The sequence below is a fragment of the Phalacrocorax aristotelis genome, chromosome 1 (genome assembly GCF_949628215.1).
Source record: "Phalacrocorax aristotelis chromosome 1, bGulAri2.1, whole genome shotgun sequence".
Lineage (NCBI taxonomy): Eukaryota > Metazoa > Chordata > Aves > Suliformes > Phalacrocoracidae > Phalacrocorax > Phalacrocorax aristotelis.
In genome coordinates, this window is record NC_134276.1 from 109,212,731 (window position 1) to 109,356,909 (window position 144,179).

A 144,179-nucleotide genomic window follows, 5' to 3' on the forward strand; every position below is an offset into this window, starting at 1 on the left:
ATAAATCTATAGGCACAGTAATGTTGTTGTCATTGCTTTTATTGATAAAAACTATTACATTGTGGTAAATTTAGTGCTGTCTTCAGCTACTGCTCCACACTGGCTTTTATATTAATTCAATCAGATCATCAATAATGTTGCTACTTCCTCTTGACCTTTGTCTTTTAACTGCTTATTTTGCAATTCATTGTTACCAGTTGAGTTAAGACTCTGATTCTTTCCCATGTGTGCCATACCTGTTCCTGCCTCGTCCTATTTAGTTGTCACAGAGAAGTTTGCATTGGCTGCTCTTACTGATGGTTCATGCTATTTTCTGTTTTCTTCTGTCATCAGCCTCCACTAACTAGTGTTTTATTTATTGGTTGCTATTATCTTCACTTTGTTCCTATGATCCACACCTTTTTTCTCTTAATAAAGGGGAATATAAGGAAGCATATGTGTCTAGGGGTGCAGAACCAGTTAACTAATTCGGTATGAGTTTTTCTGAATGGAAGGCATCATGTTGTACTCAGCTCACCTAATTTTAACTACCTAAAAATTTGACATTTATGATAAAATATTTATGATGCTTCTTTAGTCAATGAAGAAGGATTGACTGCCTCCAGAAGAAAATTCTTTCCCTCACCATTAGATCTCTAAAACTAGGTGGAAGTGTTCCTTTACTCTCAGTGCTAGCTGCTAGCTCTGTGATCACTTCTTCTGAAGTAAACTGGATTCATCACAGATTTCCTTTCTGGATATTCTTAATCTGCCCCACTTTTTATTATAATCTATTAAGAAACACATGTCTCTGATTATTACTTAAAAGTCTCTGATTCTGTGTTAGGAACTGCTGGAAAAGTAAGTGTATGTTGAGCTGCAGCTATCCAAAGTCAGACAAGGTGTCACCAAAATTGGGAATAAACCTCGTAACACCAATGTAGTATTAAAAGGCAGGCATTCTTTATTTATGGCGCCGGATGCACAGGGATCGCTCCTCCTAACGTGCATACCTTACGCACCTTTCCCATGTGATTTATATAGACCAAAAATATACATACTTATTTTATCCATACATATTCAATATTATTTTCTGTGGTGATTGGTACAAACTTACTCGCTTCACATGTGAATTATTGCGCAGACTCAGTTGTCCTTTCCCATTGTTCTCTTTTGAGTAGGTGGTATTACTTGAGTAATACCATGAGTCAGTGGTCCCGATCTCACCCTGCCAGAATTACCTTTTATCTACTTGGTTCTTAATCTTGGCAGTCCTGGCCATTTTTCTCAGTCCACTACATGAAACCACATTTTGCCATCCTCTTCTGACAGAAACACATTGTCTATTGTTTCATTCGCATTAATGATTACCTGGAGACTAAAATACAGATCAAAGAATACACTGATTGGTATACTCCATGTCCCCAGACTTAATGTCCATCTGGATAGGGCTGTACAAGGAGTATAGCAACATCCATGGTTGGTTAATTCCATCACCCTGGTTACAAAGTTATTGATTGATCTGGAAAGGAACCTCAGTGCTGTCCTGTGGAATCTCTCTGGATATGCTTAAATGAGTGAAGTTAAGTTTTGTTGGTGCTATGTTTTTCTGGTGGGGTTTTGTTATTGTTGCTCTTGTTGTTGTTGAAAAAAAAAAAGCTCTTTCTCCAAATTGTGGGAAAGGTAATATTTTTGCTCTCTGTGTAATTTTTTCACCAAGTCAGCCTGAAGAATTACAACTGCTAATGACAGCAGTGCATTTTTAATTACTTTCCTGATATGGATCAATTAACATGGAGACAGATTAGTTGCCAGCAACCCCTTTGGACCATTTCATTGAACAGTTAATTTTAATCCATATTTCTGAACCCTCTTCAAGGGTTGTATAAAATCCATGGGGGTTTTATGCTTTTTTTTTCCTTTTGTTATAGGCTTATTGGAAGTCAGAACTTAATTAAATTGTGAATGCACAAAACAGCACAGATATTAGCTTATATGATAGGAATCTAAAACTCCTCAGAACTCTTTGTCAGAGTTTCAGTATGGTCTTCCATATAAAGTAAATGTATCAGTTACTTAATTGTATTCAGTTACCCATTACTGTATTATTTTGCACATTACATATCCCATCAGTTTAGTGATCACCCCTAGGAAACTCTTATTTCTTGTCAGGTGTGTATATGAATATTCTTGGGTAGTATCTTAGAGCAAACATCCTTCTCAGATGACTCTGTGAGCAGATCTTCCCACTACTAGTAAAACTTCCAATGTGACGATACCTACCAGATACCAACTCAGAGTTGTCAACAATTTTTTATTTTAATATATAGTTAGAGCCCCAGTTTGGGGAATGCTTAGTGACTGAAGGCAGATATCAGTGTCCAGTTCTCTTCTCTGTCTCCCCAACTTCGACTTCCTGTGCGTCATGGAGACCTGCATTACGTAGGCCCCTGAGCAGTTACACTTTTTACATAACCCAGAAACCATGTTGGTTTTTCGGTTTGGTCCTGGAGGGTTTTGGTTGGGTGGTTGGCTGTTTTTCAATTAGCTCAAACTATATGACTTTGGGGGGAAAATGGAGACATTGTTCCTTCATACCTTTCACTTCACTAAAGTACAGATCTTTCCAAATTTGTTGAACATTTTGTGTTCTACAGCATAGTTTTTTCATCATCTCTAGTCCAACTTCAAGAAAATTACTCATTACTTACATCTGTAATACTGTATGCACTTTTAAAATTTTGTGATTGTTGTGGTTTAACACCAGGCAGTAACTAACCACCACACAGCCACTTGCTCACTCCCCCCGATGGGGTGAGGGAGAGAATCAGAAGAGTAAAAGTGAGGCAACTCATGGGTTGAGATAAAGACAGTTTAATAGGTAAAGCAAAAGCCGCACACACAAGCAAAGCAAAACAAGGAATTCATTCACTGCTTCCCACGGGCAGGCAGGTGTTCAGCTGTCTCCAGGAAAGCAGGGCTCCATCACATGTAATGGTTACTTGGGAAGAAAAATGCCATCACTCCAAACATCCTCCCCTTCCTTCTTCTTCCCCCAGCTTTATATGCTGAGCATGATGCCATATGGTGTGGGATATCCCTCTGGTCAGTTGGGGTCAGCTGTCCCAGCTCTGTGCCCTCACAATTCCTTGTGCACCCCCAGCCTGCTCGCTGGTGGGGTGGTGTGAGAATCAGAGAAGGTTTTGACTCTGTGTAAGCACTGCTCACCAATAGCAAAAACATGCCTGTATTATCAACACTGTTTCCAACACAAATCCAAAACACAGCCGCTGCTAGCTACTGTGAAGAAAATTAACTCCACACCAGCCAAAACCAGCACAGTGATCTTGTCTAAGAACCTCAGAATAAGAAATACCGTCCTAGAAAACTGAAGATTCAGCAAGTTCTCCAAGATGGACTATTCTGGGAATGAGTGCAAATAGGGTGTATACAAAGACTATGTATTCCTCTGCTAAGTCATGACTCCTTTGTCATGCTATGTCTTGCTGCATCAAATATGCATGAGAAGATGTTTGAAGAGGCAATAGCACATCAGTGATGTATATTATGCCACTCTTAGTCAAGCAATACGTTGTGGTTTAGCCGGCAACTCAGCCCCACACAGCTGCTCACTCACACCCCTGCCAGCAGGATGGAGGAGAGAATCAGAAGGGTAAAGCTCATGGGTTGAGATAAGAACAGTTTAATAATTAAAATAAAAAATAACAACAACCACAGCAGCAAAAATAATTCAATGGAAAGGAAAACAATGAGAGAGGCACAAAATCCAGGGACAGGGGGCAGAATGAACAACCAAAACAAACCACACATGATGCAGCCGCTCACACCCACTGACCCAACACCACCAGTCCCTGAGCCACAACCACCCCCCTCACACCAACTGCCCCCGTTAATGTACTGGTCGTGGGGTCACATGGTATGGAATGAACACCCCATTGGCCGGTCGGGGTCAGCTGTCCTGGCCGTGGCCCCGCCTCTCCCGGCCTCCTGCCCACCTGGCAGAGTGCAGGAAGCTGGAACGGCCCCCGGTTGCTACAGGCGCTACAGGGAAGGGAATTAACTCTATCCCAGCCAAAACCAGCACACAATATTAAATAATGGATTACACAAAGAATCATATATTTTTGACTACTAAAAATTCTGGTAACTTATTTAGTAAATGAGGTCCATGTTTTTCATTTCATAGAAGGTTTAACAACTGGCTGACCACTGCCATGTATCTTCCTCATCCTCAGTACACGTAGCTGGAAGAATTAAAGGTAATCAATATGCAGGGTTTGGATTTTTTAAATATAGCATTACTGAGAAGCTGTGCTTCCATACGTGCTCCCTTTTCAACTTCTTTCTATGATATGGTAAAAATAAGCTCGTAGTCTGTTTCTGCACTTTCACTGCAGATCCATTGATTTGGTTTTCTCCCTCCCTCTATGGAATTCTGCACAGCAGAAGGGACAAATCACTTAGACATCTGAAAACAGCTGCCATAAGAAAGCTGATTTTCATTTCATTTTGATAGGGGAGGTGTGTGGGTAACCAGAACATTTTCCCACAGATAGCCAGATATTAGTGGAATGTCAATCTTTAGGTATGTTTGTGGTAGACTGGGCATTAGAGGAATTACCTGAACTCAGCATCCCCTCGTTTCTATGTCAGCAGTGTTTTCACCCTGTGCTGGAGATTGATTGAACAAGAAAATGAAAGAAGCCCAACACAGCTATAAAATCTGTGGAGCTGCAGGTGTGGATGCAATATAAACAAACTAAATTGTTGAGGTTTTACCTCAGCAATGACCTATTTCTTTAAAAATTACCTAATCTCAAATTTCACTAGTATGACTACAGTAATAATTCAAATATTTTATCAATTATCAATACTTAAATAAGTTGCCATATTTCTCTGGTTTTGAACACATTAATAGAGTATTTGCCTTTGTACCATTTAAACTATTTTTAAACCATGGTATAATTATTTTATCATACAGTTCACAAGAGGTATAATAAAACTAGAGCTTAGAAAACTGCATGCAACTGATTTCATTAGCTTCCTATTTGCAAATTTTTGCCAATAAAATTGAAGAATCTGATTTATTATTTTGAATTTTATATTATTTTCTCCAGTAAATAGTTTTTGTGCTGCACGCTGTTCATGACCTGTGAATACTCACAATTTGCAGTAGATGGAAATTCTCTCTAATTTGGTAGTAACATCAGTTAATGCTCACTCTTTTCCTGAATGGATCACACCCCACAGCAAACCAACCAAATTCAACTTTCAAAGTCCTTTCAGTCTATAGAGGAAATGGAAATGAAAAATAAACTTTACAATTATAATCAAATAAAAAATATACAGCTAAGACTGCAGAGGGAGAATGAACAGGAAGACAAGTAACTAGGTGAGGAATAAAAGAGTAGAAGTAAGTGAAGTCAATTACTACAGGGAAGTTTGCAGTTACAGGATGTATTTGTCATTAAAAGACATAGAAAAGGCCTGACAGAAACCTCATAAAGTTCAACCAAGTTCACCAAGTGCAAAGTCCAGAATCTGGGATGGAATAATCCTACATGCCAGTACTGGCTGAGGGCTGACAAGCTGGTGGGGGTGTTTAATTGCTGCCTTCAGCTACCTAAGGGATGACTGCAGAGAAGGTGGAGCCAGATTCTTCTCAGAATTGCATAGTGAAAGCCCAAGAGGCAATAAACACAAATTGCAACAACTGAAATTCCAGTAAGACATAAGGAAAAAAATCACTGTGCAAGTAGTCAGTGCTGGTGCCGGTGGTTTGTGGGGTCTTCCACCTTGGAGGTATTCAGATCTTGCCTAGATATGGCCCTGAACAGGCTGATCTCATTTCATTTAACCCTGGCTTGAGCAGGAGGTTGGACCAGATGACCTTCATAGGTCCCTTCCAGCATAAACTGCTCTGCTTCTATAATTCATGATTAATGGTAAGCTAGCATTGACAAGGTGTTGAAGACTGCTGCCCTCATTTTGAAGACTTACAAATGAATATGTGAAATATTGGGTTTTTATATTCTTTTTTAACCAGCTTATAGTAGTACAGACTAGAACATGTTACAAACAAATAACTGAAGGAGCTCACTCTTAATTACTATCAGCTCAGTGTCCAGGGCTTGCCTATTATTGCTACCACGACCTTGTTGCCAGCTAGAATTGTTTAGCAAACTAGTTCATTTGTAGGAGTCACAACTCCAACTGGAGACTACCAACGCTAAGTTATGTCCTCGGCCAGACTGTAATCAGTGTATATGAGTGCATATACAATTTGACTATCACATGCAAGGAGCTAGTAAAACAGCTGAACTGTAAATGCCCACAGCCTTTACTTCTCTCACTTCATCATTAGGGCATAAATTCAGAATTTAAAATGTAGTGACATCTTTGGGTAATAGTAATTATCCTTTAATAGTGACATACAATGTCAATGACACAAATAGGTAAATTATGCAAAATATGACAGAGGCATCCAAAGTCCATCTGCAAAATCTCAGATTTATGATAGAAAATGTCTGATTAGGAATAAGACAGAAATAAACTAGTATTGTTTCATGCAGCATGGACCACTGCAGTGAGTTAATCGTGGCTGGCTGCCAGATGCCCACTCAGCTGTTTCCTCACTGCCCCTCCTCAACAGGATGGGACAGAAAATAGGAAAGGAAAGCTCATGTGTCAAAGACAGAGAGTTCACTCAGCAACTACCATCACCAGCAGAATGGACTTGGCCTGGGGAAAAGTAATTTAATTTATTGCCATCCCCAAGTGGCTCAGGGGGTGAGGACTGAGGGACTGTGGTCAGTCCATGGCAGTTCCTCTCTGCTGCTCCTTCCTCCTCAAAGTCTTCCCTTGCTCCAGTGTGGATCCTTCCCACAGGCTGCAGTCCTTCAGGATAAACCTGCTCCAGCCTGGGGTCTCCACAGGCTGCAGTTCCCTCACAAAATATCCACCTGCTGCAGCTTGAGGTCCTCCATGGCTGCACTGCGGATATCTGCACCACCATGGTGTCTCCAGGGGCTGCATGGGAATACATGCTTGGGTGTCTGGAGCGCCTCCTCACCCTCCTCACCCTCTCCCCTCAGGGCTCACAGGGCTGTTCTCACAATTTACCCATCACTCCTGGCTGCTGGGCAGCCTTTTGCCCTTTCTTACTGTCATGGTTTAGCCCCAGTCAACAACCAAGCACCATGTAGACGCTCGCTCACTCCCCACCGGTGGGATGGGGGAGAGAATCAGAAGAGTAAAAGAACTTCTGGGTTGAGATAAATACAGTTTAATATGTAAAGCAAAATCTGTGCACACAAGCAAAGGAAACAAGGAATTAATTCACTCCTTCCCATGGGCAGGAAAGCAGGGCTCCATCACACGTAACAGTTACTTGGGAAGACAAACGCCATCACTCTGAACATCCCCCCCTTCCTTCTTCTTCCCCCAGCTTTATACACTGAGCATGACGCCACACGGTGTGGGATATCCCTTTGGTCAGTTGGGGTCAGCTGTCCTGGCTGTGCCCCCTCCCAGCTTCTCGTGCACCTGGCAGAGCACGGGGAGCTGGAAAAGTCCTTGACCAGTGTAAATGCTACTTAGCAACAACTAAATCATCTCCACATTACCACCACTGTTTCCAGCGGAAATCCAAAACATAGTCTCATACTAGCTACTACGAAGAAATTTAACTCTATCCCAGCTGAAACCAGGACACTTACCGAGGCTTTCCCCGAGCCGCCGCCATCCACCATGGCCGCAGGGCCCAGCCGTGCCCTGGGGTGGGTGGGCTGGAGCCGGCTGGAACCGGCTGTGCCCGGCACAGGGCAGCCCCGGCCTCTCCTCACAGAGGCCGCCCTGCAGCCCCTGCCAGACCCTGGGCACCGGCACCCAGTCCAACTATCACATAATTATGTAATTCTGCTAAATGTGTAATGACCTAATATGAGGTATTTAAAGGTATTCTGAATTTCTGTGTTAGAGTCAATGTTCAGAAAAATATAGGAACTTACATCCCTTGTAATGAGTGGTATTAAAATTATTGCCGAATACTCACAAATAGTTACAGAGACACTGCTGTGCCACAGTTTAGCAAAGGGTTCAGCAGTGCAAATTTAATCTGCTTTTATATGCACATAAGTATATATAAACGCACACACATTTCTATTTATATATATGCATGTCATGCACAATATATACAAAAGCAGTTCTTACTCTAATTGATATAGTATGATGACTCAAAGATCTCATCCATTTGCGGGGTATAGGAGGAGTTTACTCTTGCTCTGTAAGGGCAATACCATTAAGCTGCTCTGAATTTTGTTTTAAAAACTTTGGGTTTAAGTAAATCATTATTTATTGTTAGTAATGGGAAATACTTCTGAATTTCTTTCATTGTGTTATGATAATACACTAAATCAAAGATACTACTGTCAGGCCAAGATTTTGATTGTGATTTAGAGTGCTTTAAATCTGACCAGTTGTGTTGCAGATGCTTTCAAATTTTCCAGTTCTCAAAGACTGGGCAGAGAACTGTTATGTCATCCAAGAGTCTTATTTTGAGACTTCCTAATTTCTTGCTTTATTAAGGATGCAGCAGTGGCCATCCACAATGCTTTAACTTTATCAAGGGTTTGCATCCCATGGCACATTTATGCCTGGCAAGAAAGTATAGATCAAGCATATGTTTCATAATGTCTTCTCTGGTTAGTTCTCCAAATATGTGGTCAAAGAACCACACCTTAAGCAGATTAAATTTATACTGCTGAATTACCGTTCAGTGCTGAACTTGTTGCTGACTTGTGGCACAGTCCTAAACAACTTATGTGCCAGCATTTCCTTTATATATAAAAAATGACCTTTAAAGAAACTTTTTAAGCAGAATGATGAAACTTATGCCTTTCACTGTTATCCTCATAACTGCACTTGTGAAGAATGAAAAAAAAAACAACCCTATAAGCAGTAAATCCAACATCAGTATTTTATATTAGTTTGCATTAAAAAATATCAAATTACAAGAAATGGTGCAAATCCAGTGACTAGCCTTACATTTCTGTGGTTTTACTTATTCTTTTTCTGAGACATAATCTTAAGTGTTTCCTTTCTGAAGAGATTTCTTTTTTTCATATTTGCATATCTTGTGCATGAATGTGACTGTTCAGGAAAGTTGCAAAAACCTATGTCAATGAAGTTTTATGGTGTAATTAATTTACAAGCTCCTCCTATAAATATCTATTCATGTGGATTATTACCCTCCTTTTCAGGTTGTGTCTTTTGTCAGTCCTTAATCCATACAAGACTTCAAGACAGAAATGAAGCTGAAAAAAATATCTGATGAGAAATATGTTCCTTTTAGTTACTATGAAATTTTGTTTGCTTCTCTGCTTGCAGCTTTTATGTGTGTTTGTGTTGGACTGATTGTACTTTCATGGTTATCAATCCAGGAGTTAGAACGAGGTAAGTAGCCAAACTTTAACCTTTTCAGAAGTTCTTCAGTAGACATTCCAACTTCAAAGCCAGTGGTGTTGCCGTTGTAATTACATTTCATATTTCATGCTATGCTTTTAATGCTAGAGGGTTTTTAATGGGATTTTTTGTTTGTTTGTTTTCCACCTCTTCTACCCTGGGGATTGATGTAAACAAAATAGGCATAAATACAAGGACTTGAAGTGTGTCCTGAAGCCATAGAAAAGAATTTTCCTGGTTTAGACTTTGGGAGAGGTCCCTGGAATGCAATCCAAGCTATGAAGCTTTGTTTGTTCGATTGTATCAACTAGAGAAGGTAGTATGGCAAGTTGTGAATTTTTGCTTTTTTCTACATGTATGAAGCTTGACTCAGAAAGATATTGATAATCCACTGAAGTCTGTGGGGAGTTCTAGGTATTCTACATCTCTTGGAATCTTTTCATTTTTATAAAAAAGAAACATTTTAAAGTTATTTATTGCTGTGAGAGAGATCATGCATTAGACAGTCAGCTCCCAGCTCTGTGTAAAATTAGGATAAAGTCATTCTTAAGATTTAGCCAATGCTCAGATGGAATGCTCAGTGATAGAATCAATATTCTACTGTATAGTATACTGATACTCAAAGTAAATTAAATTTAAAAAATTGACGTAGTATGATTTTCAAATGGGACTGAAATTTTGGTTTGGAAATCTTGTGGATATATGTTAACTGTGCCCGGGTAAGGCTACACCTGGAGTGCTGTTTCCAGTTCTGGGCTCCCCAGTCCGTGAGATATATGGAGCTGCTGGAGAGAGTCCAGTGAGGGACTGATGAGATTGTGGAGTCTCCATCCCTGGAGATAGTCAGAAGCTCTCTGGACATTGTCCTGGTCAACTGACTATAGGTGGCCCTGCTTGAGAAGAAGGGTTGGACCAAATGACCTCCAGAGCTCTCCTCCAACCTCAACCCTTCTGTGATCTAGATTTTTTATTGGAAGGAAATGTATTCAGGTCTATGGAACCCTCACAGCTAATAGCGAAAAGATGTTTTGAAAAGGGGTGAAGGAAACAGGTTAGGCAAAAGGTTCAATAAATATATTTTTTCCTTGTAGTGATTTTTGTAGCCAAAAAAGTAATTCAGATGCATTGAAGTTTTCCCTGCCTTCATTAACCGAAAATACATATTATTTCATACTAAAACACATGAAGACTAAACTAGCTGTAAGCCATATTTTAAAAAACCCTGTTTTGTCAGAATAATCATGTTTATTCCTTTAGTTGCTATTGTTTTTCATTCCAGGTTTTAAAACTTGTTCTTCCAACTGTCTTTCTTCCCCTCTTACCAGACTACTGTCACATTTCAGTAAAATAAAATAAGCTTAAAGGTAATGATGGTCTATTACTGCATCTAGTTAGAGATGGGCTTTAAACTAATTACTTAAATTTTAGAAAATGAATAGACAAGAATTGTCTATGTAAAAACATTATTATAAAACATGATTATAAAATAATTTATAAAAAAATTTTTATCATAAATTATAAAAATAATTATAAAAATTTTTGAAAATGATATCTTATATATATAACAAAAAGGCCTTTGCTACTTAAAAACATTTGTTTATACAGATTTTCAGTTGTTGCAAGGATAAATGGCCTTCAAACAAGCTCAAAGTGCTCTGCTGTTACTAGTTGATAGCAGCAAATTGGCATCACTAGACTGTGCCATCCATCACAAGCTGTTTATTATAGTATCTATTAGTTATCTGCTTTTGTGTTAAAATTAATCTTAGATGTTAATGCCTTCAAACACAACCTAAAAATACCACTGGTACTGTAACTGTTAAGCAAAAGGAATTTTCTATCAATCAAACACATTAATTCAGGTCTTATCTGAAAATTTCCAGTATGTTACCCAATGGGGCAATATTTTTAATGTCTAATGAATTACTTTATGCATACCTCATACGCTGTAACATACAAGATTAAATTTGCAGTAAGGACCAATTATCTAATTTCCTCATAAACCCTCCCAGCAATTAATGCATGTATTGGTAAGAAAGGTCGGGTAAAAACAGTTTAACTAGTCTGACACTAGTATTTGCAGTGTATGCATCAAAACCAGCATACATTTATATAAAAAGTGCACAACATTTAATGCAGAAAGTGTGAGGTAATAATTCTTAATTTTTTTAATCCAGAACATACAAAAACCTCATAATTCACTATCATTCTTCCCATGTATCTTTGTCCCTTGTGTTACTCATAACTGGACGTACTATTGTCCCCTTTATCTATTCACCATGCTGCTGAAAAGCAGCATTTAAAACAGTTTGGAAGCAATGAAAACCAAAGAGAAATAGTATTAATAAAAAATATATTTACAGTTGTAACTATTTTAAACATTGAAAAATGTCTATCAGTTTTTTAAATCAGCACTAGGCAAAACATCTCTGATTACAAAGCAAAACAGAAAGCTGAAAGTTATTGTACTGATGATCTGTGTGGTATAAAGTCTAATGTAAAGGTTTTTCATTTATTTCTATATAATTCAAAACATTGGTTGTTTTTTTTTTTATTATCTAGCTGAAGCAGATGGGAATACTCATGGATACATGGGAACCTTTAAAATACTCTCTGGAACATCACTGACTCCTGCTTTGCAAAACAGATCATCAGCTGATTTCAAAGTCCTTGCCTTTGATGTTGAACAATTGGTAAGAACATATTGGTCTTCGGTTAATTCAAAAGCATGTGCTAAGTTCCTTAATTCCCTAACATGACATGCTGTTAATGGCTTTTTCCTCTCTCCAAAATGAAATATTTCAGGTCCTAAGCCTGGTCAAAACCCAATATATTCCTTATTCATGAAAATCAATGAAATATGAAAGAAAAAGTTTGTTTCTGCAGTCTAGACTTGGGAAGCAAAATTTATTTACTATTAAACCTGAATGCAGTGTGGAAATGGGTGTGTTTTTAACTACTGTATTGGTTCAAGATTTCTCTTTTCCATATAGATACAACAAGTCTTTCAAGCAAGTGAGCTGAAAAATGAATTTGAGAGATGTGAAATTTCCCATTTCAAGTAGGTACAGTTCAATTAAACTTTTTAAATAAACATCAAAAGTCTTCACTTAGCTATTTCTCTCAGGGCTGCTTATCAATACCTTGTTTTTCAAGAGATCTTTAGGAACATCCTGTATTATTCCTTTCACATCTTCCATCTTCCAAGTGCTGCTGTGGGAAGTTTGACATGAATGTGTTGCCTTGACCAAATCAGTAAGGCTAAGCCTTAAGACCAACTCACAGAACTTCTATATTTAAAAGAAATGCTAAAATATATATATTTTTTTCCCCCTGGAGGCTTATTAGTTGTCCTGTGTTTGCAGGATTGTTGGTCCTTGCCTTCTAGAAGAAAGTTCAGGTTAGAGGTCTGCTGGCATTAGCTGAGATGAATGGAAATATACTCATATGTCCCTATGGACATGGATCCACTTCACTCATATTCCTTAGGGTCTTAGCAAGTGAGGCTGTCATTTGACACCAGGTAAAGCTCTATCCTATGTGTCCTAAAGAGACCATAAAATAGGTACGGTAAGACCTGCTTCTATATTAAAGCTTGTTTGACTTGATTTTTCAATATTCTATTATGTTGGTTGTCCTACTGACAGCAGCTGGCAAAAAAAGTCCAGTACATGCAGTGAGGTCTGTAGTGTTAATTCTATCTGAACTGTTCTTAATAAGGTCCTGATTTAGCAAAACACGTGTAATATGGTCTCCCATTATTAAACAGTTTCAGTGCTATCCACAACATTATAAACTCAAGGTGAATTATGTTTTTGTGGTGGTTTTTTTTTGTTTTATTGTTGTTTTCTTTTTTCTACAGGAAATCTGAAGACAGACATGGAAGATTGAGGAAGTCAGAGACTGGGTAATTGCATATGACAAAGTTTACTTAAAATATGGGCAAGAGACAATAATGTTATTAATTCAGAAAATTCTTCTGTGGACAGTGAATATATGAAAAAATACATCTTTAGAGATTGGAAAAGGCCCTCTATAGAGCATTTGAAGCTTCAAGACGTATCTTTCCTCCAAAATCATCCTTTAGGATTTGTCATGGTTTAGCCCTAGTCAGCAACCAAGCACCACGCAGCCACTTGCTCACTCCCCCCTGGTGGGACGGGGGAGAGAATCAGAAGAGTAAAAGTGAGGCAACTCATGGTCTGAGATAAAGACAGTTTAATAGGTAAAGCAAAAGCCGCACACACAAGCAAAGCAAAACAAGGAATTCATTCACTGCTTCCCATCGGCAGGCAGGTGTTCGGCCATCTCCGGGAAAGCAGGGCTCCATCACACATAACAGTTACTTGGGAAGACAAACGCCATCACTCTGAACATCCCCCCCTTCCTTCTTCTTCCCCAGCTTTATACACTGAGCATGACGCCACACGGTGTGGGATATCCCTTTGGTCAGTTGGGGTCAGCTGTCCTGGCTGTGCCCCCTCCCAGTTTCTTGTGCACCCGGCAGAGCACGGGGAGCTGGAAAAGTCCTTGACCAGTGTAAGCGCTACTTAGCAACAACTAAATCATCTCCACATTACCACCACTGTTTCCAGCGGAAATCCAAAACATAGTCTCATACTAGCTACTACGAAGAAATTTAACTCTATCCAGCTGAAACCAGGACAGGATTAGAAGAAAAAAATGTAATAGCCCTTGGGACTCTCAATTTAGAAAGAAAAATGTGAAAGGACAGTGAAGAAGGTAGGAAACTAGCTAGAAAGGGAAGGATATCAGTTTGTGCTGAGCTTGCTTGTGGAAAAATACTTAGACTGGGTGGCAGATCTCACATTATCATCAGTAACTTAAGTTTTAAACAAAAAAAGGTCTAATGACACACTGTGATAGGCAAGACCAAATGAGAGGCCAAAAGATTAAGACTCTAGAAAAACTGGCAGACCTTGAGAAATTAATGATATAATTAGTTGTCTTGTATGTGAGACCACAAAATTAAAGTGCACATTACATGACAACAGATGATGCAATTCTGTGATACCAACCATTCTTGTGACATGAATGTTTTCTGTAAATACATAAAGTGCATAAATATTCAGAGGAGATAGTTCAGTTGAATGACCATACTTGCAAAAGAAAAATGGATACTAGCCAACCATGAATACATGTACATTGAAAATGGGAAGCAGATTTGAATTATAACGCTCTTTTGATTGGAATAGTGAGGGCATAAACTGTTGGTGGAGTATGTTCACTTTATGAAGGATTTTATAACATCAAGGGAATGGAGTACACAGTGGCAGGAGTAGGTCACTTCCAGGTTTTTCTCCTTGTGAAGGTAGATCCAAATAGCACAATTCCGTTTCTGCACATAGAATGGGACTAGTCTCATCAAAATTTGGGCTTTGAAGATGGAGACATCTCTGAGCTAGTTGCTCAAGACTCTCATGTAAGTGATGGGTTTTTAGAGTTTTCTCATCTGGTCAATTTAGATGCCGTTTTTAGGAGGAGATTATGCCAAAGAACAGCTTATTCATTTCCATCAACTACAATGGGTATCTAGATATCTGCACTGTAAATATCTACATTTGGTAAAACCAATTCCACCCGTGTCTTGACACTAATACCACAGAAGTCACAGAAAATCTGTCGTCAGTGAATGTTGGATCTAGCTTTTAATACATCAGTAAGGATCTGTCTGCATTTTTCTGCTTTGAAATAATACTTGAATATTATTTTGTCTCAGAAATTATTTTCTAGTTGACTTTTTTCATTTAAAAAGTGTTTACCCCTTTGGGTAATCTCCTTGTTATTTCACCCTTGAAACTCTGCTGAGTCACAAGGATAGCAATAAAAGCTTTTGTTTACTCAGAATGGCCTAGAGGTTATCAGAAACATGTAAGAAATTAAAGAGGAGTTTTTCCATATATTGCAAACTGCAAACTATGCTCAGCAAAATTGCAGGATTAATCACCCCTTATCAAAAAACACTGCTGAGTCAGTTGCAATTGGGTTGTATAAATACTTAAGAATAAAAAAGTACACCTAAACTTAAGTAAATGGAGAAAAACTTTAATAAGCACCATACTTTGACACTATCTTAATCTAGCTACAAATATAAAACTTAATAGTATCTTGAAAGGACGGGAGCAAGCAAAGAGGCAACACTCTGGATAATTCCATATTATTTCTAACAAATTCAAAATTTATTTTGGAATTCAGGCCCCACTAGAAGTTAAATGGAGTTTAACCACTGATTTCAGAATACCTGTGCTTTCAGCCATTACTCTTTCCTTATGAGTCACCCAGCAGATACTCACAGATGCAGAATCCACAGATGATGTTTGTTTTATGGAAGTGATGACTCTGTATTATATTTTTGTAACATTAATATATTGTATAATTTTCATAACACTTCAAGGTACACCATCAATATTTTAGGGTAAACTAGAAGACCTGTTGAATAACATTAAACCCACTTCTCCTTTAGTTTATTCAAATTCAGCTCCATTCTAGCATTTGATATGAATGTTGAGAGGTTTTTTCCATTATAAAAATAAGAGTAGATAAAAAAAAAAGTCTGTTTCTCCAAGGTTCAAACCTACCTGTTAATTAAGAGGTGTTTCTTTATGTGCCATCTTTGCCAGCCAACACTTAAAGATACTCTGACTTTGCAAATGGAACCTGTGTTGGAATGAAATATTGTGTAGATGATGTCACATATCAGATTTACTTCATTAGTTTGCATAACTAATCACCTTCTCTGTTTTGTATTGCTAGGGTTGTTGTGATCTTCAACCTTTATTTTACCCACATGGTAACAGCTGAGAAAGTTAAAAATGAGCTGGTTTTGGGTATCAGTGCAAATAAAACTAATCTTACCCAGACTTTGAAAATTGATATCAACAGCATACAAGTCACAGGTAATGCTATTAAACATTTTTTCTCTGTATGAGTCCTTGAGAACTACAGGTAACATGAATGAAAACTTTGGCTCCTAAACAGCAACGGGATTGTGACTTATGCTCATGGGTGCCCTCCTTCCCCATTACAGAACTTTCAGTAGCAGCTGAAAGAACCATTTACAACCTTGTCAACTAGAAAGTATGAGTCAGCACTGTGTATGTACACTAAGGAGGGAGTAAATGGCAAAGTAGTGATTTCCCAGTGAAAACCACTCAATTTAATATCTTTTATGTAACATAACATTTGTAACTTTGTTATCCCTCAAATTAAAGCGATTAAGCCCCAGCTGTGTTGTTTCATAAGTAAATGTAATTATCATTTTATTTTGCTAAAGGGTAAGGTAGAGGGCTCAGCCTCACAGTGAGTGAAGACTCAATGATTGAAAAGATGTCAGTAGGAACAACAAAGTGAATAGAGAGTGTGGCTTCTGGAGAAGTACGCCCAAGGAACTGACTTCATATTCCTCTAAAGCTTACGTAAAGCGTAAAGGAAAGAAAAGGAATATGGCCTTAAAGACGAGGTAGTTTTAAATTCTTCAAATATACAAATATAGTGATTTTATGTAAGTACTAGAAAATTTATCAAAGCCTAAGTGGAAGCCCAACAAGATCAATGGGAATCCTTGTCTTTTTACCTCAATAAGCTTCAAAACAGACCGTCACTGAGGATGAGGATAAAAAGTAATTTGAATCTTTTGAAGTGGAAGTTGATTAGCTGACATTTGAAGACCTGCTGGAGATACTATTAAGTAGCAACTGATTGCTTTAAGAGAAGTGGGACATCTGGTGTGCAATGTCTCTTACTCTATTCTAAAAGGTGCGTTTTTTGCTAAGTACTTCAGATATTCAAAGGCTAAATTCAGAGTCCTGACATCTTTATTTCTCTTTACTGCATGCACCACATATAAGAAGTTGTTCTAAATAACTGCACATCATTGTGAAAAGTGATTGCTCATTATACTTCAAAAATGCCCCCAAAGAAAATTATGAAGAGCTTTTTAAATATTGTATACCTACTGACGAATTTTGAAGCAGTAAAACTTTTCTTGCCTTCAAGTCCTCAAATGCCTCCTTTCACATGATATATCACCTGTCCATTCCATCAGGAGTGCTACATTCATAATCATATATGGCACTTTTGCATACTATATCTCAGTACATTCTGCAAGAGAAGTCTTATTCCTATTTCAGAGAGGGAGGGGACTACAACACAGGTATGACTTGTTTGAAATCACAGTTTTCACAGTGATTAAAAGTACCTTTCTTTCCTGAAATTATCCCAGGTTAATTTTAACTCATTTATCTGATCTAAATACTGTTCTATAAGACACAGGTGCTCTGAACATCTCCATAGTATGAAAAGTGTCAAGACAGAGATTTCCCAGATGAAGACATTCTATATGCAAGAAAATTAATAGGGATTGAGGATTGAAAGGGATTAATATAGACCTTTTCTCCTTAGGAAGATCATATAGTTTGAGAAAAGGCTGGGAACAGGGTGAGGTGGTCAAAAGGAGGGCAGCAGTACAGTGCTAGTGCTTCAAAGAGACGTTGTTATAGCTGCTTTTTTTTTAACCTTTCCTTCTCTGGGTTGTATAAAACTAGATACCATGCTCTAAAAGGAATTTATAATGAACTTGCTTTCTTCTAGTGGCTGCTGAAAATCTTACTACAATGATGCCTTTAACTTCATCAGGTCAGTATCTTTCATAAAACAGAAACTATGTTTTGTTATCAATATAACATGAAGGAACAGAAGACTTGCTATTCAGCTGATATAATTTAGTAAAGCTGCATTGGCTGTAGTTAGGGCTTGACTGCTAGTGTCCATTCAGTGATAGTTAGCTGCCCTTGATAGTTTCTGATCATTTGAGAAAGCAGTGATCTGAAGTCAGTATGCAAAAGCTCTAAGAGCTTAATTAGTGGATCAAAAGAAAAGTTGAGTCTCCACCAACCAGCTGAGTTGCAAACTGACTTGTTTGCAGATTTAGGCAGGTAGATGAGGCTAGGGAGTCCACTTTCATGCTGTCATTGACAATATACTGAGCAATGTTGATTTATAGACTTTCAATCTACTGTCATTGGAAGTCTTATGACACTAGGGTATGAAGCGGACACAACTCCTTGGTCTCACAAACACACTGAGTACAAACCTGCCGAAAGTCAGACAGCTGACTAATACAGTAGGTGCTTTGCAGCACTAGATGCAGGTAGAATTGTCGGATACAAACTGCATACAAATTATCACATACAAATTCTCCAGAGCAGGGTACCAGACCAGGAGCTGTGTGCAATTTATGTGAGCTAAAGAAACACACCTATGAATATAGGACCCAAGCATTTATTGATATTCTAATTACAGCCATAGCAATGAAAGAGCTATTATTAGACTAGTTACAAGCCTACTAACATGTATACTCCACAGTGTACAATTACTACAGCTTATTCCCAATAATACAGTTAAAACTGCTAACATATGAATTTTCCCCTATCTATCCCGTCCTCTGGTATGCTATCTGAATGCTCCCCTGAGTTCCAAGTTCAATGTTGCTAATCTTATTCAAGACGAAACTGAGAGGTGGAGGGGAGGTGTCAGAGTAAAGGGAAGGGAGTTGTCAGCACTCAAGGCTGGAATAGAAATAATGTTCCTGGTGTGGACTCTTTCCCCCCGGTCTTGCTTCTGCTCGGGGTAGTTTTTATACATTTTCTAACACTCTCTGCTTACTTACTCATTCTGGTTTGGGCCAAACCACAGAGTAACAGAATCACAGAATGGTAGGTGTTGGAAGGGACCTCTGGAGATCATCTTGTCCAACACCCCCCTGCTTGAGCAGGCACACCCAGAGCAGGGGGCACAGGAATGTGTCCAGGTGGGTTTTGAATGTCTCCAGGGAAGGAGACTCCACACCCTCCCTGGGCAGCCTGTGCCCCTGCTCTGGCACCCGCACAGGGAAGGGGTTTTTCCTCATATTCAGGTGGAACTTCCTGTGTTCCAACTTGTGCCCATTGCCCCTTGGCCTGTCACTGGGCACCACTGAAAAGAGCCTGGCCCCATCCTCTTGACACCCACCCTTCAGGTATTTATAAATACTGAGGAGATCCCCCCCTCGCTCTTGTCTTCTCCAGGCTAAACAAACCCAGGTGTCTCAGCCTTTTCTCATAAGGGAGCTGCTCCAGTCCCCTGATCATCTTGGTAGCTCTCTGCTGGACTCTCTCCAGCAGTTCCCTGTCTTTCTTGAACTGGGGAGCCCAGAACTGGATGCAGCACTCCAAATGTGGCCTCACTAGGGCAGAGTAGAGGAGGCAGATAACCTCCCTTGACCTGCTGCCCACACTTCTTTTCTATTAACGCACCCCAGGATACCATTGGCCTTCTTGGCCACAAGGGCACAGTTCTGGCTCAGGGTCAGCTGGCTGTCCACCAGCACTCCCAGGACCTTCTCAACAGATCTGCTTTCCAGTAGTTCAGCCCCCAGCCTGTACTGGTGCATAGCTTTGTTCCTCCCCAGGTGCAGGACCTTATATTTGCTTTTGTTGAATTTCACGAGGTTCCCCTCGGCCCAGCTCTCCAGCCTGTCCAGGTCTTGCTGAATGGCAGCACAGCCTTCTGGTGTATCGGCCGCTCCTCCCAGCTTGGTATCATCAGCAAACTTGCTGAGGGTACACTCTGTCCCTTCATCCAGGTCACTTATGGCTATGTTGAACAGGACTGGACCCAGCACAGACCTCTGGGGAGCACCGCTAGTTATGGGTCTCCAACCAGACTCTGCGCTGTTGATCATGGCCCTCTGAGCTCTGCTGTTCAGCCAGTTCTCAACCCACCTCACTGCCCACTCATCTAACCCACACTTCCTGAGCTTCCCTGTGAGGATGCTATGGGAGACAGTGTCAAAAGCCTTGCTGAAGTCAAGGTAAACATCACCCACTGCTCTCCCTTCATCTACCCAGCCAGTCATGCCACCACAGGGGCTATCAGGTTGGTCAAGCATAATCTTCCCTTGGTGAGTCCATGTTGACTACTTCTGATAATCTTCTTTTCCTCTACGTGCCTGGAGATGACCTCCAGGATGAACTGCCCCATTGCCTTTCTGGGGATGGACGTGCGGCTGACTGGCCTATAGTTTCCTGGGTCATCCTCCTTCTCAACTTTTTTGAAGACTGGAGTGACGTTGGCCTCCCTCCAGTCCTCGGGCACCTCTCCTGTCCTCCATGACCTTTCAAAGAGAGTGGCTTAGCAATAGCATCCACCAGCTCCCTCAGCACTCATGGGTGCATCCCATCGGGGCCCATGGATCTGTGGGGATCCAGTTTGCCTAGGTGATCTCTGACCCAGGCCTCCTCAACCAAGGGCAAGTCTTCCTTTCTCCAGATCTTCTCTCTCTCTCTCCTCTGGGGGCTGGGGTGCCTGAGGGCCAGCCTTAGCAGTAAAGACTGAAGCAAAGGCAGCCTTCAGTGCCTCCTCTGCATCCTGCATCACCAGGGCCCCCACCTCGTTCAGCAGTGGGCCCACAGTTTCCCCAGTCTTTCATTTACTACGGGTGCATTTGAAGAAGCCTTTCTTGTTATCCTTGACATCCCTTGCCAGATTTAGTTCCAAGCGGGCCTTGACCTTCCTCGTCACATGCCTGCATGCCCTGACAACGTTCCTATATACCTCCGAAGTGGCCAGTCCCTTTTCCACACACTTTAGGCCTCCTTCTTCCTTCTGAGGTTTTCTAGAAGCTCTTCACTCATCCATGCAGGTCTACTGGATATTTTGCTTGACTTCTTCCTCACAGGGAATCTTGCATTTGGAGGAAGTGGTACTTGAAATATTGTCTGGCTCTCTTGGACCCCATTACCTTCCAGAGCCCTAACCCATGGGATTCCTCCAAGCAGGTCTTTGAAGAGGCCAAAGGTAGCTTTCCTGAAGTCCAGAGTTGTAATCCTACTTGTTGTCCTGCTTTTACCACGCAGGGTCCTGAACTCCACCATCTCATGGTCACTGCAGCCAAGGCTACCCCTAACCCTCACATCCTCAACTAGACCTTCTTTGTTCGTTAGTATAAGGTCCACCAGCACACCTTTCTTCATTGGATCCTCTACCACCTGTGTCAAAAATTATCCTCGATGCTTTGCAGGATCCTCCTCCACTGTGCACACCTCGCCGTGTTGCTTTTCCAGCCAATATCTGGATGGTTGAAGTCCCTCATGTGAACCAGGTCCTGCAACTGTGAGGCTAATTCCAGCTGTTTGTAGAAGGCCTCAACCACTTCCTCTTCCTGTTCAGGTGGCCTGATCCCACGATATACCAAATTTTACCATATGTGGTATGTTTACATCTCCTGTATGCTTGGGTTCCACTCAGTTGACCCTAAAACCATCATTATCCACCTCACATGTTACTTTAGTGAGATCACATAGTAATTGGGCATTTGTGATTTGCGCTTTTCCACTGATGCCTCTGTCACTGTCCTGTGCTCCTGTTCTCATGGCTTTTGCAGTCAACTTGTGTGTGCACTTTTGAGAGAGCCTGTAACAATCCCAATCATTTTCAACAGCTTTCTAATTGTTTTATTAGAACTGCTTGCTTATGCACACATCCGTGTTCAGGTGTTTGAATGTTTCATTCCTTCCAACACAGCAATCCTTTAAAAAATATATAGACAGATATGTAGGCATATGTATATATGTATATAACACTTTGGAAACTACTGTGAAGCTCTGAATGAAGCTTCCTTCTCTGAATGTAGTTGTGTGAGAACAGTCCATCCAGCTGCACCCTCCCTGCACCTGCTGCTGGGGTCTCCTCTCTCTCTGCCAGAGGAACTGTGTCCTTAAATTTGCTGACATAGAATGCTCCATAGTCCATTTAATACAAAATGGCCTAGCTTAGTTTAATAGTTCGTACTAAATCAGCATGCTTTGATAGAAAATTGTTAGGAAGTCCTCACGCAAGTTTGTGCACTAGTAGGTCTGGGAGGACAGGAACATCTAGCAAAAGTAAGTCTGCAATAGCCAATGATCAACAACAACTGCCAGGAAAAGTGATAGATGACAAACTATAGAGAAGGCCTTACTACATCTCTCATTTTACTCCTTCTAGCCCTTCACCTTAAAAACTAAGGGACAGGATCTTTTAACTATAGTGACATAGGGGTCTTTTTCAGCTGAGAGCATCATCATCCTACCCACATATTTGAGTCTTAATGTAGAAAGTAAAAATTATAGACAGGGACACTAGTGCTAATTCAAAGAGTCAAAAAAAGACTATCTGGGAGCTGGAAGTGCCAGGGGCATCCTCAGTGACTGTTATTGAAAGCACCACTAAGTGGAAGTTGTGTTGGAGCAATCACAAACAAGCACTGCAGTTTTCCCAGAATGTCTTGCAGCTTACTATCACTGATACAAATCTACTTATGTACCTAGGCATTTGTCCATGTGTAACTATGTATACACACAGGTATGTATGTACGCCTGTACATAAATATAGAAATACTAGATAGGTTTGAAGCTCCTCTCCTCACACTGTGATAACTGATTCGTTGAGCAATGTAATTTATAAGAAAATGTACATATATATTTTAGTACTAGTATTAAAGTTCTCATAGCTTGTCTTGTTTCAACAGATCCCATGAGTCTAATTACAAGCTCCCAGACACCAGCTTCAGTTCAGAATTTTTACATTCCAAGGGAAGCAAGAAAGAATTGCTGTTATTTTAATGGGGGGGGGGGAACCCAAGAGCCTTTTGAAGTTATTGAAAAGCATGTGACTAGAGCTAAAAGAATGGGATTTAAAATACACTTGGGTTCCATGTTATTTTTCTTATGTTTATTGTGACATTTGACCTTCAGGATCAAGCCAGTCAAGCTGGCATTACCATACCATTGCCTTAGCTGGGGTTTGGGGTTACAGCAGATAATGCAGATCTAAAAGTAGACTAGCTGCTGCTTTGTTCTGCCCAAGCAACTGTGGAGGAGCTTCCAGAGAGAATGAAGTGAAGTTCTAACCTTGGGTTGTGCTTGGACAGGTTCAGGACAACTCACTACAAGCAAGTCCTCAACAACTGCATGTAGGTAATTACATATGGGGGGTCATACAAAACAGTCTGAGATCTTAGAACTACACCATCTGCATACAGGCTGTTCTCACATCATTCAATTCTCACATCCCATTCCTACAAATAAATGACATGCGGGTTTACCTTTGATTTGACTAAGATGACCTCTTCGAAGAGAAGACTGTACATTCTACAAAAAAGTGTTGCATGTATTGATGTATATGTTGACACTCATACTGACTGCTCATTTTTCTTTCCTATTATATCTTGGGGCTTTCTGAAAAAAAAAAACAACAACAACATATTTAGCAAGCTCTCACATGACTTCCAACGGACAGAAAGCCAAAGCTGTCTGAATTTTTGGAATCCTCCCCTAGCCTTATTAAATGGTGGCACATATATGACACTTATAAGCATTCTCAAATGGGTCTAATGTATTTACTGCTGGTTTTTAGTTGAGTATAGCAATTACACTGCAATTTAGGGTAATTTGCTGTTTAAAAAGAAAAGTCAAAATCTTTTACTAGAAAATGTTATTTTCTTTCTATCCAGTAGATGGCAATGCGGCTTAGTTTTCTCGGTTGAATAAAACTAGAATTGATCATGTCATATGTAAACAATGTTTTCTTGCCTATTGGGCTTCTGTAAAACATATTCCTAGATTATTGTTTGGGTTTTTGTTCTGGTCTAGAATGCAGAGTTTCATCTCTGCTCACCTGTGGCAATTCATTCATTGGCACTGTATCACCTCCAACACTTCACTGAAGTATATTGAGTTTGCTTCAATTACCAATCGGCTGCAAAATGGCAGCTCTTTTGCTTTACACTATCTCCATTGCTAACGCTGAAAGTGTCTTGTAAAGCACTTCAAAATGCTACAATATATCCAAACCAATTTCACTCTTTGCCACTTACACTGATATCACACAATGCGTCTTACAAGCATTTACTTAATCTGATTACAGAAATAACAGTGTTATGGAAAAATAAATCAAGCAATAATGGTTAGAGTCTGCAAGCTCAGTTTTACAAATTAATATTTTTCCTTCTTGCATAAGAAACTTTGACCTTTTCCAGTAAGCATTTACTGAAGTAAAGAAAAGAAACTATGAATAGTGCTAGGTGAATAGTTTCCATAGAATTTAACTCAATTTCCAAGAATTTTGAAATTAGTAGTTATCCAAAGCTAATTTTAGCTGCATGTCTTTGTTTACTTTAACAGGACCTACTTGAATTACACAGATGTGTATGACCAAAACCATCTAAAGACCAAAAGAGCATGTTTGCAGTAAATGAACATTTATGCTCTAGGAAAATGTTATTAGTAAGATTCCACAATTTTAAGGATCTGCCCATGTATTTGTTTTGCAGAAATTTATTCTTAACTTAAACTTAATTTGCAAATCTGAAAAGAATAGGGTTTCTGATATTCCTGGTGTTTCAAAATCCAGTCCTAAAGGTTTTCATTTTCAAGATATGCTGGTTAAAAAATGGGACTCTTTGTCATGACGAAGTACAACACTGTGATGTGTTGAAGAAATTAAATTAAATTGTATTCAACTAAACCCAGAAATTTTTCACTGTTGTTTAAACCAAAGTACAGTTTTCTCATGTTAGTCAAGCACAGAAATTGGAAAACGTGATTTGTTATATTGCATAAAGTAGTTTATTTAGGTAAAGGAAGGAAATGGAAATTCATGGAAATTTACTTCCAGCCCTACTGCAAGCTTGGTTTCAAAAAATATGTCACTTCTGAGAACTTCCTCCAATCTATGCCAAATTTATCTTTTTAATACGTGATATTTCATTCCAGGCTTCTAAAAATGCAGTTTTGTAAAACACAATAGAGTGGTTGATTTGATTTGTGCTAGAGTAACCAGAGGTAAGTCAATTTTCCTTTGCAGTGAAAATGCATTACTGTGTGCTGTTAGTGTTGTTGTCCTTATTATTTCAGCTGAGTGTTTGCCACCTGCTGAACTTTGTGATGATGGTGTAACCTGCATTAGGAAAGATTTATTTTGTGATGGAGTCTTGGACTGCCCAGATGGTTCAGATGAATCTGAGAAAAGATGTGGTAAGAATGTAAACCCCTGAAAATAAGTCTTTTTAAACATACTTAAACCTGTCAGTAGTTTGTAAACAGTTTATATGCAGTAAACTGCACAGTGAAGTCCAAATCAATTCTACTAAAAATATTAACCAGAATTATTGTTATAACCTTTTTCTTGTAAATAGAAACAATTTTCTTTAAAATTCTCATTAATGAAGATATGCTTAATAATTAGTGAAGAAATATTACAATCTGGTTATATGAATATAAAATAATATAGAAATTACTGTTTACTAGATAAATAAATTTAATGTAAACTATAAAATAATACAGAAATTTCATATGAGGTTGTGTGCCAGTAGTATCAAATAATGTTCTTTCCAAATCAATTAAAATTATGACCCTTATACAGATACAAAAGTCACATTGCCTAGTATCAGAAATGACCTAGTAGCATATCTGGAGTCAGAAGAGAGGTTTCTCTTTTGATTCCAGTGTTAAGAATATCATCATAAAAAACACTACATAGAGCTTTTCCCAGGTTACTATGTACACTCAGATATATTGATCTTGTACATCCAGAAACTTAGATGGGGGGTGGGGGGGATAGTGGCATCATTTTGCAGCCGGGGCAAGTGAGAGTGCTGCCGCAGCAGGATTGAGCCCTGGCAGGAACCCTAACTCTGTTTGTTGGCCACCCACCTGCACCTCCCTACAGCGAGTGTTAGGGAATGGGAGTGTCTGTATGACTGCCACAAATTTTTGATTTGCTGGCACCACGGTGAGATGCAAGGTGATGCAAAAATCTGGGCAACTGGCTCTTAGGTGGCTCTGTTTGAGCAGAGGTCTGGACCAGATGACCCCCAGAGGTCCCTCCCAACCTCAACCATTCTGATTCTGTGAAAATCTTACAAACGTGAAACCTGATTGGTTTTTACCAGAAAAAGTTTATATCCCTCAGCACCGGTGCAGTTTGCCTTTATCTGACTGCCAAGTTTCCCTGAGCACCCTTTTGTGCAGGGCAGCCACTGCTCCATGCAGCAGTGTACACTGTGAAAGTGTACCAAAGACTTGGACTATGTTGCTGCTTACCAAAGTGCTTGTGCAGCTTTTTGGCGGGAGGCATGTGTGTTAATGTTGTCTGCATTGCTTTTCACAGTCTCAGCTCTCAGTTAATCGTCTGTGAAGTTTTCTTGCAAAGAGAACTTTTCAAATCTTTTAGGAGAAGTTGGAGCAATTACCTCCCTGAGTGTTTTGTTCGTTTGTTTGTTTGTTAAACATAGAATTTGATGCTAGAAATCTGGAAAGCTTATTTTCCTTCTGCTGTGAGAACAGTCTTCTGAGCTTTCCTGAGAATAACAGTGGGGCAGTCTGGTCTCAGCTTTCAGAAACACGTAAAATAACTGGGCTGTGGTTTAAAAACAAACAAGCAAGCGAAAGACCTTTTTTTTTTTTAAAGAATATGCAAGCCTGATTCTGAAGGCTGGTGACATGCTGATCCCTTCTGCCAGAAGCGTGACTTTCTTCAGAAAAAAGAAGGTGAATTACAGAACTGCTCATTACCTGCATTTTTCTGAGTACAGCCAACTCAGAAGGGAGACTTAGCTGAAGTTTTTGAGGAAAATATCCATCAAAATACTTCAGTAGAATATCCACTGAAACGCATCCAAATGTCTATTTAGTATAAGAGCTGCCCCTAGCTAGGTCATAACAATGATGGGCTCTGAGCAGGTCCCTCTACAGCTGGGGAAATCAGAAGGTCCTAAAGTAGCCTCAGCTAGACTTTTGTTCCACTGCAAGAGTCAAGGTAGCACAACCCCAAAGAGTTATTTAGTCTTTCCTTTCTACTATCATAGTGTTGTTTTCAGACATAGATTTTGTTTGGGGTTTTTGTTTATTTTATTTTATTTTATTTTATTTTAGATATAGCTAAATTAAAAAGTGCAGACCCTTATAGTTAAAAAGTAGTGTTATACATATCAACAAAATGAATGCTTTTTTAGTTACTGTGAATGATTAGGTCTGAGTTTACAAGTTTCACTCACATTTTATTAAAGACATTACAGTTAGACCTGTTACATGGAACAAAATTTAATTGAGGTTCATACATTGGTAGATACAGACAGAAAAAAGCTCACCCACTTGCAATCAAAGCTATGTAAACCTGACTCGGTTGTGCCCTGGAGGCTACACAGTAGTTTAAGTTCTGAATTGTGCTTGAGTAGAGTTTTTCAGCTGAGGCACAACTTCTCATGCAGATGGATTTTGGCTCTGATGTGCATGTCTCCCTGAATCTCTACCAAATATAAGATGTGAATGTCCTGCTCCTCTGTAACAGAGGATATTATTTCTTAATCAGCATTTTGACAGTCACTAAAGAATATGCACAACTGAGCTGAAAATTTCAGGAATGTGCATGCAAGTAAAAAATAGACAGAATGTCCACTTCAAGGATCTGGATGATTTGCCACTGGTCATCTTCACTGATGCCTGGTATTTCCAAGCAATTCGTCCAGTTACCATTAGTTTAGCAGTTTCAGCTCATAACCTTACAGAAATACAATTCTGGCTGGAGGACAAATTGTTGCTCCGTGACTCTCATGTTACATTTTCAGTCTCAAAATTATCCACCCAAAACCTCAGAGCTTTTCTAAATTTATATATTTAGGTTTCTTAGCAGACTTTTCAAAAACAGTGGACAAAGTGGCAATAAGCCATAGGCGCATTTACGATACCTGCCAGTTTTTCCAGCTCTTTGATTTTTCACTTATGTCCCACCCCTAGAGTAACTTTATACAGTCATATAAAAGTCAAAATTGTCTAGATTTTCAGAAGCACTTCAGAGTTTCACAATGAGATTTACAGCCAATTCATAATTCATGCTACAAGTGTTCTTGCACACAATGGTGTTGCTGCCCTTTAAACAACTAGGTTTGTTTTTCTTTCTTGATCATTGTTCCCTCTAGTGCTCCTGTTTTTAGAACCTGTTAGTGGTTTTAAAATACAGGAGACAAGGGTGAATTTTAATAGTCTCTTTCTGCATTAGACAGAGTTCAGTAAAACCTCAGATTCTCAGCAGAGGTTCGGACAATTGAACACCTTCATTATTTTTGTTTTATTGATTAAAATTATCTTGAAAGATTTCTTTCTGGCTCTGCAATGCAGTGCAGTAACAAAAGGCATTGCAAAAGTGCAGTTAGCAATTTCAGTGAAAGGGTCTCTAGAGAAACATGCAAGTCTGAACAGCATCAATTAATAATGGCTTGCATTGCTGAAAAGCAGCAATGTAGCACAAAAGTGTAAGGAAAGCAAGACTGGAGGCTGATCCCAGGAGGCGTTTATCTCTGCAGACTCTCTTTGCAGTTATATGCCTAGGCTAACATTTTGTGATTACCTATATCACAGCATCACTACAGTGCTGAGAGCAATTAATCATATATAAGCCAGGAAGTAATGTACTGCCCTTGGCAGAGAAAGGTCCTGTCAAGTGAAACATGTGGTCTTGAACTGACCAGACTGGGGAGCTTATTCCTACAGTTCAAGGATACAGGATTAAGCCCTCCTATTGTGCCCTGTGTGCAACAGAAGTAAATAGACATGACAGCAGGATGCATGTTGGGGAAGCAGTGAAACTTGTTCCTACAAAAGATGTCTCCTGTCTCATTGGGAGAAAAACTGAGGCTTTTCTGAGGGCTCCAGGAGGAGGCAGAAATGGAATGACTTCTGTGACCCTGACCACCTTTGACCATAGCTGCCTCCTTCCTGCAATGAGGAAGCACTGGGAGGTTCTTCAGGGCAATAGGACCAATCCCAGCTGTCTTCCTGCTCATTCCTGAGGTACTAAGCACTGGATGTTACTAAGCTGTGGATGAGCAGCCTAAGGCCTTTTGCCTGAATCTTTCTGTCCTGTTTCAAGTTACTCACTGTCCCTTAGGAGAGAAGAAGAAACAAATAAAAGGAAACAAGAACAGAAATTAATTGTTGACAAGAGCAAACTTTTGTCACTAATTTTATTAGAACAGTATGCTGTATCTCTTTTTGTTACTGCCAGTGCTATAAACTCCTTTTTAGAATAGAATGTGTCTAGCTAACAAGTTGTTAACAGTACTGCTTTTTTGCACACTTCATTAATAACAAGCTGAGCACTCTCCTTCTTCTCACACTGATTTTATTATTCTCAGTGGGAAATGGTTGCAAATATTAGCCTACTGGTAGAGATAGGAAACACATGAATTAAAATGGATGGAAAAAGTACTTCTGTACCGATATCCAGCTCTAAAGCTGTAGCCTATTCTGAAAAGAAGGCCATATAGAATAGTAGCTCTCTTTTTCATGGACCCTTTTTCTCTATGTATCTAAAATCTTACGTGTTCTGTTTTCCTCTCAAAGGCCATGAATATTGTGTTTGGTTCTGGGCCCCTCACTAGAAGAGGGACATTGAGATGCTGGAGCATGTCCAGAGAAGGGCAACGAAGTTGGTGAAGGGTCTGGAGAGCAGGTCTTATGAGGCACAGCTGAGGGAGATGGGGTTGTTTATTCTGGAGAAGAGGAGACTGAGAGGAGACCTTATCTCTCTCTACAACTACCTGAAAGGAGGTTGTAGTGAGGTGGGTGTTGGTCTCTTCTCCCAGGTCACTAGTGATAGAAGGAGAGGAAACGACTTCAAGCTTCATCAGGGGAGGTTTGGAATGGATATTAGGAAAAAGTTCTTTACTGAAAGAGTGGTCAGGCATTGGAACAGGCTGCCCAGAGAGGTGGTGGAGTCACCATCCCTGGGGTGTTCAAAAATGTATAGATGTGGCACTTCAGGACATGGTTTAGGAGGCATGGTGGTGTTGGGTTGATGTTTGGACTTGATGATCCTAGAGGATACATAGATACTATCTATGTTAACAGTGCATGCCTGAGCTGGACTGAAACAAAGCTTGATTTTTATGTTGTGTTTGCTACAGTGGTAGTCAGAAAGAATTTTACACTTATAAAATGAACAGACAAGGAGCCCCAATTTATCATTCTGTATATATTTTCCCAGAGGAGGGCTACGCTCAATAAAATTTCCATTTAATTTTCAATATGATTGATTATTCATAATTTGGATAGCCATTATACGTATGATTTCATTTCTGATGGTAATGAAAAGCTCTATGTAATTTCTGATTATCTGCCTCAAATTGATGAACTTGTCCTTACCTCTCCAGATAATCATGTATGATACTGATTTTATCCTTAGTTGAAAGCTCTATGATGCTTTCTGAAAAACTGGAAAGAAAGCATCATCAGACAGATTACTAACATAATGTTCAAGTAATGTAGCAAAAGCTTCAACAGTGCTTCAGTGTCTGCTGAAATAAGATAACTCTACATGAATTAGCGTTTCCAGTCTTGCTGAGGCTTAAAAAACAATTTTTTTTCAAATAACTGATCTTTAAACTGAAGAACATGCGTAGAATGGAATAGCAGCACCAAGGAAACAAAACTCATAAAAGCTTTTTGAAAAAATATATGATGATGGATGACATGTACCTCAGATGAATGAATTTGATAGCTGGCAGGAAACTCGGGATATCCCCTTATCTCTTTGAGTACTTAGGAACTAGGAAGCTTATAAAAGTAGAGACAGCAATACTCCACCATATCCCTTCTTGCTCTTATTCACATGATATCAAATTGTTTCTGGTAGTACAAACACAGTTTCCTGATTTAAAACAGCTGTAGATAAGAACTGGTAAGACAAGATCCTGTTTCCTTACAAATGTATAAAATAGAATGAAAGAAATATAATTGGATTAATTGAATCCAACTGTTGGGTTTTAATTATTTGGATTGATCTGGACTAGTTTGAATTAGTTGGATTGTTTATAATTTAAAAGTGAATTATCTGTACTGCTTTTCTTCTTATATAGTACTTGGGATTAAATAGTCATAGTAATTACAAGCAGGAGTAAGTTGGTGGTGTGTTTTATGTTGTCTTTTCATTGTTGCTTCCAAAGCATTTCCAAGGTAATGCATGTAAACCAATATTTAAGGTTGCCCTCATTTTTGCTCTCATTCTGTTTTTCAAATGACATTTTGACAAATGTTCTTCATTATTTCTTTACAGCTGCAGTTTGTGATGGAAAATTTATGTTGACTGGTTCCTCTGGGTTTTTTCACTCTATGAATTATCCAAAACCGTATAATGCAAACATCATTTGCCAATGGATTATACTGTAAGCCATTTTCCAATAATTTCCTACCTAACATGTTTTTGATTATGAGGTGATATTGTTTTCTGCACATCCATCTTATGCCATTTGTTTGTATTCCCAAGTACCCCAGCACGGAAAATATGTGATAGCATTTTCTCCTTTGTATTTATGTAACTTTTCTTTAAAAACATGCATGCCCCAAACCCATAACTATATCAATAATTTTCCCACTTATAAAAATCCTTAGGTATGATTTTGAGAAATCTTGCATATTGTATGCATGCACAGGAACATATTTCTAAGCTCAAAATAAATCACTTTACTCAAAATAATTTCAAGATATATGTTTCAAAGTATTAAAATAAATACTAGTCTTTAGGTAATGGTTTTATATGATATAACTGCTACTAACAGATGGAGTTTTCAATAATTCCTTTGTCATTTATGGGTACACATTTCATCTGGGAGTTAACAGCACCTGTGCTCCTAAGTCATTTAGGTATATGTTTTAAAAGCGCATGAGTATCATTTGACATAATAGGACCTTTTAAGCCCTAGGCACAAGAAGTGAAATTTGTTTAATCAAGGATACATACCTACAGGGAGGGACAGCTATTTGACTTTGACACTTTACATCCACTTCATAGGCCAGGGAGAAAAAAAGATAGCCATAGTATGTGGTATATCTCATCCTAAAGAAAACCTCTAAAGTTAGATGATTGCAGGTTGGAAGCTCTTAAAAATCCTTCCAATGACTACCGATTCAGAAGCTACTGCTTTGAAAGGCAGCAATTCTTACTATGGACTTCTAACAATGACCATTCTTTGATTCTAAGAAGGATTAATTTGGTAGAAGAATTTCAAAGGAGACTAAATAAATGTCTTTAAAATTGGATAAGATTTGGACTTCTCATTCCCAAGACTCCTTTGAAAGTGCTGGCCTTTGAGTTTGTTCAGGAGTTTAGTTTTCACCTTAACACTTCAGGAAAAAGTCATTGTTTCCCTTCTGTTCAGTCCATTTGTTCCTTCTCGTCTTCAGCAATATTATTCACCAATAATTAATGGCTACACCTGGTTTTAAAATATATGTATGTCACAGGAAAAGCACAAGATTGTGTCATCCAGAATATAAGCCTCACTTGTTCCTCAGTTCAAGGTGTCACAGAATTTGAGCACTATAAATAACCATGTCTCCACTGCACTACTTCTCAGCTGTTAATTTTGCTTCAAATGCTGATATAGCTGCAAGAAGCATTGTATTAGGTAGATATCTATACCAGGTATGTAGTTATCAAAATCCTAACTTCGGAAAGAATCATGAGTAATTGCAAATAATATAGTACAGGTGCTACAGATCTGTGTAATTACAGATTGATCAATGACAAAAATCTGGTTTTATTTTCCAGTTATCTGCTTTAAAAAAACACAGCAGGACTGACAGTAAAGGCCTGCAAAATTCAACGTGTTACTCAAATTTTGTCTCCCTTTCAAACAAAATTTTTTCTATGAGGGAACCTTTTGGGTTTTCCAGTAACCAATGACAGACATTCTGTTCTATTATTTTTATTATCCCTATAAAAATGTGTTAAAAGTCACCCTACAATACATCTTCGGTTTGATTTCTTTTCTGCCTTTCTTTGTCTAGAAAGATTTCCCCATTACCTTTAGGAAAAGCTTTTACGTTTTCACCCCATTTAACTCCTCCCCAAATGAAGATGTAATTTTCTCTCCTTTTAAAAGTAAGAGCAGTATGCTCGGTCTTTCCCTGAAAGATTAGCTCCCTGAAAGATTACCTCTCAACTATACGTTTTACTCTTTTCAAATCAAGGATAATTTTTCCTATGGAGCAATATATAACAAAAAATCCCAAAATAAAAGCAAATATCCAAATATTTACTTCACAGTTCTCTACTAATCAGTACTGATAAGCAACAGCAGGTTGCTGTTGAAAAGCTGTTTTCATCGGGTCTCTCAATTCCAGAAAACTAAAAGTAGTGATATAGGAAGCTAAGCTGATTGTGAGACTAATTTTACAATTTGGACTGCCATATATGTTTAGTGGAAAGGCAATGGGAGAACTATTTAAATGCAGATTACTGAAAGAACATAACTGCAACAAAATAAAAATCAGCTTTTTCTACACTTTAGTTAAAGTAACTGTTGTTATTAAACTTATTGGGTTATGGTTAGGTTTGATAACATATTCCCAAACAGGTGGTGTGAGATCCTCAAATCTTCTTGCAAATCATTTTTTTGTCATGAGACATTATTTTGTACTTTAGGAGACAGATTTTGATATCTTGTTGTTCATATTGATACCATGATACCATTACTCTGACTTTAGGAATTCTGCCTGAGCAGTGACATGTTATCTATTAATACCATGTATTAAAAATTAATTGTAAAATACTGAGATGCAAAAAGGAAAAAAAATAAAACCAAACACAAAAAAATGTTCAGCTGAGTATCATATTCTAGAGTTTAGAAGATTAAGTTCCTACAATATACTTAACTCCAGTGAGTAAAGAAGCACCTGTACTGTTACAAAAGGTTTATGCCCTATTCCTTTTTTTAATTTTACAAACTGGAAGTTAGCCAAATATGTCATCTCAATTAATCATCTTGACTAATGTCATTTCACATTATTTCTGAACTTAACATCATTCAAGCACGCAATGAATTTACTACAGTCAAAAAAAGATTACTAGAATATGACTTTCGGTTTTGAGGTTTATTTTTCTCTTGTTCTCTTAGAGTGCCTAAGGGGTTATCCATTAAACTGAACTTCACTTCTTTTGATACACAACAATATGCAGACAATTTAAATATTTTTGAAGGTATAGGCCAAAACAAGATTATAAGAGGTAAGATTATTTTTCAGCTAAACTACTTTTCTATTAATAAAATATAAGTGGTAAAATAAGCGTTTTGAAGTGAAATAAAATTGCATGCTTATGTATAAGTGGAAGAATGCATCTGTGTAAAGCTACCCTGTTAGACAATTGATCTCGATATGCATAACTACCCTTACAAAGTGACCAGATAAATACTTCCCTAACGTATTAAGATATATCTACCTTTTTTTAAGGTCTTATTTGAACAATCTTGGTAACTTGACCAGAGCCATGGTCTTCTGGGGTCCAGGTTTCATTGCAAATATGTTGTCAGAAGATCCTGTAACATCACACACAGTAACATAAAATGAAAGCATCTAAACTGAAACTGTTGGGAGAAGTACTATGGTACTCCCTGAAATTCATTACAAGCCTGGCATTGTTTTCTTCAGACCTAGAAATATTGATGATACCTTTTCTCTATCTCTATTTTCTATTCTGGAAAACTGGGGGTTTGCCCAGGGAGCAAAAGGGAGCCTAGATAAGATTATCTAGCACCCTGTCCAGTCGCTTCCCAGAACATTGCAATTGTTCTTGTGCTATATGCCTTCATGCATACATCACAAAATGAAATTCCTATGTAATTTCACAGTTTCCTTACCCTTTGAATATCTGTAAGTGTATGTGCTAAATATTAAACTGTAAGACTAAGTATATATAACAAAAATATGTAATCAATACTGAATCTAGAGTTGCGGAGTGCATATCTGTAAATTTTGAGAACATTTACACCATAATAAGCATGGATGTGAAGATTATAGTGTTGAATATGTGTAATATAAAAGATGTTTCTCCACTAGCTGATATCCATATTGATGGATATGAGAGATGGGATATGCAGAATACTTATACGGCAGCCAAACAGCTAAATGCCTTCAGGGTTTTGAAGCTATTGTAGGCAGAATCACAGTGCAAGAGGGAAAGCATCCTTTAAGACTCAAAAAGCCAATTCACTGCATTTTTGTGACAGCACTGGGGATTTTAATGTTTTCTCTCTGACTGCATTACTCTTCATTTGTTCTCAGCTTCTCTGTCAGGGACTAATCCTGAGACAATTTACATTTTTTCTCATGAGGCTACAGCACAGTTTATATCCGATTATTCTGAAAATTACAATGGATTTAATGCAACATACACTACATTTAATGCAAATGAACTAGACAGTAAGTATTACTAGTAGTAAGTAAGTGTTCTTTTTGTGTGTGTGTTATCCTGAAAATTTGGTGAAAGTGTATTTTCAGTTTGACAAAATGGACATGAAAAGGGAAGCAGTATTTTCTGGCCTCAGTTTTTTGACTAGATCCACTTTGAGAAATTTCATACTATTTTAAGGATCAAAACACTGATCTAAATAAGACTGTCCATGGGTTTACAGGCGGTATCTAACAGTAGGGTAATGCCTTACAAAGTTAATCTGTTTAAATAAGAATAAAACTCTGGCCATCCCTCCATCAGATTCCTCTCAGCCAGGTTGTTCACTATAGAATACTGTTGATTCATTGACACTAACCATTATTCTCTAATCACCTGACAGTACCTGCTCGCCAGACTTTATAACTCATTGCCACAAGTGGTAGTCCCTAATGTTAAATCTAACATTCAGGAAAATACCCGCTTCAGTAAATAGGTGTTGGGAAAAGTCCAGATGCAGTAAATCTACAGTGACAACAAAATGCAGCAATATGACTCATGCTTTGGTGTTGTTTAATAGTCAGAAAAAAAATTTAGATGCAGATTGGACAAGTGAAGGCTTCTTCAGCTGCTAAACTTTGAGCAGGATGCGAATGGGGGATGTGACTGGGAAGGGATACATTGCAGGAAGCATCCAGAACGTTAGCAAACTCTTGTCATGTGGAAGCCCTTGCTAGGGGCTGGGCTGCACTTCAAGGCACCATGAAAAGGCACTGACCAAAATATTATGGGAAGAAAAGTGATGAGGATGTTGCAGTAAATGTACATGAGCTAAGAAGGAGCAAAGAGGAAGGACAAGGAAAGGGGCATCCTTGGTGCATGGAGCACAGCACTTTTCTTCTGAGCGTTCAGCTCTGGAGGTGAGCGCTTTTGGCTGGAGCAATCCAGGCCTTGTCAAAGAAAAGAGGAAAAGGCAGTGTTAGCTATGCAATAGGTCCTCTCTCATTCCCCCATCACATTACTGGTGAAGGATCAAAAAAGAAGATTGATAAATGAGTACAAGAGCAGGTAAGGCCACCTTCAGCGATAGTGTTTTGTTAACAAGTACAAACAACCCATTTATTTGAGCAATTATGTTGCATTGCATGGAAGAGGAAATTGAGTCACAGGGGGCTCCAGTTTTCAAACATATTTAAAAATGTACACTGTTTGTCACTGATTCTTATGTAATTCTGAGAAAATACTTAATGTCTCTGACATTTTTATTTACTAGAGGTTCTTATTCACAGATTATGAGAAAGTCAATTGCACTTTTGAAGATGGCTTTTGTTACTGGATACAAGATTTAGATGATGATTCGGACTGGGAGAGAGTTCGGGGCCCTACCTTTCCGTTTATGAGTGGTCCTGATTTTGATCATACATTTGGCAACATATCAGGTAAAATCAAATACAAGTTGCTTGCAGATTAAAGGAAAAGCTTCATTTAGCTTATGTTCTACCACTGCACAATGGATTCTTCATGGTGGTATTATTGGGATGTAATTTTATTCTGCCATAAAAATGAGTCAGGGCTACTGGACAAAACATTTTATCCTGCTGATTGCCATCGTGTGGAAATATACCAAAATTAAAAGAAGAAATAAAGGAATATAGAAAGTGATTAAACTGTGAGGTACTAAAGAGTTTCAATGCTATTAATATGTCAAAATGCCTTATCTGAGAAAGGAATTTCTATTACACAGCAGTGTTATAAGTCAAATAACTATATGTTTACCTTAAGGAAAAAAAGTATAGTTACATTTTAGGGAAATCACTTCTATTTCACCCCTATCTACTGGTGACATCCTCATGGTTGTCACAGAATACTTTTGATTTAACATTAAGTTGCCCTGCAGGGTACATAGGGCACCTGCATCCCCAGTTAGAATCACACACCAAACACACTAATTTTCAACACGTGCAAAACACACAAACACTCCAGCAACTGCTATAGCAAAACAACTTAATTGGAAGAGTGAACATATCAAATGTGGGGTTTCATTCAAAAGGCTATACTGATAGGAATGCAATTTTGAATGTGTATAATGAATACTTATGCCAGAATTAAACTCCAAAAGTTTTTTTCTGCCTCAACAGGAAAACCAATCTCTTTCTCCGCTGATTTGTCAGTCCAGCTAAAACTAATTAACATAATTCGGTAATGCAATGCTTTTATATGTATTCTATGCAAGACTTATACAGAACTTATTCAGCGACAAATAACTGAAAAAATTGCAAGTTATGCTGGAAGAAGTTACTCCCAAGAAAAGAAAAATATTGTTCAGCACATTATTGGCGACAAATTATTCACATCTCTCTGTGTAAATGCAGATTTTCTAAATAATCTTCAGAAAAATGTTTTATCTTCCCACTTGACTCCTAGAATACAAATCAGATGAAAAACTATAAAATTTGTTTATTTAAACCCTTGACAATGATTTCTAGCTCTCTTGAAAATGCTAATTTAATTTAGTTGCTCTCTCTTTTACTGTGCTGGATCTAAGCTGACATATGTAATGTTGCTATATGTAATGTTGCTATTATATTGAATATTCAAATTTCCATGAGCTGCATTTGAAGTAAAAATGTGAGCTGCATCATTAATATCTAGCTATTACATTCATTCAGTGAGTGTGTTTTTCTTTTGCTAATTTTGAAAAGCAAAGGACTCAAAACATACTCCACAAGTGATTCTGAATGCTCAAAGAGTTGGTGAAACAAAGACAGAGAACTGTCACTTCAACTATACGAAGACCTTTTCTGAAAAAGAATGTTACGCTCAATTTCGTAAAGCTAGACACCATGTATATTTTAATGCATGCTTTCTAAGTCAACACAGGAAATGAAAGGCCTGATTCAGATTTCAGACTAATTTTCAGGTACTTTAACCTCCCACATGAAAAAGCTAGCTTATCTAGAAGTATAAATAACAAAATATAGTATATATAATTTAAATTATGTACTTATATTTATTTTTAGATTCTATGAATATAATATTTGCATATGTATGTATTAGATAAATAGTATATAGAAAGAATAAAATCTAAAATTATAGCCATTATTTCAATAAAACAAGAGTTTTATTTTAGGACCTTTAACTCTGTCTAATTTTGCTTTACTTGTGACAAATCACAATGCTTCTGTAGCCTGGCCTCACATTATATTTCCATATGGCAGCAAGAAGTCCAAATTCCCAGCTGCAAGGAATTAACTCAGAAAAAGCTAAAAACCCAATTTACCCAAACGATGTATTTTTCTTGTTTATAATGCTTCACCTTGCTATAAAATATTCATGTAGTCATTCTCTCACGCCGCTCAAGACATAAACCATATTTCCCATTATTATGTGGATAAAAATTATAAAAATGCCAGGAAATTATTCTGCAAATTCAGAAGCAATATCAAACAGGAAGACATTTTTATAAACTAAGTAGAAATTGCTCAAGTGAATCGTTGCCTCCACTAAATAAAAGGCAGATCTCCCACTGACTTTAAGAGGAGTATTTTACCATTTCATGTCTAGTTCTGAGGAGTGTCCAACAAGCTTAAAAGCTCATTTTAATATGTCGTTGACTGGTGAATATAACTGGGGATAATTATTCACATTTATTGTGTCAAGAGTCATCTAAGTCATGCAACACTACCAGTGCTTGATATTAGTGATACTAGTTTTAATATAAAAACTCTCATTTAAAGAAAAAATCAGTAATTCTATACAGACCAAAATGTGCTCATTATCTTGCAGGATTTTATATTTCAACACCCATCGGACTTGGATTTGGAGAAGAGAGAGTCCGGATTCTGAGTTTGCCTTTGGTCTCTTCAGATTCGTCTTGTCTAAGCTTTTGGTATTCTTACATAATTCCTAAGCATATACTTTGTTTAAGAATAAACAAAATAGCTTCCTTTCATATATAATTATCCAAGTCAGTGTGCCAGCAATACAAGCTTGCTTCTGTCTGGATTTCCATGATCAGTCTTAACTCCAGGCCTGAAATTTTAACTCCTTTATAGGTTTGATTCTTGCAGTTAGCTTTAATATATTTTCTTTTTCACCCTGCATCCAATATTCATTTCTATATAGGAATGGTATTAAGAATCCCTGAAACTATTTTTGTCGTGAAGCTTAACTAAGCCTCTGCAGATAATATAGCAAAGTACAAAGTAAAATTTCTAGGTACAATCTAAACATAAGATTTATTTTATTTTCATGCTTACTGCAAATTAGTCCTAATTCCATAAAACCATTTCTAAAATAAAAAGCTTGACATTTTTTCATGAAATTTCACTTTTTTCTAATACCAAAATTGCTTTCCCCTTCTAGGTATTTCATGTATGGTACTAACGTTTACCGTTTAAGAGTTAGCACAAGTAATGAGCATGGTTTGGAAAAGATAATTTTCCAGAAAGAAGGAAATTATGGAAGCAACTGGAATTATGGACAAGTAACTTTAAACGAAAGATCTGATTTTAAGGTTAGTTAAACTGCAAGTTCAGTAAAAAAAAATTTTATCTAAACTGATATCAGAGCTTTCTGTCAAATGAACCCAATAATTCACAGCTCCATGTCTAGTACTATTTACTAATGCATACCATCAAATAAATGTTAGCGTGCAGAAGACTGGAGTCCCCATTTGAATTGTCTTTTCAGCCACCCCACCCCCACCCCCTGCTTTCCTACGCTGGAATTTAAAGTACTATTATTGTAGAAAACAGAAAACCGTAACATTGTCATGGAATAATCAATGCTATCATGAAAGAGAGCTTTCCTCAAAACAAGGATGTTCAAAGCCTATCAAATCTTAGGTGGAGTTTAAAATCTCGACAGTGAGTGTGGTACGAAGCACTTAGCCATGAGAAGATTTAAATTAAGTAACTTCAGATTCGGAAGCATTATTTTCACTGATTAATTACAGAATAATTCACTGAAAGTGTTTTTCAGTCGGAAATGTATTTGGCGCCACGTGGTTAACAACTGACCTAAACAAAAGGAGGTGATTTATGCTAGACAATTCCTTCAGCAACTCTCTATTGAAAATAATTTATTTTTATACTTATTTAGGATGGCTTGTCCTGCTATAGTAGCTTTGATTGGTGCAAAAACACTGCTAGAAAGATGCTTTTACCATCTGAGGAAGTAAATGCATCTGTGGCCTGGATGCCTCAGATTTCAAGCAAATGTGTGTTTTTTGATCTCAGGAAGAGTGCTGTACCTAGCTGTATTTCACCAGCACGAATTCCTTGGTAGCAGATGGGTGATACAGAATTTGTGTTTCAAAAATTACATGTATTCATATATAAAAAGTAAAGTTATTGAATAGTTTTAAATCACATTCATCATTTATATGAAGTTTTTGCATTCCTTAGAATGAGCCACAAGGTTTGCATACTGTTTTGTTTTGTGAGGAATCTTGCCTCATCCCTGATGCCCTCCTCTGAGTGTATCACCAGTTTAGATTACAGTGGAAATAAGAGCATTCAAGAAAGAAGACAGAATGGTTCAGCACAGGAAGTTGAAAAGATTTTCATTAAATGATAACATTCTAATTTTAATTTCATGAACTTCAGGTCATTTTTGATGCCTTTAAAAAGCATGGTCCCAGTGATATTGCCTTGGATGACATTGGCCTGACAAAGGGGAAGTGTAATGAAAGTATTTATGTAGAGCCAACTGTGATTCCAACTCTTACTACTGTCCCTTCAGTTCCTAGTAAGTAAACACAATTACAGTTGATTGCCATTTCCCATTACTGTATTTGTGTATAAATGATTCAGAATTTTCAGCCTTCAGTTTTATAAAAACCTCTCCTCAGCATTATAAAATTATCTTCAGGATAACATACTAGGCTTCAGGTTCCCTGACCATGACTCCATTGATACTAACAGAACTGTTAGATTCACAGCATAAGCTATGAGTACAGTATCTTCCAAAACTTGAAAAGTGGAGGATAATTATAGAATTCAGAATTTGTCTCTAAAAGCTTTAATTAATAAAGCTTCCAGGAAGCCACTGAAGGGGAAGGAAGAAGAAAGAGAAGGAAGATTATAACCTCTATATTTGAAATTATAAACAATGTAGTAGGGGAATAAGAGAATGAGCAAAGTCACATAATAATATCACTAGAGGTCTCAACAGTAAAAATTCACCAGGCTCTGAGAACACATGCATACTGAAAGCACCCATATTTAGAGGAATGAATCTATAATAGTGCCAGAATGTTTTAAGAATGGAGCATGATTTATGTGAGGGTCTAATACCCAAAACTGAGGAATTATCTGGAAAAATGAATGAGTTCTTTCCAATATGCATTTGGCCATATTGTTATTCCTACTATATCTGATTATATTAAAAAGGAAATAGAAAGCAATGTCTACTTTGAAAGAAATTTAAATAGCGAAGCAGAAAGGAAAGACGGACAGTTAGCAGTTCTGGTTTCGGAGGACATGAGTGGACAAAAAAACCCAATCAAAGGACTCTTTCCACTTCCTGACCTAATGAGAGGTTTCAATATTTGCATAAATTATGGAATGTGTCAAAACCTAAGCCTGACTTCTTCAATTTTGCTTCTGCTAGCTCTACTCCCTGTGGTAAGGCAGGACTGATGAATAGGTGTTTGCTCTAGTAATAACAGATGGGGATTTTTTCCTGCTTGATTAGCCTCATCTCATTTCATCTCACTGTCTTCTTGGCACCTCTTCTGAATCCCAGGTTTAGTGGGAAACTGAAGGAGGGTTGGTTTTGTTTGCACATTTTTGCCACCTTCTCCTAGTCAAGTAGAAGTTAATGAAACATGAACCATCTCTACCTATAGTGCCCAGACAGGTTGTACAGATTGATCCAGATCCATCATATTGCAGAGCCTTTTAGAGGAAAGCACAGAGATTTAAGCTTCCACAAAACATTCCAGTTTCACAGAGCTAGTTAGAAGAATCTTGCTGAGAAAAAATATGAAAAGAACCCCAAAACCTGTAGCCATCATTATAAAACAGGAAAATGTATATAAAACAATGAAGAAAGATTGTGTATTATGTTTACCAGGTCCATGCACATTCAAAGCAAAAACTGGTGCAAATATGAATAGAACTTGTGGAAAAATTCCTTAAAGTGTCTGATAGGGCTTTGTAATTTACTGTGAAAGAGGCATGAACTTTTTGGAAAAAAAGAGTTTTCTACAAAAGACCTATTCACACATGGCTTCAAATCATTAAAAAAAAAAAAACCAAAACAAAACCAGTGAGTATGTTCCAGTAGTGCCTCTTTTTAGATTTACTGTCACTTACAAAGCACAGCTAGTTGCTCTCTTGGCAGCACATAGTAAATAAAAGCAGTCTAAAATTAAAATAATAGAAAAGGATTGTTTGCACAGTATTCATGTTGAAGCACTGTGTACTAACATTGCCATTCTATCAAATATATCACCTCTAAATCTACAGCATCAGGACATGGAAGAAAACAAGACCTTCTAAATATAAGAGCAAAATACATTTCTAGAGCCCCGTCCTGAGACACAGGGAGGTAAAGTTCAAGATTTCCCTGTCAGCAAAATTAAACTTTAATAACACTAGTAATTTCAGTCATAATTTACCAAAGTGAGTTTTGGAATCTGATTGCAGTTTTCATTAAAGTAATCCTGTGGAGAGGTGCTGATGTCTGCCACCTCCAGCCATCTTTCAAATGCTGTAGCTAAACACACCTCACAAGTTAGCATCAGTCTAATGATTAGTGGTAGAATGACCCTGTGGTGAATAGTAGCTGAGTGCTGCTGTCAAAACACCAAAGAAATGTAATTCAAACTATAGATCTCTACCTAAAATATGCTGATAAAGTTTTGATATGCAAAACAAGGAAGCTATCATGTGACGTAACTCCTTACAAAACAGGTTAGAGAGGATCCATACTGTCCTTCAATATGATACAAAAGCACAGTCTAAGCTGTCACTGGGGAGACAGTTTGTTTGCATAACTTTGTTGAGGCTTGCTACGTATACACTATCTGTAACCTGCTAAAAAAAGTGAATGTTATCAATCATCTTCAAAGAAGTATGAAATTACTTTGATGGATGTGGTGCAAGCTTACTAACACTAATGGTTTCACTACAAAGATCATCCCTATAAACAAGAGATGAAAGAAATTGAGCAGAGCCAATTTCTTTTGCTAGACTTAGAGCTTCAGTGAGAGGCACTGGCATCGTTCACAGTGCCACAAAAGCTCACTGAAAAGTCAAAAAAAAAAAAAAAATTGGTGGTGGGATAGGGAAGCTGGATTTGCTTTTGTCTTTTGCACAGAACTGTCAGCCTACACTTTCATCTAAAACAAAGATTGCTTTCATCTTCATTTTCCTATATAAACTGTCTTTTAACACAAACAACAGTGTGGAAATTACAGTGTAGATTCCACACTCGAGATGTGTATGTCAATACAAATTAAAGTTTTGGCCAAAGCACAGAGGAAGTATTTTATGAATAGGTCATATAAAATTTTCTAGACTGTTGAGAAAATCATCTATTATGATCAATGAAAGGACCAAGATTATTGGTGCTGATTGCTATTTGGTTCTCTAACGAGTAGCAGCTGTACAAATAACTCCATATAAATTTGTGTTTAAAGATCACTGGAAATTTAAAAAATAATTTTTCCAGACATGAGTAAAATCAATTACTTCTATTGTTTTTCCATGTAAGAGAAAGAAGATCATTACAGACCTGCCTTACATGTAGTCAATGCCAGATCAGATTTAATCATAAGTTGCCCTGTTCTGCTATTAAGAAAGTTGGTTTTGCTCTGCTATATCATCAGATGATACCGGATAAGAATAATATATTCTTCATGCAGCTTTACCATAGTTGTGTGTCTGTTTGTACATGCCGTAATGTTCCATAACAAAAGGCAAAGTAATCTTTATTTGTTGTTAATGGTATTTGCAGAAACTAGTCCTCATTGTGAACCACACGGCTGAAACATAATACACTTGTTAGTCAGTGTGTGCTTGTTTACAGTTCCTTTTTCTTTCAGAAAATTTGACTTTTCTTGCCAGGAGTGATTTGGTGAAACAGAAAGTTCTATAAGATGGCTGCCATGAGAAAGTTCAAATCTTACTTGTATTTAGTCGAGCTTCCCCCCAGTGGGATTCAGTGGGCAAACTCAGTAGGACTTGTACCGTATACAGTTCCCAACCAAGTGGCTCAGAGTATGCAATACTGACAGACATAATGAAAAGCAAAATTTGAGCCATAAGGGAGGGGAGGGGGAGTGTTAAAGTTTAGCTGAAGTCTGAAAGTTAAAAAAATAAATTTTAATTGAAAGAATAAAACAAGAACAAAGCAAAATAAAAAAGGTAGATTTCTTCTGCCTCAACTTCTATTTCCTGAAGCAGGTGGAGGAGAGCTGTTTATTTTTGAATAAAGTAATTGCGAACAACAGAAGTGGGAAAACACAAAAGTCCATTCTGATGGTACAACTGAAATGAAAATCAACAATATTTGTAAATATTTGTAAAGTTTTGGAATATGAAGCTGACATACTTTGGATGTAAACCACCATCTAAACTATATATTGAAAGAGAATATTGAATATAGAAAGTACAGTTATCTATGTCTATGTGTGTGAGTGTGTGTATCTGTGTACATATACATATCTACAATACTTGCTTTTAAATAAATTTTATTCATTTTTATATATAAGTGCATACACATGTTTATGATAAAGACCTTTCCTATTGGAGCAGTTGTTTCAGGGAAAAAGCAAATGGCTACTTTTACCATTTACAAGGTTTAATTGTAAAAGTTTTTAGGGTCCTGATGAAATAAAAATAACAGTATAAGGATTTTTTGCTATAAAGTTTATTTGCTAGATGACAAAATAGGCTTTATACTTGAGTATCTCTGCTAATGCTGCAAGAAGATCAATCCAATAATAAGCAAGACATACAAGACAAGTACATAAATAGGTTATATTAGGGGGCCTTTCCTCTCTTTGACATTTTCTAGCTTTTACATTAATGTACTAGTAAATTATACAGTTGACTGTATCACATGCTTTTATTCACATTTTCTGTCACGTGCATGGCTTGCAGACCAATAATCACCAAATGAAGAACAATTTGTGTCCTTCCCCAAACTACATGGGGAAGGCTTCTCACAGCACCATCAGGAATACAGTTGTGCACCTGGGCACTAGCACTGCACAAAGAGCAATATATGAACTATAGCTGTAGATAACACTATGGCATTGATTGTATATGTCAGTGGGTCTGACTTAGACACTGTAACTAATAAGGACAGTGAATTTCTTACACACATTTTTCCCTCAACTACTTACTGAAATGTTGGCTTATCACAACTTGTTCAAGCTTTACACCAATGGCACCGTAACCGAACTCTTACAATGATGAAGTTTGCTTAAATATCTTCTTCATAAAATTACTTTTTCCAAATTGTCTTTCTTACAATGGATTACAAAAGTAAGACAATAGGTTAATTATGTTTTTGAAATGTTTTCTTTTTCAGCTGACTGTGGAGGGCCAGTTGAACTCTGGGAACCCAACAGCACATTCAGCTCTGAAAACTTTCCAAACAGTTACCCTAATCAAGCTTTTTGTAAGTCATTCTCCTCCAAGTCTTCAGGGAAAGTTTAGCCCTACGAAAGTAGAGATACTAAATCTGCTTTCCCAAGTCAGGTGCTGTCAAGAAAAAAAGACCTAAGCTATCTAGAGTGGGATCTTTTAACTGATGTCTATATGGCACTTAGCAGAAGCTAAGGAATCATGTGCCAGTTGATTAAGAAGCGATGAAGACAAGCATAACCCCTTGGAATGGGTTCAGAGAGGCCAATTCCATCATGCTTATTAGGTCAAATATCTTTATGTCAGTGCAACAACAGACAAGGTTCTGAAAGTCCCCATTTTACCATTACACCTCAATGTATTTGCCAGGTTAATAGCATTATCTCTTCTGTTAAATAGTTAACCTTTTCTAGGGGCAAAGAATGTGTGTATGCATTTTGCAAGGGATCCTCTCTTTATTGAATATTTCTTAACATACTAGTGAAAAGACATTGTTATTCTACTGATGTAACTTAAGCTACAGCTGGCAAAAGTGAAAATGTTTGAAGGTGGTCTACTATGTGCTGTTGATGGATGAGGCAAGGAAGAGATCTTTGTCATTACTTCTTTATGAAATTTTAATTATTTATTACTTCACCTTTAAATGGAGAATTGTGTTGGGATGTTAATCACAAGAGTTGTAATTTTGTATTTCTGTCCCACTTGAGATACAGCTCTCATTTCCAGGTATTGTTTTCACAAGTTCCCAAATGAGATTCCTACTAGTGAGAATATGCTTCTCATTCTATGAACGGACTAAAAAATGGTTGGGTTTTTTACTTTCTTTACAAGATTTCCACAGTATCCACACTTACATAGATTAAATATGATAAAGCATAGTCTAAACAGAAGCCTACTTTTAGAGAAGAATGCTTCTATAAAAGACATCTAACCTGAAAGATGGGCTTTTGTGACTGATTATAGAAAGTATCTTACCATGAAAAAAGACTTAAGAGTCAAAACTACTTGTCACTTTTTCACAGTTACAAAAGAATTAAATTTGTTACTTTATGGAAACTCACAATTGACATGAATGATAAAAATCGCACGTGTGTATGTCTTAGGAGCCTAAATCCAGTTTAACAAAGGTGTTTTAGAGAATGAGAATCAATTGAATTTTGGATCGTGACAGCTTAAGTTGCTTTTAAAGATAAGATTTAGACTTCTAAGTCTCTAGGGTGATTCTTAATATTTTAGCAGAGATTTTTTCCCACCAAAATCCTTCAACATTAAAATGGCACAGTAAATGTAACAACTGAAAAGGTAATTTTTGTGTGTGTCTGTGTTATTATTTTCTAGGTGTGTGGTACTTAAATGCTGAAAAGGGAAAAAACATTCAACTTCATTTTCAGGTTTTTGATCTAGAAAATATCTATGACGTAGTTGAAGTCAGAGATGGCAGAGGACCAAATTCCTTACTTTTGGGTAAGTAACGGCATTGGGTACTAAAATGAATGTAATCAGACAGCTGGAGCAAACTGATGGTTATAATATAAAGGAAATTAATTCTCTCTATTTTCATTCTACATTTCTTCACATTTTGCAGTCTCAGAAATTAGGAGGAAAATTTGAGAAAGTATACTGTATGTGATATCACATTTCCCAAATGTTAACACACACTCAGTTTTCTGTGCAATCCAAACAAAATTAACTTCTCAGTAAATAAGACTGATGATTTATGTGGACAAACAGAAGCATAAGTTGAACCTTTTCTATACTGATGTGTCAAATTTGGGGTTGAGCTTTGATCATTGCAGTCTGACAGCAGTTAGGTTTGGGGGAATAACAGTATTCATGTGGTAGCAGTATTTGCTTTTGAACCCAAACCATTTTGAAATACATAAAACCAATATAGCTTAAATGTATTCATGTTCTCCGGGAGAATAGCCGTCTATACAGGACAAGACCCATTCCCAGATGTCTTCTCTACAACAAACCAGATGACAGTAATCCTCTTTACGGATAAGTCTGCAACAAAGAAGGGATTTCTTGCAAACTTTACTACTGGCTACCACCTAGGTAAGCATATGAACCCTTGTATTTAAGAGGTTATACCACTGGTCAAATACATTTGAGAAAAAGCGAGGAGTGGAAGGCGACTCTTACATCTTGATCAACAGGCTTATAAAAACATTAAAGAGAAAAAGCTTAACGATTACCCATCTGTACTTTAAGTTTTCTAGCATGAAACATGTTGTTTTTGTTGCTTTCGTGTAATTGAACCAATGCCAGTATCATCTGCCACTCTGTGATATTATGTGAAAAAATGACTCAGTATTTTGACCAAAAATTATTCAAATGTTAAGATAGCAAATATGAACTATTCCCTATACAAGCTCCCCCCAAAAACCATCACTTTATGACTCATTTGAGGGTGTCATTAATGTGTGTTGAAATGCATTTGTAAAATATTTATTATCGATCACATCCACTAGAAGGGAAAAATGTATATGGTAACTCTGATTAATGTTTGCAATACAGTCCTTGCATCTTTAAAAATTTGGTCCTTAGCGTGTGAGGGATCAGGGAAGAGTTAGTCTTTTAAATATTTGGACAGCAGTGTTTCTGGTCCCAGCCAGTTCCCTTCTGAAAGACTGCTGATTTTATCGGGGTCTGCAATTAGACTTGTCACTCAAATAAGTAATTCAGCAATCAGCTCTCAAAAAACATGCAAAATGGAGCCAAATGCTAAAGCAATATGCTTACCAGGACAAATACTTAACACTAACTCTAGGCCAAATCTTGATGGAATTAATTAGAGACTTTGTATTAATTCTGTGGAAGTCTGACAGCAGAAAAAAGAGAAAGAAAAAGCAGTATGTATTCAGAAATGTATGAAGTACCATTCATTTGCATGGCCAGAAAGCCAACAAGAATCTACGCTCTTTTTCTTACTTTAAATATCGTAGAAATCAAGTGTCTCCCAGCATGTTTAGCTAGTTGCAGCTTATTTACAGATTAACAGTAATAATAGTATCGATCTTCTTCATCTTTAAAAAAATCTTAACTATTGATTTACCTTTGTAAAATCAGCCCGGTTTAGTCTTGTTGTGCAAGACTGAGAGGTAGGTTTATATGGATGTGTGACCATTTTCCTGCCTCTTGTTCTGCTTTCTCTACCACATTTGTTCAGTCTAACAACACTATGCCTTTTTTTTTTAGCTGTTTCAGAATCTTTGCTGAGGCAGCTTTGCCCATATTTTGCTGTAAAGTAAAAATCAAGTTTAGCAAGGCAGAGTTCTCAAACTGGTCATTGCCAATTCTGGTTAAATATATTAAAGAGGTTCCATTTGCGAAAGAATTATGCTTATTCATGATCTTTGCAGCCAAAGAACAGAGACTAATATCATTAGCATGCAGGCCCAAGGATAAAAGGATTGTCAGTAAATAAATCAATTTTAGAAGATTTTCCTTTGTATTTTATTTTTCCATTAAATATTAAGTTTTTGGAAAGGAAGCACAATTCAAAAATAAATACTTTTTGGCAATATGCAATATAATAAAAAACCTGTCTAAGTGAGAACTAAGTTCTATGGAAAATCTGGCATCAGTTATGGCCACTGAATATGTGAAAATCTTGTTCGAGCCATTTATAAAGCATATTCTTTTGCTTCCTTATTGTACAACAGGCCGTACTGACTCATGAATGAATCATTTTATAGGAATATTAAAAATTCAGAAGCAAAGCAATTATCTTGCCTTAAGTAGGACTTCTAAATAATTAAATGTTTCAGTCAGTAAGTCCAGGAAGGCAAAATAAAGAAAATAAACAATTTTTCAATAGCATTTAAGTTTATAACTGTATCTTTCCTGTAAATATACAGAATGTACCATTAAAAATACAATTTCACAGTACAAAGAATTATAACTTTGTATTTACTCTCTATCTGATCTGCTTTTGTTACATAACAGATACTGAAGTAGCTTAATCTTACTTTTGTGAATGCTTTCATTCTTTTCTGCTACTTTTGTCTTTTCCAGCTTTCCTCCCAGACAGGTTTTGAAAGGATACTCTTGGCTTTCAAAGTCTCTTTACTTGTATGTTTGACTTGACATACTTCGAGGTCTGAACTTTTGTGAAAGTGTTGAACATCTGGAACTTGAAATCATTAGTCACTATTGACAGGCTTTGATCAGGGTTTGACTTTTCTCATCCCTCCAAAGATTATTACACATAACAGAAGAACACTAGTAACTGAGCAATGCTAACTACAGCAGAAACTTCAAGATATAACACAACAGATTTTATTCCTAATTAGCTTCTACTTATCTCAAAACACTCTTTATTTTGAAAAAGAGATGGTTATGAAAGGAAACAGAAGGAAATCAAAGGTTCTGCATACTATCCACTCAGTTTTTCTTTCAGGTGAACTCTGTGATCTGCAGTGGACATCAACCTTCCTTGTAATTACAGATTAATGTTCCCTTCTGTTTTTCTTCAGGAGCTTGTGCAATTGACGAGCATCGGTGTGGGGGCGGGGATTGTATACCACTGCATAACCTTTGTGACAACCTACCTCAGTGTGAAGATGGCTCTGATGAAGCAAAGTGCAGTAAGGTTTCGCTCATACAAAGAGAAGGAATGCATGCATATTTGGTAGGAATTACCTAGGAAAACAGTCACAAAAGATCAGCTAGCGTAAACTACTGCACCTGCAAGCAGGCCCTGCCAATTTTACACAGCAGTATCTGGTTGAGTTTGTCAGGCCCGAAGAAACAAAGTCACTTTTCTGAGATAGTGCCTGTAAGCTGGTAAAGACCTCCGGAAAAGGTAGGAAGTTCTTCTGTGCTTAAAACTGAGGCTGCTTATAATGGCCTCAAAATTAAATGAAAACTCATTACATGCTTTTCTTCTATATCCATTTTATATTCCCAAATTCTATCACATTTGTTGTAATTAATTTGAACTTCACGGCAGTATAAATTCTGTAGTGTAGGATAGAGAATAAGAGTCTTGATGGAAATGCCCAGTTAGTCTTGTGGGCATGAAGCCAAACTGCAGCATGTGGCATCCTCCAGCCTGCCTGGACTCCATCTTGTGGAGGCATTGCCGTAGAAAGAAGCGATGGCATAGCTGCAAAAGCAGCATCCATCGGTCACTGTGGATGTGCACGTTCCTACAACAAGGAAACCAACAGCTGCTACTGCTTAGTCCTCTGCTAAAATTTTTCTTTTCCAGAATGTAGGTGTACAGTATATGGCTTCATTTCACATAACATGGAAATAGCATTCTCTAAACAATAATTTAAATGTAAAGTTGATGTTAAAACTATGCTGGGCCTAGCACAGGAATTAAATTGCTGTTTCTGACAAAGTGCTGTTCTGGCAATCTATTATGGAGCACTTACTGGAAGAGTTAAAAGAGGGCTTTTAAGCCTAGTACAACAGCCTCTTACTTTGTTTTAAAGAGGACTGCTAGGGACCAGATATGTCCTGGGATGTGTGCTGACAATTCTCACTTATTTCAACACCTTTTACATGCACATATATATGTATATGTGACATATTTAAATACTTATAAGTATGTCTGAAGGCACGGATTCACTCTTTGCATTAGTGCAATTAGCTATTTTGTTGCAAACATATTCTTCCTTTAAAATGCATAGAATAAAATTCACTTCAGCTTCTTCTTAAGCAAAAAGGACTTGAATAGTTTTTTGTAGCCATTGCTAAAGAAGATCTGAGAAAGGTAACCATCACCTACATTAACGTGATGTACTTTTTCCCAAAGATTTATTTTGCCATAGATTGTCTATTACTTCATAACAAATAGCCTCACGTTAAAGGACTGGGAGAATTTTTTCCAAAAACTCATTTAATGCAAACATTGGCTGAATCAATATAAGCCTTAAAATAAAATGAAAATTCGATTAGACATCCTCACATTGAATCTTTTCAGTGTCCAAAAGTCTTGCTCATTTTCCAGAAACCAATTTCAATTTCTTATCAGAAGTGGCAATTTGAAGTAGACAAACTGTTATTTTCAAATACTTCAACTTCTGAAACTTCCCAGGGACTACAAAGAAAAGATATAGGATAACTCTTCATTTGCAGAATTCTAAAATATATGACATTTGAATTAAGCAGCTGTTGAGTGCTCAATGACTCTTTTATTCCTTACCATCAGTGTGTTTGGAGAAGAACATGGATCTGATGAGGAAAAAGGAAAAGGAATTATAGTTCAAGTAGAAGAGAGGAAAGGTATTAAAAGTAATTCAGAGAAATCTTGCAGTGCAGACAATTCTGAGATTTTTCAAGACTGCTCAAAAATTCCTTATGCCTGAGGTTTACTGTTAGTTAAACGCTGTATATCACTTCTTTCATTCATGCACTCTGGGTGTCAAAGAGGCATTTCTAAAAATGTAATTTTTATTATCTTTTTTTTTTGCTGAAGTGGGTACACTTTACTTTTTTGTGGAAATATTTTGGTGGAAAAAGGTTTTCTGGACAACTAAGATTTTTAAAAAAAGAATATTTTTGCAACCAGTAAATTTCAGATACATTGTTTGTTGTCCCCTACTCTATGCTGGCGATAACTGTGATCTCTCTCAAATGCAGCTGTAGCTCCTGAGATATATATATGGGATTCTTATGACCTTCTTAAACCTTATGGTCCAACTTCCAAGGTTCCTATGCCAATAGCATAAGATTTTTTTCTTCACCAAATACTTTATGAGTTTCTGAATTTTTGTTCTGATTATTTTGTTTTGGGAAAAGTTTTGACAGAAAGATTGGTTTTCAGGGAGCTTTTATTATTTGTGTGTTTTAACTAAAGTTGCAATGAAAGCAGTGAAAATTCTCATAGCAATTGGAACTGGAAAATCAAATTTTTCTGTCATCTCTGGTATTAATGTTATTTCCAAACAATGTTACTGGGCATCATGTAGCTAAAGCTTCACACGGTATCTGGAAATTACATAATGTTTGCTAAGAAAAAACATTGGTTAGAGTTGATGGAAAATGTACTGTTTATTGTCTATTTGTGAGATATTTGCAAAATACAGGGTATGAAACTCTCCTGTGGTAGAAATACAGAAGGAGACAGCAATAACATTTCCTTCCTGTGGGAACACAACATACTGGAGATATGGGTTTATTACCACTGTAATGTATTTTAACATCTTTTTGTTCTTTGCTGGTAATAATAAATCTGTTTATATTATATTTCCATTTGCTTGGGGTGGGGGGAGTGTGATTTACCACCTATCTAAAATACTTCTGTCCCTTTTGATCTACAGTGAGATTGATTAATGGTTCTCTGAGCACTGAAGGGCTGGTACAGGCTCGGATTGGGAACACGTGGTACCTGGCATGTGCAGATGATTGGAATGAACAGATTTCAGACAGTGTTTGCCAGATGCTGGGATTAGGGTGAGTGAAAAGTATTCATTGTCCTTGTAACTTGTTTGCAGATTTGTTGAGTCAGTATATTGGTGTTTTCGTCATAATTTTACTGGTGTCTTTACCACTCAAAAATCGGCAAAGGTATTTTCATGTGGCAAGTGAAGTGCTTGGGTGCCAACTAATTTGTAAGTGTTGCAAACCCTGTTTTGACGACATTCGTTACGGGATTGATGACTCTGAAGATGGCAGATTAGGCATGAGGATACATACTGGAGAACATTGGGAGACTGATATGGAGGTATTAGCCTTCTATCACTTTATGTCATCATTTACATGTTCACTTTTATGAGGCTGGTTCAAGGAGAAAGCTGGAGCAAGCAGCAGCCTTGGCTTCTCTGCTGTCATACTAATATTCATTTCCAGTAAATTCAAGATAATCACTTTGGTAGTCTGCTATTGCATTCCCAATACATAACACACATATCATTAGACCTGAGCTGTTGGGAGCGCGAACTGTATTTCTCTTGAGGTATACTTAGATGGCAGAGAGATAAGGGAAGTATATGACTGAAAAAATAGATTGGCTTCAGTCACTGTTCAGCAGAATTTCCAGGGAAAAGGTTGTGAGGGTTGAGTGCAGAAGTGTTGTATTTTTCAATCTATGGTAAAATTTATGGCCTAAATGCTGGACTTACTTACACTGTATGCAACTTCACTGCCATTCTCTGAATAATAAATAGCTTTCCTGCAGTGCTAAGGTTTTTAGGGAATGTCACTCATCCAAGTAATAATAAAATTAAATTCTACGCTTGCAATTCATTATGTTGGTCTCTGACCAAAGTAGGATGCCTGCAAATGCCCTTCTGATAAATTAATTGTATAAATCATGGAGTTAGGAGGACTTAGAAAAATATCCAAGTGTTATTTGAAATACATTTAATCATTGGATGAATGTGTGATGGTTTGGTTTCTTACCTTTTTTTTCCCTTTGGGTAGGTACTGCATTTATGTAAATATCAGATACCTGCATGCACAAATCCTGATTGTGATTGATGTATGCAGCTATCTCATTTATGCATGCATATAAGAATGTACAAACTATAACTAAATGCTCTTCTAGTCAAACACCTTGTCCTTTACAGTGGCCACTAGCCTTCTTCCTCTGATTCTTTCTCACCCTCCACTGCCTCCTTTCCCCCTATAATTTCTGGACACTAGTCATTTTGTGGCTTATTGATTTAGTTTACATTTTTATATTCTATAAGCTTCAGTGAATTTTGTCTTCCATGGTACTTTCTATTACCTTTTAAAAATTACTTATGCTTTTGTCTCGTAAAATTTTGTGGCAATATGTTTCAGTTTGTCCCTATAAACTAGTCGGATATACTTGCTAAAAAAATTCCTATTAAGTCTCCTAGTTACTTCTTTTTAACTCCATTTCTCCATTTATTACCTATTCCCATTGTCAAGAAAAAGTATTTTTCAAACTAAATTGTATCACATTCTCACATCCTGGGTGCTACTGCTGTTACTGATCTTACCAGAATATGATAAAATTCTCATATAGCTACATATGTATATCTCCTGTAAGCATTGTGCTATTTCTGCTTTCCATAAATCCCCCTGTAGCGGCATATCTATTAATAAGTGGCACCATATTTGTTACTAAATGGATGTTTGTAATAACAGATCTTGAGCAGGCTATAGCTCATGCTCCTATATTAAACAATTACTTAGAATCATGCTTTATTACAGAAAGAGGCTAAGGTTCATCTAGGACAATTTACTTTTGCTGTTAATTGCTTATATATTTGCTAGTCTCATTTACAGTTTAATTTATTAAAAGAACTGAAATGATAGGAGTCCTGTAGCATATCCTGATTATTTATGTAGCTGGGCTAGAAAGTACAATGTTCCACACAGATTCTAATAAATCACACATGTGAATCCTTTTGCCTTCATTTCTCAAATATTTGACTGTTGCATTTGTGATACGTGCCAAACAGGATGCAAATCTGGAGGCATGCCTGTGTGTTCATCTACAAAATATAGCTTAGGCAAATCATTCACAAATATTCTTAATGAGTCTGAGGTGCAAGGTGCACAAATTGATGCTCTTTAGAAACCTGAACAAGATCCTTTGCTCAGCTTGCGCTTGTAACTGTGTGCATCTGACAACACTGTTAAAATCTGAGTATTGTCAGCATCATTTTTTCTTTAACCAACAAAATAATGCATTGAGCTTTTTACCATTCTACTGGTCTGGTTTGAAACATGCTTGTTTCTCTGGGACCAGAGCCAGCTGGGTCTCTTCTGAATTGTAGCTCGGAATGGGGACAGACCTTGCAATTCTGCCATAGCTGAAAGTCCAACAAAGACTGAGAGTTTAGGACTTGCTTTCAACCCTGCAGTCTATTTTCTTCAGGAACTTGCAAAAATATGGAGAAGGAAATTAATTCATTGTAATACAATGTCTTGTTTGAGATTTGCAGGTCAATTAGGTTTTCATCCTCCCCGCTTATGAATGGTCAGTAGTAGCTACATGCGTAGCTCCTTGAGATGCCTCAGAAAATCCTGTCTTTGACTGTCAGACCCAGGTTCTCCAGTGGGCTGAGAATATAACATACGGCCTGAAAGGGGTGGAAATGATCCCTCAAAATTTATGCATGAAAAAATTTTATTCTGATGGATAAATTAGGATGGATAAAGAGATAGCATGATCTTACTCTGCTGTAGAGCCAATGAGAGTCATGTGCTGGATGCAAGAAAGAAGACGATTCTCAGTGTATGTTTGCAGCACTGAGGACCAGAATTAGCACAGTCCTAATAATTTGGTGATGGACTTAATTTCATGTCAGTTGTCACCAAGTAATAATGTGCACTTTGACCTGAAAGCCACAGGAGGAATCTCCCATGATTTTTTGGGATTTGTAGGTCCACAACTTCACTTAGGATCAGACACTGCTAGTAAGCTTGGCTTAAACCCATTGCTTAAGAAGATTCCTTTCAAATCCAGAAAGTAGAGAGGTTACTTTTATTTATCATTTGCAAATTTTTCTATAAAAAATTGTGTGCATGCAAGCATTTAGAAAACAGCAGCTCATCATATGAATCCACATGTGAACAGTTTTTTATGCCAAATAAAGTGTTCACTGTTTGGAATTTTCTACTATTCTTTATTGCTTGTTTTCTGTCAGAAAATCAGTTGATGTAACAGAAACACTGCCCTGTGTCTCAAACACACGTTAAACAAACTGCAAACATCCCACAGCCTGAGAACTAAACAATGAATTACAAAATGAGTGAACATATTTTATTCTTTATGGTGTTTTGGTTTTGGGGTGTTGGGTTTTCTTTTTTTAAACAGGGAAGAGCATTATTGCTATCAGACAAATGCACTTCTATCCTTATTCTGTTATCCTTACCATTTTCAGCATGGTACCACATCATCTGAATCTTTCCCAACATTTGAAACCGCTTATTGTTACTGAGCACATCTGAAAGAGAGTTGGAGACTGAAATCATAGTGATCCATAGAGTATTTAGATACTTGAGGGCTGATCATATCTGAGGAATTTACTGCACAGGTATCTCTGTACATCTGTGTGTAAGAAACTTCTAAGGCTACTCTCTGTAGTTTTCTGTAAGTTTTGCCTAGTGAGCATGTCAAATGGAATGAGGGTTACTTACCACCTCAGCCTCTTAGAAGCCATTCTTGTCATAACCTGCAATATCTCTAAAAGATCATTTTCATATACAGAAATTAAAAAGCTGTGACACTGCATTTCTGGACCTGCAGAACAAACTATATTCTTGTTACTAAACTGAATATCTCCAGGAAAAGTGTACAATTTCTTATGCATTTCTTATACATTTCTTACAGAAATGCTTAACCTTCATCATTTACCAATAATTTAATTAAAAGAGTAGCAGATTGATTTCTGTGGTCACTCATAAACCTTACAGATTTCTAGTTGTGTGTGCTTCAGCGCACTAAAAAACTAAATGAAATTATCAAAGTTTCTCTCAAAGAAGGGCGTAGATTTTATTTCAAAAAGCTGGGGAACCTTAATAAAGCCCCTGTGATTACAGAGAAGCTCAGAGAAGTTCCAGACTGTAATCCAGAATTTTCAGCATTAAAACAAACAAACAAAAAAAAAACACACACAAAAAAAAAACCCCAACAACAAAAACACAAAAACCCCAGAAAAGTGGGAAATAGTTTGCTCAGTCTTTGCTGAAAAAAGACCAAGAAAGATGCTGAGATGAGAGATCTTCACAAGTATTATGGGGTGGGTGGAAGATTTGACTTAGAAGGTTTATAGTGTTTGCCCTATTCCAGGGTCTATTACAGTAATCTAGTAAAATACATATGCATTCAGCTGAAGTTTCCTGGTATAATAGTCATAAATGTACATACTGTAAGCTTTTACTGGTGGCATGTTCATTTTTTATGTTGGTAAAAGCTCCTGCTCAGTGACTTTCCCAAGAAACAACTTAGTGAGTTTTACACACATTTGCATTTACCATAGCTCGGTGATTATACTGGTCTCAGTGAAGTTTCTCATTCTAGAATTTGACTCTACCTATCTGAGATGGCGCTTTACTACTCCCCCTGGACCATCTAAAAGGTCATCAGGGTTCTGGGGGACTCTCTGAAGTACACATTAGTATACTAGGGTTCCATATTGAAAAAAAAAAAGTCTGTACACTAGGCTGCACATATATCTAGAAACAAAATTAAGTGGGTTTTGTCATTTCCAGGTTGAGAAATGTTGCAGTAACAACTTTTCAGTAGGGTGGGTCATACAGCTCTCCCAGTGGCATAACAGGGCTATGGAACACCTCCTTTCTCCTATGCCTAGTCTTATTCTCCATACACAGCAGATTTCCAGGCAGATTCTCGAATTCATACTTCCCAGGAGGATGAGATTTACTGCACTTGAAGAGATGGTACTTCCTTGATACACAGGTGCTCTTTGTATATTAAACCTGTACAAATGGTTCCCTTCTTGCTCTTGAGATACGCGTAGCTAAAGGGTCAGCTAAAGGGTCAGGTGGGAGTAGGCTGTCACCCCCTAGAAAAATTATGTAGTCTGACCACAGCTATCTTTTTCCCCACACTTTCTCAAGAGAATGCAGATATGTTTCTTGGGTGTGTGTCCCAAGCTGGCCATATGCAGTATCACAAAGTATGTGATGCAGAATGGGCTATAAAATACATCTGGATATGGGTTGTAAACATCAAAACAATTTATCTCACCAATATTACACAGAACACTTGGTCTTCGAAAGGACATTGTTACAAAAATAGTGAGTTGAGGCGTATACCCCACTTCAGAGGAACTATCCTGTTCAATAGCAAACATGATATCCTTGTCTTATTCCACAGTTATTTTGATTTCAACAGATCTACAAGGTGAAGCTTAACTTCTAAGGAAGGTAGCATTTATTCCATTAGATTCTTCATAATATCTAGTTTTATTTCTTCTCTAGGCACAGAAGTATAGTATCAATGTAATTACTCCCTCTCAGAAAACCAAAATTGTGATATTCCAAGGTTCAGCTATTATGGTTCTGGGTTGCATACTAAGTTTTAGCTCCATATATTTAAGAATTGGTACTGCGAACCCTTCATTGTGGCACAGAAAAGCAGAAATAGATAATCTATTGCTTTAAAATAATTTCTGTCTCTCTCAATATTATTGTAGCATTAGAAATCTAAGAATAAGATGCAAGAGTGAAAGTATGTGAGCTGCATTTTAATCCGTTGAGTTTCAAGCCTCAAAAAGCTTTATTTCAGGAAAAAAATGATGCCGTTTATTCCACCAGCATAATCATTTTCCAAACATTCCTCCACTGGTGGAACAGGATAAATATCTAAAAATATGCTTGTGTGTCTTTTCCTTCCAGGGATGCAAATATGTCATCAACTGTATTATTCACTGGAGATGGCCCGTTTGTCAACATCACCGAGGCAGCTAACCACAGCCTAATATTTACAAAAAGGTAGGTAGAGTGAGGTTTCTTCCTCATACAAAGGATAGCTTAAAGTATAATAGTGATCATTTATACACTAATTTCTAGCTCAATTTTATCTGAGAGGTAACACGATTCTGTATGAGGTCTGGACTATAAAGATATCTAGGTTTTGTTCTCTGTCGATTCTGTGTAACATTGGGCAACTCACTCTTCCCCCTTCCATTCTTGTCCATCTATTGTGAATTTAGGAGAGAGATACTTGCTACTTTTTTAGCTAGCGTTCAGCACAATCCTAAGTGAAGTCTTTATACATTTACTGTGGAAATGATACGTACTGCTATTTTTACAAAATATTTTTTATCTAGAAATCTCTAAATTATGAATACACAATACAGTAGAAGAATTAAAATAGAGTGGCATTCACCCATGGTTATATAGCAGTTATCACACTAGGTTCTCTCTGGAATCAACAGACAAAAATAAGCTCTCCAAATTGAGATCCATGCAGGCATCTCTTGAAATATGATGAGTTACACTCTATAATCCATTGACTTTACTGATACAGACTTAGGACTTAGCGTGGATTGCTAACGTAAGCAATCCACAGACAGGTATCTATATTTAGACAAATTAGTTCCACTCACAAATGACTTTTGGATTTGTCTTCACATTTAGAAGTGAATCATTAGATGAGATGATCCTTGGAATACACTTTATTATATTCTAATCTTTTGCAGTCCAAATAACAGCTGAAGTGATTCTGAAGGGTCCTAAAACCTGGTAGAGTTTCTTGTAGATTAAATAAAAACATAACGTTAGCATAGGATTATATTCTCATGAAATTCTGGGATTTACAGTACATCTCCAAAAGGAGAAAGGCTTGCCATCATAAAATAAAATAAAATAAAATAAAATAAAATAAAATAAAATAAAATAAAATAAAATAAAATTAAATTAAATTAAATTAAATTAAATTAAATTAAATTAAATAAAAATATATAGTGATTTCAATTACTGTCTTTCTGCTTATAACAGGGCTTATTATACATATTTTCCTGGAACCTTACCAAAAGCACTGAGGCAGAAAATTACTGTCTAATTCCTAAAATGCTGAAACCATGTTGAGGATGGCAAAAGTCCATGTTTTTTCAGGTTTCCTTCATAAACATACCACATAGAAACAAAGCAGGAGAGAACTCTTAATTTGCCATGCTGTCATTTATCTATAGCAAAAATCTATCTTTAAAAAGATACATTTTATGTTCTAATCATACTCTGTTAATCCCAAACATTTATCATTCTCACTGGTGGTGAAAGTATCTTAAACTAATGGAATATCATTGCAAGCTTTTTTTTTTTTCTGGAGTGGATGTCTAAACCATCGTTGCCACAAGAGATCTTAAAGAGCAGTAATGATTTAAAGATGTCTTCTGTAATATCTGTTAAACACTAAGAAGTGATTAATGCAGGAGGAAATGGAATAAGTTCATTCATCTTAGTTCTATTTCTGTTGCAGAAATCTTTTACCATGTTTCATCTGGACAGCTGATAGGAATCATTTTGCAGGGTGACACCATTACAGATTTGCACGCTTTTTTGTACATAGAATGAACGATAGAAAGATCACAAAGATTTGATAATTTAAAAAACACAAATTCACTAACTGTTAATCAAATTATAAAATGTATTTCTCACATTGTCTTTGGTCTTTATTCAAGCGTAACTACCATTTGAAGCAAAGGAGGGCACATATAATAGGACTCGAAAGCTGTGGTGGCAGAGACAGCAAAACTGTTCTCTGATGCCTTTAGGTAATGTATTTCTTGGTAGGATAAATTCGTAAAAGAGCAAAATCCTGCCTTGAAGATATATGTGAGCAGATTCCATGGGAATAATTACTTTTGCCAGTCCAAAGTGAAGATCATACTCACAGATATCCCAGCTACTCCAGATTTCTGCCTGACATGCTGCTTCATAATGACACTCAGAGAGGCACACAGGATGGGCATTCAGCACATGCAATGCCTCTGTTGCCTTTTGGACTCCTCTGTGCTGACCCAGAGGCAGCTGAGGACTGGTGAATTGAAGTGCAGGCAAGGAAGTAGTTTTCGTCATGTGAGATAGCTTTAGAAAGGAGGAAAAGCAGAAGCCCATGAAGTAATTTCTACTAAAGCAATCAGTAGGTACTGGTGGTGGGACAAAGACCCTCATTACATGCAACTCCCTGCTCCATTGTAAAAAAATAGGGACAAATCTGACATGATGGATACTAGTTCAGCTAGTTTACACATCTGCCTAAGAGAAAGTGCAGAGACAGATAAAGGAGCTAATATACAGTATCACTGACCACCCTTTTAAAGCTTATGGAGGGAGCTTGGTCAAGAGTATTTAGTTGCTATGAAGTTTATGAAGAAGATGGTATTGGTTTCCTGTGGGTTCATGCATTTCTGATTGTCCTCCCTGATGGTTGTCTCACCAAGAAGGGACACCCTTATAAAGTCAATACAAATTTGAATACAAATTACAGAATTTGTTTTCCACTTTTTAAATTACAACTTTAAAATTATGCATCTATCTTGAAGTGGAAAATAGCAATGAGACACTATTCAGGGCTGGAGGTATATCTCATTCTTACTGCCCCTGTAGTGAAGATTTAACTGGGGAATTGAGGGGTGGTTACAGTTCCCACTTGCCCTTCCTGCACCACTATGCCATTGCGAAACTTCTGAGTCACATCATTCATTATTCCCCTCACAACAGAGATCAAATTTTAGAGCAAACATAGTAAGGAATACATAATACCATATCATGTTTAAAATATCCTTCCTTTTTTCTATTTAAAAAATGATGTGGAAATGCTTACTGCAAACTAGCCTTTGTCAGACTTTTTTTCTCCTCTGATATATTTCTGTGTGTATCAGATTTAAATTGCTAGCACACACACTGTCCCAAGTGTTCAGATTCATTGCAAGCAATGAAGATAATCTTAAAACCTCTGGGTATCAGAAATGCTTGAGTAGTTTTGATCTGTGGTCTTGTGCTCTTCAGACTCCGGCTTTATATCTCTGCTAAATAATTTCTAACCTGTATGTGCATCTATCTATTTTACAGTGCATTATAATCTTAGGAAAAAGATACAGTGATATCAAATGAACATCTTAAATTCTTTGGTCACACTGATCTCTAGTGGCAAGGTATTGAAAACATCTCAAAAGGTAGAAAAAATACCATATGCAGTTATATTTTTTTTTGAGAATCTGTCACAGACAGAAGACTTATTTCCCTAAAACACAAGGGGAGTCTGCTTTTATTTCCACAACATACATCAATTAAGCATCCATTGAAGAGGAATATGTACATTTAATATTATATATAGTATAATGTTGTATATTTATAATTAAATATAATTAAAACATGTAGGACAAAATATTACGTTTGATAATGATAAACTAATGTACTTATTAAGTATGTACATGCTTATATACTTTTATATATTTGTGTGTGTGCGTACATAGTGTATTTGACAGTCATTTAGTGTTACCTGGTGTGCAGATACTTGTGATTTAATTGTATTTTCATTCTAGAGAACACTGTTTGAACAACCTGGTGGTTCATCTGCAATGTAACATTAAACGTAAGTACACATACCCTGGGAATATTTCACACAGAAATCAGTTTGTTTAGTCCAAAAGGCCTAATGTTTATAGTTTGAATTGAAAGGTTAGGGAAGGGTAAATAAGGGCATAAAAGCTATACTTGTAATGATATAAACGCAGGAAAATTTACAGTCTTCACTTGTTTTCAGAGTTAAGTGTATACACTACACATGGGACTATACTGAAAACATATATAAAACATCCAGAAGGCGTGAGGAAAGAACACATCTAAATCCAAGTTATTAAGTTGCATCTTGATTTCAGCTATAAAACATGATACATTTTTCCACAGTAATAGTATTTTTTAATAGCAGTTCAGATACTGCAAAGCCTATTTTTCCAAGAACACTAGCTAGTCTAACAAAACATGCTATATCCCCCTAAAAATCTACAATTATTTTAGTGGGTTTTTTTTAATTTTAGCTTGTGGAAAACACCTGGTACCTCAGAACAATGGAACAAGGATTGTAGGTGGAAGTGATGCCAGAAGAGAGGCTTGGCCTTGGATAGTTTCACTCCATTTTAATTCCAGACCTGTTTGTGGAGCTTCCCTTATTGGTGATGAATGGCTGATAACGGCAGCACACTGCGTATATGGGTAACGTTCATTGCACTCATAAGCTAACACCTAACACATTCTGATACTCCCACAACACGCAAGTATTCAAATGGTAGACAGTCATCAGTAAAGCTGGGTTAAGTGTGACCTGAGCCATCAGTCAATCCTGTAGAAAGCAAAACACACTTTCAAAGGTTCATACTGAAATCACTGGGGAGGGGCACTTTCTAGAGGGCTTCTTGATGTTTATTTTAGAATGAAGTTAATATAGATTCACAAATGCCTTTTTCTGTCTGCTGACTCCGGGGCATCTTTCCAACTAGCTGAGATGACCATATGACATCCATGCCATATCTTTTATTTTTGATTTTAATGATGATGAAACACTTGTTTTATGTGCAGCTTCACTAAGGAGGTATCAGATTATGAATAATTTGTGGCACTGATATAAAAAAATTAACAGCTAGCTCACTGTTTAATTACTGTGTTTTGAATCACTTGTGGGCTCAGCTAAAGGCTCCTTTACTTTCTGGTAAATCCTCAGTCCTTACTTTAAACCGGAGAATCATGGAAACTAAGCAGCATTTTCTCAATAATGAAGAACTGCACTTTAAATATATGGTATTAATACTGAGCGCTTCCACTTCACCCATAATTAATATGGGCCTCCATTAATTAGTTGAATCTCTGCCAGTGCTGTAAAGGATGACATCACACCTTATAAAGGTAAACTCAGTGTTGCCTGCTCCTCCTGTATATTAGCATAGATTGATCAAGATTTACTGTGCATCATTGGAATGAATCTTGATTTATGTGCACTGATTAGGCAATATTGGATATCCTCTAGATCGCGTTAGTTGTACTATTCAAAGTGATGCATATTTAAATATTTTCTAGACTTTGCTTCCATAACATCTATAATAAAAGCAAGTGCTGTAGATGATACCTAGAAACTGGAATGGCAAAAAAAAAAAAAAAAAAGAAAAGAAAAGAAACATTAATATTCATTATAAATAGCTAATCATTAAGGCAGTGGAGACTATGTCAAAAAAATAATGCTGCCTCATTGCATGACAGGAGCTATATTCTACACAAAGACACTGAAATGAGAAGGATCAAGCCCTCTTAGTTTTCACACAATAAACCACACACCATCTTGGTACTTCCTTTTCACTTAAATCACCTTTCTATTTTCACTTAAATCTCATTTTATCATCTTGAGTTTGCAGGAATTTTCCTAAGTGGGAGCTTGCAGTTTCACACCTTAATTCTGAACATACAACTTAAATGCTCCTAGTTTAGAACATAACCTCTTGACGACAGACCCAAAGATCAGCAGAAACCAATTCAGTACAGCAATCAGGCTGAAAACATAGTTTTGAAACTATGAAGAGGTTGATTAAAAAATAGCAAATAATTAAGCTCTCTAACTTAAATACAGCTTCAAACCAGCATGCGTAGGTCAGCAGAAAATGCAGATTATCTCATATTTTGTCTTAGCATATCTTTTTCAATTTAGATTAAAAAAATTAAGAGACTAATTTTATGAGTCTATAAACTGCAGCATTTCCAATTATATTTTAGACCTATTATTCTTTAGATATTCCATAATAATTTTCTAACTGGGGCCAATATTAATTGCCTGGTGGGCAGTCAGCAGTATTCTTCAGTGTTTAAAAAGCCATAGTAATTTAGCTAATGTATTTTCCTCCTCTGCACTACTGTCTAATTAATTCTTTATAAATAATACATTATAAGCTTAACATAAAAAACCAACCACCTATTTCTACAGTGTGGATGTTTAAGACAGTCTAAGCACACCCGCTACATTCTGTTTATTTTGACAAAATGTGCAAATGTTATGAATTACCCGGAGGTTAAAGATTAGCATTTTACCTAACATATGTTTCAAAATTGTCATTAACCGTTCATAATTGTGAATATTCCTTGCAACTTCTAGGAGGCAATTAAAACCATCTCAATGGAAAGCAGTTCTTGGCTTGTATGACCAATCAGATAGGACATGGCCTCCAACAGTAGTTCAAACCATCGATCGAATAGTTATAAATCCTCATTACATGAAGCGTACAAAAGACAGTGATATTGCTCTCATGCACCTTCAGTACAAAGTGCAATATACAGGTGAGTTGTTATTTTCCCATAAACCAGATTTATTCTATTATGCAAAACTCTAACTGTGCTAAACATATGAGGGTGATGGGGTAGCTGTGCGTTTTTTACAACCTAACCATTCTGGAGTCAGGCCAGTACTTCCTGGATATCTTGCCCAAAAAGTGGGTTTGAATTAATTAATATTTTCTTATGTGACTTCATATAAACTCGAATACAGGTAAGAGGTTGAAACTGATTGCTTGTTTCTCATTCACAGATTACATACAACCTCTCTGCTTACCAGAAAAAAATCAACTGTTTTTACCAGGAATTAACTGCTCCATTGCTGGCTGGGGTACTATTATGAATGCAGGTGGGTCATCTGCTTGGGAAATTATGTCAGGCATGAAGCCACGAGGGAAAGCTTGCTCCTGATTCCACAGGGGTTGCTTAGGTCAAATAGTTTAGAGAGTTAGTCCTCCATATGAAAATTTTGGAACTATCCCCCTCCACTGTTCCCTCTCTAAAGCAAAGTAATAGATTTATACCATATTTCTTAGGTAAGTATATTTTTTCTAATATAATTAAATTATGAAAAACCTTATTGAATCCCCTTAGAAGTTATGGTAACTACTTTTCTCCATATGAAATATGTACATCTTATCTCCAGATGTTGGGTGGGGAAGGACGAAGATTACTCTTTCTGACAATGTGCAAATTATTTCCCCTAGAAGCCAAGAATACCGACTGTAGTGTGAAATGTATGTTCTGTTTCTATATCACATGATCCAGATTTGGAGTCTCAGTGAAATAATAAACATGCCATTTCACTTCCACAGTTGCTTGCACACATTTGCTTCTACATTTTCAAGAAAAAAAAAATTGCATTTAAAACTTTGGGTAGTAATTAGTAAAAACCTGAAATACTCAAAGTTACACAATGAATAGTGAGGAAACATTGGACAATCCAAGCTCCTAAACCCTTAATTATCCCTTAGATCTCCCTACAGTGAGTTCGGAGTCATTGATTTTAGTAATCTTGATTTAATTATAACCAAATTCAGTCCCATTACACAAATGAAAGACAGGATTCAGTTAATGAGCACCATTTAATCAGTGACTGTGTTACAGGGGTATAAGCCTGAATAATACAGTGGTGAGGCAGGGCTTCCTGCTGCTCAGCAGCATGCCCAGCATGCTGGAATAGGAACAAACCCATCAGTGTTCCGAGCGGGATGTACAGATTTATTACAGCAGGTAAATGTACTTTGTATTTTCATCAGGTCCCACTTCAGATATACTGCAAGAAGCAGAGGTCCCTCTCATTTCAAATGAAAAATGCCAACAACAGATGCCAGAATATAGTATTACTGAGAATATGATCTGTGCGGGATATGACATAGGAGGAGTAGATTCCTGTCAGGTAAATAACAAGCTCATTTCCACTGCTAGCGTACACCATATCTAATTACTGAATAAAATGTTCACTGATCTTCCAATCATTAAAACCAGGACAATCACTGTCCATGAATGTAATTTCTACTCACAGTATTTTGCCCATTTAATACTTTATCAGGATACAAGTTGAAAAGATAAAAATCTACTTTGTAACATCTTGACATAAACAACCATGGAGGGAGATAAATATGAGGATGGGAGATTTTCTGCACTAAGCTTTGAATTACTGCTGAGTAATTCCATGAAGGAAAGAGGGACATGCTTAGGGAAAAGCAGAGTACAGAGAAATAAATACCAGATTGAAGTCTCAGAAATGCTTCATGCAGGGAAAGAGGGAGAGCAGCAATGCTTTTCCCCAGAATCTGTAGACCTTTTCTAAGTGGATGCCACAGTATTTTGGAGAGGCTGCCTTTTTGTATTGATCTCATATGCTGCTTCCTGGGCATCTAGTTTTTATCCATTCCCTCTCTTCTTATAACACACTGCATCTCTTTGAGGATGTAGTCAGTGGGATGTCATGTAATTTTTCTTCTGCAATATGGAGCTAAGCCATGGAGATGGGCTGGTTCTTCTCAAGTCTGATGAGAAGTACTCGCACATAATTGCTCTTGCCTTGCCCTCACAACCTAAGCCTTCATCAGGTTCAGTGACTTTGACTAGTTTAGTCTGCCAGGAGTAGTGTATGCAAGCCCAATTTCACTTACCATTCCTTCAGCCTCTGTGGCTTTCTTCTTTCCTTTTTGCTTTCTGAACTTCATATTGAAAAAAAGCAGCGTACCAGTGTAGGCTGGTATAGAGTACAAGTGACCAGCGCTGTGATCAGTGACCACTCAATCATATGCAAAGATGAAAAAGTGAGTCCTGAAAGCGCTTCAGCTTTTAGGCTGCTGTCACAGCCTTTGGACTTTGGCGGACATCCTAGAGTTATAGGCAGAAGTATTTTAATGGCTGAGTCCTTGCAGAGCTCTCCCATAAAGCTCCATTAACAGGGCCACGAGGAGAAAAAAAAATAATACCAGTTCATCTAACTCAATAGACAATGAAAAATCGTCATTGTTTTCTTTCTGATCAAAACAAGACACTCATGGCTGACTCATCCCCCAGTCAGGCTGTGGGATGAATCAAATTTGGTCTCCCACACTCTATTGCAATGCTGCATTTGCTGAACTATTGAGAAGGAGGTGTGATAAAAGAATGCCTCCTCTTCTGGCAAACTTGCCATCTTGTTCTATAAATTTGAAATTGCAGAAACTCTAAGGTAACTGAAAATAGAACTGCATTTTGCCTGAATAGATTAAACTAAAAAATAATCCTACACATTTACCCAGGCTTTGTGAAAGATGAAGAGCTAAACGTAATAAGCAAAAAAACCAAAAAATTTGAAATCCAGTCCTGTATTGGAAGACTGATAAAAGCTTAAGATCACATCCTTTAGGAGAAAAAAAAAACTCTTAAGATTTCTTTTCCACATGGAAGACTTGATCACACTGATCTCACTTCTGGTGCCCAAGACATACAGGACTACAACATCTCTACGATTAAGGATCAACACGTGCTAAGCAACATAAACAGGCTCCGATTCAGAGTTGACACTGTTCACTTTTAACTTTTGAATTTCATATTACAGGGAGATTCAGGTGGCCCTCTGATATCTGAAGATGGTAGCAAGTGGTTCTTGGTTGGTGTAACATCATTTGGCTATAAGTGTGCACTTCCCAAACGACCAGGAGTATATGTTCGAGTCACCATGTTTGTGGACTGGATCAAAAAAATCATCTATTAGCTTGATTTTTTTTTTTTAATGACAGAAATAGAAATTAAAGGTTGAAAGCAAGCCATTGTATAATGATATAAACCAGACTGGCATTCCAATCTCACAGTCAGAGGAACTGAATATTTAAATTTTGAGGAATAAAATATTAATAATTGAGAACTCCATTACCAATTGTGAACAATATTTCAAAACAGATGCTGTGGTTTGGTAACTAGTTTTACCATTTTACTTTTTCTTGTATATGAGACCACGGGGAAACAGTTTCTTTGAAGACCAATGCATTAAATGCACAGCAGAGGGCTTTACAAAGCATGGATGGTAAAAAAGAAAAGTTTGCAAAGACCAAATGTTTTAATGAAAAATAGCCTAAATTATTAATTAAAGTCCAAGCATTACCTGGCTTCATGTTTTTACAGTGTATTTTTCAACAGGCATTTTCATTTCAATCCATAGTCAACTCTTCTCAGTAATCGCAGCATGTATCTAAATGAAGGTATACATTATCTGTTTAAACTGGGCTCATGGGAGTTCTTCTGTCTTATCTATTACAGAAAGCTCTGGAATGAGGTTTATGGATTGTGCATAAAGGCCAATCATGTATCATGCTGCTATCTAATGAATAAACTGAATGTAAGCCAAAAGTTCTCTCGTGTAATTTGTTTGGAATTAATAGAGTTAAATAAGCATTGAATATAGCATTTTAGTCTTCTCTTTAGACAAGGGGTTTGGGTTTTGGCAATTATTCAAGCAATTATAGATATGTGCTTGTGCACACCCAAGCACAGACTCACAATACTGCAACTTCCTCTCATAAAAAGTAATGTTTTTCAATAACATCTGACAATAATGAGTATCAGCTGTTCCTGGTGAATAAAAAGTAATAGGGTTCCTTTGATATATTATATGCTTTTTTTCTGTACTGGTGACTTTTAGTACTGATTTTGTGCTTTGTATGAAAAACTATCGTGATAGCTCATTACAGCATTCTAAAGGGGAAAGAATATGAAGAAAAAAGGGGGTTTTATCTTCTTGAGCTCTTTTCTAAATAGGTTTCTATAAAAATATAATTATCTACTTGTAGAAATGCCTTAAATTCAATGGTGTCTTAGTGTAATGTGATGCATCTCCTTTATTTCTGTTTTCAGCCTAATGTAGGAATTTAATTTCATATATTATTAAAAAGCACTGCATGAAAATACAAAATGCATTTTAACTTACTGTGTATGTGTATCTACACATATATACAGAGTTGTACAAATTTTTAAGGAGCTCCCACGCTTGGTGCTTACGACAATAAATGTAGGTATGGAGTGCCCAAAATGCAAGGCTAGCTTACAAACACAGATTAGCAGTCACTTATAGAAAATATCAAGTCCCAAACTGTCTTCAGGTCTTCATAAGCATTAAAGGATTAAATTCAGACCAAAATATTTAGCTTTATCAATACACCTGTGGCCACAAGGAACACAGACAGATGTAATCAAGCCAAAGAAAATATAAAAGCTGCTTTAGACACCTTCCTTCATATGAACTACACATTTTTTAACATTAAAAGGTTAAAGTGTGGATAACTTTTTGACACAGGTGGTAGAGGATCCAATGAAGAAAGATGTGCTGGTGGACCTTATACTAACGAACAAAGAAGGTCTAGTTGAGGATGTGAGGGTTAGGGGTAGCCTTGGCTGCAGTGACCATGAGATGGTGGAGTTCAGGATCCTGCGTGGTAAAAGCAGGACAAGTAGGATTACAACCCTGGACTTCAGGAAAGCTACCTTTGGCCTCTTCAAAGACCTGCTTGGAGGAATCCCATGGGTTAGGGCTCTAGAAGGTAATGGGGTCTAAGAGAGCCAAACAATATTCAAGTACCACTTCCTCCAAATGCAAGATTCCCTGTGAGGAAGAAGTCAAGCAAAATATCCAGTAGACCTGCATGGATGAGTGAAGAGCTTCTAGAAAACCTCAGAAGGAAGAAGGAGGCCTAAAGTGTGTGGAAAAGGGACTGGCCACTTCGGAGGTATATAGGAACGTTGTCAGGGCATGCAGGCATGTGACGAGGAAGGTCAAGGCCCGCTTGGAACTAAATCTGGCAAGGGATGTCAAGGATAACAAGAAAGGCTTCTTCAAATGCACCCGTAGTAAATGAAAGACTGGGGAAACTGTGGGCCCACTGCTGAACGAGGTGGGGGCCCTGGTGATGCAGGATGCAGAGGAGGCACTGAAGGCTGCCTTTGCTTCAGTCTTTACTGCTAAGGCTGGCCCTCAGGCACCCCAGCCCCCAGAGGAGAGAGAGAGAGAAGATCTGGAGAAAGGAAGACTTGCCCTTGGTTGAGGAGGCCTGGGTCAGAGATCACCTAGGCAAACTGGATCCCCACAGATCCATGGGCCCCGATGGGATGCACCCATGAGTGCTGAGGGAGCTGGTGGATGCTATTGCTAAGCCACTCTCTTTGAAAGGTCATGGAGGACAGGAGAGGTGCCCGAGGACTGGAGGGAGGCCAACGTCACTCCAGTCTTCAAAAAAGTTGAGAAGGAGGATGACCCAGGAAACTATAGGCCAGTCAGCCGCACGTCCATCCCCAGAAAGGCAATGGGGCAGTTCATCCTGGAGGTCATCTCCAGGCACGTAGAGGAAAAGAAGATTATCAGAAGTAGTCAACATGGACTCACCAAGGGAAGATTATGCTTGACCAACCTGATAGCCCCTGTGGTGGCATGACTGGCTGGGTAGATGAAGGGAGAGCAGTGGGTGATGTTTACCTTGACTTCAGCAAGGCTTTTGACACTGTCTCCCATAGCATCCTCACAGGGAAGCTCAGGAAGTGTGGGTTAGATGAGTGGGCAGTGAGGTGGGTTGAGAACTGGCTGAACAGCAGAGCTCAGAGGGCCATGATCAACAGCGCAGAGTCTGGTTGGAGACCCATAACTAGCGGTGCTCCCCAGAGGTCTGTGCTGGGTCCAGTCCTGTTCAACATAGCCATAAGTGACCTGGATGAAGGGACAGAGTGTACCCTCAGCAAGTTTGCTGATGATACCAAGCTGGGAGGAGCGGCCGATACACCAGAAGGCTGTGCTGCCATTCAGCAAGACCTGGACAGGCTGGAGAGCTGGGCCGAGGGGAACCTCGTGAAATTCAACAAAAGCAAATATAAGGTCCTGCACCTGGGGAGGAACAAAGCTATGCACCAGTACAGGCTGGGGGCTGAACTACTGGAAAGCGGATCTGTTGAGAAGGTCCTGGGAGTGCTGGTGGACAGCCAGCTGACCCTGAGCCAGAACTGTGCCCTTGTGGCCAAGAAGGCCAATGGTATCCTGGGGTGCGTTAATAGAAGTGTGGGCAGCAGGTCAAGGGAGGTTATCCGCCTCCTCTACTCTGCCCTAGAGAGGCCACATTTGGAGTGCTGCATCCAGTTCTGGGCTCCCCAGTTCAAGAAAGACAGGGAACTGCTGGAGAGAGTCCAGCAGAGAGCTACCAAGATGATCAGGGGACTGGAGCAGCTCCCTTACGAGGAAAGGCTGAGACACCTGGGTTTGTTTAGCCTGGAGAAGACAAGAGCGAGGGGGGGAATCTCTTCAGTATTTATAAATACCTGAAGGGTGGGTGTCAAGAGGATGGGGCCAGGCTCTTTTCAGTGGTGCCCAACAACAGGCCAAGGGGCAATGGGCACAAGTTGGAACACAGGAAGTTCCACCTGAATATGAGGAAAAACTTCTTTCCTGTGCGGGTGCCAGAGCAGGGGCACAGGCTGCCCAGGGAGCGTGTGGAGTCTCCTTTCCTGGAAATATTCAAAACCCACCTGGACACGTTCCTGTGCCCCCTGCTCTGGGTGTGCCTGCTAAAGCCGTGGCGGGGGTTGGACAAGACGATCTCCAAAGATCCCTTCCAACTGCTACCATTCTTTGAGTCTGTGTAAAGTTGCAATAGCGATCTTTTGCAGTGGACTACTGTTTCTCCTGTTACTCTCCTTCACTTGAAAACAGCCACTGAAAATAAAGTGCATTTTGCTATCAGTAGAAATTGATATGGGTGAAGCAATTATGTTAAAATGCTTAATTAAAGTGCAACATGATTTCTGCATTATTTACCATACATCACTATTGTAAATGGTGTTTCTGTCTGTTAGTGAAATACAAGAGCCAGCTCAAAGCAGATCCAGTTACTAGAAAATATTTCCCAGAAATACAGTAATATACTTCTATTTATGTATACTCTTCACTTCCTAAAATACAAAACATAGAAGAATATTTTGAGCTATATGTTAATAAACCATCCCTCAGACTACAAAATTTCCCAGTATAAACTCTGGTATAGAAACATATATGTAATATAGACTAGTAGAATTAAAAATAAACATTTTTTTCAACTAATTTATGTCTAGATAAAACTAACGTAACCTTAGTCAACCCAATTCTAGCCTTCATTCAGCGTCCATTACTTCATTTGCCTGAATATTAACCTGTGGAGAAACCACTCCTTACTATATTAAAACATGGGCAGAATGGATTTTCAGTTGAGTCACAGGTCCAATATGCTTTGAAATAGGCCATGGAAACTTGATGCTGTCTTACACCTGCTTGCACCCAAAAAGTTTAGACGACTAAAGAAGGAAACAAGAGCTTTTTCTCAGATGCTTCTTGCTTGCAAAAGGCCAGGATCATTATCAAAAAAAAAGAAAAATTATATTCTCTGGGGAAAATAGGGGTGGTGGGAGTAAAATATTTTTAAAATGCCAAACTGAAGCCATGCCATCCATCTGAGGACTAGCTAAGGTTTACTGTTCATCCTTCAGTTCCTTGCCTCACCTACTGCAGCCATTTGGAAGAGATTTAGAGAGGCAGTGTGCAGAAGGGAATGTGATGACCGCAATGGGACCCCATAGCTGTACATAAAAGCTTATTCAAAGTGGCTCTATTTGATGAAATCTGTCACCTTACATTGGAAATCATTTTCCTTTCTCCATTCTGTAAAGTTTAATGTGAATATGAAGGACAGAGAGGGTTGGGGTTTGTTGTTTTTTTTTTCTTTTTAAATATTAATTCTGTTGCCACTAATGGACCATGTCATGTAAATACCTGCTGATTTTCTGGAAGCCCCAACAAAATCCTAAGGAAATACCAGCATAAAGTCTAATTTCTAGGTATTCTCTGCAAGGGTGAAACGCTTATCTTTCCCCCTTTCCTCTTTTACCCTTACTCCTATCTCCCTTTTGTGTTTGGAAATAAGGGAAATAAAGATGAAAGAATTTGTGTATGTATGGGATTTGTCACCTACTTAAAGGTGGAAGTCATAAGACTATAAGTTTCATTTGTGCACCGTTTGCAGCTGTCTACACAGGATTAAGATAGTTTAGGTTTTACCTGGTATCTCGGAACGACATCCTAAGTGAAGGAAATACAGGGAAGGAAACTATTCCCTCCCCTAAGCAGGTGATATGATACAGAAATATTTTGCCCAATAATCAGTATTTCTTATCTATGTATAGAATCTGAGTTCATTACAATATAAGCATTGCATGCCACTTTCCATTCTTCCTTCACACAGAGTGTAAAGACTGGTCCATGTTGATAACTGCCCAGCAGTCGCCTTCACCCTGCAAGAAAGACATCTGAAGGTATTTGCATTCTCCTAATTGCTGCATGGAAATGACTTCTGTCACTTCTGCTGCATTTATCAGAATATTGATTGCTACACCTTTACATGTCCCTTGGAAGTACAAAGTATCAAGAAACAGTTTTATACAAATCTTCACTCTCCCTCCTTCCCTTGAAGAGTTAAACCCTTCAAGACTATATGTAAAAAAAGTTTGTTACTGCAACTGTTCCCAGGGAAGAGGAGTCTCTTTTGCCCTCAGCTGAGTTAAGCAGTACTTAAACAATTCTGGCCTTGGTGATCAGGCAGGATCATAATATTTTCTCTCTATTTACAATCATTACAAAGGAAATTGAGGTAAGGGCTTGAGCAAAGAAGTTGTGACTGACTGGAGAAACTAAAGAATATTTTAATCTGAACTACAGAAGGCGGCTTCTTCAAAGAGGAATTAAAAACGTGGCAGAACAGCAACTTTACGGTGCTTCAGTAATAACATTGCACAATTAGTATCAGTGGTACTGAACTTTAAATTTTTTTTCCCTTTACTCAGAAAAATTGAGAGAGATTTGCCTCTGAAGTTCAAACTGTGGTCAACATCAGCTAGCACAGCGTAGGCAACCCAAAGAGTAATATGCTTTCGCTTCTGTCCACCTCTCCGCAACTTTCACCTAGCAGTAGTTTTGCATCTGTGTTAATGGAAAGCCAGCTAGCACGAATTCGTGCTCTTGAACTCTTGCTGCAGTTGCAGCAAAATCCCTCAACTCTCAGCTGCAGCACCAGCCAGAGCGCTATTGCTGCCACCCCAAGATCTACTCCTAATGACTGGCAAAATCATTCTTATGGCACAGAAACCTCTTAAGGAACCAAAGAGAATGGACATTAATGATGTTAATAAAACTCTAAAAGACGACTTTAAATGCATCAAGCTTACCTCTAAATCTGTCTATCAATTAAGATAACAAATGCTTTTCTAGCTAATAGTCTCAGTAATGTTGGGATCAATCTATTAGTTTCACTTCCAAGAAAAGCCATTTGTCTTCTCTTCGATCCAACTTTACATTATCCCTCAAACTATTAGCTATATTTAAATTATCTTGAAAGACTTTTTTACATCGATTTACTGAAACAAGTAATTTGCATCTACACTCTTGTCCATTGTGATATTATGTTTTTCTTCAAAAAAAGTAAAAAATATTTTACTTAAATAACAGCTAACGGCTGCCTTCAAAGAACCTCATTGATGAGGTATCACTTGCCAAGTAATTTATGTTGACCTTGGAAGAATATGTCAAAAAGTTATGGTCATTCTCTGGCAAAGTGGATTCATTATATGAGATCAAATGACTTCTATGAATCCTTGAATTTTGCCACTTCAGATCGATGTCACAACATGGTGGCTATCTCTAATATATAATAAAATAATTTGTGTGCCTAAGGATAAAAAAGCTGTGTTAAATGTGCAAATAAATACTAAACAAATATTTTGTATCAAACATTTATGCAAAGATAAATAATTGTTACACTGTAAAATTGTCGGTTCCATTTACAGTACATCAACTAGGTTACAATGCATGAGAGACTAAAGGAAACAAAAAGGGTTCGTTTAACTACAAACAATCTTAGAACTGATATACATTGTAGATATTTCCCCATAAAAACTTCAGATGCTCTGTTCATTTCACTGCTCACAACTAGCTAACTTACATCTCTTAGCAAAATAAACACATACCCTTTATTTAGCATGGCATATTTCGTTACTGAATTAATAATCAAACATTATATAAAAATGATCTGAACATTTGCCTCAAGGGGGAGCTTACTGTTCATTCGTGTAGATCCTTTGCATTTTCAAGCCATTCCAAGCTAATGTTCTTTGACGACATTATAATACAGCCTGACTGCAAAATGTTATTTTTGCTTTGTTCAGTCAGTAAATCGTTATACCTCCATGCTACTGTCCTTCCTAGGCGTCTTTGAAATCCATAGTGTAGACTGGTTTGGACTGGTTTTTGTTCTTCCTTTACTGAAAAATAAAAATATAAACTATTTTCAGTGCATGTGTGCCTTTGTGGTCCCGATTCAGGTTTGTGATCAGACCTGGGTATTTCATCCCCTATTTGAAGGCCGTCTTTGTTGCTTTCATAGCACAGGTTCCCCATCCACAAAAGGGCTGTGCCGATGCTGCACCAAACATAGCACCGCAGCAGCGGGTCAAGGTAAGCAACTGCTACCAAAGTTACCGGACCACCCTGCTTAGCAGCGCTCCTCCCAGGAACTGAACTGACCTGGCCCGTATTTATTTTTCCCTTTTTTCAGTTCACATTCACCCACACCTACTCATACAGAGTGCTCTTGTCAGAGGCGGGTGTGGACACTGTTTGACCACGGTAGTGGGAGGCTGGGAGCTTCCCCTGTCTGGGGGGACTTATGGGGGATGGGAGCACAGACACCCCTGAGCCCATGTCTGGTGTGCTCAGGGTGCAGCCCACCCACCCCAGGGGGCTACTGCAACCCTGCCCATGAACATCCTAGAGCTGCACCCCTGTGACCACAGTACACTAACAGGTACCAGTATGTACTGGTACGCCAGAAAGCCTCTCCCCATCAGGGCTTGACCTAACTGCTAATGAAGTAATGGCACATGAATCAGACCCCTGGCAATGAATGACTGGTAGAAAGCTTCCTTAGGCCTAGTTTTCATTCAAAACTGTCAATAGTAGTTTTTGTGTCTGGGTTTTTTAATAAAAAAGATAAAACTGGTTCCAAAAACACTTGCTTTGCAGCACTGCAAAAATGTTCACTCTAATCTTTACGGGGAGCCCTGAGGTACCCTGTAAGTTGATGCCAGTCTTTCCACATGGCTAGCATCTCTTCTGTGACTGTCACAACACACCACCTTCCCTCACTTAGATGCCAGATGACAGTGCACTGCAGTCTACTGAAAAGAAAAGGCACTTCATGAGCCACTGCAGCTGCATTTCAATCGAAATGTTTTAGTCTCTGGCCGGAATATTTCACTGATATTTACTGCCAATTAAGTAAAAACCAGAGGATAAGTAGCCCTACATAATTCTGTAAGTTGGAAACCTGACAGTCAAGATCCCAACAGTCCTATAGATTCAGTTTTACTCCTTTCCTGGTGAGTAAACGTGAGTCTGAGTTGATTGAAAACGTACTCTGAGGGAGCTGGATGGTACAGTAGTTTTTAGCCCCTCCAGACTTACCTCTGAAGTCCTACAAAGTAATGCATTATGTACCTGAGCCCATTGGAGTAACTGAAAAGACTCCCATTGGTTTCAGTGGACTTTAGATCAGGCCACAATGCTATAAACAAAGCAATCACAATGAATCAAGTCGTTTCAGCACTTCTTTCTTTAAGATATTGATTCACTACTTCCTTCCAGATTAATACAGCAAAATCAGGCATATTTTGTAAATTAATGACAAAATATTTTGAATGGAAAGTTCTTGCCACACAGCAGGCACAACTTCTAAATACCTAGGATCAGAACTTTAGCTGTATAAAATGAGCTTGTCTTCAGCAAACCTACGCAGATTTTCAACAGCTATACATCTGGTTCAGGAAATAGTTTTAGTAAGAAAGATGAGGAAGATGCAATAAATAGCTTGAGCATATCACTGTTTTGACCATCAAATGCAATCATAGAAACTGAGAAATATACCAGGTTGGAATTTAAACTTTCTGCAAGGCATTCAGATGATAATGGAGATGGGTCTTTGAAGCAGTTTCTCCTTGCTTCCCTGGAAGAAATGAAAGGGAGAGCATCTAAGCATGAATGAGCTGGTCATTTCTACTAGCTACAGGGAAGATGTTTTGCTTTGCCTTATTACTACCCTTTAAGAGCCCAATGCCAGGCAAAATTAGTCATGACCTTTCAAGCTAGGCATGTCCTGGTTGGCCATGGATTGTGGCTTTCAGAGGAAAGGTCACCATGTTGTGGAAGCCTAAAAAAGAATGAGAAGTCAGGTTCATTTGGAAAGTTGGGGATCCCTCCTTCCCCAGCAGGACACAATCCCTTTGCTAAAGCTCTACAGTGTCCAGATGATCAGTTCAAGTGGCTGCCCCTTTTTTTCATTTGCTTTTTACCCAAGAACTGCATATTTGTGATGAACCGAAATGATTCACAAGGTAGGTCATATGTGGAAATATAACTGAAAATAGATGGGGAAACATTTTTTTAAAAAACAAAGTTCTGTTTCAACAGATAAGCAAGAAGACTTCATTTTTTGTGATACCAGAATATTCTCTTTTGACTTAAATGAATTTTAAAGAAAATTTGTTTTACTTTCTTTAATTAAAAGCTTTGGTGCAACCCAAAATGAACATTCCGAAAAAACACCCATTTGTTTTGATTCAAGTCCATTTTCTCCCTGATCTTTTTATCATTTAGTCTACCAAACTAATCAGCTAACAGAAAAAGTACAGTCTTCCAAGCTGAATTTCCAATGTCTGTGTCATGCAATTTTTATGTCTTGGACGTTCAGATGAATCACTTCTGGATGAACTGCTATAGCATCACAGGCCTGATCAAAGCCCACTGAAGTCAACACTACTGTTTCTATTGATTTCAGTGGGCCGTGAATCTCATTGTTTTCCCAGGAGTATTCAAGAGCTGAACCTTTTCTAGGGAGAGAAAGAGCTGCCAGAAAAGGTATGAACACATATGTCATACTTACCAAGAAATCCAGCTCCATTGTACAAGGGTTCCAGAGTTAGATTACTTATATAATTGCTATTGTTACACATACGATTCCTTTATTCCTCATTGCTTTGAGTTTCCAACCTTCTACAGCCCCAGAATGTAGGTTTGGATACAACCTTTCACAACAATGAATTTGCCTACCATAAGTCAGGTTGGAATATGCACGTTTAGCTTTTCTTTATAGGAAAGTGCATAACAAAGACACAATCTAGTATGTGATGCAGACCACCATCAAAATACCTTTTATGTTCACTTGTTTCAATGAGGCACATCACTAAGGAGTGCTGTGAACATCAGTGTACCCTCACTCATATAGGTATAAGCAGATTTGACATTTGGAGTGTTTTCTTACTTGAAATAAGTCTTTTCAGCTGTTTGCAGAAAATGCTAAATTAAAACCACAAATAAAAAATAGAGGCTAAAAGTAAGGAGGAATTTTTTTCCCTAATTTCTTAAAAGAGTGATGTCATATTCCTTACTAGCATTCCTGCGCTTCAAGAGACATAACAGCTTGTGCATCTGTTAATTACTCGTTATTTTACTAAAAGAGTGTTTATCCATAAAATATATTTCAATGTAAACTTTTCTGGGTTACTTTTACTTGAGAAGGCTTCATGAAAAAACCTGCAGAATGAAAAATATCCTAGAAAGTTTCAGAAAAAAAAATTATATGTTGTCATATCTTGGTATATCATATTTTGAGAAAGATAAAAGGTCCAAAGAATTTTAAAGCATGGATCAAAACATATCCTGCTTCATAGGCTGAAATGTTTCCAATTTGCATAATAATACATCTGTTTGATACTACATCTATGTACACAGAGCTATGTACTTTATGCATCTTCTTTGACAGATACACGATGTACAAAGGAGTTGCACTGGTATGCGGCTCAAAACATGTTTTTGCATTTTCTTTTCAATTTGTCTGCTCCAGGGGCCCATATGTTGCTCATATGGGATGTGCACTGAAACAGCATTAAACAGCTGCTGGCCCTTAGTTTTATCCTCGGAAAAAACTGCACTTTTGGTCAGAAACTAAGATGAGTCCGTGACTTCGCCCTGTATCAGTGAGGATCCCACTACTATTCCGCAAAGCCCAGATGCTGCACAGGTGGTAATCGTGATGGAAGACGTGAAGTAAAAGTGCTGACAGTAGCTCAGTATATCAAATAGTCAGCAAAGATACCTTCTTCAGAAACAGGTGAACTCCTAATGGCAGCATACTTTGAGAGACCTGGAACTATTTGTGTATTGTGGAAAAGCCTGATCATGAATGTTCAGCTGTAAACTACTTGGATTTAAATAGATGAAAAGATGCTTATTTGCATATTTGGGGACAGATGTAAGCAGTCTTTCAGTATGAATAGCTTGCCAATGGAAACATGAATTCTGCATTACAAGACCATTTTGGATTAGTATATTTTACCTTTTATGAAGCATCTGGAAACAGCAGGTCCCAAAAGCCACCAGTATCAACAACAGTAGTGGTATAGTGGGTATTACAACATAAATTAGATTTGGAATTATACCTACAAGACAAAAAGTTCTTATTAATGTCTCCCATGTTGAAATACTCTTAACCACAGGAGTAAAAATCTGGAGTAAAATATCAGAAATACATTGAATGACACAAAAGAACATTTATACATTCCTTCTATAGGAAGAGCTCCAAAATGATGACTCAGAAATATCAAGAATAAAATAGTACGTCTCCAGCAATGTGCAAAACATATCTTAAGGATTTAAATTCTGATATTTTCTATGTGCATCATTGTGAGATTTCCAATTTTATAATTGAAAATTCAAATATTTAAAGAAAGTATATTTCACAGACTATTATTTTTACAGCCCGTGTAACCCGTCTACTCATTGGCCCTCACATGTTGGATTCCCACCCATGCAGGACCACAAGAGGAACAAACCCTGCTCGTCTCCCCATCTCCCTTAAAAGACAAACGTACACTGTCCTCGATTAATGAGGAGAGCACTAAAGGTGCTCCCCTGCAGGTCCCTGGGCAAAAGGAGTGGGAAATGGTACAAGGTGGCACTCTATTATTTGCCTAGAATAAGAGGATGGGGTCTACAACTTCCAGAAAGGGTCTGACTGATTTTCAGTAACTATATGCCCATGTTTTATAACAGTATACATTAAGTACAAATTGTGGAGACTTTCTTACCCATTGTCCTCTTTTGAGCATATTTTTCACTAGCAAGAATAAATGTGAATATTCAGGTTGGGTTTGCTTATAAGTTTCAGATAAGTCTTTGCATAGTTTGTAAAAATAGTAATAGTGATTTCAAAATACACTTCTTGAGTATACTCATTCCTCTGGAGTTATAAACAATGGGAACATCAGTTAGTAAAATGGCTCAAATCCAGCCAACAAGTGTGGAAAGGGAGCGTCAGTTTTCCATAATCCCATGCTGTAATCCTGTAAAATCCTGAGTTGTTCCTCAGAGACGTTTAATTCCTTGAGTTTAGGCCATGTTATAACTCTTCATGAACAACAAGACTCCATTCAGGACATAAATCGCCAAATGAAGGATCTGGGAGCATTACAGCAAGCTCCTAGGCAGTAGGTATCCTTTTTCAAAATATGAGGTGCCATCTCTGCTAGAAATCTCAGGAAAGCATATAACTCCTTTTAGCATATGGTATTCCTTAAAACACAGGGTATTTGGGGGAGCCTTGGCAAAGTGTTTATCCTGCAGATAACTGAAAACTTCATGGTCTATCTGTTAGGAAAGATTTAATTTGTGCCTTTTTTGTGAGCCCCAGATATCAGATATGAAAGCTAATGTAGGCACCATGTTTGTTACACAGGTTGGGGAAGACATGAGGAGGAGATAGAGAGAGGCGAGGCATGGGTTACCACAGCCCAGAAGGAGACACTCTACAGCTGGGTGAACACTGGTGAAATATTGCACCCTGACAGAGACTCACCAGGGTCAGAGAGAACAGTGCAGATTTCAAGGACTGCTAAACTGTAGATTTGGATCAAAGTTCTGGGAGACGTGGAAATAATTTGTTTCCACAGTTACGAAGAGGACTGACTAAAACTTTTGAAATGTTATTAAAAAGTATACTTTTTCAGGGCACTTCCTGGGGAAATACGCTGCTTCCTCCCAGTGACAGTAATGGAAATTGTTAAAGATTAATTTAACTGAGTCCACTATTGATATTTTTACCAGAACACTCAATTCATATGAACACATTACCTGTTTCAGTAGCAATAACATGATACTGATCTTCTGGTTTGCTTGTGTCGTAAGTATTCCCTGCTGGCACTGTTGGAAAAATACCTAAAAAGGACACCAGACATTTTAGGAAAACAGTGAGTACAAAATACGGCTGTTATGTTGTCAAATAAATTAATAGTAACTACATCCTAAATCATATTGGAAAAATGAACATTTTCAGAATTGACTAAACTGCTGGATATAAATTTGTAAACAAGGTTTTATTGCAAAATTAGGATTACATCTGGAACAAGAATTATGAGCAGTGCTATTCTGAACAATAGCCATATATTTTTAGCTATTGCTCTCTAAAGGATTAATTTTTCCTATGTTCCAGTTCTAAAACATGGCTGTTAAATTTGAGTAATTTTGGAGGTTCTTGTAAGCTATCCTTATAATTATGTATTTACCATTGGAACTCAATTTAATGTTTTGAAATTTCTTACCGTAATCTGGCTCTGCTCTGTCTCCTAATTCTTTTTCTAAGACATTATCTGTTAAATCAATATTTGAAATCAATTGTTGAAGAAGTGTGCGGAATAAAACAGATGTTTTCATTATTTTGCATGCAGTATCACAGAAATGGATACATTCTCCAAAACAATAATTGTGTAATTCTTCATTTAATTCATTTAATCTTCTTACCAAAGACTATTTGCAAACTAGTGTCAAATCACTTCTAGATCCTACTTTTTTGCTCCTTAGGAAATGGGTATAGTTTATTCTAGTTCCAATTCTTGGTGGCCTCTGCTAGGTTACTGGCTAAATCACTGAAACCTCTAACTCCTTGTGCTGAATAAAACTCCTAACATATTCAAAGTTTAATTTGTGCAGATGATCCTAAAACAATATGATAGGAAGTCTTCTTGACTAATACTTAAATCTTATTCAAATTTTCAAAATAATGCTTACAGACGGTTAGATATCAGCTGTGAAGTTCAATGTCAGCTTTATATAGTTTGGATTTGCAACAGGCAGCCCTAAAATACAAATCACAGGCAGTGTGTACTAGCACATCACATAAGGAAGTAAAATTACCAAAAAAGGAATGATAGTATCATATTTCTTGTAATGCATCAGAAACTGGAGAACCACTTCATCACTTTGAGCTGTATTGCAGAGGCTTGCAAGTCTACTTGTGGCTACTGTTACAACTAAGAGTTTACAAGTTGAAACTCCTCATATTGAAACATCCTCATATTGAAAGGATGGGCATAGGAGTGGAATCTGCATGATTGTTTGAATACCATGCCTTTATCATAAGATTAAAGTAATATTATTTGCTATTAATCTGCAGTTCCAAGTGTCCTGGTAAACACAAAATGCTGGGAGAAATCGAAGGAGCATAAAGCCTACTAGAACAAAGGCAGTTATTTCATCTACTCTGGTAAAAAATAGCTACATTTGGCCATATATAAGGATATCCTAATACCACGAAGGACTGAGTTGGTGGCGCTAGACAGCAGAATAAGAGATGAGTTTTTAATCCGATTGCGTAATCAAACCTACAGGATCTGGATAGGAACTAAACGTGGTTGCAGTTACCAACCTAGAATTAAAGATTGCAGAATGATCAATATATCTAAAGCCAGACTGAACATTGCAACAGTAAATGCTGTCAAGTGAGGTGCTATAAAAAGGGCTTAGAAAAACAGAATTGACTATCAGAAATGTGATTGCTGCTTGAGTACGACTGCCTAATAAGCACTGCCCTAAACTTGCTGCAGATACAATTACATGCAACTTCATCGTGGTCATCTACAACCGATGTGTTTTGGCGTAAGACTGGTATCATGCACCATATACTCAAAACAGACAGGAAAGTTGTGAAAAACAATCTACTCAAATAACAAAGTGAAATTCAATATGCATGTGCCACTTTAATACTCCTGGTAAAATGGATGCATTTTGCATTGGAAATGGCTGACATTGAAGCTATTACAGCTATTATGGGGGAGGGGAAAGGTCATTTGTAAGTCTCACTAGGTTTTAGATAGCAATTGTAATTTTCTTACAAAGACTGTGGTACTTTCTTCAGGCATTGAAAGAAATGCCATATACCTATTTATATACATTTATGTGTCTTCTCTTCTTCTCCATGTGATAGAAAAATACATTTCTGGAGAACAGCCTCTTTTCCTAAAGAGCACAATTCCAACAGCTTGAAAAGTAAATAGCTACAATGCAGCCAGCACTGTATTTAGCTGCTTAACAATGTCAGTCCTAATAATAATCTAGGTATACATTGTTTGCCTTATTATATGCCTCATTATACACTAGTAATCTATTTCTACATAGTGAAAGAAATCTATATTCATTTTCATTTTTACTGTTATCACTTTGTTTTCTGCCAATCCAAAATACTCGGCATTTTTTCAGATGGTGAAAGCAATAGGAAAAAAACTATTATCACATCTAGAATGGTAGTAGTTCATTCACTATTACAGAATAATTATTTCACTTAAATCTGTTTGCTTTTAAAGATATGAAATATATTTGAAACTGAGCCCTCTTAATCAAACCTGCATTTTCTGACATTAGAATGTTATTTAAAAATATTTTAAGTTGTTGAAATAACAAGAACACAATATAAATAATTGTGATTAGTTGTAAAAGTTATAAAATTATATACATCAGTTTCCTGAACAGTCTGTGTGACCAAGATGATACATGATCACCATAAGAGAGTGATAGTCATTAGAAGCAGAAACAAATTTGGGGAGTGGGGGTAAAATATGTGGCTATATCAAGCCTTCCAAGCATTTAATATTTTCTTGCAATATTAATTGCCATTAATATCTCCTTTAAGATATCAGACAGTGAGAAAGCTGAAGTTTGAAGGAAAAGAAAATCCACCAAAACTGGAAGAAGAATATAGCCTGGATCTCTACAAAGAGTGTGATCATTACTAGATGATGAGATTAGAGAAAGCAGGTAGGAAACCACAGAATTAGGTCAAATAGCTGCTAGGAGTAGGATTTCATACGGATTCTGACTTTCAGCTTAGTTTTTGAAAAGCAGACACACCAGAAATTATTTGAAAATATTTGCATGATCCTGCTGAAAACATGTTTTCATTTACTGTAAGTACCACCAGAAGTAGAAACTGTTAGAGACTCAACTTGAAAGTTTACTTTTCAGGTCCTTCTGTTTGCACAAAGTTCTAGTTTATACTTCATGTTTCCTCTACTGACATATACAGAACCTATGTCACGTCTGGAAGCACAGCCAAATTCTTTAAGATCTGGCTTTTTCCTTCACCATCTGAACTAGTATGCATCTGCTTTTCATATCTATACATCTACATGTATGAATGCAGAATTTTCATTCTGCTGTTCTGGACTTCTATTTTTCTTTCTTTATGTTAAAACTTTTAGAAACAGCCACCACACGTAAGTTGGTATAAAATATCAGAGGCCTGAAGATGCAAGGACACTGTAGTTTTTTTTACAGTAGGACCAAGAGATGCCTTGACCATCCCACTTGATAACAAGCAAGGAAAGTAGTAAATGGTCACTTAAAAAAACTTTGTGGAGAATAAAAAAACCCTAGTGAATTAGTTCAATCAAAGTAAACCTGGGAATGCATGGCAGTGAAGCTAACCTTGAAAACATTCTAATTGGATACAGATAGGTTTACTTAAATTACCACTAGATCTGATATACTACAGCCCTGGTAAATATCAGCTCAGTCAGTCACACACCAAAGGAATTGGTAGCACAGGCCACAAGACATTTGCAGATTCCTTCACAAAACAGAGGGCAATTCTTTTCCTAAGCGTCCCACCTGTGAAATATAACTTTAGTTTCACCTACCTGGGCCATACTTGCAGATAAAATTGTGCTTCATGTTGCATCTATCATCATTCCATTGATAAAGGTATGGCCCTCCCAGACCAGGGTTTGCAGTTGGCTGATGATACATCACAACACAGGCTTCACTTCCACAGGAAGGCTCATCTGTATACCAATTTCTAGTGGTACACATAAAGACAGACTTTCAGCTCTGAAGGTAAGGTTCACCAGGATGCCAAGGAAAGGAGTTTACATCAATGAAAATACATCAACCCCAACGACCCCATCCTCTTCAAAGATATGCTGCATTTCCCACAGCTCCCCTGTGAAAGGAGTTTAGGGCCTGGGCTCCACATCTCTGGATCTTCAAAAACAGTCTGACCAAAACAGCTCTGCAGAAATAACATCCTACTGCTCTGCCACTTGTTTTCCTTCCTCTCTGACTCTTACCTGTCCTGATGTGCAGAGTCCTGTGGGCTGCTGCTACTCTGGTCTTTTGCTTAATCAAGAAATTAAAGGATTTTCGAAAGACAGGGTAGAAACAGAACAATTTACACTAAATAACATGCATTAATTTACTTGGTGGCTGGCTCCCTGATTCAAGGTGGCTAGAGCCTTGCAGAATTTGTCTGCCTGCTCTCAGACCACATCCTATATCCTCTATGTGGGGCAGAAAAACTCCAAAAGCTGTACAGAGGCAAACTCATGAGATGGGAGCAAAGAAAACTGTAGGCTGAAGCCACACTATGACATCCTTTTACAGTCCTCGTTGCCAACTCCCCTTTATCTGAGGGATGCTACTAACTTCATGGGACACCAAGTCTTCACGTTTCTTTCTAGAAGACTTGCCGGGCATTTCACTCTCCATTTCTTTCCATGGAACCTTCTCAATAAGCAGTTTTACAGACTTACCTGAATGGTGAAATACTTCCATCAGCCCACTGGTAGAGATCAGGGCAAGCGCTTGAGGTGGCTAGTCCATCACCACTTCTCCACAACCCAATCCAGAAATCACCATCAGAAATCCCAGAGCCTGACTTAGTGAGGTTTTGCAACATGTTTTCTATCAGTTGCTGCTCAGCTTCACTTTCCAGGCTCAGTAAAGCTCCACCATCAATTTCACAGGCTTGGCGGGCCTCCTGAAAGCCCACTCGTCTAGACAAGTCCTGGAAATAAGCTAACTTGTAACAGGAACGCTTGAGGTCACCATAGCACACCTTTTGACCTGAAAAATACAAATATGAGTGTGTTTAGAGTATACTAATGAATATCACACCTGAAGGTAAAAAAAAAAGCACAGCATGCATACAGTGATGGAGGACAGTAGGTTTTTTTTCTTGTGCCCATCTATGAAAGGGCCTACACTGCTGAAAACCTCAGCTTTAATTTAAATTGCAAATATTACACAGTCCATGGGAATCTATGGCTTTCTTCCCAAGACCTGTGAAAGTCTCCAAGACACTGAGAACTCCCACTAACTTCTAGAAGGATGTTCTTTACTTTAATGACAGTACCATCAGGCCCCTCTGTTAAAGCCAGGATCTGTTTGGAGGGTATTTTATTAACTATTTCATGCTAATGGACCAACTCCACTTCTATTTGGTAACAAAGCTATCTGATCAGAAAAAAGAATGTTTAAAATACTCAATTTTAGTGGCAAGAAGCAGCTAGCATTTTCTTGATTCTGTTAACCTTGAGAGGGTGTATTCACAAGGACCTCGTAGCTGCTTTTTGCTACAATGTGTCTAAATACAAAGTGTAAGCATGTGTGGAAGGAGAGTGTCTGCTCCTTTAACTGTACTGGTCAATGACTTTTTCAGTGCAAAAAGGGATAATGAGAAAACCAGGAAGCCTTCAACAAAACAGAGTTACAAACCTGACAGGAAAACTTAATGGAGTAAAAAGACAAGAAAAACACCCAACTCATTAGACACACTAATTGGTGGGCTATCAAGAAACCACAGGCAAACAGGACTTTGCAAGTTCATAAGGATGCAGACCTGGGGACCCAAGATGTTGGGGTGGTTGGTGGGACTATGCAATCTGATGAGGGACCATATAGACTTAGGAAATGCAAAAAAGCAGGTGGTCGCATCTAAAAGAGGAAGAGAGTGTGTGGGTCTGGATACGTGTCTTCTCTCGTGACCTTCTATCTCTACCAGCCGACAAGGAGGAGGGGACTTGGCTGCCTAAGTGTTCTGTGGGTCCTGCACATAGCTGCTGTTGAAGGCTGTGCCTTGTCTGTGGCCATCTGTGTGATGGCTGCATCATTGTCCTGTCTGTGTGGTGCTGGGATACATGCTCAGGTTTCATTGATTTAGCGAGCAAAGGGGAAAGTAGCAGCCACATCCCTCAGCTCAGAGAGGCCCTGGGTATCGGGGTGGGCACCCGCGGTCAGGCAGGAGGAGTCCTGGGACTGGAGGTGCTAGAGGAGGTGGTCATCATCTTAACACCCCTTAACACAGCCAACCAACTCCAGATATTAGCAGGTATCACAATACTATCCAGACACCATAAATAAGCCCTGTGATGCCTTCAGAAAGTACTTTATCTACTGCATTCACACCATTTTTTTTTCTTGCCCTTCAGAGTCACATCTGTGGAAAGAATCAAAAGCCAAATGACAAAATAATGTTTTTTTCCTTCCAGTTCTTTGGCTAAGACAGACCCATACCTTTTTCCTAAAAAGGAAAAATAATCATCATCATCTTCAGCTAGTGAAAGTCTCTAGAGTTTATTCAACACATGCAAGATGTGGAATGAACACACTCACTTATCAGCTGCAACTGAGCTCCAACACATTTATTTGGGGACAAGAGAAGGGTTCTAAATATATTATATATATTAATAGACATATATATAAGGAAATAAGCTAATCATCTCTTAAAGGATGAAGATTTTTTTTCACTATGGAAATTTATCACTTTAGAAGAAAAGAGTTTATTTTGCTAAGTAAGAATTACCAAAAGATACCAAAGTAGTAAGAATTACAGGCATTACCTAGAATGTTTAGAAACAATTGAATTTTATCATTTTACTGGAAAATTTGGCAGGGACGGTATTATATTGTATAATCAAGTTTCGCATTTGGAAATCTTGTGTTTACTCCCACTCTTAAGCAAACACCGATCCAAGACTCATGTAAGCAACCTTTGACTTTACCTTTGAACAGGTTTCATGCTCTTTTACCTTAAAAAAATTAATTTGTCACTGGGAAACAGCAACATCATCCTATAACTTAAGCTGTACTTAAGTTTAAGGTGGTGTTTTCCTCTACGCAAAAAAATAAACATTGAAGTGAACAAAGAAGTGTGAAAGATACAGTAAAATTAATTCTTCTTGCTTTAGTGTTGCTTCATTTTCATACTGAATGACACAGTAGCACACTTCCCATAGTAGACTGCATATAGCCCAAGAGCTGATTGAATACTTCTCTATTTTGCACACAACACAGTTTCAAGAATTTGCAAAGAACAAGCAGACTGTATCAAAGCTGCATGAACACAGGAATGTAGAACCAGGATCACCTCATGCTTTTTCACTAAATCTTAACTTACATCTTATTTTGGAGATTTTTTTATTGTGAAAAGCTATTTAAATTATAGGGGCAGTAGGAAACACTAGAAAACTAAACATAGTTTATCCCTATGATTCTTGTAACCTTTCTCAAAAAAGTTATCTCTGAAACCTTTTCTTTATGACACCCTATTAAGGTTCATCTGGGAGAAAGACTGTCAGCATGAGAAGTGTCTTTGCAGTCTCATTCTTACTTAGGCTTGGCAAACAGACTGCTAAAAGGCTACTTGTTTATTAGTAATTAATTTGCCAAAATAACACAGGAATAAGAATAACCTAATGTAAGGACAAGCTTGCGCCACAGATATCCGCAGAACAAGCCAGGCTCCGAGAGCAGGGAGACCACCTATTTGGTCTTTCTCTGATAATGTCCTGACAATGCTGTGTACATTCCGATTCCTTTCCTGCCATTTCCCTTTATTCATATCAGTTTAGAGCCTTGCTATCCATGAATGCAATAATATCCATAGTCCTAGCTGGGCAATGATCCTGAAGAATCAAGGAGCAGACCCTTTGTTACAGATGCATGTAAAATAATGGATTTCTCCATAAGACTTCTTGGAACAAAAAGAAAAACTACGCCTATTATCAAATTAACAAAGTGATAACTCTAAATGCTCAGAAGTAGGAACTGCAAGAATGAAAGTTGCATGTGAAATCACAGCTCGTTCCCTTCATCTATAACCTTGCGATTCAAATTCTGCAAACATGATCACAATGCTTTTTATTTTCCCCAGAAGCTCTGTCTCATTGACAGGTTTGAGTGCACAGTGAAGGAGGAGCTGTTCAACATTTTAATCCTCACCACTGGGTGAGTGACTATGGCTCATTGCCAGAGTACACATATGTACATAGCAGTGCAAGCATCAAAAGGCTACCACTGAATTATGTAGAACAAATAATTTCTCCCTGTAACTAAAGATTGGATTCAAACCATTAATTCAAGATGTATATACAGAATTACAGAGAACCCTTTGTCTATTGCCTTGTTCTTTTTCTTTCCTAGACAATTTTTAGCAGTACACTCTTACGATTCCTTTCATTCTGTGTACATACTCCTCCTTGATACCAAGTAGGAAATTGTGAGCAAACTCAGGTATCAAAATATGCCTGTCATGATTTCATTCATGCAGGACCTTTCAACCCACTGACATCAGTGGGCTGGCTACTACTGATCTCAACTCCTGCGCAGTGCCTCCCTTTCATGGGGAAAACAGCTAGCTTTCCATCCATAACACATGCATCCATTCCCCTTCCCCATGTGTTTCTCAGGTGGCTGAAGTGCCCCTCTCATTCTGTTCTCATGCAGTCTCTGCTCTTCTGATTTTTCCCAAATCCTCAAGCAAGTGACCTCTCCAACAGGAAAAACGAGTCCTTGCTGGATAACTGACCAAGCTTCTTCAGTGTACTTATCTTCCAGTCCGCTCCTGCAGAGACTCACATTGCCAAATGGCACATACTGTTTCTGAGCTTCTGAAAGAATCATGTCCCTAAGCCATAAATTGCTGTATACTGGTCCAATACGGAGGTTGGATCACTGTCAAGGCTCAGCTCCATCAACTACAGCAAGCTGAAGAAACCAAGTGGAACTCCATAGAGCTGGGATGGGGAGGACAGACATTGTGATGCACAACAGCAGAAGAGCTGCTCGATAGCTGCCACTGCAGCCTCTAATACATGTTCATTTTGTGGAGTCCAGTAACAGCTTGCCCCTGTTGTGCACTCAGAGCAGGAAGTCTCCTTGGAGTGATCCAGAATACAGATGTGAAGGTCTAATCTGTACCCAGGGGTTTATATGAAATGTTTACTGAATTAAAATCTTGAAACTTTGTGTGAAGGCTTTTTTTTTCTTCCCCTAAACTGATTTGAATAATTTTTGGGGATTCTGTTGCTATTGCACATGTTCACGCAGGGTTAAGTAACTCTAAAATCAAGTATTATAAAGAATTGAACAAGTGAAAATTTGTGTGCAGTCCAATTCCTAAATTACTACTTTCATTTGTTGCTCTCTACACCTGTGTCACAAGAAATAATTTCCTCCTTACAGGGTCATCATTTGTACAAGAATATACCTCTAGAAAACAACAGAGAAAACAGCAAGAAACTAATAAATATTTGGCATTAAGACCCATCTGATGTGAATGAAATATGTGATGCAGAGTAGTACGCTTTCTGGAAGAAGCTGTGAATTTTTTTTGTTCTAGTTAATTTAGTCCCTGTGTATAGGCAATGACCTACTCTGAATCTTTTCTTTCTTCGTTTGAAGGGGACTTTCATCTGCTGTAGTGGAGCTAGTTCAATGTGTTAATGGAAAACTGCAGTTGTGCCTTAATAGCTGGTAAATAGTTGACATTTTAGTGCTCTTCTTGGAGCACACTGAGATGTCAAGTTTTCAAGTTTCATTTTTTACAGCTTTTTTCTCAGTACTAATTTCTGAACTACAGAGCAGAAATAATTTACCAGTGAAAAATGTCAGAATGGACCACATTGTATAGCAGAGAAGTATGGAAACATTAACTATGGGCTTTTTTACCACCTTCTAAAAAAAAAAAATCTTTGCAGCAGACAAGACTCCACTGTTAATTCTAAAGTAACATTTGCTATTTCAGCCGTATAGATTGAATTCCAATTTTTCTGTCACAGCTGAATAGAAACTAGATTTGTAAGCAAATCTCTTCGAATGAAACAAGTTAAGATACTACACAACGTGAATAAATATAGGCAAGTTAGGCCTTTACAACATTTCCAGAAAATCTGCCCTGAGCTGCTTGAGAGATGAAAGAAAACATCAAGGAAAACGTTGTTTCATCACAGTGTATTCAAAAAGGAAAAAAGAAAAGCATGTTAGTGTATTTAGTCCTCCGTTCAGCATGAGACCAAAGACCAAACTGATTAATTTAGTAAGATCTAAGAACTCATTCTTACTATTTTCCCTTACAAATTCTTAGACAAGTTGAGGTTTCAGCTAATCCTACTTGACTCCCTGCAGATGTGAAGGTAGAGTGCTTATACCCTTCCTTTCAGGGAATGTATCAGCTCCTTAATCCTTGGCCCTCCTTCCCTCAGCCAGGCAGAACCGCCCAGACCCTTGTCTGAATTAGGCATAGAAATAGGCAGAACGCACACTTGGCTTGGTGGCATTAACCCACACCTTACCTTTTCATCAACAATTGCTTTCTTGCCTGTTGAGGGAAGAGTGCTGTGTCGAAGCAACAACAAACTTGACAGACAAAAGACTTTTTTCTTCCCCCAGTTGCAAAACTGCAAGATTAGGTCTCCCCAGTTTCCTTAATGGAAATGTCTCCAGGTTTGTTCTTTCTACCTCTCCCGCACACATCTGCCATATAACATACCTCTGGCCTTGCTCCCTCAGCCTTAGCAGCTGTAGTTGCCTACTGCAGAGAACCTGACCTGGCTGAAATTCCCTTGCGCTCACTTTGTCTCACCATCCTATTAGCTGAAGAAAGCAAGTGTGGAGTACTTGCTCTAAGAAGTGCTAGCTACCATTTCCATTCATATGGACAGTTGTCATCCTTGGGTGTCATACAGCAGCTCCACAGTAGAATGTTTTGACATCAACATTAAAACAAAGATAGCTTTTAGCTTAGATACTTGATACTTAGTTTAAAAATTTCTGCAGATAATTCTGCAGGAAAAAAAAATCTCCTTCAAGAAAAGGAGAAAGAAGCAAATTCTTAGCTAGTATTTCAATCAATTATATCTCCATTGTGTTTTAATAATGATGCTTTATTAAACAGAAATAATAGGTCTCTTTATCAATAATTCTAAATGACAATTTGCTAAAAGTCTGTCATGACAGACCTAAAGTACCCATCTCAAAGACTGATACCCCTAAGAGCATCAGGCTCAGTCCTAACTACACCCCCCCAGACCACGAGGCACACAAAGGTTATCTTCAGTAAAGAAGATGACTCAGCTAGATGTTTTGAAGATGTCAGGTAGAAGATATGCTCCCTGCTGGTAAATCCTATCCATCTTCCTCTTGAGCCTCATACACTAACCTACAGTCCAGGGTCTGCTACCATTAGCATCCACATAGATTAGTGGGGAACAGCAACTGCACGTGCATAGCACATGTGAGGGGAGAACAAAGGAATACATAAAGCCTGCTGTAGAGAAGTCCATTATTTCATACTGCGACTTTTCCCTTTCCAAGCTAATGGATTCAGAAAAAAATAGAGAAGCATTTGGTACAAATGAATGTGAAAGATTTAGCACTAACCAGAGGCCCAAAGGTCAGCATGAGACTGATGGAGGCCTCCGAAAGTAAAGTAACAAAATAGACACAAGGACTTAAGTGATCATGAAATAACAGCAAGATAAAAACCTACGCAAATTAACCAAAATATTCCACTGGCTAGATAATATTTCTCTGCTTGTGTTATGAAGACTAGTCTTGGTCTTGAGCTTGCATGAGCACCTTCACCTCAGGGGCTGTGTAACCAGCATGCAGGGCACTGGTCACAATTTGTTTTCACCTGTCCCCGTGTCACAGGGTGCTCCATCCCAAGTCCCAGTAATGCACTCCAGAACATGACCAGGCTAAAAGGGACTAAATTTTCCTAATCACATTTTGATTCAAAGCTGATGCATCTTGTCTACTGACCTTTGTATTATCCAGTCAGCTTTTGATCGGGTTCAGCTGCTGGTCACATTTTGATATATTATGTTACTGCTGTTGATGTTTTACTGCATCATATTTGTGTCCATCTACTGAATTTAATTTGGGTTTTTCGATGACTCATTACTTTTTTAAAAATACCACTGTGATAAGATTTCATAATTACATTCTGTCTTCATTTATGATAAAAGCAAATTGCTGTCTTCTCTCCCAAAGTTTGTAATACTGAAGACACATTGTTCTCTCGCTGAGTCAGTATTCAAATCACAGATGTTGCTCAGCTCACACTCCTGAGCAGCTTAAGGAATTCCATGTGCTAACAAATTTGCCATTCAATTACGAACTGCTACACAGATCATATGCCAGCCTGCATCTGTATTAATACCTTCACCGCTAACACTTCCATACCTTAATAGGTACTTTTTCCTCTCACTCTCCTAATGACCAAGTCTGCAAAGCGAAGAGGCATTCATTATTGATTTATACTTTTTCTGGATTAGGGTTATGCCTAATTGTCACAATACAATTCCTCTAAAGTGATTTTTCTTTTGTGAAAAAACTTTCAAAGGTTCCAAGTCCCTTTTAAGCTTATATAAGATAACTGAGGGCCACATACACCTATTAAGTAGCTGTACTTCAGGTAGATATATGTACAGGCAGACAGTTTGCATACACCATTATGCATACATCATATAGTCATTAGCATGTAGAAAATATCTAAGGTGGCTTAAAATAGAGGCTGGCCCCAACCTCTCTTAAGCAAAGCTCACCTATTAGCCAGACTTCTTACAATACTTGTTGTAATGAAGTGCCTTTCTTGCTAAATTCTTAGGCATTAGCATGTAAAAATTATAGATGCAGAGATAGCATGTATAAAAATAGGTAAAAGGTAGATTCTTTCTATTATCTCTCGAACACAGGCCAGTTTATCTTTAGCCATTAACCATACCATATCTTGTGAATCAGCAAAGACAATGATAGAGGTTCTCAGACACCAGCCAAACAGCCATCTCTAGGATTAATGCAACTCTTTCAGAGAGAAGACAGGAGACAATGGAAGTGGTAACTAAAAATAACTGCATGACACCATTCATACAGAGATTTAGTACAGTTACGCAGAATATGAAACTACCTAAGACGCATTCGTCCCAGCCCCATCCCCATCATCTTTATTTTCTCATTTGCCGTGCGAAGTGATTTCTCAGTTAATTTATTGCTGAAATTGAGTTTTCACCTGGATGTCAGCCTTTACTAATTATGCTATTGTGTTTCCAAGAGCTTTTGGGGATAAGGAGTTGACTTGGTTATTTCTGAATAACAACTGTTCTGAATAGACCCATAATAGCTATACTTTCACAAAACTGAGCAATAAGAAAGGAGACAGTCTGTTTGTAAAGGAGCATTGGGCAGTTCTAATTTGAATATTAAAGAATATTACTTATCACTAACACCTGGATTTTGCCGTCTAGCTGAATACAAATGCAATTAAAATGAAATCTGATTGCTTCCCCGCATATTGCTGCAAGATAGCTGGCTAGTAAAATAGGTGATTAAGAAACATACATACGAACACTGATGACAGGTACTGATATAAATAGATTATTTTAGGGGAGATTTGTTAAAGCCTCTATGTACTCAGAATCAGCACTGTTTTAGGTCTTGGAAAGATGCTAGCAAGAATTCCTTGTCCTACAAGACATAGATAAGTTTTTTCATTGTGTTCAATAAAGCACTGGGAAGACATGTCTTCCCCAGAGCACACTACAAGTTTGTTTGGATTTTCAAAGTCAGGGATGTGGTGTTTCAGAGATCAGCTTGTTCTTGAGGTACTGGGAACTGGAATACCTGCCCTCATGAAAGGCTGCCATCTTCACCAAGGAGTGACAGGCTTATTCATTAATTTCACAAAAAAAACAACACAACCATTTATTTCTTATAGTTAGCTTCTCAGCCCTGGCACACATGGCAGGGCTATCAGGCCATTGATAATGAAGCTGTAGAGAAGTAGCTTGGTGTCTAAGTCTCATAAGAAGCTAATCAACACTTCACCATCCATAATCACCCTTGCAGGAAAACATACGATTACAATTATGTAAATTAATACAGGGTAAGCATCTTCAACTGGAAAATAACCATTTTTATGAAACAGTTTTAGTCATGGATTCAAGTGATATGTCAAAAAAAAAGAATCTGTAAAGTATTTCCAAAGTACTACTTTTTCCCTGACATGGTCAAATCATTAAAGCCCTGATGGCTTTCCTTTCTTCTAAGTGAAACATACCTACTTTTTGGCATCAGCATTGTTTCAGGTATCTGGCACATTATAAATGTAAAACCTGAGATCCATTTAGCTTTTCCTGTAATAATGGTTTTTCTCTCTTCTGATCATGTGAACTTTATGCATATATATCACAGTCCTGATTATGGCAGACAGCCATTTGCTTCTATAAGGGGCCAGTGCAAAACGGCACTGCCCTCGAGGCTAACGCAAAGTGCCAACACAGCTGGCAAAACAACCCCTTAAAAATTGCAAGTTAACTTCCCTCTTCCCACGTTAAGAAGGAACAGAGACTGGTGTCAGACCTACATTCTTCCCTTGTCTGTCTTTGAGAGGTCTAGTGACATTGTCACTGTGAGCAATGTAGGCTCCTTCGCCTCATTGGGCACGATGAGGACAATGTACTTAGAAACTTAGAGCTGGCATCCACAGAGACGACAGGCTTGCATTTCAGTGTGGGACAATATGCACCTTCTCAATTAGCAACAAGAGAAATGTCACTATGAGCATAGGAGATGAAGCACAAACATTTTCTTTTGCAGTATTACTCAGGATGTCAGTGGCCCTAACAACGAATCATGTTTGTTAAAAAAATGCAGAATTACTCAAAGTGTAACACTCTTCACGGGTATAAATAACCCTATTCAATTCCACAGACACAAGCAGGGAGGCCAGTGATAACGCCCAAATGTCAATCGATCTATTCAAGCCTATCCAAAATAAGAGGAAATAAGGTGACTTAGAAAGATCTACACATCTACAAGTCTGCTCCAGGATGTGGATTCTTTAACCGAAATTTAAAAAAAAACCCACACACACTGACTGCTGAAGCTGTTAGCAGTGGTTTTGCTTGACTGTTTTCATTTATCTGAGAAGTCTTATACACTCACAAACATTTTTTTTAATCTATCACAGCCTAAAGACACCAGTCATGTTCCATCCTTTCAGCTGTTTAATTAAAAAAAAGCATAAATACTGACACAAACACTGACAAGACTGGCAAATTAAGTCCCTTTATCAATAGTCTTCTGCATAGCTGTGAAGACCAGAATAGATTTCCCAGATACTTTTAAGACAGACGTAACATGGCAGCTAATAAGTTGTTGTTAGCAGGTTGTGGAATAGCCCACAAAAACTGTAGAGTCTGAATGGCTTATGTGTAATGTGTGCCAGCCTAAGGGAGCAGGGAATATTCTCATTCTCCTGTCCCAAACCAGCAGACACTTTCACACATACTTAGTTTTATATACTTCAGTAGACTCCCTCAACACATAAATTCAAGCAATTCTGAGAGTTCCTGCTGATTGCTCGTGTCTCGTTTTTGTCTCTAGAAGTAGTTCATAAATATTCAGTCATTAAAATACACTCTTCATGAATCATTATCCAGAGCAAGCATCATCCATTCTCTTATTCTTTTTCAGTGAAATTTGAATGCCTTTTTCCAAGTAATTGTATTTTCATGGATGTTTTTACCAAATTACCTGTATTTGCCATAGATGTAAGTAAAATTTATATATATGGATGTGAACTTATATTAATTTCCTTGGTTTATAGACAAAGTTTCCTAGGGTGGGACACCTTATATGCATCTCAGTACAAGAGTGCAACAGAGTGCCACATTTTTGCAGTAGTCGTACAACTAAAAAAGCAACAGGCAAGTCCTTGTTAATTCACCTTCTACTAAAAAAGTGGGAAAAGCCAATCCACATGGAGTCTTAGAATTGGTGACAGTTCACTTAAGGTAAAAATAGAAAAGACCTTTAAGGGGAGGAGAAATAAGTTAGAATATTTTTCTCTTAGGGTAAATTCTCCTTTATAAATAGTCAAATGGAGGTAAAGCATAATTGGTTAATTCATATCACAGACAACCCTGTATGTGAAGAAACTGCTAAGATATACAGAGCAGGTTTAACCTCACCAAAATTTAGTAATTCACAATGTACCTGTCCATATCTGGCTCATTGACATCACTGTGTAGACAACTGAAAGAAACAGGCATTTTCAGGGTGTATCTAGCTGCAGTATTTTCCAGATCTAGGTTAAAATGAAATTAATCCCGCTCTAAAAATACTTTTTTTTTTCCTTCACTGCTTACAAAGTGAGCCTTGAGTGATTAGTGTTATACTATAGTTACATTTAGATTTAGTCAAAGCTATGACAACTGTTTAGTTAGGACTCAGTATTCCTTAAGATTGCTTGGAACAGAAGGTCTTACTGTCTGTCAGTGGTAAGAGTGGGGACTGCTTCAGCAAGAGACTCAATTTCCAACTAGTGAGTGACAGGTATGAGTACAGGATTATAGTGCAGAAATTACTATCAAGTCATTGCTTCATCTTACTTATTTCCCATTAGTACTATACATTCTTTTCTGATGCATGACAGATTTGCAAAGAGAAAGTCATTATGAGCAGTTTACGTATGGCAAAGTGTCCTTCCACAGGATGTTATGGAATTTCTTGGTTAGGAGCAAAGCTTGTTTAGTGGAAACATGTTTTATATCCAGGAGTCATCACCTCATTCCACTTTAAGAACTTAGATTGTTGACTTGAACCCATGAAGACACTACTTAGAATAGGTCCATAAAGAAAGGAATTAATAAGGAATCTGGGAGAGTTAAAAGCCCACCCTCCCTTGCAGTTCTTAGTCTCAGCTTTAGTGATTACCAAGACCTATAGCTGAACAAAAAGATCTTGTACCACGTGGGCTTGCATATCCATTAAAAGCTTTTGTAGTATAGAACCAAATGCTGGGCTTCACAACAAAATGTTGTGTTCAATACACAACTGTTGCATGTGTACCCTGTAGATGAGACTGGCAGTGTTTTTCAAATTATACTTTCTCAAATTCTGAGCTATAAACAGAGCTTAAAATTAACAGTCCATGCCCCCCAAAACATAAGCAGAAGGTTTCATCTACAGAAAATACTTCAAGTCTGACAGACAGAACTCAGGTGTAATAAGCAGGCCAAGCCAGTTGAATTAAATTAAATTGGGCCTTTTTAGAAAGGGTTTGTTATCTCTATTCAATTCATTACCCATGAAGATACTACTTTAATTATCTTACTTTACAATACTTTATGGCCAACTCAAATCTGGTCATAAGCTGTACGAATGAACATATCCACATCCTTAAAGGCATCTGAAGCAAATAAGCCTATAGTTTAGAGGCACTTGTTTCATGACCCACCAAATGTTTTTCTTCATTTGGTGTTTTATATATCCAAATACTCTTACACCACAATAGATACAGGATTTTAAAGCAACACATACCAGTATTTAATCTGCTACTGATGCATAGCAATAGCAAAGGGCAAAATTTGAAAAGCCATAGAAATACAAAAAGACAGCAAACAGCAGCCATTAAAGTATAACGACTATGATTAATACATAGGCTGTTAAATGATTAGTAACAAGATTAGCTTGCATCTTTCCTGCCCAACAGATACTTAAAGTAATTGCATCTTTGCAAACTGCATTATCATCACTTCATGTTCTTCATGATGTCATGGGACAGCAAGGCAAACTCAGCAGTTTCTCCTGAGCCTGCTTTGATTTTTTTTCTTTAAGAATCAATTCTCTGGCAAGACTAGATATTCTGATATGGAGGCTGCAAGCACTGCTCACAAAACATCTGTCTAACTACACTAAAAATTACAAAGCATTTGTATTACTTCAATTCCCAAATTAAATATGACGAAGAAATAACACCTAAGTGTGAATTATTCGATGTAAATAATAATTTTCATTTCATCCTAGGAAAATAAACATATTTGGAAAAAGAAACAGGAAACCTTTACCTGGGGAAATGACATTTTGAAAAGGTAGACTTCCTTCTCTGCCCTCTTGACACTGGGGCCAAAATGGTTGCAATTTTGCAATTACTGCTAGGTCTGCTGCAAACTTACTGCAGTAAATGGGAATCTTTCCACAAGGTCCAACAGCACTCAAGTCAGTTTCAGGAACAGTTTCTTTGCAAGTGAGAGGAATTACGTATTTATTTGGAACACATAGAGCAGTGAGATTTCCATTTATTCAGATTATCATGACTGAAGCATAAATTAGCGATTTTACAGAAACATGTCTGTTTAAGATGTAGACTTATGATTTTAAATGTGAGCCTCTAAGTCCAAACTGTCAATTCTTATATAAGGCAGACAGATAAGCTAGATGGAAGTCAGGTGGAGAGCACGCTCTGCCCAGTAATTCAATAGTACTATTCCTTTTTTGAATAAATGCCAACTACTACTGGTACCAGCCCTACCCATGTGCACGGGGCAGGATAGGGCTGGGGTCCTTGAGAGGGGAGATAAAGAGTTCTCCTGCCAGTATTTCAGAATATTCTGCTATAAGCATGTAAGTATGCTTATCTTTAGCTGTTATTGTCTAGACAATCTTTATCTAATGAATACAACGTCAGCTAATATACCTGATATAACATATATGGTTCCTTCCATAAGTGGCTTCAAATCCTCTCCTGTATTCTACCAGGCAAGCATAAGCTGCACAATACAGTGACGCGAGACTCATCACATGCTTTGAAATGCTTCAGGGAAATATGGGGTAGAGAGCCTGTATTCTATCAAACTCCAAAGCCTTATACACATCTAGGAACAGTTTGACTAAGCCATATACACATATTACGCATTGTTTTAAAAGCTGGACCTCTACTCAGTTTGCTACATATGTCACTTCTATGCAGAAGCTTCAGCTCTGGTTTCTTCAGCCACACGTGGACCCCTGCACGGAGACTACTAATGTGAGATGCCTCTCATTGATGAGTAATCTTCATTATTCCTGAAAGTAAGTGTTACATAGTATTCATATAAATTGTTACACTAAGAGCTTTACTGTATCATATGTGACTGTACAGTTGACAGTATATCAGAGGCAAATGAAATATTTCAGGATACACTTCAGACAGGCAAGCTTTTTTCAAAATGTTGGAAGTACTGCTACTTAGCTATTGTTTCCTGGAAGACAGTTTCACCAAAAGCCCAACAGCACATCTCAGTTCTGCACGTGAACTTGCTTCAAATAAGACATCAACAAAATGGTCAGTCACTGTATTCTATCAGCAGCTAAGAAAGTTATCTGAATATAGCAACCAAGTGTTTGCTACAAAAAGAAAACCTACAGAAAGTTTTCTTGACATGCTGCCATTACAGCCTCTGAAACAACTGTATACAATTAATTTGCATTGTTCTGGAATCAGTTTATAAAGACACATGTTCTTACCTGCATATACAGAGATTTACACACAACTTGTGTGTAAGCAGTCAAGTGTGTAAATCTTTGTTGATACCACGACAAATGTATAGATCTGCTTGCACACATAGAGAGCCCATTACCTTTAGCTTGGAGGGTTCGACCCTAACTGCAATTAAAAATAGCCTTTTCATTAAGTTTAGCAGCTTCTGAGCATATGCACCTGTGTGCTGGAAAGAAACAATGCGATCCTCCAGCTCTTAAATTAAGCCAAAGATCAAGCGTTAGATAGAGATTTCTGAAGTATTGTCTTCCTCTCAGTTTTGAAAGTTGTAGATATACATAACAAAACTATACTGCATGCTCTTAAAAGTTTGCTTTTTCGTCCTAACGATAATACAAAGAAGACACAAACGAATCTACGTGTTCCTCAGAAAGACGCTGTAGGAGGCACACGCTTTATCTTTTTAAACAGTCAAAACGGAGCTAGATTACGCAGGTAATCAATCAAATCCAAAACTCTGCGCGTGCAAGACAACGCCGTATCGGCAGGAACCGACTTGAGACTGCTGCAGAAGTTTGACAGCCTCGCTTTCTGCCTCTGTAGCGCCGACACTCAGCCGCTCCCAGCCCGGGGGGGTGCGGCAGCCCACCGCAGCGCAGCGCAGCCCGGCCGGGCCGCACACGCTCGCTAAGCCGAGGCTGCGGCGAGACCCCCGGGGAAGCCGCCGGGGCGCGCCGAACCAGCCCCCGCCGAGCGCTCGGAAGCAAGTTTCACGGCTCGCCTCCAACACGCGGGTCACTTAACGAGCGGGTTTGGTGCCAGTCCTGCCCCTCGGGGACTCCCGCTCCTGTGAGCGCCGCGTTCCCCCCGCGCCGACGCCGGCCCCGCTCCTCCCGCCGAACTCACCGCTGAGGACGCGGCCGGCCGCCCCCCCGGGCCCGCACAGCACGGCGGCTGCCAGCACCGCCGCCAGCCCCAGCCCGCCGCCGGCCCCCATGGCGGCTGCCCCGCTGCCGGCTCCCCTCCGAGAAGCTCTTAGGGCAGGCCGATGCCCGCCGCCGGGGAAGGGGCTCCCTCCTGCCGCCACCCTCCGTCCGTCCCTCCCGGCCGCCGCACCACCACCTCCCCTTCGCGCCGGGGCCCTGCCTATATCTGCTCCCCCCCTCCCCACCCCGCCGAGGGCCGGCCTAGGCGGGCGGCCGGGACCGCCCCTCGCCGCCCCGCGGCAGGCCCCGACGGCGGCCAGCTTTCGGTCGGGCAGGGTACCGGGGTCCGGCGGGTGGGCTCCCCTCTCAGGGCCGGGCGGAGAGCGGCAGAGGTGCCCGGTGTGCGGCAACCGGCTCGCCGTCGTCGGGGCCGCTCCGGGCTTCTGAGGGTCCCGGAGGGGCGGCCGGCAAGGCCCACGCGGCCGGGCCGTTCGGGGTCGGTAACTGCCTCACCGGCCGGCGGGTGTGGTGGTGAGCCAGGCCCCTGCGGATTTCCTACATGTTAAACGCTTTATAGACTCTCCTGGTCTGCGTTTTCCCTAGTGAGGACAGAGATGTACTGCTGCCAACTCAGAAATGTACAAATATGTATGTATATGTACAGGTATATATTCTGGGAAGTCCCCTCTTCTCACGCACCTAGAAGGGACTGTACTCAAATTCACATTACTGTCACTCTGAAAACACGCTGTGGTGATTCTTTTGGACCTCTTCAAAGGACTGCGTTGAAGACTTTGCTCTTCAGAGCCATGTTTTCAAGGTTTTTACTACAAATACAGTCTGTAGATTTATTACTTGTGTACTTCTGAACACTCTGCTTTTAAATGGAATAGATCATCCAAGATAGGTTTAAAGGACATCTTGTATGCAAATTATTTGACAGTTTGCTGGTCAACTTCATCTTTCTCAGAACTCAGCTAGAGATCATATATATATATATATGGCATATTGGTAAATTGTTTTCCCTTTGGATGCGTATAGCCAAGTTTTGAAGTCAATACATCTCAGATCACTATGGATTTTAAAACACTTGATGAATTCCCTAGCTTCCTTAAAGCTACCTGAGATCAGTTTCTTACTTAAAAAAACCTCAAAGTTTATACGTTGCAATGGAAAATTATTTCAAGCATTTCTGTGTTTTGCTACCAACTTTTTTTGATTTAATAGCGGAGTTATTTGTTTGACTGATACAGATTTTTTCCATGTTTATTTTAGGCTTCCAAGCCAATAACTGATTTTTTCTAAATCTATAGGTAAGTTGAGCTGTGATCTAAAACTGGTCGTACTGAACAGTACATTCTGAAATTGAAAAATTACCTGAAACAGCATCTGAGATTCAGCCTTTTCTTCATGTAAAGCTGACAGTATGCAGAAAGAGAAAAGCATGACCAAAACCTATAATCAATACAATGAGGATTTTAAAGCCCGTTTTGTAATCAAAGCTTTTCAGCTCTGTTTTTAACTTACTCCTGTGTTGCAAAAATGGGGGAGTTCAAGTTTGTCTGAATTATCCTGCATCCTAAGTGACATCCAGCCAAAGGAGGTGGGGAAAATTAGATGTTACAAGTTTTCCAGAGTGTAAAGTCTCCTACTGTCTCAGAAATTATACCCTCCAAGTTGGTGGGAATCTGATGGTGAATACTAGCCATAGACACTGAAAAGGTCTTCTTTCTCACACCTTTGTAGAACTTTGTTAGCTAGCCAGTTCCTAAAGCCACGTTGAAATGGAATTGCTGTGTATTCTCACAGCTGAAGAAACTCTCTAGTCATCTGCACCGCCATCTCTTTTCCAGGGGAATTAAGAGCATGCAGAATGAAACAAAAATTCTCTCTTTAGTAAGTTATGCAGCACTTTTTTTGACATGCTTTATGCTGGTTTGTTAGCCAAAATTTTATATACAGTGACTGTTCCTGGCATTCTGCTGATCTTTGCTGCACTTCTTATCACACAAGTATCTTGGGGAAATAAAAAAAAGAACTGCAGTTGTGTTGAGACCAAACTGCATTTCCATAATTACCTGCAGAAACTTTCCAGGCTTGTCTTCATCTTACTTACAGCCACTTGCTGCTTTCTTTCCTGCAGAAAGAAAACACAGAGCCCTGCAATACTGCATCAGAGGAGCTTTCCTTACCAGTGCCAATTCACACCAGCTACGTGTTAACCTGTCTACTTCTCCCTGTCCCTTTCACAGTTGAAGTATATTTCTTTTTTTCAGGAAATGGTGATTTCACTTTCAGTTGAAAATAATTGCTTCCCAGACCTAGCAACTGTGTAATTTGCAGCTGTTCATCTGGGCCTTCTAAACGACGGAAATAGGACTCACTGCTGGGACCAGGTTTATGGTCTTTATAATACATTCAGTCTGTTGATACTGTAGCTTCATCCACAATGTGTGCCCCATCTGAGAACTGCGCATTAGACACAGTGGCATTGTGAAGTGACTGAGCAACCTAAAATTTTAAAAGATTACAATTTAAACAATTTACAATAATTGCATTACAACTCAAAAAACTAGCAATGCATATTTCAAAGCTCTGGTACCCAGAATATAACTAACTTCTAGTTCATAGTTCATTAAAAGTTTATAATTATTACTGCAAAATCCTAATACCTTGTATGTCCACGAAGCAACTGTTTGAAAGGTGGACTGTCTTTTCTCCAGCTTCATTATTTTGCCATATTTGCAAGGTTTTATTTCCCAATCTGAAAAAAAAAACACCAAAATTAGAAAAAGGATAGTTTAGCTGAACATAAAGCTTTCAAAATATTTCTGTCTTCAAATCAGGGCTAGGACTTTTCTAAGGTAAGTTTTAGTCTAAGTCAAATTATTTGCCTAGTCACAGAAGAAAATGGGTAAACTTGTGCACTTTTGTTCCATAAAGTGGTTAAATCATTGAATAACTTAATAGTATTTAGCCTATAAGTTTGCAAATAAATATGATCTTTAAATGTTGATGTGTTTCTCCTTACTGCTTTTTAAACACTTCAAAGACCAGATCTGGCCAATCTTAAAAGAAGGTTACTATTTAGTATCTCTAATCAATTTTCAAACAAGCCTAGAAGGGGAAGAAAAAGAAATTAAGTTGGAATAGTTGCCTTTTGGGGTGGCTTAAGAGTTCCTCTATTTTACCATTCACCGGAGTGGTAGTACTGTATACTTCGTCTTCATGAAGTACTGTCTAAAATCTGAGTTACAGCTGTTTTCCCAGTTCATTTCTCAGCAATTATTATTTTCTTTTCTTTTTAGTTTTCCCACTCGTATCTGAAATTCTTGTCATTTGTCCATAAGCCTAGATGATGCGGTCTCTAAAGCTGCTCCAGTATACAAATGAAAGTAGAAAGAGGAAAGAATTTTGTACATTTACCATGTGCCATGGCTTGCACATGGATAATTTATTAAATAACTTTGCTAGAGCTCTATCAATTTGATATCTCATTGGCTTCCAAAAACAGTTTAAGCCATGTAGCTTCTTCTGCCAATTTTCCTGGGACTATAATTGCATTATATTTTTAATGGGGGCTTTTTTCTGTAGTTATGGAAAAGAATTCAGTGCAGATGCTAAAAACATTTGAGAAGATGTAAGATGTGTAGAGGAGGGAAGGGATTAGAGAAATTTTAAGCTTCCTTCACTCTCCACCCCCCTTTAACAGCATCTGAGGTACGGTCCACCCATAAAGTTAATGCAAGTCCAAGGAAAGAGAAGAGAATAGGAGAGGAGAGGCAAGAAGAGGCGAGGAGAGGAGAGGCGAGGAGAGGAGAGGAGAGGCGAGGAGAGGAGAGGAGAGGAGAGGCGAGGAGAGGAGAGGAGAGGAGAGGCGAGGAGAGGAGAGGCGAGGAGAGGCGAGGAGAGGAGAGGAGAGGAGAGGAGAGGAGAGGAGAGGAGAGGAGAGGAGAGGAGAGGAGAGGAGAGGAGAGGAGAGGAGAGGAGAGGAGAGGAGAGGAGAGGAGAGGAGGAGAGGAGAGGAGAGGAGAGGAGAGGAGAGGAGAGGAGAGGAGAGGAGAGGAGAGGAGAGAAGAGGAGAGGAGAGGAGAGGAGAGGCGAGGAGAGGAGAGGAGAGGAATGTACCATTGTTTGTTATTAAAATGTCTAAAAATATATGTCTAGCCTGTGCAATATAGTGCCGCTTAGAAATTCCCAAACTACCTGCGAGATAGTGGTCTGCATAGATGAGGCCAGCGAGGCATGCTGGCTTGAATTACGATAAGCCAGTTAGAATGGCACTGTTCCCCCCTTAATCTGTCAGCCAGCTAATTCAGCGCTAACTCAGGTATTTCTGCATAGTGCTGCATTGCACAGTGCAAAATGCCATTGTGGCTGTGCAAGCAATGCAGTATGACTGACAGTTAGACCAGGTTCTGCCAAGGAGGACCAAGGTAATTTAATTTTCTTCTATTATAATCCATTTAGATGTAACATATAGCAGAAGTAGCTTTAAAAAAAATGAACAAAACGTTTTAGATAAACAGGGTTTCTTAAAGGCCACAGGACATTTTTAACATATTAGCACAAAAATTGTAAGTTCAGAGATGTTTTAAGCATTCTTAAACTGTAATATCTTTTATCTACTAAAATAACATGCTTCCCCCCCCCCCCTTAAAATCCCATTGAAGCTAGTTCTTCAGCAAAACCTTAATGGCTACAGACCCAATTTATTAATATTTCTTGGGTTTGGATCAGACTAGTCAGTAGAATGAAACTCTGTGCATGGTAATTAAACCTGATTCTCAAACTACATGCAAAATACTAACTGTAACCAAGCAGCAGTTCTGTCCCAAACTGAGATAGTAAGTGGTGCTTCAAGCTGCCAAGATGAGCATTTTGACAACTTTACAGCTTTATTATGAAAACGCATTCAATGCAAGGAGTTAATTGAAAACAACTGTTGTTAGAAAATCCATCTTTCTGGGTAAAAATGTACTTCACCAGAATTCACAGCTGAGTCAAATTTCTAGCCACTTCTTTCTCTGTCCTCTCAAGGGAAGCAGCAAGTTTTCCCTCGAGCAAGCACCCTGTTTTCCCTGTGTACCAGAGATGATGATAGGACCTCATTTGGATGCTAGGGTCTCTATGTACTACAGACACCAACAGTATTTATGAGAGCCTTGCCACTGTACCCTGCATGAAAGATGCACTGCACATTTCCCTTTTGCTGTGACCTTTGTGATTGTCTAATCTTATTTTGTGCTCATATATTGTATCAAAATCTCTGCAGTCTGGAATTTTCTATAGACTTTCTGGACAGCAGGTTTGTTCAGGAATGTCATGAGATTCACTCATTAAGTTTTCAGACCTTGTTTTTACTGCTTACTTTTATCTACTGTTGTGGCAATGGAGCAGGACAGGTTTGCTAGGAGGATCAATCAGGTGCTTTTGTGAATCAGTAACCGTGTGAGAAGGAGCACAGATTTTGTTCTGTGCTTCTTTAGTGAAAGAGTTCTTTTTTCCTAAAAACTTCGTCCGTTTCTTAAAACATGACTACTAGACCAACACACCCATTCTTTCTTTCTCATCTACTTCCAGGCATTTGAAAATAAAATGTGATTTTAAGAAGGTGTGGTAACCAATAAAGGTTGATGACTATTAGGGCTACTCAGCAGTAGAGGTTGCCTGACAGTCTCAGGATCCTTCCTTTCCTTGTGGAACCTGAGCTATGGGTTGTGTTTTGCTGTTTCTTCTTACCATTGGCGGTATTTGTACCTACCAACAGAAAGGGTTCGTCCAGGCTGTTGGAGACAAAGTGAGCATCGCATATTGTTTTTGAGGATGTAGCGATGTTGCCTTTTAAGCACTTTCTTGCAATGCATTTCTCAGTTTTTCTCAGCTCTACCAATGCTTAGTCTGTTCTACACCTTACACTGTTATCCTAATTTGATAATTCTGTGAGTGTTACTGCAAGTATTCTGCAATTTTACCCTGTCCCGACCCTCTTCTTTCAGCACTAGGTTTCCCTAACTCTGCCGATACTGAGGCCTGCAGCTCATTCTTGTTCTTCCTCATAAGTCTTAATCATGTTCCGTAAGCTCTGTAATGCTGTGAAAGCAACTCTGTAGTGCTCCTTAGTCCTGATCTCCTCCTAACAACAATGATATGGCCACATGCAGAACCTTCTTTGTTCCCTGCCACATCTTTCTGTTTCGTCTCAATTTACCAATAAGCCTATTTTCCTTTTCAGGTTCTGCTGCCTCCTAAAGCTGAGACATGGGGTTTACATATCAGCAGAAGAGGTGAGAGTACCCATGCAGCTGTGAGTGGTAGGGATGTCTTTTCTCTCTCCTTCTCTGGGAAGGACTTACTGTTTATTAAGTAGAACAAGGTGTCCTGCCTGTCACCAGAGTTTGCTTTTGTCAATGTCTCAACTTTTTAATGACCTAAGTAGCTCTACTGCAAATCAGCGTTTGAGAAGAAGGGGAAAAAAAGATCCAAACCACCTTTTTTTCACAACCTTGTTCTATTTCCTAATGTTTTCTGATCAAATAAAGCAATTTGTTAGCAAGAACTCTCACCAAGCTTACAGCTTTGTGTTATGAAGTTTGTAGTGCACCTGCTTCTGTCCCTTCCAAGCAGAAAAAAGAGTCAGTGTTAATGCTGGCAATGTTACTTGAAGCCTACCTCATGTAAGTAGCTGTTGGAGTCTGTTCCTCCTGGCCTGGAGGAACATCTCTTAGCCAGCCTACCTGATGGGTTTGCTTGTGGTACAGAGGGAGTGAAAGAGGGTATCTTGTGTGTTGTGTCAAAGCAGACCAAACTATGCTTAACATCAGGCTGGATATACTCATAGTGTATGTGCAGAGATGATTCCTTGCACCTCTGCTGGCTGAACTGTGTGGGCTGTAAGTTAATGGACTTGTGACCAATTGAAGTAGAAATGCAAGAACAAAGGGAAAGGGACATCAGAAATACACAGGAGCAAGACTGGCTTGTGTTGCTTCAGAGGCTGTTGTACTTGGATGTCAGCAGCTGATATTTCAAGTTTTTCTTGCTGCCCTTCTGATCCAATCATGCCAGCAGTAACAATATTACTTAGAAAACCGCAGACTAGAAATATCATTCCAGGGAGAAAGTTGTTACCCTTCTTTAAGGGACACTTCAGAGTTTCTTAGAAGAGGCCTGACACATGAAGGGTAGTTTACACTAGAAGTATGTGGTCAGTGCTTCCCAGCCCTGCTTGAACTTCCAGACTGGAGAAGCCTATCTCCTGGGGACAGAAACTGAAGTAAGAAATCCCTGAATCTCTGACCTGCATTTCTTTGCTGGCCTTGCAAACTCTTATAGCTTGAAATTTTTACATTGCCTCCAAGCTCGTGACATTCTCACGTGCAGGCACCGAATCTGATCAACTTTAGTCACTTAACTCCAAGTTTCTACTAAGAGCAAGCTCCATTTAGGCCTGGGAGAGGACAACCTGGATGATAGTCTGGAGTATGACTTCTCTGACCCAGATTTCAGGAGAGAGAGGCCAAGGTCTCAGACCCTGCAGGCTGTAATGTAACAGCAGGATAAAGCCTCAGGAAACTGAAGGAAGACTAAGGACTTCACATTCAGTGGCGTAGCTCTTTAATTCCTCTGTATGAGAAGGAATCATCCTAATTCACAGGCTTCAATACTGAGGATTAACAGTTAGGTGCTGCTGCCTTTGCTACCTTTGTCGTCTCCTTCGTTCCCACACACAAACACGTTTCCTGCACAAAACAGTCCTTCACACCTCTGGCTTTTTTCCAGCCAGAAGTCCTGCAAATCAGAGGTTCCCAAAAGCTGCCTCTTGCTGGAAGGTGGGCGGTGGCGTTCCTGTAAAATTCCAGATTCCTGGCCTACTGTCTTTCTGGTTCAGCTGCTGGCAACTGGATCCCAGGGCAGCTGGATCTCAGCCTTTCTGCCTGAGCAGCCAGTGTTTCAGACTTGTGTACATTTGCGTTTTTGTGTATGGATACAGTTTAAAAGTAAAAGGTTTCTCTAATGAAGATGGGTTGTTTGTATAAATACAGCTTGAGAAAGAGGAACAGGGTGGGGTGGAGAAAAACTTGGAGTTCAGCTGCTAGCTAGCTGCAAATAAGGCAAACCATGCTAAAGCATAGACTTGTTAGATCAAGCACACCTAACCTTTAGTATTCCAATTAAGAAAAATGCTCAGTATTTGCACAGTAAGATAATCACCTTTCATTCATGTCCTACATTGCTGTACTTATGATGTTCCCTGCCTCATTTACTGGCCTTTTAGCATTTCGTGTGAAAGACTATACAGTATGGCTCATTAACATGACCTAGTTCTCTGGCTGGAATCAAATAAGCTGTGATGTTGAAGCTCCGGAAGAAGCTAAATCAAATGTCATATTGTTATTCTAACCTAACATCTAACACTAAACCAGTGATCTCCATGGATTTGTCCTCTTGAACAAATGGTGGTGTTTTCCAGGTGCAAGGTCTGTTGAGGCTACCTACACCTAGGGGGATTGTTTCTCTAATAAAAGGTGGCTTCATCATAGATCTCCCTTCAATAAGGAGAACTGCCATTGTCTCATAACATTCAGTAATTCAGATGGCAGTAACAGGATGTCAGTGACTCTTCACTGTTTCATGATTCTAATTCCTGGAGAGCTGGGATTAATTCAGTTGTAGATGTCAGTTGTTGCTAATTCAAGTCTGTGGCAATAAGGTGGCTGTTTCAGCAGGAAACAGAAATAATTTTTCTTCTAGGCACATACTGGTATCTCTTTTCATGAGGTAAGCTATTTGTGATTCCCCTACCTTGCCAAAGCAGGAATGGCAGTTATAACTACTGTTCTTGCATTCCCGATGAGGTCTAATCAAGGTGAGGGATGCCAGGAACTCTGAAGGCGTTGGGTCTTATGCTTCTGTCCAAAACTGAGCGTTGGCAACTGATATCACCTAAACCTGCTAATGATCCTGAATTGTTCTGTTTTCCTCCTTTCTTTTCAACCCATTCTCCCTGTAACTTCCTGAAGTGAACCACTTGGGGAGGGGAGAAGTCAATCCACACACAAAACACCCTGCAGCAGCTAGTTTAATGGATAACATGCATGAAATACAAAATCATCCTCTCTAGAAAGTCTAATCAGTAGATTTTACTTCGTCTTTACAGAGAAGACTGAATAATCTCTTCAAACTACATCGTTGAATCAATGCTTCAGTTGCTTCAAGGGTGGAAGGTTTTGTTCAAGAAGGAAGGAAAGGGAACTGCTAACATCTGCAGCACAAAAAGGAATCTAGAAATTTAAGAAAAAAGAATTCCTATATGAAAAGTTTGATTAGTAAAAGCCTGGAAAAAAGTGTATAGCTTTTTAGAAGGAAAAAGGAGATGATTCTGTTCCTAGAGAACATTTGTCAAAGGTTATATTTATTGTAAAAGGATATAGTACCCAAGATACTACTTCAAAAACAAACATTTTGGGGATTTTGTCTTAGCTAAACCTAAGGAAAAACAAATACTGGCATGCCAAGAAAGCTGGTTACACTTGCTACTATGAAAGCTCTATATAATAAGCTTATGCAGTACAACCTCTGACTTTAAATATGTGGAGTACCTTAAGGATATCTGCTCATTAAAATGATTCTTGTCAAACGCTATATTGCACAAGCTGACCCATGGTTTCATGACTTTCCAAACTTGGAATGCCTATAGCTCTCTAAAGTTGAATGTCAAATGACAGGCTGTATCTATGAGGGGATGGGATGGAAAATGCTTCATGTCCTCTTGGAGGAAACTCACTGCAGAAAACTGATTTGAATGTTTACTGTTCCTTTTGAAGTCACCGGCTGTTCTTCTGTATGTGGTGTAAGCTCTTTCATTTAGTTGTGTAATCAGGCTGTAGAACAACTCAGATATTAGGCAACGTATGTAGTGAACCTGCAGAGTTAGTATTACTGGCAAAGCTTCCACCATATGACTAGTCCACAGGCACGATAATTGAGAATTATTCTTAGCCTTTTTGGATCATCTTCACAAATGAAGGCCACTTTAATTAGCCTCTGAATGCGTTTGGATTCTCTCCTTTCCCAAAATCCTGCCAACAAGCACTTTGGTGAGTTAAATATATTACTTAGCCAACAATAAAAGCTAGCTACTTTTCACAGCTCAACTAAATAAAATTAAATATGTAATTATATTGAAAAGGAACAGAAAAGGCTAAAAGCTATAAAATCAGTCTTCAACATCTATTAGCTGCATGCAAGTTAGCAATTTGCAAGCATCAGATTAGTAGAACTGCTCATAAGAATTGATATTATACCTAAAAGCAGCAACAGAAAATCTTTTCATTCATCTTTGAAAGATCACATTATAGACAAAATCTCACTTCTTTTGGAGTTGTTTAGTTATGATTCCTTCAATGGGAGAAAAAGATTGAAATTTTTTTTTTCTTAGTGCTTAGTTTTAGGGAGACCCAAAGTCTATGTCAAGATTTAGAGAATATATATTATATAAAAATACATATATGTAATAATATACTAATATATGCTAAATTTTATTATATATTCTATATGTGTATACATATTAGAATATATTCCCCACTGTCAAAGTAGAGTGATGATAGCTCTAAAAGAATCAAGTGCTGTAAGCATGAGTTTATCTGTCTCAAAACAATGCAAAAACCTACTAATTCCTGTGTTCTATATAAGCTGCTTCAGTCATAAAACTGAAAACAAAATTATTATTTCATTTGGTGCATGTATCCATCTTTTTGCTGGAATTTAAAGAGTTTTAGAGACATACAATCAGAATTGTTAGATTGCCATATCTTCCTAACTTAACTTTAGCCAAGTGGTTAATGGTAGGTAGTTGTGCCTTTTTTAAGTGTTTGGATTTTTTGGTTGGGTTGGGTTTTTGTTTGTTTGTTTGTTTGTTTTTAATTAAAAATTTAGCACACATATAACAACTTAAATTATTAAAAGATCAAGAGTGTGCCTGTTTGGGGTCAGGGGATGGTGGCAGGAAAGTGCCTTTGTACTTGTAAATGGATAACTACTACTTTCTTATTCCTATCTCTTATTATTTCCCTGAAAATATAAGTATCAGGCTATTTTTCTCTCCTTTCTTTGTAGATTCTCCTTTTCCTTCTTCCTAGATTTTTACATGAGACCACTCTGTTCTCCTGTCTTGCAATGAAGTTGAGCAATCCCACTCCCAACAGAACCATCTGGTTTTATCCAGGGATCTCTTGGTTTTTCTTTCTTTCATATAGCTTGTTTAAACATTTAGTATTCATCAAGTTAGGAGTAAATTTCCCACTCACAAAGATAAGTCCACTTCAATACATCATAATCTCTCACTAGTTGAATCTTTTCCTTTGGATACTGCTTTATCTCCATTTTGCCCCTGTTTATTGTCCCAACTCTTTGTTGCATGCAATTCTCTGCACATGGTCCTCTTTCCTCTCTGTAGAGATAGAATGCTAATAACAATCTTTATATAGACAAGCACTGACAATATAAGGCTATTCTGCCATATATGAAAGAAGAAAATAATTTTGCATATATAAGGTGCATATTTCTGGTCTCTGAGCAGGGAGCAAAATTGATTAAATCATTAAATGCAAAACATCTTAGTGTTTGTGGCTGTTCCAGCTGCCTAATATGGAAAACCTGAGAGTGTTTCTTAGTAAAATAGACTAAGGGATTACAGCCAAGTGGCTGCATGGGAACTGTCCTAGAAGCAATGGTCTTAGTTGGCAGAATTGTCTATAGGTATGTTGTGGTGCTGAATTAGCTCAGGGAAGGTTTGTTTTGTCTAATTGTTAAAAGCATCAGAAAAAGATATAAGTTAAATTACATGCACAGTAAGGTACTGTATTTCAAACATTTTCCTAAGCATGTTAAAGAAAATAAAATAACAACAAGGTATCTTTGAGAACTCGCAAATGTTTAAAAAATAGTGCTGTAGGAATATCTGAGTGGAAATGAATTTTTAATTTAAATTTTGGTTTTCTTGTCTCTACATAAGTGTTCTTCCCCAAGCATTCATTCACATCAAGATTGTCTCCATCTTGAAAGCACAGACACTAAAAACAAGTGGTTCTGCTGTCTGCATTAGGAGCAGTATTTCGAAAGTTTTGAGTATCTGGACATCTTAAGAGAGTTTTGCTGATCCAGCTGTTATAAACAAAAACCAAAAAATCTCACAGCATCCTATTCTGATCTTAAGTGTGTTGCAGATCTTGCCCTACTTGCCTTAAGGCCCATGAGAGACTTGCTGCTGACTTGAATGATCCAAGACTTGGGAATCCTGTTTCTACAAATACTACAAATTCAGTATCTCTTCAGGGGCTTTACTGGTCTCGATTGTTGTCACTGAACTTTTCCCAAACATCTAAGATACTTTCCCAGGCTGCTGTGACCTCATGGAGCCATATCTGGGATTGTCCTGAGCTACATGATCTGTCTAAAATTGCTGGTAATCTTGCAGGGATAGCCAGGACTTAATTATGTTGTCTGCTTTAATTTGGGGTGAGTATCTGAAAGATGTGAAGTACTAGAAGTCATATGCCACAAATACTTTTGCTGGTCCTCCCTCAATGTGAATGCACATTGCATGTTTGGGTAGGTGAAATGTTCAAGGTCCCGGGGAATGGAAGGACACCTTCTGGAAAGGAATTAATTCCTCTGAGGTGAATGTGAATAAATCCATGGCATTAATTTTATTTAAAATAATAATAATAATAATAATAATAATAATAATAATAATAATAATAATAATAATAATAATAATAATAATAAAAAAACATTGCTGGGGGAAATTGGACAAAATGTTGCCCTACTACTATTTCCTAGAGAGTCCTACACTGCTGTCTTCTTGGGGCATGAAGGGACTAGAACTACTAAAATAGTGAGAACTGAGCAATGATGAGCTTAAGGAGAGCATACTCTGTTTTCAAAGGCTGAAAAAGCTCCTCATTGACTTCTCAAACCAGTTTGCAGAGTTCAGGAAACAAGATGACTGCTCAACTCCATTTTACATCTTCTTGACATCTGAAAAGCCTGTACACTTACATTTCTGATGACTGCGTACTCTGTTTAAGATTTTTGATCTCTCTTTGTGATATACAGACAAATAATCAAGAGGGTCTGCTTGCATCTTCAGGTCCTTACTAATAAAATATTGTCATAGTTACGACAGAAGCTGGCCGGAGTAATTTTGGAAAAGTTCTTAATGTTTGGTTAAAAACCTACTTGAGATACAAGTTTGAGATGTTTCACTTCTGCTTTATAAAAAACAAAATTGATTTTATAGAATCAAATCTTTATTAGAAACATCAGTCTGTGGAGGCATATTGGTTGAAATCTCCCACAAAGTAAATTCAGAGGAAACTATTATGTAGACAATCTCTTCTGGTAAAATAAGTTTTTACCTAATGATTCTAATTGCAATGAATCTGGAAGTGATTGTCCAGTTCTCATCTAAGAACAGCAAATATGTAGTTTTTCTTTCATATTTCTTCATTCTGTGGCATTGACTGAAGTTGCCCTTTCACATTGCTACTTTCACATTAATACTTTCCACTTTTTGACAAACTAGGTTTTCCACATTAGAGCTTTCGATAGTTAGTCAAGGCTTCAGAGAATCCTAATGGCACAAGAGGAAGTTTGCCAAACCATGTTTAATAAACAAAAAACCCAAACCTCTTGTGATAGTGTGTCAAAATAAACCTTTGCAGTTTAGCATACTTTCTCCAAGTGATGGACTTTTCACCCTGTTATGAGATCATCACACGTGGTCTATATTCCATAATTCATATTTCATCGAGTTTTCAGGTTTCAGGTCTACTTGCTTATCTATGAAAATCAATATCATTTCTGTATCCATTTATTAAGTTGTGATGGAAAGGACATGACTCATCACTGGCTAACTTTACTTTGTTCAATGTGATACAGCATCCACTTAACAGCCTCTGAAAGTCTTGTCACATTTAGCTATACACCACTACTGTGGCAACCACTTCTCCTTTAACAGTGATTTGTCTGCCCTACCACTTCCAATGCTATTAATGTGTTTGAGTCATTAACTGTTCTCCAGGTGTGCAGTGGGTGTGCTTTCGAGTGTATCACTACAGATGCAAGGTGCAAAACAAAAGTGGCAAAGGAATATAAATGTTGATTTACTTCAAGGCTTTGTTTGTCCGTATTTGTAACCAGAAAGAAGATTGTGTGTATTCTTCTCCAAACATCACCTTGATAGCATCTTCAAATGTTTGTTTAATGAAGAAAAAAGTCGCAAAGAACAATGACAAGGGCTGTGTAAGGATAAGCACGATCACTTGTCTGTATAAGAAATAACAAGTAACTGTTCTAATTTTCTAAGACGACTTAGAAAAGGGTTTCCCAAGCTTTTAGCTTAAGGTTTAGATATGTTTACGTCTGTAACTGACAGAAATTTTTCTCTGAACTCATTAGGTCCGTCTGTTGAAAGATCATCCTAGTGAATCATCCTCAAGAATGCCTTGGATGCCACGTTCAGAATTTTTGTACTACTTAAGTACTTTAGATACACTTTTGATTCACTGATAAACCCGAGAAGCTCAGTGAGGCTGTTGTAAAAGAAAGGACTTGAGTCGTCACTGGCTAACTTTTAGGGCTTAGAGGGATTTTTGTGAGAGAAAACCCTTCAGCATTGATCTAGGCAATAAATATAGCCATCATAAAGAGATTTTGGGTGTGCTAGTAAGTTCTTTATGAAAGCTGTTTGTGCTTGTGCATTAACAAGATCTGAGGTTTTCCTCTTCTTTAGCTGAGGGACAGACTGGATAAAAGTGCAGTATTAAAAGTAAGCTGGACAAGATCAACAGGAAACCCCAGGTTTGCAATATGTAAGGGCAACTATCAAGTTACTTCAGTTGTGGATGCCGAGAACTGTTTACTAAATAGCAAACATGCTGCTAAAGAGGTCTCCAGAGAGGTACCCTTTTTTATGAACTTTAGATTATTTGAGGCAAGCAAATTGGATCAAAACTGTCTTTAGTCCTGTGCGAAGGACTACGTTAAAGGCCAGGCACAAGGTGTCATGAAGCCAGTGGAAATCCTGTTATTCATTTCACTGGGCTCAGATCCATTCTGTAGCTGTTTAACCTCGTCTGCGCTCATTGGCATAATACTGATACTTGCAGCCAGGGCAGATGAAATCTGATCTAATGGGGAGAACTCCTCTGCTGTGACAACCTCACACAGGACCACACATTGCAGCAACTGGCATTACTGGATAACTCCTCACCTGCTAACTGTCTTGTCCTTTTGCAATATACACGCATCCATCCTGATAACTCTTGGGTATTATACCATGTGGATGGCATCCTTGAAAATTATACTATAATGAGTATTCTGCTTTTTAAAACATACTTCCTGAATAGTATTATGCGAACAGTAATTAATTCTGGTAGGCACAGAACAGGATTATGAAACTACTGTCTAGTCTATCTAATCAATTTATTGCATCAAAACACCGAATAAAGAAACAGAAATGGGGGGTGGGGGGGTGGGGGAGTGGAAATATTCTGTCCACAAGCTGGGTTTTCTTGTACTGTGAATAAAAATATCAATTCCCTAAGGAGGAAGAGAATTATGCTGCAAGTCTGCTGTAGCATTCATGGTACCGGAGCTAATATAATAATCGTTACTCACGTCATCTTCATGAAATAGAGGAAGAGAACAAAGGTGAACTAAATGGTCATAAAAAGTACTTGAGCTAGGAAAGGTGCTTTTCTAGAACACAGACTTCTCTGCATGCCGTGGATTTAATTTTGACAATTTGAAATAGCCTTGATCAGAAAGCAGAATTTTCCCTCTGGAAGAATAGTCTAGTTTTTCAAACTGGAGGTCCTAAAGTGAAACGTGAATGAGAAGATTCAAGACCAATAATTACAATAACAACATTGTAAATGTATAAATACAGAGGTTTGTTTTCATTTCAGATGTGAACAATAACACCTTACTTGTAGTTCACAATGAAAGTGAAGTATTTGAATGCTGCAGTGGAGTGACCTGCTAAGAAAATCAAAAGAAATGACCTTTTTCCTCCCAGCAGTGAATGACAATTTCTGAGCCTCTACTCTTGCCAGTGGCCAAAAGTAGGGGACAACTTTATGACAAAGATTAAACACAAAGACAACAGTTGCAGGAGGGTGGAAAGGGACAGGTTCTATAAGAAAATAAAATTACCTTGGGATTGATAGATAGTGTATGTAGCCCTTTTCTGGAAAACTTTTAGTCTTGGGTTTGTTTCTAAGGGAACAGTCTGGAATTTGGGGATTGAAATAAGGATTAGGAAGGTGCTCTCTTCAGCCTATCTCTCTTGTCAGAAATCTGTGCTCCAGCACTTTAAGAACATCCCAGCCTGAAGGGCAGAATGCCCTGTTGCTGATGCTGGGTCAAACTATCCTTCATGTTTCCCTTCCAAGTATGGTCTGGAACCACAGCACACTTCTGTGGTCCTGAAGACTCTGTGTTGTGCTCAGCAGAGAGATTTTACTTTCTCATCTCTTTTTTGTTTTAAATTTTACTAGATATAATGTCCAAAGTGCATATTTCATTTCAGGTCACCATAATTACTGAAAACCTGACCGTAATTAGTTCCTATTTCAATTATCCCTTTCTGCCACAGTTTCTCTCTATTACCCTTCACCCTCCTCACTTATCTCTGCATATTTACTTTTCTGAAGTTCACTCACACAATATCAGCTCACAAAGCTGTGTGTTGTTGCTTGCATTTAAGGTCAGAATCCTGGAACAGTTGTCAGGATGGGTGTCAAATATTTTGGCAAATATCTGTGTGCCTATTTCAATGTTTGAACATCTCATACCCACTAAGGAAGGCTATTTACCTAAGTCCATTGGGCTGCTGTTGATCTGTAAGCTGGTGTCATCAGGTGGAAGTTCTGAGGCAGTGTATGCAATCATAATAAGTCAGTAGCACTGCCTAAATTGTATTCTGTTCTGATCACTAATCAAAGCCTAACCTTAATAATACCCAAACCTCCTATATTCTGATGTGAAGTCTTATAAAGCAAGTTCATGTGGGATCAAATAATTTGAAATGTGTAACCAGCCAATGGGATTCCAGTTCCCTGGGGTGTAATAATGGTATGGTAGTATTCAGAAGACGACCAGATGCAGCTGAGAGCCCGGTTTCAGTTGTCAGTCTGGTTCTAACAACAGGTGAAAAGCTGATGAGAAAGGGTAGTTTTGTCACAAGGCCAAACTTTGAGATAGGCTTAATTTCTAGCTTTTCCAGCATCCTAGAATGTACCTAGTAGGACTTCCAATCCCAATCGGTAAAGTCAGGTTAACAGTACTGATCTTATATCAGCTATCTGTGTTTTCTTTTTAAAGTAGTCTGCTATTTGAGGCTGGCACGATTTCCTTCTGGATCATACTAGCAAAGGTGTTAACAATAATGATCAGAGCTTCTGGGCAACTGAGCAGCACTAATGATAATGCTAAGCACAAATCATTCCAGTGAAGAGCTGATTAGTATCTGCTTGCATAGAGACTCTGAGGGTCTTTTTGCTTCTTTTTTATAATGAGCAATTTGTGTGTATTGTCTTTGCTAGTGAATTGTTCTTCACTGCCATAGTTGAAGCAGAACATTAGAGCAGAATACTCTCTTTTGATAAATTTCATCTGCAAATTAATCAGCCTCCTTTCTCCTGAAAGAGAAAAATGTCTGTGTTCTTCTGCCATTTGGGTTGGCTGGTAATTAGTCTTCTGACCTGTGTCACTGGGACATCATCAGGCACTTGGAAGTCTTGGCAGCCTCTTCAGCTGATAGATAAGGCAGTAAAGCAGTTCTGTTTTTCTGTTGTCTTCAATATTGAAAAATCTCAATATTTACAATATTCGTAAATTAGCTGCTCAGTATTCACGTATCTGTAGTCACTTCCCTACCTCAGCTCTTACCACAATGCTAACTAGTGAAATGAATTTCATTTTGTTTTTTTAAAGGATTGTATACTGTACTTACAGACCTTGTGAAGTATGCCATTTGCACAAATAAACTCAGTCTAGAAAAACTGAAGGGTTCAGAAGGACTAGAAATGGTAACAACATAAGTATGTTCTGTACTAAAAGAGGCACTGTGTTAAACACAAACTGATGAATTTGCACAGATCATTGTCAAACTATACTAAGTGTTACTAAGAATTTGTCATAAAAGTGATTGGGGAAAAGAACATCTGATTTGCACATCTAAAGGGAGCAAGTGTACAAGGTGTGTCATTTCTTCCTTTTTTTTTTTTTTTGTATCTTTGTACCAATCCAAAAGGAAGATGGTTTACATCTGGTTGTCAGTGCTTACTTTCTCATGTGCTCATTCCAGAATTCTGAAGGTTTTGTGTTTTTTGTTTTTACTTTGACACACAGTTACAGCTGTGGAAATCCATTGCCATAATATATTTGGATTTATATGTGTAATCTCATCTCTCGCACCTTCTGTAGAATTGTACAAGTTGAAGCCCGCATCAGGGACATGACTGGTACCAGTTGAAGCAGAGGTGAAACTAGGCCATCAGAGACCTCATTTCTACTAGAAAATGCATGAGCTGGGAAAAAAAGTAGCTTGGCTTTCAGATTTAAGGATGCTCTGACAGAACTGGTAGTAATAAAATCCAAACAAAACACCATTTTGCAAGTGCACTGAGCAAATTTGTTCTGAAAGTTACTAATTCACAGTATACCCAGGAGCCTGAAATCAGTGTGGTGTGGTATGGGCATATGGCCTATCTGAGGGAAGCTATTTGCTATACCCAAGTCTTGCATACCATTCCTTATGTCCTATTTTAAAGAAAACTCTAAAAGTTTCTGTATGAAAAATAAACATAAAATGCATGCCTGCCAATGAAAATTAATTGAGGTGAATCTGCCTGGTCATAATAATACTTCAGAAATATATATGTATGCCTATTCATCTGCCTATTTTTTAATGCACTTGTAATGCCCACTACAGATGGTATTGTCTTCCCTTGGACAACTTGATGGCTCCATTAAAATTTTTGACAGAAGCCAGCCTGAAGGTTGTCTAGCCAACTGCTCAGCCCACACACTGAGAGTTAAGTCCACCAAATGGATCCCTTTGCTGTCTGGGCTTTTTAATTTCCCAGAAAAACATTTGAGAAAAATACAGTTAAACCTTCCTGCCAACTGCATTAGGTAGTCAAAGGATTGCTCTGATAAGGTGAGGTTCTGGCCTGAACACAGCTCATTCTGGCTTACGGTGGGCCACCCAGATAAACAGGAGAGGATACACTGCATAAGTGGCTATGGGTATGTATTTTCATTCTACAGCTACCATCGAGATAATTATTTTATGTAACCATACAGTTTCAGTAAGTCTGAGGATATTAGGAGCTAGAGGTCTTCATTACAGATCTTCTGTGGAAGCTCTACTAACTATACAGACTTTTTTCCTTTCTTTTTGAAGAAAAAAATTATAAAATGTATTTCCCATTTAATTCAAAGGAGCAATTCTATAGGGATGAGGTTGAAACAGGCTAAGGCATCTTAGGATATTTAAAAACTGACATTTATTAGAGCATAAAAAGCACATTTTTGTTGGCTCAATGCAGAATTTACAGTTACAGTTAAGAACATTGCCTTACAGTATATTTCAAAGAATTCTATTATCTGTACCGTAGTACCTTAGCTGGTAAAAAGTTTGCTTGATGTATGTACATTACTTTATTGACTTGCACTTTACTCCATGATAGCTTTATTCTTTTAACTGACACTGAACCTAATAAATATAAGACTTCAAATGAAAAACATTTTTATTGGCACAGTGGAGAGAGAAAGAAAAAGCAGTGTATAAAATCTTGGCACAAGCAGTCTACATTTGTGAAATGAGGCCAAATTAGTGAGGAAAACCAGTTAGAACAGACCTTAAGCATGCTGTTCATTTTCCAATAGTTTTTAAAAAAGAGAAGCTGAAGGCCTGGTTGTGGATTTTTCACTGAAGTGCAAGCAGTGGTATATTTTATTGCATTATGAAAAATGGAGGGGTTTTCCTGGTTCCACAAATATCCCACTGCGCTATTTGCCATAGTTCAGTATTACTGTATGTGCTGCTCAGATATGTACTATGGATGTGCAATTCATCGTAAGAGTTCAGCATGCTGTGTAGTAGGGTTGAAAAGAAATGCAACAGCAGTAGTTTTTAGTGATAACTTTCACACAGGATATACCCTGAATAGTTTGCAGTTAATTTTGTTCAAGTTACTAACACAGAGACAGAGGTCAGGTCTTCCTTGTATGCATTACGAGAGGCTCAAAGGGCTGTTTTGCACTGAGGAGGTGCCTGTTCTATCCACATCCCATAAGAAATGCACAAGCACTTGCAAAGCAGATAACTATTCATTAATAGCCCAGAAAAGGTGTTAGCCAGTAATAAAACTCTTATTTCTGATGCTGGGAACCCTGAGATGATATGGTGTCAGATGGACCCATGATCAAGGCACAGTACACTGCACAGATCCCATCCATGGTGAGGTTCACCAGCCCCAGGGTCCTTGGCATTCTTACATGGTCTTGGTCAAAATATAGATTTCTCAGTCAATGACAGCAGTCAGGACCGGAATATGGACTTAGCTTTGAAGACAGCCTTGGACAATGCACTCTAATATTCTTAACTCATTAATAAAGCTGCAGTTCCTGAACAGGTGCATACAATATTTCAATTGAACAAGACAATACACTATATATATACTTGAGATTAATGCACTTTGACTACATGTACATCTACTAACTACATATTGACTGTATATATATTGACTAAATAGCAATCATACAACATCCGTGATACAGAGGCATACACCTAGATTAACCGTTATGTAGATCACAGGATTATTCAGGAAATCCATAAAGTGCCTTGAATTTTCTCTTTTAAACTTGATTGCTGTCTCCATACCTTACATACTGTCCTTATTTAACTCCTACCCTCCATTACTGCGTTAGAAGCCTACAGTGCAAGCCCCCTAAAGTCGGTAGAAATTAGTCAACAGGAATTAGTGAAGAAAGGTCCATGTCAAGTGACAGTGAGAAGATATCCAAGATATTGACTTCTTATATTTTCCACCCTTCTGATTTTTTTTTCCTCTTATGTCTTCTTCCTGCTGCTCTGTCACCACCTTGCACTTGAGTACTGGCAGTACGGTGTCATTCCACTTTCTTATCTCTTCTAGCTCCATTCTCATTCTCAAGTCCTCCCCTTTATTCCTGTTGTTCCAGGGATTTCCTATTAAACAAGATTTTGGCAAGATTTTGGTAGCAGGGCGGGGCTACAAGGGTGGCTTCTGTGAGGAGCTGCCAGAAGCTTCCCCTATGTCCAATAGAGCCAGTGCCAGCCAGCTCCAAGACGGACCCACCACTGGCCAAGGCCAAGACCATCAGCAATGGTGGTAGTGCCTCTGTGATAACATATTTAAGAAAGGGGAAAAAACTGCAACAGCACCTGCAGCTGGAAGAGAGGGGTGAGAGAAACAGCCCCGCAGACACCAAGGTCAGCGAAGAAGGAGGGGGAGGAGGTGCTCCAGGCACCAGAGCAGAGATTCCTCTGCAGCCTAGTGGTGAAGACCATGGTGAGGCAGGCTGTGCCCCTGCAGCCCATGGAGGTTAACAGCGGAGCAGATATCCACCCACAGCCCATGGAGGACCCCACGCCAGAGCAGGTGGATGCCCAAAGGAGGCTGTGACCCTGTGGAGACCCAGTGCTGGAGCAGGTTCCTGGCAGGACCTGTGGACCCGTGGAGGGAGGAGCCCACACTGGAGTGGGGGAAGGGTGTAAGGAGTCCTCCCCCTGAGGAAGGAATGGCAGAAACATGTATGATGAACTGACCAGAACCCCCATTCCCTGTCCCCTGTGCTGCTGGTGGGGAAGGAGGTAGAGAAAATCAGGAGAGAAGTTAAGACTAGGGAAAAGAAAGGGGTGGGAGGAAGGTGTTTTAAGATCTGGTTTTATTTCTCATTACCTTGCTCAGATTTGATTGGTAATAAATTAAACTAATTTCACAAAATTGAGTCTGATTTGCCCATGACGGTAATTGGTGAGTGATCTCCCCCTGTCCTTATCTCGACCTACGAGCCTTTCATTATATTTTCTCTCCCCTGTCCATTTGAGGAGGGGGCGAGAGTGGCTTTTGTGGGCACCCAGCATGCAGACATGGTCAGTCCACCACAGAACCAGACAATGAAAGGTTTCAGATGTACAAACAGCTATTGCCAAGCCAATATATCTTGGCTAAAATGGGTAGATAGATATCTTCTAGAGAACAATCGTGGTTCAACATTCCTGGTGTACAAGTCTCTGCACTTCCACTTCTGTTCTGCTGGTCGTTCATCTTTCAGCAGCCAAGCATGTAACACTGGAGTGATGGTTGAGAAGGAAGCATGGATTTTCTGTGTGTAATGATCTTCTATTGGAATCAAATATAAATGGTCCTTATGTTTAGGGAGATAATAAAAATAAGTATATTCAAAAATTATATCCTTTCTTTAAGGAGATCAAACCACGTCAATTTAATAACAACACATAAATCTCTCATCCCTTTTCATATTTACTAGCAAAGGCAGCAATTCATGCAGTTCTTTGTAATCCTGCCATTAAGGCTGTTGGAGTTTTGTTATTTGAAACTCCCCTGACCACCCAAAAGGGTGCCATTTTGGGTCATCTGAAATACAGATGCTTGCACCAATGTTTCATTATGGTCTTTTGTTAGGTTGGCTACATAAAATTATCAGTGCCACATCTCAACTTTTATTTCTACATGGTTAATTAGACCATGCCAAATTTCCTGCTGTAACTAGGTAGCTTCTAGCTTTCAAATCAGCTTGTTTTAAAAATAATTTAAGTATCTCTACTACCATAAAACCTGTACTATGCACACACTGTTGAACAGGCCTAACAGAATTCAAGAATCTGAATTAAATTAACAGTAGAAATTCCTCCTAGCCATTCCAGCAACCAACCAATTATATTTACTTTATTGCCTGATCAATTATCTTCATATTTTTTAAGTGGCCTTCAAAACTGGAAAAAAACCAGCAGCATTGAATTGGGAGCACCACTATAGATCAGTCAATGTGATCTGGTGATAATTTCGTGTAACTCTTCCCACACCCTTTAAATTGGCCTGATCTGCTCATTCACGTTATGTGTTTGAAGTGATACAGCTAATCCTGTCTATTTTTTTGTACTGGAAGTAGTGATGACAACTGAGAATTGCTTTTCCTATTCAAGGATGATGCTCATTTAAGGATCTTATTGAAATAGCAGGCTGCTATCTCATTGGTTATTTCATTAGATTTTAATCCTGAACCAGCTTAAATAGTGAAAATAATAAATTTTTTATCTTATAAATCAGATATCTCATGACAGTTTTCCATGGGAACATTGAATTGTGCTGTTCAGCTATTTCTGATTAAAATCACTCAGATTTGAGATTTTGAGCTATTTCGTGGCTGAGATGATAAAAGCAGATATCCTGGCGTTTAGAAGTATTCTACTCTTATTGAATCTTATGTAAGCTCCCTGTCTAGCCTAAATTAGTTGTGATACACCATTCAGTGTCAGTGCTAGAGTAAGGAGCATTATGGTGGGTGCAGTGTAGCATCCTAGCAGTAGCTCTCCATTAGAAGGTCCTGGCTCATGGAACAGTGAAAAGGTTATGCAGGTGAATTGCTTTACCCATGAGGTTATGTAGTAGCTCAGAAGACCTTGCGGGGGCGGGGGAGGGGGGGAAGTGTTTGTTTTGTTGGGGTTTTTGTGTAAAATTGTTTCTAGTACTTAAAATAGCCGTAAGTAAATAACCTTTTCAGAGTCCAGACAGATAGGAATACATTGATCTGGGAACCTTTTTCCTTTTGACATTGCTGAGCACACCTGTATTTCCATCATTCTTCATGGACTTTCCTCCCACTCATATGTCATTAGTTGTGGTCTATCCAAATATAAGTTCACAAGTCTGATGGACATATAATGCCAATTTCTATATATAGAAATGTGAATAGGACATGTTTTTGCTGGAGAGTCATAGCCATAGTCGGCAGTTAACATATCTGCAATGAGGAAGGCAGGAATTTATGTTTATTGAATTGGAATTAAGCTTTGCAGGTGCCAACCCATAAAAGTTCACTGAAACTTCATGGCCAGCAGCCACAGATATTGAATATCCGCTGAATAGGGTGTTAAATTAGCAGGCCTGATGAAGCAGGCTTGCTGATACAACGTTGTCATATTTCAGTCTGTCAGAACTGTTTTGTGCATATTTCTGACAAAAAAGATGAATTTCACATGACAGATCTCTTGTTTGGAGAGATGCAGGGTGATTAAGCTGTTAATACAGTTTTTTATTATTCCTTTAGAAGTATTCAAAGAGTATTTCTTTAAATGCAGCTCAACGTTGTGTGGCAAAGGTTGAGGCACCTGTGCAGCAGTGAATGAAGGCTATCTAAATATGAATGACTAATTATCAGGGAACGGGAAAACACTAGTTTTCTTTCATAACTGAGATGGCTTCATCCTATTCAGAGTAATCTGTTGGGAAAATAATTAGCATAAAGAAGATGGAGTTTTGATAAGTAACTTTGATGTTCATAATTATAGTAATTTTTGCATAATTTCTTTCATTTATGCTCATGTTTTATTTCAGTTTTTTCTTTCAGTCATAAAAGCTGATATTAAATTTTAGATTAAACCTATCTCACTGTAGACAACCTTCTCAGGAAAAACTGTTATCTTTGTATGGTAACAGTGGACTTAGGACAAATTTGCTGTTAGGATTTCTTTCTATCTCACTGAATTTGTCTTCCCTACCATAATAAATCACACAGATTAATGTGTCAGGAAAGGTCTAGAAGTACCAAATTTAACATAGGATAAAAATAAACCTTTTTCACTTTGTTTGCATAAAGTTCAATAGTTTTAACTTTATTCTAGAGAAAAATGCATTATCTGAAATGTTGAGCAAAGAGTGGAAATATTTTGAGTGTTGTGCCATCTGAGCAACAAAGGAGAACCTTCCTGACTTAGCTCCTCAGTCTGAAGGACTAGTGGCTGTCAGAGGGCTCTGAAGGTTTCTAGCTCATATGTGCTTGTTCTTGTGCTTAGTGGTATAAAAAGGTTCTTATTCTGCCCTAGCTTTCTGTAAGGCTCTATAACGTATCTCAGTCAGCTGAGAAATTTAATTTCTTACACAAAATTTCTTTACACAAAAATGAAAAAATTAGTTTAGACATTAGTAATGCTTTTCAGATCTATTTAACTATGACTCTATTGAATAATTGCCACATCCCTCCTCTCATTTGCTGTCTATGGAATTAACTACTAGGTTCTCCTAGTATCTAATTTGGTGTTAAATTGCTGATATTTTTCCTCCTATCAGGGAACAGTACTGGTAGGGAGGTTTTATTTCTCTTCTTTTTCATTTATTCTAGTGTTTGTGTGCATATGTTGTTTAGTGGGAATGGTTGGAATTCAGGGCTCTTACTGTCTGAAACCCTGCTTAAAAGCACCGTATTGTTGTGAAGTACATTCTATTGTCCGAAAAGCAGATTCAGCACCCAGTGCGCAAAGAGTCAATAATACACACTCAGGAGAGACATTGCTAATTTATTTCAGGGTTGCACATGCCTGGGTGGTCAGTGGTTTTCCGCAAATCAAGTGCACCGAAGCCGGCTCCTTCATTATATTTATACAAGAAGTTCATACATATTCTGCCTATCTAATACAGTTTCATTTAATCTACATAGGTTGGATAATGGCATTAAGTTACTCCTCTTGGCTCCACTTCAGATCCTTCTGTGCATGTCTTCCTCTCTTTGGGGGTCCTTGGTTGTCATTATGGATGAAATACCCTAACCCTTTTTATCCATATATGGTCATGTGTCACCCAAGAACAATTCAAGGCTATTTTCTCTTGCCAACTCTCCTTTATTTTCTTCCAAAAGGAACATTTGTCCTTGATTAAGTGGCCAAGATATCCTGTCCCTAAGCTTAGGTTAAATATTAAAACATCAAACAATGCTTGATCAAAAAAAAGAAAAAAGGAATCTCAATTCACGCTAATTCAACAAAGGCAATACCTCTTCTTCCCAAGGGGGGTTGTTCTCTTACAATCATCTCCCCAGTTTTGAGGCTTCAGGTGTCTTAACACCTTGAAGTCTCAAACCATTCCTTTGTATTGCTTCAGAATACACTGAATAAGACAACAAGATGTTATGATTATTAGTACAATTAATAAGGTAATTACAAAGAGTTGCTTTAGCCATCCTAAATTGGGAAGACATGAGGTTAACCAAGAAAGATCCAATCCTTCCCTTTCATAAGCTCCAGAGGCTAATTTTCTCAATTGTTGTATTTTCTTTTCTAGTAACTGTGAATTATCTGAGGGAGTGAAACAACACATTCCTTTACATTCTTGACAGCCATGGTTGTGTCTTAACAGTAAATAGTCAATAGCTGCCTGGTTTCCCAAAGTGGCTTCTCAGATTTGGGTCATTTCAATACCATTGGCTGCCAAGGCATGTGAAGTAAAGTTTATATCTTTTACCAGTGCACAAGTAATCAGTTTTAGAATATGGTAATTCATAGCTACCTTGGCTGCAGGGGTGAGAATGGCAGCTGCCAGGATTTCACTTGGACTGTGTTAAATGATTAGTAAATCACTGTCACTAGAAAGCTGATGAACCTCTCTTCTTTTTCTTGATTCATGTTGTAAGTCTTTCTTATTTAAAAGTAAGGGGGCCAATCTTCCTATAGAGCAAGGGCCCAGATTATATTTGCTGGAACATATATATAAGCTAATCTTCCACAAGGTAAGAACCGCCCCAAAGGTAATCGAGTATGGGTCCGGGCATAACTTGTGGTCTCTATTCTTTTTCAAGTCAGAGGGGGTTGTAATCATGTCAGATTGTCACATTTTGAAGTGCAATTTACAAAAGTAATACAATTCTTAGCAGGGAGCATCCCTCATACTTTAACTTTTAACATTCATCTATCTTTATTTCTAGTGATTTTTCCCAGGCTGTTGAGGCTCCATAAGCTACATTTATTTCAAAAGCTTCGAGCATGGTATAATTCTTTAATAGTTCTAGGAGAGTGGGAACTCCTATCAAGCATGAACTAATTCATATCTCCTACTGAATCCCCAGATCCAATACAAAAGGAGGATCTATTGGTTACCTCTCAGACTAGTAATTCCCATAGATTTTTATTTCTGTTGCATTGTGGTAGCATAATCTGTGAATCACCTTTTCCCATCCAAATGATCAGAACACCTACAACAATCAGGCATTTCATTATTAGTTTCACAAATAATTATCCAATATCATACAAAAATATTTTCCCTGGGTACAATCTTATTTGAATAATCAATACTGGATATGCCTTAACTTTAATTTCAGGGGTCCCTTTGGTGTGGAATTCTATGGAGGTGAAGATTTATTTTTTTTCTTCTAGTGTAATGGATCCAGGACTCAATTTCCCAGAGCTTCACTGCAGTATTTGTAGTCAGAAGCACCTGATAAGGTCCTTTCCACTTCTCTGCGAGTTGTTCGTCTTTACACATACATAGATATACTGAATCTCTGGGCTTGAAGGGGTGCACTGGTGAATCCAAAGGCACAGGAGCTTTAACCAGAATATACCTATGGAGAGAGTTAATAACCTTACCCAGAGAAATTAAGTAGTCTCTTAGAATCTGTTCTGCGTTCAGGTGCATCTGACTCTCTGTCCCCGTTAAGTTTACGGCATAAGGTCTCCCATATACTATCTCAAACAGGCTAACTTTTTCTTGTGTTCACGGTGTTATTCTGATTCTAAGCAACGCCAAGGACAAAGCATCAGTCCATTTCATCTGGGTTTCTTGACATAATTCTTTAATTTGTTGTTTAATTGTTTGATTCTTCCTTTCCACTTTCCCACTAGATTGTACTCTCTACAGAGTGTGTAAATCCCATTTAATCTGCAAAAATTTTGAAAATTTTCAGATAATTTCTGCTACAAAATTGGTTCCTCTGTCTGATGGAAATCCCTCAGGGACTCCAGACCTAGGTATTATTTCTTTTAAAGGCACTTTTACTACCTCTCTGGCTTTGTTGGTGTGACATGGGAAAGGCTCTGGCCATCCTGAAAAAGTATCGAGAATTACTAATAAATACTTATAACCTTTACACTTTGGTAATTCTGGAAAATCAATTTGCTAATAAATCCCAGGTATGGAGCCTGTTTTCACCTCTCCTGGTAAGGGTATCCTTTGAATTTTTTTTATTATTCCTTTAAACAAGTCTCACGTCCCTTTGTAATACCTTTGGTGATTTTTAACATATTAATGCCTATTGCGTATGTTTTTGTCATTTCTACTACTGCCTCAGCTCCCATATGAGTGACACTGTGTGCTTTTTTCATAATTTCTCTCATTATTTGAGGAATAAATACACATTGTCCATCTGGAGTTTTCCACCATCCTTCAGAGATCTTAACACAATTTAGAAACTCAGCCAGTTTATTGTCTTTCTCTGTATATTCAGGAACATTATTATCAAAAGTTCTTTCAGGGACTAAGGCCGCTATCCTTGTAAATAGTGCAGCTCTTTTTGCAGTCTCATCTGCCCTTCGATTTCCTCTAATTATATCAGTCTGTCCCAATCAGTGTGCTCTGCAATGTGTCACTGCCACTTCCTTTGGCTTATTAACTACTTCGAGCAGTATTAAAATTTCTTTGTCATATTTTATGGGATTTCCTTGTGACAATAACAATCCTCTCTCCTTCCAAATGGCCCCATGTGCATGTATTACTCCAAACATATATTTTGAGTCCATATCGATGTTAGTTCGCTTTCCTTCTGATATTTCCAAGGCTTGAATCAATACAATTAATTCAGCTTTTTGTGCAGAAGTGTTCACTGGCAATGATGCTGTCTCTATTTCCTTTTCCAAAGTGACAACAGCATATTCAGCTTTCCCTTCCCCTTTGGTGACAAAACTGCTCCCATTAGTGAACAAGTCCCACTCAGGGTCCCGTAAGGGGACATCTCTCAGGGCTGCATGGCTGGAGGATACCTGCTCAATAGTCTGTAAGCAGTCATGTGCTAACCCTTCTTCTCCATGTAAAGGCAATAGAGATGCTGGATTTAAGGCACTAGACACTCTCATTATTACGTCTTCTTGTTCAAGCAGTATTGCCTGATATTGTACCATTCTGCTCAGGGACAGACAATGGTGTCCTTTCTGTTCCAACGCTGTTGTAACAGCATGTGGCACATAAATGGTAATTCTTCTGTCCCAGAGTCAACTTCCATGCCTCCTGGATCAGTAATGCAGTGGCTGCCACTGCCCTCAGGCATCCTGGCCTTCCAGCACTTACTTTATCTAGTTGTTTTGAAAAGTAAACTACTGGCCTTCTCCCATTCCCCAAAAGCTGCACAAGTATTCCTAATGCTTGATGTTCTCTCCCATGCACATAAAGTTCAAAAGCCTTTGTTAGGTTCAGAAGACCTAAAGCTGGGGCACTCATGATAGCAACTTTTATAGGATCAAACCCTTTCCAGCAGTCTGGAGTCCATTCTAGCAGCTCCTGGCCCTTTAACAGCTTCATATAAAGGTTAGGCCATTAATCTGAAATTAGGAATCCACAAATGGCACCATCCACCATTCCTAAAATTTCTCTAAGTCCTCTCTTTGATTGGGGGGGGGGAGTAGGAGGGGTGGGGAGTGGTGTGGAATTTGGCATATTCTTTCCTTTCAGTCCCTAGCTTTCTCTCTCCCTGAGAAATCTTAAACCCCAGATATGTCACATTCTTCTGAACAACTTGTGCCTTTTTCCTTGACACTCTATAGGCTGCTGTCTACATCCTGTCCCAAAAAGTTCAATAAACTTATGCTTGCTTGCTTGCATTCCTCAGCTGTGTCCACCCCAACAGTGTATCATCCACGTACTGTAACAAGGAAATATTAGTTCCTTTACCTTGCCATTGTTCCAGATCTTTCACCAGTACATTACTGAAAATCATGTGGCTGTTCTTGAATCCTTGGGGAAGCATTGTCCAGCACAACTGCATCTGGTGTCCTGTGGTCGGGCTTTCCCATTCGAAGGCAAACAGCTTCTGACTTTGTTCTTTCAATGGAATGCAAAATAAAGCATCTTTTAAGGGTGATGAAAGAACTGGCCAATGTCCTTGCAAAGCCACTATCGTATTTGAAAGGGCATGGAAATCACAGGGACACCTCTGGTGAATGCAGAAAGGTAAATACCACACTCATTTCAAAAAAATGGCCAAGTAATCAACCCAGGGAACTGCAGGCTGGTCAGCTGCACTTCATTCCCATGGAGCAATCCATTTTAGAACACATTTTTGGGCATAGAAAGCAGAAAGTGGTGACGGGGAACAGTCATTACTTTCTAAAATTAAATGTCTAGGTCTGTGGATTAGAGAAGAGCAGCAGATGTCATTTACCTTGACTTTATCAAAGCTTTGACACTGTCCTCCACAATATTCTTCTGTTCAAATCACAGTGTTATGGTCTGGATGGTTGGACAAAACTGCCTGATGGTTAGGCTCAGAGACTGATGTAATAAGTCCTACTCTAACTGTAGACCAGTAACAAGGGGGATACCAGTGGGCATTATCCTGGGATCTGTCCTGTTTGACATCTTTGTCAATGACCAGGAGGAGGTGATGGAGTGCATGCTCAAGTTTGCAGCTGACATCAAATTGGGATGAGCATTTGATACTCTTGAGAGCAGTGCTGTCTTCTTGAGACATCTAGACAAGCTTGAGGAATAGTCCAAAAGAAACCTTATGCAAATCATCAAGGACAGATGTGAAGTCCTGCCTCTTGGAAGGAAGAACCACTGGTAACACTATAGGCTGGTGACTGCCAGGCTGGGGAGCAGCATAAGCCAGCAGCCTGCCCTGGCAGCAGAGATGGCAGGAGCATCCTGGGCTGTATGAACAGGAGCACAGCTGGTAGATTGAGGGAAAAGATTATCCACCCCTGCCTTCATTTGACAGATCAAATCTAGACTGCATTTTGGGCCCACCAATACAAGAAATAGTCCAATAGTCTGGAGAAAGTTCAGCAGAGGGCCACCAAGATGATCAAGGGCTGGAGCTCTTGCCCTGTGAGGAGAGGCTGATGGGCCAGGGCTTCTTCAGCCTGAAAAGGTAAAAAGACAGCTGGGGTTGGGACCTACAGCTGCCTGCCCATACCTACAGAGAGGTCACTGAGGAGACAGATACAGGATCTTTACAAAAGCACATGGCAGGAAAATGAGAGGCAATGGGCAGGAGTTCAAACAAGAGAGGTTCACTGGGTATAAGGAGAAATTTTTTCCCTGTGAGGACAGGTAGACAGTGGAGCAGGTTGCCCAGAGAGACTTCACAGGCTCCGTCCCTGGAGGTTTTCAAGACTAAACTGGACAAAGCCCTAAGCAGCAGGTATGACCTTGTAGCTGACCCTGCTGTGGGCTGGAGGTTGGATGACAGACCTCCAGAGGTCCTTTCCAAACTGAATTATCCTTGATTTTAAGGATGGGTTTTGAGATGCTCAGTTACAGGACTTCATTGGCAGAATGGTCTGTTAATAAGTTAATCCCATTAAATTCTGCTTTTCTGTGATCATGATATGGTTTTATTAATTTTAAATTACATATTTCCCTAGAATATGCTAGAAATAACATAAGGATAAACAGACATGTAGTAAACACACTATCTGATGCATTCTCAAAAAGTTGATTCAATTCCAGTTTTTTCTGATTACTTAGTGTTTTGGACATCACAGTTTCAAGAAAAAAAAAAAGATCTGTTTGGCTATTTGAAGACAGGTTCCTTAGCTCTGCATAATTTACTTTCCAGAAAAACACACATTTTCTTATTTTCTGTTTCCTACACATCAGCACAAAAGGACTTTCTATCACTCAACATCATCAGAAGCCTATGGTAAAAATTAATTTCATGAAAATGAAAATAATGTTCTTAATCAGAATACATTCTTTTTTATTATTTCATTCATTTTTGCTCTATTCATGGCCAGTTGCTACTAGAAGTGGTATGCAGTGCCTTCTTAGGGACTTGCTGCTACTCATTAGCTCTTCCCAATTTGCAACCCACTTCTAAGCAAATTTTCTCATCCTTTAAAAGAGGAATATCCCTCCATTTCTATAAAAAATAGAGTTTTAACTTTTGCTTGAGGTGTGTTTGCTCAGAATAATTTCCCCGAACATTCAGTTCCAGTTTGCTGGTTTTGATGTGTTTGAGACCTCTGTACAGGAATGCTTTGATAGCACAGCTGTTTCCTTGTAGTTCCAGATTCTGGACCCTGGGGATAAAGTGAAAAGTCTGGAGAATATCACCAGGGAAGCCACTTTTATTTCAGGATATGTTTAGTAAGAAATAATAGAAGGGGTTTCCACTTGTTTTCCTGTGGTGGAGAATAATTTCCCACTTTTATCTGGTTTCGTGATAGGATGAAATAGCAAAATAAAGCAGATCTTTATCTGACTACAATTCAAACAATTGCATTTGATAATTCAATAACTGTTCTTAAGAAAATTAATAAGAAATCATCAACCACGCTGCTCTGTAATTCCAGCTGTTGAAGTTACTGACACCAGTGCAACATAAATGCCATGAAGAGTGAAGATTAAAAATTCTGCTGTTTTTAATCAGTTGTGATGAAAAATGTGAATGTATGATAAATTGACTCGTGGGCAAAGTAAAGGCATATTCAAAGCATCTGTGCTGGTTTTGGCTGAGAAGGGGTTAATTCTCCTCACCATGGAGGGGTGGCTACCTTTCCAGCTTCCCGCACTCTGCCACGTGGCGGGGGGGGGGGGGGGGCGGGGGCTGGGAGGGGCGGGGCCATGGTGGGGGCGGCTGACCCTGACTGGCCAATGGCAGGTTCATTCCATACCATGTGACACCAGGACCAGTATATTGAGGGGGGGCAGTTGTGGCTCGGGGCGGCGCAGCGTCAGGTCGGTGGGCGGCGAGCGGCTGCGGCGCGTGCGGTTTGTTTCGGCGGTTCGTTCCCCTCCCTTCAGGCCCCCCCCCGCAGGTTTTGCACCTCTCGTTGTTCTCCTTTACATTGCATTTCTGTTGTTTCTTTTAATTATTAAACTGTTCTTATCCCAACCCACGAGCATTACCCTTCTGATTCTCTCCCCCATCTACCGGTGGGGGAGTGAGCGAGCGGCTGTGTGGGGATGAGCTGCCGCTAAACCACAACAGTCTTTTTGGCGCCCAACGTGGGGCTCAAGGGTTGGAGATAACAACAGCTGCTGGTCACAGCACCATGTTGTCCTTTTTGCAGTTGGTGTTAAAGATTGGTGTTGGTTTGTTCAGTCTGCTGTGTTCTGGTGTGATTAGTAATGTTTTGCCTATGAGATTTGTTGTGCAAACACTGGCTTTCAGCTTTATCTGGTATTTGGGGTTTTTGCTGAAACTGTTACTGTACTTCGGATACCACCTTGTTGAGGCAATTAGCAATTATACCTCCTCCTCTGAGAGATTTTATATGGAGGAAATATAGAATAGTATCTTTGCAACTTTGTTCTATGATGTCTCTGCCTCTATTACAACAACCTTTTTGTATCTTGAGCATCCTTGGGTGGTTAAGGTGCACTTATTGTTAGTTTTTGAGCATGTTGTTTTGGTTTTGACTAAGCAACTTAAGAATATCACCCAGAAATCTGCCCCAAGGCTTGATAGTTACAAGTGGCAGGGCATGTGGGATAGCATGGGCAAATACCTAGGGCAGTGGGCACCCCCAGTGTTTTGGAGTTTCACCCCTGAACAAGTGCAGAATCCTGAAAAACTAGTAGAATATTTGGAGAAAGTATGTTGTTATGCTGGGAACTCCAGAGAGACACAGATAACTGCAACGTGCTGGGGCCTGGCCCAGGCGTACCAAGACCTGCTCAACAGTATTCAGTGTTCCCAAGGGGAAGAGAAGGTCTCTGGATTGAAAGGCAAAGTGACTGGCACTGCGGCCACTCAAACCCCCAGGACAAGTGCTGGAGCCGGCTCAGAGAATCAACCCGTACCAGTATCAATCACCCCCATTAACACAAGACGAAATATTGGAAGCGACGTCAACTCATTTAGAACGGGACGATGAAAAAGCAGGGCCATCACGAGGAGAGGAGGAAGTCATAAATGAAGTAGAGACCACCCAATCCCTGTCCTTGAGAGAGTTGCAAGATATGGGAAAAGATTTCAGCCGTCGTTCAGGTGAGCACATTGTCACCTGGCTGCTCCGATGCTGGGATAATGGGGCCAGTAGCCTGGAACTAGAGGGAAAAGAAGCCAAACAACTGGGATCCCTTTCTGGGGAGGGGGGCGTTGACAAAGCAATTGGGAAAAAAACACAAGCCCTCAGCTTCTGGAGGCGACTCCTGTCCAGAGTGAAGGAAAGGTATCTCTTCAAAGATGTTACATATCGCCCAGGAAAATGGACAACTATGGAGAAAGGCATCCAGTATCTAAGGGAATTAGCTGTGCTTGAGGTGATTTATGGTGACCTGGATGATCAACGGTCATCCAAAGATCCAGATGAAGCCGAGTGCACAAGACCCATGTGGCGGAAGTTTGTACAGAGCGCACCATCTTCGCATGCAAACTCATTGACAGTGATGTCCTGGAAAGGGGATGAGGCAGCAACAGTGGTGGAGGTGATTGGTAGACTCCGGGATTACAAAACAAATATCTCTTCCTCGCTAGTCTCTGCTGTGAAGAAACTATCCTGAGAGGTCCAGCAACTGAAAGATATGTCCTGCTCCCCACCTCTACAGAGTAGTGTCTCAGCTGTTAGGAATAAGTGTCCTTTGGCTCAAAGGAGACGATACACACCATGGGCCACCCTATGGTTCTACCTGCGTGACCATGGGGAGGACATGATGAGGTAGGATGGCAAGCTTACCTTGACCCTAGAGGCACAAGTGTGTGAACTGCAAGGAAGAACAGTCACTCAGGGAGGTTCTTCCAGGAAAGCTGCTGCTCCGATTTCCAGTGAACAAGTCCCCAGACAGAGGAGTAGAAGTGCTGGTTTTATTTCTAACCGTAATAGAGAGACTCTTGATTCACATTTACAGGAAGTGAGTTGTGACTGCCATGATCAGGACTAGAGGGGCCCTGCCTCCAGCCAGGTGGAGGAAAGGGATAACCGGGCTTACTGGACTGTGTGGATCCGATGGCCTGGCACGTCCAACCCACAGGAGTATAAAGCTTTAGTGGACACCTGTGCACAGTGCACCTTAATGCCATCAAGCTATAGCGGGGCGGAACCCATCAACATTGCTGGAGTGACAGGGGGATCCCAAGAGCTAACTGTATTGGAGGCCGAAGTGAGCCTAACCAGGAATGAGTGGCAAAAGCACCCCATTGTGACTGGCCCAGAGGCTCTGTGCATCCTTGGCATAGACCACCTCAGAAGAGGGTATTTCAAGGACCCAAAATGGTACAGGTGGGCTTTTGGCGTAGCTGCCTTGGAGATGGAGGAAATCAAACAGCTGTCTACCTTGCCTAGCCTCTTGAAGGACCCTTCTGTTGTGGCGTTGCTGAGGGTCACAGGAAAACAGGTGCCAATCACTACCACAACAGCACACCAGTGGCAATATTGCACCAACTGAGACTCCCTGATCCCTATCCATGAGCTCATTCACCGACTGGAGAGCCAGGGAGTCATCAGTAAGACCCACTCACCTTTTAACAGTCCCATATGGCCCGTGCAAAAGTCCAATGGAGAGTGGAGGCTAACAGTAGACTATCATGGACTGAACGAAGTCACTCCACCGTTGAGTGCTGCTGTGCCAGACATGCTAGAATTTCAATACGAACTGGAGTCCAAGGTAGCCAAGTGGTGTGCCACAGTTGATATCGCTAATGCATTCTTCTCAATCCCTCTGGCAGCAGAATGCAGGCCACAGTTTGCTTTCACGTGGAGGGGCGTCCAGTACACCTGGAATCGACTGCCCCAGGGGTGGAAACACAGTCCTACCATTTGCCATGGACTGATTCAGACTGTACTGGAACAGGGAAAAGTTCCAGAACACCTTCAATACATTGATGACATCATTGTGTGGGGCAACACAGCAGAAGAAATTTTTGAGAAAGGAGAGAATACAGTCCAAATCCTTCTGAAAGCTGGTTTTGCCATAAAACAAAGTAAGGTGAAGGGACCCGCACAAGAGATCCAGTTCTTAGGAATCAAATGGCAAGATGGACATCATCAGATCCCAATGGATGTGATCAACAAGATAGCAGCCATGTCTCCACCAACCAGCAAAAAGGAAACACAAGCATTTTTAGGGGTTGTGGGTTTTTTGAGAATACATATTCCAAATTACAGTATGATTGTAAGCCCTCTCTATCAAGCGACCCAGAAAAAGAATGATTTCAAATGTGGCCCTGAGCAATGACAAGCCTTTGAACAGATTAAACGAGAAATAGTTCACACAGTAGCTCTTGGGCCAGTCCAGGCAGGACAAGATGTAAAAAATGTGCTCTACACTGCAGTCGGGGAGAATGGCCCTACCTGGAGCCTCTGGCAGAAAGCACATGGGGAAGCCCGAGGGTGACCCCTAGGGTTTTGGAGTCAGGGATACAGAGGGTCCGAAGCCCGCTATACTCCAACTGAAAAAGAGATATTGGCAGCATATGAAGGGGTCTGAGCTGCTTCTGAAGTGGTTGGTACTGAGGCACAGCTGCTCCTGGCACCCCGACTGCCAGTGCTGGGCTGGATGTTCAAAGGAAACATCCCCTCTACACACCATGCAACTGATGCTACGTGGAGTAAATGGGTTGCACTGATCACCCAGTGGGCTCGAGTAGGAAACCCCAGTCGCCCAGGAATCTTGGAAGTGATTATGGACTGGCCATAAGGCAAAGATTTTGGATTATCACCAGAGGAGGAGGTGACGTGCTGAAGAAGCCCCACTGTATAACAAACTGCCGAAGATGAAAAGCAGTATGCCCTGTTCACTGACGGGTCCTGTTGCCTTGTGGAAAAGCACCGGAGATGGAAGGCTGCTGTATGGAGTCCTACACGACAAGTAGCAGAAAATGCTGAAGGAGAAGGTGAATCGAGCCAGTTTGAAGAGGTAAAGGCCATCCAGCTGGCCTCAGACATTGCTGAACGGGAAAAGTGGCCAGTGCTCTATCTTTATACTGACTCCTGGATGGTGGCAAATGCCCTGTGGGGCTGGCTGCAGCGAAGCAAAGCAACTGGCAGCGCAGGCAAACCCATCTGGCCCACCACATTGTGGCAAGATATTGCTGCCTGGGTAGAGAACCTGGTTGTAAAGGTACGTCATGTGGATGCTCACGTCCCCAAGAGTCAGGCCACTGAAGAACATCAGAACAACCATCAGGTAGATCAGGCAGCCAAGATTGAGGTGGCTGAGGTGGATCCGAACTGGCAACATAAGGGTGAACTATTTCTAGCTTGGTGGGCCCATGACACCTCAGGCCATCAAGGGAGAGATGCAACATACAGGTGGGCTCGTGATCAAGGGGTGGACTTGACCATGGACACTGTTGGCAGGTTATCCATGAATGTGACACATGCGCCACAATCAAGCAAGCGAAGCGGGTAAAGCCTCTGTGGTATGGGGGATGATGGCTGAAATATAAATATGGGGAGGCCTGGCAAATTTATTATATCACACTCCCACAAGCCCGTCAAGGCAAGCGCCATGTGCTTACCGTGGTAGAAACAATGACCGGCTGGCTGGAAACATATCCTGTCCCCCACGCCGCTGCCTGGAACACTGTCCTGGGTATCAAAAAACAATTCCTGTGGTGACATGGCACCCCAGAGAGAACTGAGTCAGACAATGGGACCCCTTTCCGAAATAACCTCATTGACACCTGGGCCAAAGAGCACGGTATTGAGTGGGTGTATCACATCCTCTGTCACGCACCAGCCTCTGGGAAAATTGAACGGTACAATGGACTGTTAAAAACTACACTGAGAGCAATGGGGGGTGGGACATTCAGGCACTGGGATACACGTTTAGCAAAAGCCACCTGGTTAGTCAACACTAGTGGATCTGCCAATCGAGCTGGCCCTGCCCAGTCAGAAATCCTACATACTGTGAAAGGGGATAGAGTCCCTGTAGTGCATGTCAAAAATACGTTGGGCAAAACAGTCTGGGTTCTTCCTGCCTCCGGCAAAGGCAAACCCATTCATGGGACTGCTTTTGCTTGAGGACCTGGGTGCACTTTGTTGGTGATGCACCAGGATGGAGAAATCCGATATGTGCCTCAAGGGGATTTGATTTTGGGCAAAAACAGTCAATGAACTGAATGGCACAATGCAAACTGCTATATAATATTGTGTGTCACCTCTGTGTTGTATCAGTAATATCATAGTACATACCTCCTGATCCATGGAAGATGAACTTTGATGAAACAAGCAAAGTGCAGCAGTGATGGAATGATGACTGACTTGGTATGCAGCAACCCAACGCCACACACACCATCTCTCCCACCCTGAAGGACTGATATGGCAGATGGAGCCCAGAGTCATAGACTGGGTGAACTCAGTGGACATTTTACAGGGAAGGTCCATGGACTGAGGGAATGATGTCTGTGTATTGTTAAAGGATGGGAAGGTGGTTGTTGGTAGGGTTGTATTGGATGGTATGGGACCTAGGCATGGTGTAAATGGTATGGAATAAGGGGTAGAGAATGTGCTGGTTTTGGCTGAGAAGGGGTTAATTTTCTTCACTGTAATGCCTGTGGTTGTCAGGGACCTTTCCAGCTTCCCACGCTCTGCCGCGTCGGCGGGGGGCTGGGAGGGGAGGGGCCACGGCCGGGCAGCTGACCCTGACTGGCCAGTGGGGAGTTCCTTCCATACCATGTGACACCATGACCAGTATATTAAGGGTGGCAGTTGTAGCTCGGGAAGGCGTGGCGTTGGGTCAGCGGTCGGTGAGCAGCTGCGTCGCGTGTGATTTCTTTCAGTGGTTCATCCCTGCCCCCCCACCCCCCCAACCCCCCCGGGTTTTGCGCCTCTCTCAGAATCATAGAATCATAGAATTGTTAAGGTTGGAAAAGACCGTTAAGATCGACGAGTCCAACCGCTAACCTATCACTGCCAAGTCCACCACTAAACCATATCCTCAAGCACCACATCTACCCTTCTTTTAAATACCTCCAGGGATGGAGACTCCACCACCTCCCTGGGCAGCCTGTTCCAATGCTTGACAACCCTTTCGGTAAAGAAGTTTTTCCTAATATCCAAGCTAAAGTTCCCCTGGTGCAGCTTGAGGCCATTTCTTCTTGTCCTGTCTCTTGTTACTAGGGAGAAGAGACCGACCCCCACCTTGCTACAACCTCCTTTCAGGTAGTTGTAGAGAGCAATATGGTCTCCCCTCAGCCTCCTCTTCTCCAGGGTGAACAACCCCAATTCCCTCAGCCACTCCTCAGAAGACTTGTTCTCTAGACCCTTCACCAACTTTGTTGCCCTTCTCTGGACACGCTCCAGCAACTCAATGTCCTTGTAGTGAGGGGCCCAAAACTGAACACAGCATTCAAGGTGCGGCCTCACCAGTGCTGAGTACAGGGGCACAATCACCTCCCTGCTCCTGCTGGTCACACTATTCCTGATACAAGCCAGGATGCCATTGGCCTTCTTGGCCACCTGGGCACACTGCTGGCTCATGTTCAGCCATCTGCCAGCCAACACCCCCAGGTCCTTTTCCTCCAGGCAGCTCTCCAGCCACTCCTCCCCAAGCCTGTAGCTTTGCATGGGGTTGTTGTGACCCCAGTGCAGGACCCGGCACTTGGCCTTGTTGAATCTCATACTGTTGGCTCCGGCCCAATGGTCCAGCCTGTTCAGGTCCCTCTGTAGGGCCTTCCTGCCCTCCAGCAGATCAACACTTCCACCCAGCTTGGTTTCATCTGCAAACTTACTGAGGGTGCACTCAATCCCCTCATCCAGATCATCAATGAAGGTATTGAACAGGACCGGCCCCAACACTGAGCCCTGGGGAACACCACTCGTGACTGGCTGCCAACCAGCTTTGACTCCGTTCACCACCACTCTCCGGGCTCGGCTGTCCAGCCAGTTTTTAACCCAACGCAGGGTTCACTTATCCAAGCCGTGAGCAGCCAGCTTCTTTAAGAGAATGCTGGGGGAGACAGTGTCAAAGGCCTTACTAAAGTCCAAGTAGGCATCTACAGCCTTCCCCTCATCCACTAATTGGGTCACCTTATCATAGAAGGAGACTAGGTTAGTGAGGCAGGACCTCCCTTTCATAAACCCACGCTGGCTGAGCCCGATCCCCTGGGTGTCCCACATGTACTGCGTAATGGTATTCAAGATGATCTGCTCCATGACGTTTCCTGGCACCGAGGTCAGGCTGACAGGCCTGTAGTTCCCCGGATCCTCCTCTGACCCTTCTTGTAGAGGGGCGTCACATTCGCTAGTTTCCAGTCATCTGGGACCTCCCTGGTTGACCAGGACTGCTGATAAATGATGGACAGTGGCCTGGCGAGCTCCTCTGCCAGCTCCCTCAGTATCCTCGGGTGGATCCCATCTGGCCCCATGGACTTGTGAACATCCAGGTAAAGGAGCAGGTCGGTGACTGCCACTTCTTCAACAACTGGGACTCATTCTGCATGCTGTCTCCATCTCCCAGCACAGGGGCCTGACAACCCTGAGGATGACCACTCTGACTATTAAAGACTGAGTCAAAGAAAGCATTAAGTACCTCAGCCTTCTCCTCATCTTTCCTGGCAAGGCTACCTTCCCGCATCCAACAAAGGAGGGAGGTTCTCCTTTCCATTGCATTTTTGTTGTTTTTTTTTTTAAATTTTATTTTTATTATTAAACTGTTCTTATCTCAACACACAAGCGTTACCCTTCTGATTCTCTCCCCTATCCCACCGGTGGGGGAGTG

General features: G+C 39.1%; 2 protein-coding genes across 6 annotated transcripts; one reads left to right on the top strand and one right to left on the bottom strand.

Annotated features, from left to right (window-relative positions):
* The first annotated feature begins 9,308 nt into the window (after positions 1–9,308).
* Positions 9,309–69,306, top strand: TMPRSS15 (transmembrane serine protease 15). The gene is given in 27 exon segments (XM_075084515.1): positions 9,309–9,453; positions 12,025–12,155; positions 12,456–12,523; positions 13,325–13,369; positions 16,237–16,379; positions 18,073–18,121; positions 23,382–23,473; positions 25,416–25,535; positions 31,612–31,720; positions 34,454–34,563; positions 35,619–35,756; positions 37,014–37,163; positions 39,511–39,613; positions 40,090–40,240; positions 41,334–41,475; positions 46,273–46,362; positions 47,667–47,792; positions 48,255–48,386; positions 50,810–50,920; positions 53,606–53,738; positions 59,625–59,720; positions 63,278–63,327; positions 63,773–63,947; positions 65,869–66,050; positions 66,298–66,393; positions 67,304–67,443; positions 69,106–69,306. Coding segments are annotated over 27 exon segments (3,228 nt in total).
* A 7,455-nt stretch (positions 69,307–76,761) lies between these two features.
* CHODL (chondrolectin) lies at positions 76,762–103,432 on the bottom strand. Of its 5 annotated transcripts, XM_075101649.1 has the most exons (8): positions 103,208–103,392; positions 87,510–87,822; positions 86,619–86,776; positions 83,250–83,297; positions 82,783–82,866; positions 80,990–81,092; positions 78,523–78,601; positions 76,762–76,862 (listed from the first exon to the last, which is right to left on the bottom strand). In XM_075101649.1, the coding sequence occupies exons 1-8, from the start codon at positions 103,296–103,298 to the stop codon at positions 76,860–76,862; spliced, it is 879 nt and encodes a 292-aa protein (XP_074957750.1). In that variant the 5' UTR covers positions 103,299–103,392; the 3' UTR covers positions 76,762–76,859. The 5 variants fall into 5 exon arrangements, with proteins under 5 accessions (XP_074957750.1, XP_074957788.1, XP_074957770.1 ...); XM_075101687.1 differs by lacking the exon at positions 78,523–78,601 and having other exon boundaries at positions 103,208–103,432; XM_075101669.1 differs by lacking the exon at positions 83,250–83,297.
* Between the last annotated feature and the right edge of the window lie 40,747 nt (positions 103,433–144,179).

Excerpts from the sequence above, each read along its gene's own strand:
- CHODL (XM_075101687.1), bottom strand. The coding sequence starts at position 103,298 with ATGGGGGCCGGCGGCGGGCTGGGGCTGGCGGCGGTGCTGGCAGCCGCC. Across the intron at positions 86,777-87,509 it reads GGAAGTATTTCACCATTCAG|AAATTGGTATACAGATGAGC; the intron begins GTAAGTCTGTAA and ends GTGTACCACTAG. Across the intron at positions 81,093-82,782 it reads TGTTATTGCTACTGAAACAG|GTATAATTCCAAATCTAATT; the intron begins GTAATGTGTTCA and ends TTTGTCTTGTAG.